Source organism: Hemitrygon akajei, chromosome 15 (assembly GCF_048418815.1).
Source record: "Hemitrygon akajei chromosome 15, sHemAka1.3, whole genome shotgun sequence".
In the NCBI taxonomy this organism is placed as follows: Eukaryota; Metazoa; Chordata; class Chondrichthyes; order Myliobatiformes; family Dasyatidae; genus Hemitrygon; species Hemitrygon akajei.
This window is the reverse complement of record NC_133138.1, coordinates 16,114,906-16,259,084: the sequence shown is the minus strand read 5'-3', so window position 1 is coordinate 16,259,084 and position 144,179 is coordinate 16,114,906. Positions and strand designations below refer to the sequence as shown.

The following is a 144,179-nucleotide window of genomic DNA, read 5'->3' as shown; positions in this document are numbered from 1 at the left end:
TGCAAAAATGACAGGTTACACCTGAATCCAAAGGGGTCCGATATCCTAGCAGGCACATTTAATAGAGCTCTTAGGGAGGGCTTAAACTAATTTGGCAGGGGGATGGGAACTGGAGTGATAGGACTGAGGAAGGGGAAAATAGAAAAAAAACAAAGATAGTGTGCAACAGAGATTATAGAAAGAACAGGCAGGAGATGAGGCTTAATCACAGCCAGTGGCATGAGTTACAGGGTAATAGAGGCATGGTGCAGTTAAAACAGAAAGCAATAAATACTGGACTGAAAATGTTATACTTGAATGCATGCAGCATAAGAAATAAAATGGACGATCTTGAAATTCAGCTACAGATTGACAAATATGACGTTGTGGCTATCCCTGAAACTTGGCTAAAGACTGGCTTCCATTGGGAGATGAACATCCAAGGATATATGGTGTATCGGAAAGATAGGTTAATAGGTAGAAGGATGGAGGCCGGTGACTAGTGGTGTGCCTCAGGGATCTGTACTGGGTCCAATGTTGTTTGTCATATACATTAATGATCTAGATGATGGGGTGGTAAATTGGATTAGTAAGTATGCAGATGACACTAAGGTAGGTGGCGTTGTGGATAATGAAGTAGGTTTTCAAAGTTTGCAGAGAGATTTAGGCCAGTTAGAAGAGTGGGCTGAACGATGGCAGATGGAGTTTAATGCTGATAAGTGTGAGGTGCTACATTTTGGTAGGAATAATCCAAATAGGACATACATGGTAAATGGTAGGGCATTAAAAAATGCAGTAGAACAGAGTGATCTAGGAATAATGATGCATAGTTCCCTGAAGGTGGAATCTCATTTGGATAGGGTGGTGAAGAAAGCTTTTGGTATGTTGGCCTTTATAAATCAGAGCATTGAGTATAGGAGTTGGGATGTAATGTTAAAATTGTAAAGGCATTGGTAAGGACGAATTTGGAGTATTGTGTACAGTTCTGGTCACTAAATTATAGGAAAGATGTCAACAAAATAGAGAGAGTACAGAGAAGATTTACTAGAATGTTACCTGGGTTTCAGCACCTAAGTTACAGGGGAAGATTGAACAAGTTAGGTCTTTATTCTTTGGAGCGTAGAAGGTTGAGGGAGGACTTGATAGAGGTATTTAAAATTATGAGGGGGATAGATAGAGTTGACGTGGATAGGCTTTTTTCCATTGAGAGTAGGAGAGATTCAAACAAGAGGACATGAGTTGAGAGTTAGGGGGCAAAAGTTTAAGGGTAACACGAGGGGGAATTTCTTTACTCAGAGAGTGGTAGCTGTGTGGAACGAGCTTCCAGTAGAAGTGGTAGAGGCAAGTTCGGTATTGTCATTTAAAGTAAAATTGGATAGGAATATGGACAGGAAAGGAACAGAGGGTTATGGGCTGAGTGCGGGTCAGTGGGATTAGGTGAGAGTAAGCATTCAGCATGGACTAGAAGGGCCGAGATGGCCTGTTTCCGTGCTGTAATTGTTATATGGTTATATGGGTGGTGTGGCTCTGTGTATAAGAAACAATATTAAATCTTTAGAAAGGTATCACATAGGATTGGAAGGTCTAGAGTCTCTATGGGATGAGTTAAGAAATGGCAAGGGTAAAAGGACACTAATGGCAGTTGTATACAGGCCTCCAAACAGCAGCTGGGATGTGGATTACAAATTTCAACAGGAGATAGAAAAGACGAGTCAGAAGGGCCATGTCATGATAATTGCTGGGGATTTTGATACGAAAGTGGATTGGGAAAACCAGGTCAGTACTGGTCCTCGAGAGAGAGAATTTGTACAATGTCAAAGGGATGGCTTTTTAGAACAGCTTGCTGTTGAGCCCATAAGGGGATCAGCTGTTCTGGATTGGGTGTTGTGCGATGATCCGGAGGTGATAAGAGAGCTTAAGGTTATGGAACCCTTATGGAACAGTGCGAGTTCACAGTGAAATTTGAGAGGGAAAAATAAAATCCAACAGGTCGGTATTTCAGTGGAATAAAGGAAATTACAATGGCATGAAAGAGGAACTGGCCGAAGTTGACTGGAAAGGGACATTTGCAGGAAGGACAGCAAAAAATGAGGGAAGTGCATGATAGATATATATCAAATAAGAAGAAATTTTCAAAGTGAAGAAGGACATTACTGAAGCTGACAAGTGAAGTCAGAGCCAAAGTAAAAGCAAAAGAGAGGGCATACAAGAAAGCCAGAGCTAGTTGGAGGAAAGGGGATTGGGAAGCTTTTAAAAACTTGAAGAAGGAAACTAAGAAGATTATTAGGAAGGAAAAGATGAATTATGAAAGGAAACTGATGACTAATATCCAAGAAGATATTGAAAGCTTTTTTAAGTATATAAAGGGTAAAAGAGAATTGAGGGTAGATATAGGACCAATAGAAAATGACATTGGAGATGTTGTAATGAGAGGTGCAGAGGTGGCAGAGGAACTGAATGTGTATTTTGCAGCAGTCTTCACAGTGGAAGATGTCTGCAGTATATGGAACATTCAAGTGTGTCAGGGAGGTGAAGTTTGTGCAGTGAAAATTATGACTGAGAAGGTGCTCAGGAAGCTTAATGGTCTGAGGGTGGATAAACCCCCTGGACCTGATGAATGCACCCTCAGGTTCTGAAGGAAGTAGCTGGAGAGATTGCAGAGGCTTTAACAATGATCTTTCAAGAGTCGATAGATTCTGGCATTGTACTGGATAGATAGATAGATAGATAGATAGATAGATAGATAGATAGATACTTTATTCATTGCAAACGTTACTCCGCTATTTAGGAAGTCATGTCTGAAATCATGTCTGACGAATCTTATAGAATTTTTTTGAAGATGTAACTAGTAGAGTAGATAGGGGAGAGCCAGTGGATGTGGTATATTTGGATTTTCAAAAGGCTTTTGACAAGGTCCCACACAGGAGATTAGTGTGCAAACTTAAAGCACACAGTATTGGGGGTATGGTATTGATGTGGATAGAGAATTGGTTGGCAGACAGGAAGCAAAGAATGGGAATAAACGGGACCTTTTCAGAATGGCAGGCAATACCGCAAGTACTAGTACTAGTACTACTACAGTACTAGTGGGGTACCGCAAGGCTCAGTGCTGGGACCCCAGTTGTTTACAATATATATTAATGATTTAGATGAGGGAATTAAATGCAGCATCTCCAAGTTTGCGGATGACACGAAGCTGGGCAGCGGTGTTAGCTGTGAGGAGGATGCTAAGAGGATGCAGGGTGACTTGGATAGGTTAGGTGAGTGGGCAAATTCATGGCAGATGAAATTTAATGTGGATAAATCTGAGGTTATCCACTTTGGTTGCAAGAACAGGAAAACAGATTATTATCTGAACGGTGGCCGATTAGGAAAAGGGGAGATGCAACGAGACCTGGGTGTCATTGTACACCAGTCATTGAAGGTGGGCATGCAGGTACAGCAGGCGGTGAAAAAGGCAAATTGTATGTTGGCATTCATAGCAAAAGGATTTGAGTACAGGAGCAGGGAGGTTCTACTGCAGTTGTACAAGGCCTTGGTGAGACCGCACCTAGAGTATTGTGTGCAGTTTTGGTCCCCTAATCTGAGGAAAGACATTTTTGCCATAGAGGGAGTACAGAGAAGGTTCTGGGATGGCAGGACTTTCATATGAAGAAAGACTGGATCGACTAGGCTTATACTCACTGGAATTTAGAAGATTGAGGGGGGATCTTATTGAAAAGTATAAAATTCTAAAGGGATTGGACAGGCTAGATGCAGGAAGATTGTTTCCAATGTTGGGGAAGTCCAGAATGAGAGGTCACAGTTTAAGGATAAAGGGGAAGCCTTTTAGGACCGAGATGAGGAAAAACTTCTTCACACAGAGTGTGGTGAATCTGTGGAATTCTCTGCCACAGGAAACAGTTGAGGCCGGTTCATTGGCTATATTTAAGAGGAAGTTAGATATGGCCCTTGTGGCTAAAGGGATCAGGGGGTATGGAGAGAAAGCAGGTACAGGGTTCTGAGTTGGATGATCAGTCATGATCATACTGAATGGCGGTGCAGGCTCAAAGGGCCAAATGGCCTACTCCTGCACCTATTTTCTATGTTTCTATGAAGGGTGGGAGGCAGCAGAAAAGGAACTATAGAAACATAGAAAATAGGTGCCCGAGTAGGCCATTTGGCCCTTTGAGCCTGCACCGCCATTCAGTATGATCATGGCTGATCATCCAACTCAGAACCCTGTACTTGCTTTCTCTCCATACCCCAACATAGACCAGTTAGCCTGACATCAGTGGTTGGGAAGTTGTTGGAATCGATTGTTAGGGATGAGATCACAGAGTACCTGGAGGCACATGACAAGATAGGCCAAAGCCAGCATGGTTTCCTGCAAGGGAAATCCTGTCTGACAAACATACTGCAATTCTTTGAGGAGATTACAAGCAGGGTTGACAAAGGAGATGCAGTTGATATGGTATACTTGGATTTTCAGAAGGCCTTTGACAAGATGCCACACATCAGGTTGCTTAGCAAGATAAGAGCCCATGGATTTACAGGGAAATTACTAGCATGGGTGGAGCATTGGCTAGTCGGCAGAAAACAGAGAGCGGGAATAAAGGGATCCTATTTTGGCTGGTTGCTGGTTACCAGCGGAGTTCCACAGGGATCAGTGTGGGAACACTGTTTTTACAATGTATGTCAATTATTTGGACTACGGTATTAATGGATTTGTGACTAAATTTGCTGATGATACAAAGATAGGTGGAGGAGCGAGTAGTGTTGAGGAAACAGAGAGTCTGCAGAGAGACTTAGATAGTTTAGGGGAATGGGCAAAGAAGTAGCAAATGAAATACAATGTTGGAAAGTGTATAGTCATGCACTTTGGTGGAAGAAATAAACGGGCAGACTTTTATTTAGATGGAGAAGGAATTCAAAATGCAGAGATACAAAGGGACTTGGGAGTCCTTGTGCATGATACCCTAAAGGTTAACCTCCAAATTGAGTTGGTTGTGAAGAAGGCAAATACAATGTTGCCATTCATTTCTAGAGGTTTCGAATATAAGAGCAAGGATGTGATGTTGAGGCTCTATAAGGCACTCGTGAGACCACACTTGGAGGATTGTGTGTAGTTTTAGGCTCCTTATTTTAGAAAGGATATGCTGACATTGGAGAGGGTTCAGAGAAGATTCATAAGAATTATTCCAGGAATGAAAGGGTTACCATATGAGGAACATCTGACAGCTCTTGGGCTGTATTCCCTGGAGTTCAGGAAAATGAGGGAGGATCTCATAGAAACGTTTCAGATATTAAAAGGCCTGAACAGATTAGATATGGCAAAGTTCTTTTCCATGGTAGGGGTTTCTAGGACAAGAAAATATGACTTCAGAGTTGAAGGACATCCATTTAGAACTAAGATGTGGATAAATTACTTTAGTCAGATGATGGTAAATCTGTGGAACTCGTTGCTACAAGTGGCTGTGAAGTCACTGGGTGCATTTAAGGCAGCGATAGATAGGCTCTTGATTAGCCAGGACATCAAAGGGTATGGGGAGAAGGCAGGGGAGTGGGGATGACTGGAAGAATTGGATTTGCCCATGATTGAATGACAGAGCAGTCTTGATGTGCCAAATGGCCCACTTCTGTTCCAATATTTTATGGTCTTATGGTCTGAAAATGCTTGAGTCTTTTGACCCTGTGAAATAATCTGGAAAATTATCAGCAGAGAAAAAATAATGTGTCAGAACAATTAGAAATAAAAAAAATCAATCTTTTCAGCAATTCAGAATGAATACATTTTAACAGATGAATTGGATTCTAAAAAGGAAAAGAAACTCCAGCTGATGTTTCTCCGTTCACTTGCTTGAGATGTTGAGACTCTAACAACTTAGCGTAAAGTAAGCAACAATATAACATGCCACTGAACCAGATTTAATTATTGAATTCAAAAGAGACTGCAGATTATAAACACAAGAAGTTCTGCAGATGTTGGAAGTCCAATGCAACACACGCAAACTGCTGGAGGAACTCAGCAGGTCAGGCAACATCCATGGAAATGAACAAACAGTCGATATTTTGGGCCAACACCCTTCCTCAGGACTGGGAAGTAAGGGGAAGGTGCCAGAATAACAAGGTGAGGGGGAGGGGAAGAAGGATAGCTAGAAGGTGATAGATAAAGCCAGGTGGGTGGGAGGGGTAAAGTGCTGGAAGGAATCTGAAAGGAGCGGAGAATGGATGATAGAAAAAAGGGAAGGAGGGGACCTATAGAAGGTGATAGGCAGGCGTGAGGAGGCAAGAGTGAGGAATAGGGGAAGGAAGAGGGATTGCTTCTAACCTACCAGGAGAAATCGATATTCATGTAATCAGGTTAGAAGCTACACAGACGAAATATAAGGTGTTGCTCCTCCGCCCTGATGGTGGCCTATCGTGGCACAAGAGGAGGCCGTAGACCAGCATGGGAGAATGGGAATTGGAATCAGAATTAAAATGTTTGGGAAGTTCTGCTTTTGGCAGATGGAGTGGAGGTGCTCAATGAAGCGGACCCCCATTTATGACGTATCTCACTAATGTAGAGGAGGCTGCACTGGGAGCACGGGATACAATAGAAAACCACAGTAGATTAGGAGATGAAGTGTTTCCGCACCTGGAAGGGCTATTTGTGGCCCTGAATGGAGGGGAGGGAGGAGGTAAATGGGCAGGTAGCATTTTGGCCACTTGAAGAGATAAATGCAGGAAGGAAGATTAGTGAGAAGGGACGTATGGACATGGAAATCATGGAGCAAGCAATCACTATGGAAAATTGAGAGGAAGAGGAAGTAAAGGTACGTTTGGTAGCAGGATCCCATTCTAGAACCCGATCTGAAAAAAAAAGATTGGAAGAACTCAACAGGTCAAGCAGCATCTGTGATAGCAACTTGTGAAATCGTCATTCTAGGCCAAGAATTTACATCCGGACTGAGAGCGAAGAGGAAAGATTGCTAGTATTGGGAGGGGCTGTAGATTGTGTGGTGAGTTAGAGGCTAGTAGATGAGAAAGTGATAGAGGCTGATTGATGAAGAGGGGGCAGAGGCAAGTAGGTTATTGGTAGAACCAGATGAGGAGGAAGTAATGGCAGAAGGAACCAGATGGGAAGTGGGGGTGGAGCAATGGGAAATGTGAACAAAAGGAGAAGAAAATTAGTTGGACAAATGAATATGTGTAGAAGAAGAACACAAGGGTTCCAGCTCAGAAAAAAATCGAGGGCTATGGGTAACCCTAGGCAATTTCTAAAGTAAGTACTTGTTCAGCACAGCATTGTGGGCCGAAGGGCCTGTATTGTTCTGTAGGTTTTCTGTGTTTCTATGTTTCTGTTACCTGGAAGTGAAAATTCAGTGTTCATATCACTGAGTTGTGAGCTACCCAAGATAAATATGAAGTGCTGTTCTCCTAATTTGTATTTGACCTCTCTATAACGAGGCAAAGACCAAAGGCAGAGAGTTCAGCATGAGAATGGGAAGGGAGTGAAATGACATGGAACTGAAAGCTCAGGACAGCTGATGCAGACAATGGTCCCTACAGAAAGAGAAGGGAATACATGCCGATGGTGGAATCCAATTGCTGGCAAAAATGGTGGAGGATGATGAGCTGGATGTGAAGGCTAACGGGCTGAAAGTAAGGATCAAGTGAATTCCGTTGGTCTTCTGTTGGGGGTGGGTATTGAGAGCAGACATGTGGGGAATGTCTGAAATGTGTATGAGCATTTTGCTTGGTCATAGAGATCCTCAGAGATGTATTTATTGCACTAATTCAGACACATCTTACTTAAAATTGAGGCATTCAATACACACAGAAAGATTTTCTACCCAGATTTAATTAACATCTGTGGTGACTCACTTAAAATAAATGGTACAACACCACTATTAAAACTATACCAAGCATAAAGAGTAGAGATGATAATGCATCTCAGAATATGAAATATAAAAAATTTCAAAATATCCCTGTGTCCCAGTTACTGTTCTGCTCTGTCATGTTTTTTCAAGTACAATTGTAACTGCATCTTCTAAATGGAAGTGTAACATATCACTTTGTGTCTCATTCCTTTGAAAATAAACAGAGATCTCTCAGTTTTAAATAGGCTGAAATCTGTCTCAGTCATAAAATCTCACTACTGGTATTGATCAGAGGTTAATAACTCTCCAAGCAGTAGTTTGACATTTTGTATTTATTAAAGTCATCAAATCACAAAATTCTACTGACAATTGTTTGACTTACAAACCAAGAATAGTACCAAGACTGACAGAAAATGTTTGAAACTTTCCATGATTTTAAGCATGGGTTATTATTTTTGCAATGGAATTTAACATTGTGTAGACAGTTTCTCATAAATTTTATATATTGCAAGGAGAATGTAGTGAAACATCCATTATTCAGCTAGTAAATTCTAAATGCCAGATATTGAACTTTCAATGTATTATACAGTAGGACAGTGTGTTTGGATAATATATTGATTTTCATATGCTAAGCTGAGAAGAGATAGGATGCCATTTTATGGTTATAACATGTTCCTAATCTCAGGCATGTTCAGACAGGGAAATGTTAAGAGCATATTCTCTTTTGCATCTCTGTCAGTTCCAGAGAATTATTAATCATCACAGTTGGTATATTGAAATGTAAAACTGTAAGATAAAAACTGCTCATTTTATAAAATGCCTTTAATTGAAGTACAGAGAATGATTAACAAGATGCAAAGGGATATTTTTCACAGACATAACTTGACTAGATGATGTTGCCTAGAGAGTTTAATGCACTGTGTTAAATGGTCACAGCAGTGGGTACAATAATTGATTTGTGTGTTGGCTATCGATAGAAAACTTCAATTTTGTGACAATGGTCTGGAAAGATCAGGATTAATGCCCCATTCAGGTTGTGCTAAATGGTGGGGAAGGGAATATCAAAGCACTGTAGTTACGAAATAGGACCCAGTGTTGGGGATTTCATTTAGGAGAAGTTGGCTGGGGATGGATAGTCAGGTTTGCAATAGGAATGAAACTCAGAAGTAGAGGGGATTATCTAGATACTGGCTCCAAAGAAAGGTATGAGATATAAGGAGAATGGCAACTGGGAAAATGGATGAATTTTGGCAATTGCATTATGGGTGTTGTGGTGTTATTGGATAGCAGTTTTTCAGGTAAGAGTCTTGGGGCCAGGCTCTTGGAAAGAGAAGAAACAGTTGATGAGGGATTGTCATGAAAAGAAATGAAAACTTCGCATTTTTCTTCACCAGAGAAGAGGGTTCTTCCAAAGTAAAAGTGAAAGGGGAGATAACTAAGATGCCTCCAGATTTGCAATAAGCATAAAAGCTCTAGAAATTTAAAATTGACTGAATTTAACACAGTTAAGTCAATAGGACTTGATGGAATGTACTCTTGGATTATGAGAGAAATACAGGGGAAAAATCACTGAACATATAAATCTTCAAAGCATTTTGCCTATTAGTGTGCTGCCAGAGAACTGGAGAGTAGGAATACTAGTCTCCTGTTCAAAATAAAATAAGGATAAACACAGCAATTACAGATCAGTCAGTTTAATCTCAGTCATTCAAACTTTTAGAAACATTATTCTGATGCAGGATTAAGTATCACCTGGAGGAAAATGGATTAATTAAGGAAAGCCAGCACAGATTACTTCAGGTAAACCATGTTTAAATTATTTGATAGATTTTGTTTCTGATTAGGTGAGATTTGATAAAGGTAATGATTTGATAATGCTTTTTGAGAATGTACCACACACCAGGATTATCAACAAAATTAAACTATGTGACATAAATAACATGAGTGTGAAGTTGGCTAATTAATGGTTGACAGAGAGGTATGGCGAATGTTTTTTGGACTGAAGCAACATAAACAATGGCATACCATTGCAGTATGCAGTATGCATCCAGCTGCAGCTCCTGACGAACCGTGTTAGGGAACTGGAGCTGGAGCTGGATGAACTTCGGATCATTCGGGAGGCAGAGGCAGAAATAAACAGGAGTTTCAGGGAGATAGTCACCCCTAGAAGTCAGGAGATAGTTGGGTGACCGTCAGGAGAGGGAAGAGGTATAGACAGGAAGAGCAGAGCACCCCTGTGGCCGTTCCCATCAACAATAAGTATACCATTTTGGATACCGTTGGTGGAGATGACCTACCAGGGACAAGTTGCAGTGATTGCATTTCTGGCACCGAGACTGGACCCTCAGCTCTGAAGGGAAGGAGGGAGAAGAGGAGAACAGTAGTGATAAGGGATTCGATAGTTAGGGGGACAGATAGGAGATTCTGTGGAAGAGATCGAGAATCCCAGATGGTCTGTTGCCTCCCTGGTGCCAGGGTCCGCGATATCTCGGATCGACTTCTCAGTATTCTCAAGAGGGAGAGTGAGCAGCCGGATGTCATGGTCCATGTAGGGACCAATGATGTGGGTAGGAAGAGTGAGGAGGTCCTGAAAGGTAAGTTTAGGGAGCCAGGTGCCAAGTTAAAGGAGAGGACCTCCAGGATAGCAATCTCAGGATTGCTTCCAGTGCCATGTGCAGGTGGGTTTAGAAATAGTAAGATAGTGCAGATCAACATGTGGCTGAAGACATGGTGCAGGAGGGAGGGCTTCAGATTTATAGATAATTGGGCAGTTTTTCAGGGAAGGTGGGACCTGTTCCGGCAGGCGGTTTACATCTGAACTGGAGGGGGACAAATATTCTTGCAGGTAGGTTTGCTAGAGAGGCTCCAGTGGATTTAAACTAGATATGAGGGGGGAGGGGAACCAGAGTGTAGAAACAGATGTATGGCAGAAGGAAGAAAAAGAAGACAGTAAAGTTCTTTGTACTGTTAGAGATAAACAGAGAGGAAGAGGAGAAGAATTTCTTAAATGCATCTATTTTAATGCTAGGAGCATTGTAAGAAAGGTGGATGAGCTTAGAACATGGATTGATACCTGGAAATATGATGTTGTAGCTATTAGTGAAACATGGTTGCAAGAAGGGTGTGATTGGCAACTAAATATTCATGGATTTCATTGCTTCAGGTGTGATAGAGTCGGAGGGACGAGAGGGGGAGGTGTTGTGTTGCTTGTCAGAGAAAATATTACAGGAGTGCTCTGGCAGGATAGATTAGAGGGCTCGTCTAGGGAGACTATTTGGGTGGAATAGAGGAATGGGAAAGGTGTAGCAACACTTATAGGGGTGTATTATAGACCACCTAATGGGGAGCGAGAATTGAAGGAGCAAATTTACAGAGAGATAGCAGATAATTGTAGTAAGCACAGGGTTGTGATTGTGGGAGATTTTAATTTTCCACACATAGACTGGGAAGCCCATACTGTAAAAGGGATGGATGGTTTAGAGTTTGTAAAATGTGTGCAAGGTAGTTTTTTGCAGCAATACACAGAGGTACCGACTAGAGAAGGGGCAGTGTTGGATCTCCTGTTAGGGAATGAGATAGGTCAGGTGACGGAGGTATGTGTTGGGGAGCCCTTCAGGCCCCGTGATCACAATGCCATTAGTTTCAATATAATTATGGAGAAGGATAGGATGGGACCCAGGGTTGAGATTTGTGATTGGAAAAAGGCTAACTTTGAGGAGATGCGAAAGGATTTAGAAGGAGTGGATTGGGACAATTTGTTTTATGGGAAGGATGTAATAGAGAAATGGCAGTCATTTAAAGGTGAAATTTTGAGGGTGCAGAATCTTTATGTTCCTGTTAGGTTGAAAGGAAAGGTTAAAAGTCTGAGAGAGCCATGGTTTTCAAGGGATATTGGAAACTTGGTTAGGAATAAGAGAGAGATCTACAATAAATATAGGCAGCATAGAATAAATGAGGTGCTTGAGGAATGTAAAGACTGTAAGAAGAATCTTAAGAAAGAAATAAGAAAAGCTAAAAGAAGATACGAGGTTGCTTTGGCAAGTAAGGTGAAAATAAATCTGAAGGGTTTCTACAGTTATATTAATAGCAAAAGGATATTGAGGGATAAAATTACAGAATCAGAATGGACAGCTATGTGTGGAGCCAAAAGAGATGGGGGAGATTTTGGACAATTTCTTTTCTTTGGTATTCACTGAGAAGGATATTGAATTGTGTAAGGTAAGGGAAACAAGTAGGGAAGTTACGGAAACTATGATGATTAAAGAAGAGGAAATACTAGTGCTTTTAAGGAATATAAATGTAGATAAATCTCCGTGTCCTGACAGGATGTTCCCTAGGACCTTGAGGGAGGTTAGTGTAGAAATAGCCGGGGCTCTGACAGAAATATTTCAAATGTCATTAGAAACGGGGATGGTGCCAGAGGATTAGTGTATTGCTCATGTGGTTCCATTGTTTAAAAAGGGTTCTAAGAGTAAATCTAGCAATTATAGGCCTGTCAGTTTGACGTCAGTAGTGGGTAATCTAATGGAAAGTGTTCTTAGAGATGGTATATATAATTATCTGGATAGACAGGGTCTGATTAGGAACAGTCAACATGGATTTGTGCGTGGAAGGTCATGCTTGACAAATCTTATTGAATTTTTTGAAGAGGTTACGAGGAAAGTTGACGAGGGTAAAGCAGTGGATGTTGTCTATATGGACTTCAGTAAGGCCTTTGACAAGGTTCCACACGGAAGGTTAATTAGGAAGGCTCAATTGTTAGGTACTAATATTGAAGTAGCAAAATGGATTCAACAGTGGCTGGATGGGAGATGCCAGACAGTAGTGGTGGATAACTGTTTGTCAGATTGGAGGCCGGTGACTAGTGGTGTGCCTCAGGGATCTGTACTGGGTCCAATATTGTTTGTCATTTACATTAATGATCTAGATGATGGGGTGGTAAATTGGATTAGGAAGTATGCAGATGATACTAAGGTAGGTGGTGTTGTGGATAATGAAGTAAGTTTTCAAAGTTTGCAGAGAGATTTAGGCCAGAATGGGCTGAACAAAGGCAGATGGAGTTTAATACTGATAAGTGTGAGGTGCTACATTTTGGTAGGAATAATCCAAATAGGACATACATGGTAAGTGGTAGGGCATTGATGAATGCAGTAGAACAGAGTGATCTAGGAATAATGGTGCATAGTTCCCTGAAGGTGGAATCTCATGTGGATAGGATGGTGAAGAAAGCTTTTGGTATGTTGGCCTTTAAAAATCAGAGCATTGATTATAGGAGTTGGGATGTAATGTTAAAATTGTAAAGGCATTGGTAAGGCCGAATTTGGAGTATTGTGTACAGTTCTGGTCACCGAATTATAGGAAAGATGTCAACAAAATAGAGAGAGTATAGAGAAGATTTACTAGAATGTTACCTGGGTTTCAACACCTAAGTTACAGGGAAAGATTGAACAAGTTAGGTCTTTATTCTTTGGAGCGTAGAAGATTGAGGGGGGACTTGATAGAGGTATTTAAAATTATGAGGGGGATAGATAGAGTTGACGTGGATAGGCTTTTTCTATTGAGAGTAGGAGAGATTCAAACAAGAGGACATGAGTTGTGAGTTAGGGGGCAAAAGTTTAAGGGTAACACGAGGGGGGATTTCTTTACTTAGAGAGTGGTAGCTGTGTGGAATGAGCTTCCAGTAAAAGTGGTAGAGGCAGGTTTGATATTGTCATTTAAAGTAAAATTGGATAGGTATATGGACATGAAAGGAACAGAGGGTTATGGGCTGAGTGCGGGTCGGTGGGACTAGGTGAGAGTAAGCGTTCGGCACAGACTAGAAGAGCCGTGATGGCCTGTTTCCCTGCTGTAATTGTTATATGGTTATATGGTTACCACAGTGGGTGCTGTTGGATCAATGTGACTGTGATTTCAATCTTTATTAATAATCTGGACTTGGGGATGGAAGTCATGATTTCTAAATTTTCAAATGACACAACACTTAGTAGAATTATGAATTTCAAGAAGGATAGTGATAGATTGTTGCTGGCTATAAACAACCTGGTGTAATGATAAGGTATGCAGCTGATGAAATGTAATACAGAGAAATGGGGGTAATGCATTGTTGTAGGAAGCATGAGCAAAGCCAAACAAAATAAATAGTGTTCTAAAAGGGGTGTGATGTATCAGAGGAAGCTGGGAATTTGTGTGCAGAACTCATTGAAAATTGTAAGGCATATTGAAAAGGAAATTAAAAAGCCATGTGCAACCTTGGGCTTTATCAACAGAAGAATATGTTATTAAAGCAGGGAAGTTACGCTAAATCTTTATAAGACATTGGTTTGGCCTTAACTGAAGTATTGTGCTCATTTCTGGTTCCCACATGATAGGAAGGATGTGGTAGCATATGAGAGGATCCAAAAAGGATTTATGAGAATGCTTGCTGGGTTGAGGCCACAGATCAGAGGAGCTGGGACTGTTCTTTAGAGAAGGCTCTATGGAGAACTGAGAGTATATAAAATCATGAAGAGACTGAACAGAGTGGTTTGTGTGAGACTGTTTCTTTTGGTGGAGGGGTCAAAGAATAGGAAGGGTCACAGTATAAAAGAAAGGGGAAAAATACTTTGAGTTATCTGAGGAGAAATGTTTTTACACTGCCTAAGTTGGGAATCTCAAATGCCGTAGGTGGAAGCAGATTCCATTGTGATTCTCAAGACGGATTAGATAAATCTATAGTAAAAAAATGAAGTGCAAAGCTGCAATGAAAGGGCCTTGGAAGCTGGGACAGATGGAACAGAGCAAGTTTGCAACTCTGGTAAAAAGCCAGCAAGAACATATTAGTCCCCAGGGCCTCCTTCTGTGTTGTGATCACTCCATGATTTTGTGATTCTGTGATGGCAGTTTGACACTGCACACGGGAACTTGTACTGTTCTAGCATGCCTAGCAATATTTGTTCCAGGAAAATGTGACACATGTTTTCCTGCAATGTTCCACGAAGCCCGTTGCACAAGAATGGTGTCAACCCACAATCAGAAATGATGTTGGGTGCAATGGTGATTCATGACATTGCTGAATTTACTAACTGATGTAAAATTACCTGAGGATAATCATCATGGCATTTCAGTCTAGAAAAAATCCTGTTTCATATTGTTGAATGTACTTAACTTACTACCGATTATGCCACTGGCCCTTAGGACAGCAATGAAAATCCTTCATTCTCATTGCTGTTTCCGTAACAATTTTTTGACCAGTTAGGGGTGTTAGCCCTGAGCTGAACCCCCGAACCTGGAGGACCGGTGCACTTGTTCGGTATGGGTGACCTTACCAAGAATCAAAGTGCAAGGCCCTGACTCCAGCCATCATAGCTCTCGGGTCATTGAGGCATGCAATCTTCCAAATCCTATGAAAAGGTGAGGCCCTCTATCTCCAGTGCTATTGTTTTGTGATTTTTGCCTTTGGATTTCATTTCTGCCGTCTTGCTTATTCTGAGTCTGTGTGCATTTGTGACCAGATTCTGCACTTGGGTTTACCACCATCCATAGCTCTCTCATCACAGTAGAAATATTCTGATAAGATTAGGAGGGAATTCTAGCATGAACTGGGATCAATATTAATGTCTTCTTTTCATTGACAGTTGACACAGGTGCAACTCCAGAATGTGTGCTTTGCCCACTGCTTTACTCTTTAAGCTCATGACTGTGCGACTAGACCCGGATCAAATGACATCTATAAATTCTCCAATTACCCCACTGTTGTTGACATACTCTCAGGTGGCAATGAAGAGGTGTAAAGGAGTGAGTGAGATAGATTGACTGGGTGAATGATGGTGCAACAACAACCTTGCATTTAATGTCAGCAAGCCTAGTGTCTACAGTTGTGCCACCCCTCCCCTTGACACTCGTTCTCTGCCACCTGTCCCACACCCCTCCTGTGGCAATCCATCCTTGCATTTCCCAGCATCCTTTGCTCATGCCAGAATTACAAACTCGCTCTCAGCTCCGTATTGACAAATGCAGTACTGTGCAAAAGTCTTAGACACCCTAGATATATACACGTTCCTAATAAATATATATATGTGTATTTCATCAGTCCTGATCAAGTGTCTCAGCCAGAAACACTGATTCTTTATTCCCTTCTATAGGTGCCACCTGGCCTGTTGCGTTTCCTTCAGCATTTCGTGTATGTTACTCTTAAAATCACAGGTCAGACAAAATCCGCCCTTTCTCTACTGTGCAACAGATCTCAATTACCATTACACCAATGTCTTACAATGAAGCAATATCGCCAAATTTACAATTATCATCCTTTTGTCTATTATACATAGGAATTATAGATAAAAAGTCACAGGAATCATTATTACTGCCACAAAGTAAAACCATCTCTCTTATAACGAGACTCAATGTACTATTGGTTGTAAATTAGATGTATACTGTAGACAAGAGATAAATATAAAATTTATATTCAAAAGGTTTATTAAAGAAGTTAATAAGAAAATGATGACTGGATTTGAATAAAATGCGAATTACATGACAGTGTACACTTTCATTGAAATGCAGCCTGAAATTAATTCCATTTCTTGGATTCAATGAAGGTTTGGTTTAAGTCCATATGATCTCAAATTTATCCTATTTATAGATGTGGCATCTATATTTCATTTGCACACAGAAATCTGCCTTGAATTTGTGTTGGGTTTGGGAAGGAGTGGGGGCTGTATGCCAGTTTCTGAAAGCCACAGAGAAGTATTCCAACAATATACACTGTTTTGTACATTTTAAAGTTTATCATTCTACACAATCACATAGGAAATGCATATTATTTCCAGTGTAACTTCGGGATCACAAACTAGTCCATGGTCTCCACTCATTGTGATGTCTACTGTGAGTTCATGCAGAGAGGGCAAATTTGTCTGAAATGAGTGGTTTATTTGCACAGGAATCACGCTTCTAATTACCAGTGGGCAGCTGGAAGTACCCACCAAATGTTAGAGGCTATTATCAGGACTCTCACTATGGATAAAATAAGAGCTAATGTGATGAAGGCCAGTCTTAAAGATAACACTCACCTCCTCAGCGTTGGACTCCCTGTTGTTTCTTGTAAGGAACAGGCCCTGTAACTGTATACCCACTAACCTAGGTTTTCTGTTGCATTCATATATAATTTACATATTCTGCATCTACACTACAATATCTAACACCAGTCATTAGTCATACATTGTAATCCTCTTGACATCACAGTTCTACATACAGGCTACATTGATATCATTTTCTGAGAGGACCACATTTCCCAAAACATGTTGGGAGCTAGAAAGTATACTTGGCATAATTTTCAGTGGTCAAAACTGTTTCTACTATTCACTTCAATAAAAGTGTTGCGCGTCACAAAAGAATTTCTAACCCAGTATGTTTTATCCATCAGAATCCTCTCCTGTAACTTAACTGCCTATCATTCCCAGGTTACTGTCCTCCAGTCTACATGCACCTCACCCATTGTTAACAATAATGCAAATAGCCTAGCCAATGCTACCACAATTTCTTGTTTAGCCTCTTATAGTGTTCTTGGATAAAGCTGGATAAAAAGAAGTATCTGAATCAGGTTTGTTATCAATGACATATTTTTAAAATTTAGCATTTTGTGGCAGCAGTAAAAGATAGTAAAAGATTAGCAAGACAGAAAATAAATAAATAGTGCAAAAAGGAATAGTGAGGTATCATTCACAGGTTAATGGATGGTTTTGAAATGTGATGGAAGAGGGGAAGAAGCTGTTCCTAAAACATTGAATGTGCTTCTTCAACTCCTGTAGAAGTAGTACTGAGATGAGGGTACGTCCCAGATAGTGAGGGTCTTTAATGACGGATGATTGACATTGGAGAGGATGCAGAGAAGATTCACGAGAATGATCCAGGAATGAGAGGGGTACCATATGAGGAACGTCTGGCAGCTCTTGGGCTGTATTCCCTGGAGTTCAGGGGAATGAGGGGGGATCTCATAGAAACTTTCCGGATGTTAAAAGGCCTGAACAGATTGGATATGGCAAAGGCATTTCCCATGGCAGAGGATTCTAGGACAAGAGGGCACGACTTCAGGATTGAAGGACGTCTTTTTAGAGCTGAGATGCGGAGAAATTACTTCAGTCAGAGGGTGGTAAATCTGTGGAATTTGTCGCCACGAGCAGCCGTGGAGCACCCTTGGGTGTATTTAAGGCAGAGATAGATAGGTTCTTGATCAGCCAGGAAATCAGAGGGTATGGGGTGAAAGCAGGGGAGTGGGGATGACTGGAAGAATTGGATCCGCCCATGATTGAATAGCAGAGTAGACTCGCAGGAAATGGTTATCACAGGAGAGCCCAACTTTAAATACATGGATGGAAATTACAATGGACATTTACAAAATGGAGAAGATAACAGCATCTGTTAACCATAAGCTGGAACAATTTGATTCATACTGGGAAAAATGGTTTAACTACATAATGCCTCATAGGCCTGATTTTATTCTCACAAATCAATGAATCTGTTGTAAAAAAAAAATCACTCCCTACTTGTACATAGTTCTTTCCTTTTGCTTGTTTTTTCTTTCCACTCTTTTCTATAAGTATATACCCCAGATAAATACTTTGTGGAGATTTTGTGATATATATGATTATATGATATATATGTACAATGTCTGAAATACATCTTATGGAAATGTTTGTTTGATGAACTTCAATAAAAAAATAAATTACAAAAAAAAGAATATTGTGTTCATTTCTGGTCACGCTGCTCTTGGAAAGAAGTTCTTAAACTTGAAAGAGGGCAAAAAAGATTACAAGGATGCTGCCAAGACCTGAGTTATCGGGAAAGGCTAGACAGGTTAGAACTTGATTCCATAGAATTTAAGAGACTGAGAGATGATTTGTTAGAAATATATAAAAAACCTTGAGGGACATAGGGTGAATGCACTCATTCTTTCCCCATAGTTGTGGTATCAAGAGCTACAGGGCATAGAGTTAAGGTGACAGAGGAAGGAGTTTAAAGGAACTTTAGAGGTAATGTTTTACACAAGAAGTGGTATCCATGTTCAGAATCAGCAGCAAGTGTAATATCACCGACATATGTTGTTTTGTGGCAGCAGTACGGTGCCACATTACAATAATTACAATAATTTTATACATTTTTAATTATTTTCATGAAACTTTGTCTATTTTGGGCAGATGCTTAATTGGGCCAAAATAGACTGGAAAGACTGATCCCCATGTGTTCTGATTAACTGGAATCCACTGAGTGTGTGTGTATATATATAAATTAAATAAGTAGTGTAAAATAGTGATGTAGTACCCTTTGTCCATTCAGACATCTGATGGTGGAGGGGAAGAAGCAGTTCCTATGTCATTGAGTTTGTGTCTTCAGGCTCCTGTATCTCCTCTCTGATGGTAGTAATAAGAATAGAGAATGTTCTGTGGGGTGGGGTTCCTTAACAATGGATGCGGCCTTTTTGAGACATCACTTTTTGAAAATGCCCTCAATGCTGGGGAAGCTAATGCCCATGATGGAGATCGCTGAGTTTGCAATCTTATACAGTAGGTCCTCCTTATCAGATGGTAATACAACCAGTTAGAATGCTCTACACAGTATATCTGTAGAACTTTGCTAGTCTTTGGTGACATAACAAATCTCCTCAACCACCAATGATATATATCTGCTGGCACCCCTTCTTGGTAATTTCATCAAACGTGGGCCCAGGATAGATCTTCAGAGATGTTGACATCTAGGAACTTGAAATTCACTGCTGACTCTTCAATGAGGACTGGTGTGTATTCCCTCAACTTCTACTTCCTGAGGTCCACAATCAATTCCTTGGTATTATTGGCATTGTGTGCAACGTTGTTTACACCACTCAACTAGCTCATTCTAGCATGACATCCTTGTCACCATATGATATTCTTCCAATAACAGGCAGGTATGTCATTGGCAAATTTATAGATGACAATTAAGTTGTGTCTAGCCTTACAGTCATGAGCGTAGAAAGAGCAGAGTGGTGAACTAAGCACACATCCTTGGTGTGAATTGGGCTTGTCAGCAAGGTGATACTGAATCACCTGCTAGCAGAAGCGGTTGGAGATAGTTCAAAAACATTTGGACAGGTTCACATGGCTAGCTAGGAAGGTCATCTTGGTCATTAGGGACCAGATGGTGTGAAGGACCTGTTTCCATGCCGAATGACTCCATGATTCTTTTCAAAAGCCTCCTGTAATATTTTTGCAGAATATTGCGTGAAAGAAGCTTCCTACTGGGATCATCATCTTTTTATTGAAGCAACCCCAGTTGAAACTTCCCCTTCAAGGAAACTTTTGAGATGTGAAAATTCTCAGTGATGCAAAGCAATGTGGAAATTCACGGTATAAGAGATTGCAAGAGATCCAGGTACCACCTCCAGAAAGCCACCACACAAGCAAAGTAGCAATTCCAGATCAAAATGGAATAGCAGGGCCTGAATGATATCACTTCCTACAAAGTGAAACCGTGATATATGTGATATCAATATTTTATTCCCAAATGAGCCTTTTATGCTTGCTTTGACTGACAAAATATGGAGGCATCTTCACGAACTCCCACAGCCCCTGATGACCCTGTGATTTTAGACTCTGAGGCCGATGTGAGAGCATCCTTCAGGAGGATGAACCACAGTGAGCATCTGACCCGGTCGGGCTATCTGCCTAAGTACTGAAGACTTGTGCTGATCAACTGGCTGGAGTATTCACTGATATCTTTAACCTCGCTTCAAGCAGGCTTCAGTTATATCAGTGCCCAAGAAGGGCATGCTATCCTGCCTCAATAACTAACATCCAGTTACACTTACATCCATTGTGATGAAGTGCTTTGAGAGGTTGGAGATGAAACATATCAAGTCAACCCTAAAGAGCGACTTGGATCTACCTGCCATCACAACAAGTTAACGGCAATTGCCATTTCATTGGTTCTTCACTCATACCTGGAAGATCTGGACAGTGAGCACGCATACATCAGGAAGCTCTTCACTGACTACAATTCAGCATTCAATGCCATCATCCTTTCAAAACTAATCAATAAGCTCCAAGACCTAGGCCTCAATACCTCCTTGTGCAACTGGATCCTCGATTTCCTCACTTGCAGACCCAAGTCTGTTCAGATTGGCAACAACAGCTCCTCCATAATCACGATCTGCTCAGGTGCAGTACAAGGTTATCATCTTAGCCCCCTGTTTGACTTGCTTTACACTTGTGTCTACGAGGCTAAGCACAGCTCCAATGCCATATTTCAGTTTGCTGTCGATACCACTGACATTGGCTGAATCAAAGGTAGTGAAGAATCAGCATAAAGGAGGGAGTGATGCCACAACAGTGAGTGATATTATCAATACTGGGGCTCCTCAGGGGTTTGTGTTTAGCCCACTGCTCTACTCTGTCTATTCCCCTGACTGTGTGGCTAGGTATAGCTCAAATACCATCCGTAAATTTGCTGATACAACTATTGTTGGTAGAATCTCAGATGCAGATTGAGAGGGCGTATAGAAGCAAGATATACCAGCTAGTTGAGCAGTGTCACAACAATAAACTTGCTGTCAATGTCAGTAAGACGAATGAGCTGTTTGCGGTCTTCCAGAAGGGTAAGACGAGGGGACATGAACCAATCCTCATAGAGGGATTAGAAGTGAAGAGAGTGAGCAATATCAAATTCCTGAGTGTCAAGATCTCAGAGGATCAAACCTTTTTTCAACATATTGATGCAGATATAAAGAAGGCATGACAGTGGCTATATTTCTGTCAGTACCTCCAGTTGAACTTTGGCTTTTTCTATGTTTCCCCCTAGCCGTCAGTCTGTGGTTTTTTATTGCCATGTGCTCCAGTCCCCACTCCTGCTCTACTCCAGCCCCTGTATTACTGAGTACTCCATCTCTCATCTGTTTCTCATTATTACCTGTATTGCTGCCACCTGTGTCCCATTGTGCTCCACCTATCATCTGCCTCTGTTTATTGCTCAGTGTATTTCAGTCCTGCGTCTTCACCTGTTTGTGCCAGTTTTTTGATTCTGGGTTTTGGATTTCTCTGCATGTTTTGATCTCCACCTGAACCTTGACGCCAACTTTGTTTGTGCCTCAGGATTTGTTACTCAGTTAATATCGCTGTATGCATAGTACTGGGTCTGCAATTGGACCCCTACTCCAGCACCCTGACAATTTCATTAAGAGTTTGAAGGGGTTTAGAACACTTAAAAACACTCAAAAACATCTATAGATGTACTGTGGAGAGCATTCTGACTACTGTATCACTGCCGGGTATGGGAAGGAGGGGGGACTACTGCACAAGACCAAAAAAAACTACAGAAAGTTGTAAAATTAGTCAGGTTCATCTTGGGTACTAGCCTCCCTAGTATCCACAACATCTTCAAGGAGCAGTGCTTCAGGAATGCAGCATCAATTATTAAGTACTCTCATCACCCAGGACGTGCCCATCTCTCATTGTTACCACCAAGAAGGAGGTACAGAAGCCTGAATGCACACACTCAGCAATTCAGGAACAGTTTCTTCTCCTCTTCCATAGGATTCCTAAATGGACATTGAACCCATGAACACTACCTCACTTTTTAAAATATATATATATATAAAACTTTACTTACTTTACTTTATTGTCACCAAACAATTGATACTAGAGTGTACAATCATCACAGTGATATTTAATTTTGCGCTTTGAGCTCCCTGAAGTACAAATTGAAGTAAATATAATAAAAATTTAATTTATAAATCATAATTAGAAAATAGAAAAGGGAAAGTAAGGTATTGCAAGTCAGGTCCGGATATTTGGAAGGAATAGATCCCGGCCCAGATCCTGGTCAGGATCCGTTCAGCAGTCTTATCACAAGTTGGAAAGAAGCTGTTCCCAAATCTGGCTGTATGAATCTTTAAGCTCCTGAACCTTCTCCCGGAGGGAAGAGGGACGAAAAGTGTGTTGGCTGGGTGGGCCGTGTCCTTGATTATCCTGGCAGCACTGCTCCAACAGCGTGTGGTGTAAAGTGAGTCCAAGGATGGAAGATTCTGTTTTGCAAATTTTTTATCTAACTACTATATACATACACATATATAAAATAATTAGCTTTATTATTATCAATAGCATGTGTCATGAAATTTGTTAAGTTAGCAGCAGCGTTACAATGCAATACATGATCATATATAAAATAAGTAAATCAATGGATTAACAAGTAAGTTAACAAATTTCATGACACATCCTGATGATAATAAATCTGATTCTGATTCTGACAATAACCTTTCGCTGGATGTCAGCAGGACTAAGGAGCTGATTATTGTCTACAGGATGAAACCAGAGGTCCATGAGCCAGTCTTCTTCAGAGGATCAGAAGTGGAGAAATTCAGTAACTTTAAATTCCTCAGTGTTTGCATTTCAACATGTAAGTCCCATTACAAAGAAGCACAGTAGTGTCTTTACTTTCTTAGAAGTTTGCAAAGATTCAGCATGTCATGTAAAGCTTTGACAAGCTTCTATAGATGTGTGGAGGAGAGTTTGGTTGCATCATAGCCTTTCCTTGAAAGGAAAAGCCTACAAAACGTAGTGGATACAGCCCAGCTTATCACAGGTAAAGCCCTCCCCACCATTGAACACACCTGCAAAGAGCAGTGTTGCAGGAAAGCAGCATGCCTCTTTAAGGGCCCCCGTCATTGAGGCCATGCTCTCTTCTTGTTACTGCCATCAGGAAGGAAATACAAGAGCCTCAGGATCCACACCATCAAATTCAGTAACAGTTATTATACCTCAACCATCAGGCTCTTGAACCAGAGGGGATAACTTCACTAACCCAAAACATTCAACTGATCCCATAACCTATGACTCACTTTCAACAACACTTCTTCACACTTTCTTGATAGTTATTGCTTATTTATTATTACTCTCTTATATTTGCAGTTTGTTGTCTTTTGCACATGGTTTGTTTGGCTGTCTGGTTTGCAGTTTTTCATTGATTTTCTGGTGTTCCTTTGTATCTCCTGTGAATGCCCGCTAGAATATGATTCTTAAGGTTGTATATGGTGACTTATATGTACTTTGGGTATTAAATTCACTTTGAACTTTGAACAATCGAAATTTGGGTCTCCTGATCTGGAGCATTTGTTTCAGTGTGGCTACAACCTTGAATGAAGTCCAACAGAATCAGTAAAGCAAATTATTGTGAGACAATTGTTTGCATTGCAAACAGAAACTGAGATTTAAAAGTCTGTGCGGAGTGAAAGGACGATCACAGGACAGCAGCTGCATTTCTGGCAGGCACGCGGCTGCATTTGGCACAGGCACTACAACTCCCAGCAATCGTTGCGAAATACATTTGTGCCGATTTGTCCTCGGTCCCGGGAGTGATCCCCTTGGCAACGGGATGGCCGCGCTGTCAGTCGGGGACACGTGACGGGTTACGGCTCTTTGTCCTGACTCACGCGAGGATGGGGATGTCAAGGGGAATGACGTAATGTGAAAGCACCTAATTTAAAGGGAGGGCGGGGAAAGCGAGGGGAAAGGGTATGATTGTTGCAGATTTCGCTCTTAGTCTCGTTGGGATCCAAAGTGTTTGTTTCAAGTTGTTGCACGAGGAAAATATAGATTAAAAATGCCACATCCTGTGACTCTTTACGGACCGTCACCTTGGGGCTTTAGATTAGTAGGAGGCAAGGACTATAGCCAACCCTTAACAATTTCACGGGTAAGCTACACCTCTCCATGGGAGAAACGCATTGGAAAGCTTCTCTTTCATTTCACTTGAAGCTGTTTACTCAGTGTTGAGGTCATCCTCGAAACCAGAGATTGCTGGCGACAATGTGTTAGTTTCTCCTTTTGATTTAATGTATTTGCAACACTTTAAAGGAATCTGCGGATGTTATAACTTGCAGCAAAGTTTTTCAAGCCAGTTGAATACAGAAATAATACTGGAATGGCTATCTAGTTTTTTTAAAATTTGGTTTGAGGATGGAATGTTAATATTCCCGCCAGCCTCCACCCATTCCATGAGGATTTGGGGTTTTGCATTTTACGTGCACCGATTGTTGTTAAGTATTATATACTTTTTTTAAAAAAACCGTACCCTTTCGATAAAGGTGTTGTACAATTGGGGAACCAGGTTTGGTGCTATTTGTACTTGGGATACTGGAACTGTGTGCTAACTTAGGTATTTACTTGGTATCTTGTCCTCGACATGAGCTCTTTAAACAATCACATCTATTATTATCTTGAGGGCATAACGGGCTACAGATCATGTCTTAAGTGAGCTTTTGATGAGTTCAAGACTCGTGCATTAAAATTAGGCTTGTTTTCCGGTGACTGGTGAAATGAGACTTGTTGAAAATGCTGAAAGTAGTTTCTCATAAAACATGAGCGACTTATTGCAACAAGGAAAGTTCAGGCTCGAAGGGAAAACACTACTTGGACACAAATACTGGATTTCTCATTGTGAATGCAACTTCGGGTTGAAGCATTAACTTCTACGCGGTTTAGTTGAAATGATTACCAAATGATAACGTTTTATAAATCAGATTATCTTTTAATACCGGTGGTTTATGTATAACTTTTTTGAATCACCATTAAAGTTATTGAATCTCTTGAATTCTAGTTAATATCAGTAATACACTGCAAATTTTTTACTTTCTGAAATAAAATTTCCATAGTATGCGCGTATGTATATCGCTCCTTGGTTTGGTTCCAGTTTAACTGAGTTCGTTAATTGGGAGGTTTGCAGAATTCACAAGGGACAGTAAATCATAACTACATCTTGTTAAAGGACAGCTTTAAAGTGGCGCATCTAGTGCTCAAGGGGCGTTTTAGTATTAATTGTGGGTATGATTAAGCCAATTTTCCATTTGTATCACGAATCCTATCAAGATACTTAAAGGGAAACGTCACTTGTATTACTACCCAGGCACGAACATTTCAAGGAATATTTGCCTCTTTTAACATGTGTGGATCAAACGCTTAATCAATTGTTTGGAGATAAAAGGGGTTCAAAAGAAGTTAACTAAAAGCTGGGCGTTTATAACTGTCTTTCACAAAACAAAATGATCAATCTGTTTACTATCATCAATTTGGAGTGCAACTTGAGAACAGATTAGTGTATATGTACTGTTAAAGTTGGTAAATGTGGTTTGTGAATTAAATTTCAATGTACTGGGTTAAAAAAAAATTCTATTCTGTAGCACAGCATTTTTATTAAAACGAATAACAGGACCAGTTTGTACCAGAGAAAACTATGCCAAATGTACTTTCCAACTCCCTGCATGTTCCTCTCAGAATATGATATCCATGCATTCTGTGTAGAGCTGTGACGTCAAGAGGTATCCAATGACTGACTGATGTGCTGTTGGATATTGTGCGGATATATGTAATGTATAAATAAATACAGCAGAAGGTCTAGGTATATGGTTCCAAGGTCTGTTTCTAGCTGAGACAGAGTCCAACACTGAGGAGACAACTGTAATCTTTACGGTTGGCCCTTGTCACACCAGCTCTTATTTTATTCATAGTGAGTGTCCTGTTAATCACATCTAACAGTTAGTAGGTACTTCCAGCTGCCCACTCTTTATCAGATGTGCAGTTATTAGCCAAATAAGCCACTCATTTCAGACAAATTTGCCCCAAAGGTGATTCTCTGCTTGAGGCCACAGTTGACATTACATGGGTGAAGACCATGGACTAGTTTGTGATCCTGAAGTTATTCTAGAAATAATATGCATTTCCTATGTGATTGTGTAGAATGAAGAACTTGTTCAAAACATTGTATATTGTTGGAGTACTTCTCTATGGTTTTCAAGAACTGGCATACAGCCCCCACTCCTTCCCAAACCCAGCACAGATTCAAGGCATATTTCTGTGTGCAAATGAAAAATAGATACCACCTCTATAAATAGGATAAATTTGAGATCATATGGACTTAAGCCAAGCCTTCAGTGATTCCAGGAAATGGAATTAATTTCATGCTGTATTGTAATGGTGATGTACATTGTCACATAGCTCACTTTTTATCCAAATCCATTCATTTCCTTAACCTTGACATTTAGCAGTTGTCCACTATATATGTCTAATTTGCAACCAATACCACATTGATTCTTGTGTAATCCTTTCAGAATTTGGTTTATTATTACTGACATGAGTTGATAAAATTGTTTTGTGGTAGCTGTAAGTTGCAAACCATAAAAACTGCGTTACAAAAAAAGTGCATATTTAACCTTATAAGAGATTCTTTTACTTTGCGGCAGTCATAATGATCCTTGTGACATTTTGTCTATAATTCTGTGTATAATAGACAGAAGGATGATAATTGTGGATTTGGTGATATTGGTTCATGGTGAGCCAATAGAGTATTGGTAATTGTGATCTGTTGTATAGTAGGGTAAGAGCAGGTTTTGTTTGACCTCTCATTTTAAGAGTAACACACACCGAATGCTGGGGGAGCTCAGTAAGTCAGGTGACATCTAAGGAAAGGAAAGAAGAGTTGACATTTCTAGCTGAGGCCCTTGATCAGGGCTGATGTATATGAGTACTTGATGGCTGCCATGCACAAAATGGACAGAAGGGTTTGTCTGTATGCTGAATTAATCTAGGAGTATTATTTGGAGCTCAAAAGGAGTCATTGCAGATCCACAACTATAAACGTAAAAAAGTGGAATCAAAAGTGTGGCCTAAAAGGAAAATTTAAAACCAAGTCCATTCTAAATTTGAGGATGGGCTGAATAACTAAATTGAAATTGTGTACGGGATAAGATTGGGTAAGTTTTCCTCCTTGGAAGGGAGGTTAGATATCAAATGCAGTTCTTGCTGTGAAGAATTTCTAGAATAATTTATTGGGTATTAAGTTGATATTTGTGCATTTGGTTATTGCTAAATGTTAAACTGTAAAGTTGGAGCAGAATGCTTTGTGGATTAAAATGGTCTTCGATCAATTTGACGACTTCCACTTAAGTAAGCTGCACTCACTCAAATAATTTGGCAATCTGATTCTTCAAATCACTTAATCTGTGAAGGTAGTTTAAGCAGCATTGCACTTAAAATCAAATTCTGGTATGAAAATAACCCCTAGTTAATTAGCTAGAAATACTTGATAGTGTGCTTTTATATCCATAATTTTTATTTAAAATAGTCCATTTTGTGTGCATTAGTCTTAAATCCCTTTATTTTTTCTCCAATTTGAGAATGATGGTGAGTTGGTGTAGTGTTCAGAATTTCAAATTTTTAAAAATTCAATCTCTACTTTGCAAATTCTTCATGTAGCAAAATTCTATGATGTCAGTTTTATCCCAAAGGTAAGCTTCATTCTTAAATAGTTTTACATTCTTAATGTTTTACTTTACATTCATCGTCATTCAATCTATACAGGGGCTTCCCGGGGTTACAGATGACTTGTGGAAGTCTCACTTTATGCAAAAACTATTTTTCAAGGTGGTAACATTTTGTGACATTCATTAATAACTGGATACTGGCTATTGGCAATGTTACAGTTAATATTCAGTGATGTAAGAGAATTATAGAAAGTGTATTTATAGTTATCTGATGTGTTATTGTAGAAAATGGGTGTTTACTGACTTGAGGATCAAGCTGCTTACGGACACATCTCAAGAATGAAACTCCTACGTAATCTGGAGACTGCCTATTTTCATGCTGTTATTGGTTCTATTTTTCTGTGTACAAGTCACTGCTTCATCATGTGGCATTCATGGATAAAACAAACTTTTAAGTGCTTAATGAAGCTTTTACACAGGGCTGAGCTGATCTGTCTAGTGACGGCAGGACTTTAGAATGCCGTCCTTTCTCACAAAGCCTTTACCAAATGTGAGCTTCTGTAGCATAGTTAGAACTGTTTGGAACAACAGTTACAACACCACCGTGCACAGCACCAATGCCACAAACGACAATTGCTTAACAAAGTTGGTTTTACTCACATTTGAAATTAATGGAGTAAGAAGATTCTTAATGAGTTCAAAGAATTAAAATGAGACCAGCTTTTCTGTCTATTATTGGGCTTGAAATTTGGAGATAAATGAGAAAATCTGTAGATGCTGGAAACCCAAGTGGCACACACAAAATGCAGGCCAGGCAGCACCTATGGAAAAGAGTACAGTCGACGGTTTGGGTTGAAACTCTGCGGCAGGACTGAAGGGGGAAAAATGCTGGGGAGTAGAATTTAAAATGTGGGGGGGGGGGGGGGAGAGAAACACAAGATGATGGGTGAAACCTGAAGGGGAGTGATGAAGTTAAGAGCTGGGAAATTCAGAGATCAGCATGTCATATCGTTATGATGACCCATAATCAGAATCGGGTTTATTATCACTGGCATGTGACGTGAAATTTGTAATTCCTTTTACCAGTTCTCCCTCCTAGTCAATTAATGAACTTACTGTGACCAAAGTATCATTAACTGAGTTTTCAAATTAAATCTTGGAAAGGAAAAAAAAACTACATTTTTATTCAGGTTTCACTGCCATTTTGGGTTTGGGAACATAGTTTGTCATATGCATGGGTATTTATTTCAATCTTCATGTTTTCTTATGCACAATAAATTAGGGGAGAGTAAATTTTCCTATTTCACCTCTACAGGTAAGGATGGGAGTAGCCTTACTCTTTCTTTCAATCTTAGTGACCATGTAACAGTTTAAAAGATGTATGTATGTCAATATACACACAATCTATCTGTAGCCCTACCAATAACAATAGGTTGAATTTGAATTAAAAGCTTTAGCCAAATCTATTAACATCATAAAACAGATAGACACGGAGAAACTCCAAAACAGGTTTTGAGCTCCTTGCCAACCAATCTTTGATTAGAATATTTATTTGGAACTAACATTCTGTTGCCCTACACAGGCTGAAATTTCGGTAGATATTGGCTGGTAAGTCTTTTTGGTTGACTGTTCTATAAAACTCCCATCTGTTTGGACTAAGTTACATTTTTTTAAATATAAGATCTGTATTAAGCTGGTGCAAATATCTGAAGTTAAATAGAGCCGATGTTTTGAGCCAAGACCCTGGGAGTGCATGCTCTGCATTATTCAATGTTAATTTATTAAATGAATTATTAATGGTCCTGCAGCTGCAGTACATGTGCTTGGAAATGTACATTTTTGGAAGCTGACCTTCAGTTGGATGTCTTTCTTATGCTGACCATGAAAGAAAAGACATCTACAAGTTTCCTTTACCAACCTGCTCTTGCTCATAATACAACCATGGGAAAACATACAATGACTTTCCACATATTGGCCTATTTGTCAATAAAGAAACACAAATGTCAAAATTTATCAGTGCCACTTTAAGCCCATGCAGCCTTTAGCTATTTACGGAGAAGCATTCAAAGACAAGCCAAACTTAGTATAAAGCTTATATAGTTAACTGAGTAGCAACAATCCCTACTTTGTACACTGGGAAATGGAATACGTACTGTAGGCACTTTCCAGTTACTAGGATATTACCATCAATGCTGTCCCCACAAATGTGGTAAGTTATCAATGAAACAACATGCAGCTTTTGCAGCTCCAATGCAATGTCTGCTTCATTCTTTATAACAGGATGCATTCTTTTTCATTTGGCACCTCAGTGCTGCTTCACAGGTTCAGGCACCGTAGTTCAACCTGCATATTCGAATGATGACTGCACTGGGTTTACACTAGGTGTTTCAGTTCCTACCATTTGATTAGTTGATGACTGTGTAAATGAGTGGCAAAACAGCAACTGTTGATAGGCACATGGAAAGAATATATTGCAGGAGAGGGATGGTGGGAAAGGTGATTGCTCTGCTGGGAGAAGGTGTGATGATTTATTGAATGCTCTCCTGTGTCATAATAAAGGTGGCCACTCAATTAATCTGGTGATGTGTTAAGGATATTCTTAAAGGCTCCCTTGCAATCAGTGCTGTTTCATGTCTGCCCAAAATGAAGATGTTCCTTAGATAGAATTGCTTTAAAGCCCAGGAATACAATGACCATAGCCTCCCAAAACAACACTCCCACCTGCCTTGTCAAGCACCACTTTTGCCTCATTAGCTAATTCAGAACTAGAGTAGAAGCAAGATCATTTTAATGAACTTTGAGAAGACTTTATCGAATCAATTTCCAAGTATGGCTAATATATACAACCTTCAGATTCATCTCCTTACAGGCAGCCACAAAACAAAAAAGAACAAATAGAACTGATTTTTAAAAAAATTGTCAAACGCCCAATGTGCAGAAAATCATGCAAACAATAAAATAAGCAAATAACATCTAGAACTTAAATTCAGAGAGCAGAACTGAAGTACTGAGGTCACAGCTGATCCAAGAGCCCATTAGTTGCAGGCCACAGCCTCAGTTCAGCGCAGAGATGAGAAAACCCTGCGGAGCAGCAAGCTGAACACCAGCCTGCCCCTTTCATCTGGGTCCCACACCTGACTTTTTCAATCTAGCTCAGCGTTTAAATTGACCAAACATTGGGTCATTCTTTGCTCTCTGACATGGGCCCTGCCACTTCAATACACTCTTGGGCCTGTGTCCTGCTGGCTCAATTTGGCTCAGCGGTTAAATCAGTCAAACCTCAGCTTGTTCCTCGCCCTCGTGTCTGGGCCCTACCACAACAACTCTGCTTTGTCTTGGTTCTGTTGCTTCAAATCAACTCCAAGTCCACTCCAGCAATGGCCAGACGTTGGCTAGTTCCCTGCTCTCGGGCCCAGACCCTGCTGTCTCAACTTGTCGCTTTGACTCCCCTCCAAATCCACCCCTGAAATGGACATATATCGGTTCATTTCCCCAATCTCAAGCATTGGTTACACCAACTCATTTAGCTAGTACGTGCTTACATGCTATGCTGCAATTGTCCTGCATCTTGGTGACAGAAGTTCACAGCACAAAAATTCCAGGTCATACAGGCAGTTTAAAAGCTCGACTCTGAAAGGGAACCTGCAGGCTATTGATTGCAGTGATAGTTTTTACAAAAAAGTGTGACTAATAAAGTAATAGTTATTTTTGCTGGCAGCAAGTCATCGCTGTACTTCACCAGTGCCATCTTAAACTGGTCTGTGCCTCTACATTGACAAAACTAAGGGAAAGCAATGCCAGTTCAGAAAAAATACTTTTCATAAAATTAGTGCTCAGTATTCTTTCCAATGATGAAATGTCTTCCATCTTGGCAATAAGGTTATACAATTGTACATTATTTAAACTACTCTGAAATGTAAGAAACCAAACATTGTTCTGCTACATCTTTAAGGCCTGTATCTTGAAAGAGGTTTTATTCTTTCCACTGAATCACTTTATTTTCTTGCTGAAAATTTAGTACGTATCCGGACCTGAGTATTGCAATTGAAATACCCAAGTGGTTTGCAGTCAGCACATTGTGGATTTAGTCATGAATTGCAGCGATGAATACAGCTGCATTAATCACTGTAGAGTGGTTAGGACATGATCAACTGTGACGTATAATTCTTACTTGTCTTTTGTGAAAGACAAATCTAACCAAACCTGATGTAGCCTCTTATAATGCTAATTCTACCAAGTGTTCTTTCAGATGGTAGAAAGGATCATTCCTTGAATAACAAAGTTTTAACGTACAACTTTTTAATTGCTGGACTCAACTCCTCTTGTTTTTACAAGTAGCTTTTTTTTAAATTTGGAGAAGTCTACTTGTAAAAGAGATTCAGTTCCATTACTGAACCAGTTTTCAAGGTAGACCTACTAATTTTACAAATGTGTCTATTTTATGAATTTTCACTATTTTCATTATGAAGGGTGATTGATAAGCTCATAGCCTAAGGTAGAAGGAGTCATTTTAGAAAACCTAGCACATTTATTTTTCAACATAGTCCCCTCCTACGTTTACACACTTAGCCCAGTGGTCGTGGAGCATACGGATCTTGGACCTCTAGAAAGTTTCCACAGATGGGTGATTGACAAGTTCGTGACCTACAGCAGATGAGTTGTACAGCTCTCGTTACATGCACATGCAGGTCAACTCTTTGAGTGATTATGCAGAAAGTTTGAAGTTAACAATTCATCTCCTTCTACCTTAGGCCACGAACTTGTCAATCACCCCTGCTGTGGACACTTTCTGGAGGTCCATGACTGCTCCACGACTGCTGGACTAAGTGTGTAAATGTAGGAGGGGACTATGTTGAAAAATAAATGTGCTAGGTTTTCTAAAATTGACTCTTTCTACCTTAGGCCACAAACTTATCAATCACCCCTCGTATGTACCCCATGATTTCAAGGACTGAGCTGCTGGTGTAAGTGGATACATTCTCTTAAAAGTTATTGCTTTAGAAATTTGGAACTGCGCAGATCCTGTGGCTGATCCATGCTGATATATCCCATGGCTGGAAAATCTACTCTGTGAACCAATGCAGTTTTCATTGACTTTCTTTGTATTTGTTTTTCATATTTCCTGGTTAGTCTAAAAGACTATATTTTCTTGGATTGCTCATGAATAAGTAACTGGATTATTTGACTGTGACATCTTTAGGTGATTTTTTTTTAATGACTGATTTCTCAGCAGCTTTGAAAGTTAAAGTGAAAATTTTTCTGGACTTTCCTTTCCTCAACCCTGAGACCCAAAATGAGATTAGTTGTCTGAGCAAAAATCAAAAATGGGTGCTTAAGAAAAGGAGGGTGAGCTGGCTCAACGACTATCGCCTGGTAGCGTTCACATCCACTGTGAAGTGCTTTGAGGCTTTGGTCATGGCTAGAATTAACTTTTGCATAATCAAGAGCCTGGGTCCACTTCATTTTGCCTACCACTACAACAGATCAACAGCGAATTCAATCTGACTGGCTCTCCGCTCATCATTGGACCACGTGGACAACAACAAGACCTATGTCAGGCTACTGTTCATTGATTATAGCTCCGTATTCCATGCCATCATCCTCTCAGTACTAATCAAGCTTAAAAACCTTGAGCCCCGTCCCTTCCTCTGCAACTGGACTGTTGACTTCGTTATCAGGAGACTGGACAGTGTAGAATCAGATATAATGTCTCCTTGCTGACGATCAACATGTTTACATCTCAGGAATGTGTGCTTAGCCCAATGGTCTACTTTAACCTTGTGACTGTGAGCAGGCACAGCTTAAATGCCATCTAATGGCACCATAGGGTTGTAGACTCAACGAACCTCATCATGGACATTGGCCTCCCCACCATCAAGAACATCTTCAAAAGGTGATGCATCAAGATTGCATCTATCATAAGGGCTCTTGCCACCCGGGGCATGCCCTCATCTCATTACTACCATCATTGAGGAGGTACAAGAGCATGAAGATGCATACTCAACATTTTAGGAACAGCTTTCTCTCCACCATCAGAGTTCTGAATGGACAATGAACACTACCTCATTCTTTTGCTCTCCTTTTGCACTATTTCATTGTTTCTATTTCTTACTGTAACTTATAGTAATTTATGTACTGCACTCTACTACAAAACAACAAATTTCATGACATGCGTCAGTAATAATGTGATTCTAGTGAGACATTCAACATCTGGATTATTGTATGCTGCTTGTAGAGTACACATCTCTAAGGAATTTCAGGATATTTCCTTTGGTATGGTGGTTGTCCATCATGTTTGGAAACCTGTGCTGGAGAGTTTTTAAAGTGGTACTACTGTTGCATTGGGCATTCCCTCTCTCAGCCTCAGAAGTCTAGGTCCAGTGGTACGAACAAGCTTCACAAACTGGGATCTTCCTTGGTTGCAGTGGATGACCATGATGTCTTCTGTGCCTTGTCTTGCCCTTCACTCTGCGTGGAGTGTTACACTACGGCCTTCCTGACCACTGGATCTCATTGTAGATCTCATCCGCCCAGTCCACCAGAGCTGATTTTGCAGACTAGGACAGGGATGCCCCTGTCTGAGGTGTGAAGCAATTAGCAGCGCTCACCTGGTTTAGCACACATGTTGAAGCTGTGTACCAGGGTGCGGCCCCTGTTGCATGCAAACAGCTACTTGGAGCCACAGATGAGAATTGTCTGGTGGGAACCAAAGGTGAGTGAGCTGCTACAGAATTGCTGCCCCAAACTCCTTCACCAGAGATGCTGCCCCTCCCCAGACGCCCCATACACCCCATACACCCCAACAAGACAAAAGTCATCTTTAATTACTTTTGGACATCCCCAGGTAAACATAATTTTGGAACAAGTGCTTTACAAAATACCTACAGAAATAAAAATTAACAGTACTGTTCAATTTTCTTTTTACATAAATGGAATAAAAGTGAAGGTGAATTTAAAATGTATCATTTAAATGTTGTGCAAACTCCAATATTTGTTGTTTTGCTTTAATGCCACATCACCATTGTGTTGTAATGTCACTAAAGTTGGTAGAACCTAACACAAGAAATAGAAGCAACAGCAATAGTCTTGTGCCTTCTCTATTGTCTAATACAGGGGTGTCAAACTCATTTTAGGTCACGGGCCGGATTGAGCAAAATGCAGCTTCATGCGGGCCGGATCAGTCCACCGCGGGCCTTGAGTTTGACATATATGGTCTAATAGATCAAATCTATGTTTTTTTTGTTTTAACTCGGTCTGTTAATTTTCCTTTAAAAAGAGAAAAATCCATAATGTCTTGGACCTATATGGAAACTCTCCATAGCGATCTTGGATAAAGGATTCCAAAAATACAATATACATGATCTTATAGATAGCTTTTTGGCTGACCCCATCCATCCCTAATCCCATTTGTCATAAATGATTAGTCCTTTACCTTTGAGACTGTGGCCACCCTGACATGCAGGCACACACTGAATGATTTCTCGTATATTATGGGGAAGAATGATTCTGTATGGTTGGTCTGTCTGCTTCAAATCTTTCCTCAAAAGTAAAAATTTCAGGCTTGGGAATCACTGAAAGTTTGCTGCATTCCTTCTAACAAAGGTATCCTTTCTTGAGTAGAGAGACTGACAGAGTACAGAGTCTTACTGTTTTTTGCACTTTATTATATAGTATTTTTTAAAAATATAGTACTTCTGTGAAACAACACATTTCACAACATACATCAATGATAAAAAAAATAATAAGCATAAGATTCTGCAGATACTGGATATCCAGTCCTGGTGAAGGGTCTCAGCCCAAACCGTTGACACTTCATAGATGCTGCCTGACCTGTTGAGTTCCTCCAGCATTTTCTGTTTTGTTAGTGATTTTAAAAAAACAGGATTTGTCTTAATACTGCTCTTAATTTCCAAATCCCTTGCTCCCACTTGCTTTAATAAATAGCTATTTCTTTTACTTCTGCTGTCAGCTAACTGATCTGTAAATTGATCTTGAGAAGTGGCATTGCATTCGCTATCTAATTTACATGAATCAGTAGAATTTTGGAAGGTGGCATCTAGTGAATCCACAATCTTTCTGGCTGCCTCTTTGAAGATATTAGGATGCTGGTTGTCAGGTCCTGAGAATCTCATTACCTCTTTAGATTTTTTTTTACCTTCCTTTCAGTTGGATTTCCAGGGTTTAGTCTGCAGTTTTGATTTGGGGTTCTTGTTAAGAACTCAGACTGTCCCCCACCCCCCCAGGTGTATTCCCCTAAAGGTTATACACTATTCCTATCTAGAGGTATGTAACCCTGTTGCTGGCTCTAAATTGTAAGTTCTGTTAACAGTATATTTAAAAAACCTTCTTCAGAAATCCACTGCAGTTCAATGACTTAGCTGCTCCTAAAGCTGAGATCTACACTTAAAACAATGAGAAAATGTATTTAAGGTGTCCTATGCAGTATTGTGGTTGATCCTTGCTGAAATAGTACTGTATAAAAAATCAATGAAAATTATAAATTGAGCTGTAATCCTAATTATTTAGTGCCCGTTTTGTAGGCATTAAATGACAGTGGTCTGTAGTGCCATAGAATTACTATACGCTCCAGAAACTGGCCACTTTGGTTTATACCCCAAATCAAGTTTCCTTCTTGGTTAGAGGAAATTTTTAATCAAAGTTGCATGTTTAGTGAATTACGTTGGAAGGAAGCACACAGATGCAGTCGTCATCTTTGAATGGCCAAATTGTCTTCCAGAGTAGATTACAAATTGGGGCATTTGAAGAGCTGGGAGTTGGTATTTGTTTGTGACATGTTGTAAGACGCTGAGGTTGACGGATGTGACAAATTATAAAGTTTAACAAAAAATGGAACTCGTTAATAAAATTTTAAAGAAAAAATACTGGAAATGGATGTTATTCAGCAAGAGCAAAATCTAGTTGTGATTTGCCTAGAATGCACTGCCAGGGGTAGCAACAGAGTGCGATAGGCACATGAATATGCAGAGAATGGAGCAATATGGATCATGTGAAGGCACAAGGTATACGTTTAATTAGGAGTTGTTAACTTAATTAGTTTGGCAAACAGTATGGGCCAAAGGGTCTGTTTTATGTATGTACTGTTATTTCTGCAGCATAGAATGTTGCTTTAATGCAGAATCTATACCCAGAAAATCAGGGTTGTCTGGGGCACCATCCACCAATTTTTCAAAATCCTCTGCTGAAATCTGAAGCTAGAAGCAATTCTCTTTGTAGTTGAATGACTAAATTTATTTTTTTGTTTAAGTTGTGGTAGTGCAGAAAAGTCTAGACTTGGCACATGATAGGTAAAGAGAATTTCTCCAGGGGAAAAAAAAAGGCAGGAATTAACTTTTAAACAAAAGCTTGCGAACATAGTAAATCACCACCACAACCCCCACCCAACATTGTTTAGACTAAAAACATGTTCTGAGTGTGCCCACAAGTCTCCAGAGAACATAATGTGCAATGTCTGTCATCTGGGAAGCAGACAAAAATTCCACTTGTCATTCAAAGCATACCAATCCTTTGTCTGTTTTTAAGATAATCCACACCACTGGCCTTAGTGTGCCATGTGAAGTTTGTTAAATTAGCATTCTAATCGTGACTGATACCATTTTGTGTCGAGATTTGCGCTTTTGCCGATCAAGGTACAACATTCTACAAAAGGCAACCAGTTACACATAACTTTTATAATTAACATAAAATGTTATAATTATCCAGTTCTTAGAATGCTTTGTTTATACAAAAGTTAGAAAATTATTAATGATACTCAGCATATCAGATGCAACCTGGACAGTGAAAAAACATTATTTCTGTGCCATATAACTCTATGATCCAAAATGGGTCCTTCAGCTCAAGTTTTCCATGGTGACCAACTTGTGTAATACCCATTACATTGTTGGCATTTAAGGCAGCAATGAAGGTCCTCCATTTGTCTGATGTAGAAGGATTATTCATTGCTCTTTCTGTAACAATCAGTTTTTGATCAGAGTTTTTGGCCCCCCCAGAATTTGGTGGACTACTCTTGATCAAGGCCTCTACCCTTTGACCTGCTTGGCATTGGTGCCCCTACCACAAGCCAAAGTCCTGACTCCATCTGATGTAGCATTCTGGATCGTTGAGGCATGCAAGCTTTCAAACCCAGAAGTTTGTGGTCCTCCTGGAGCATGGTGACCAAGGTGCTTATCCAAGATGGTTCCATTTGCCCGAGTTGGCCTGTATTCCTCTAACTCTTCAGATTTATTTAACCTGTCCAAATGGCTCTTTAACTGCTGTAATTGCAGCACCCTCTTCTTCCTTTGGCTCTTTATTCCATATAGCCACCACCCTCTGGGTGGTGGGTGGGAAGAAACTTGTTCCTCGCATCCCTTTTAATCTACTCCTCTTAAGCTCACCCCTTCAAGGTTGAGACTCTTGCACCCTGAGTAAAAGGACTGTAGCTATTCACCATGCTACTAACCCTAATTATGGCCTGTGATCTTATAAATCTGCAAGGTAACCTCTCTACCTCCTTCACTGTGTGCGGGGCAAAAACATTCCCAGTTTATCCAGTGTCTCCTTGTAGCTTCAGCCTTCCAGTCCAGACCATACAATCGTCCTGCAGCTCTCATTGAGAAAGGGGTGCAGAAACCTGAAGCCGCACACCAGGTTCAAGAACAGCTACTTCACTTTAACCACTTGGTTCTTGAACCAACCTGTACAACCCTAATCACCACCTCAGCACTATGACCATATTGCACCACAGGGATATTTCTTTTGTCCTTAATTGTACAATTTATTTTTTATTTTATTGTATATTCTGGCAAATTCCAATTTTTCCCACCCCCCCACCCCATCCTTTTTCCATTCCCTGTTCTGGATACCTTCTCCCTCCTTTCCTTCTCCTTACCTACTCATCACTTCCCTCTGGTTCCCTTCCACTTTCTTCCATGGTCCATGATCCTCTCCTGTTAGATTCCTTCTTCAACCCTTTACCCCTTCAACCTATCAGCAGCCACATTTTACTTTAATCACCTTCAACAAAATCTCCCACCTCCACCACAACCCATCTGGTCTGACCTTTGAGTTTGTATTCCTCCCCTCCCCCCCCCCCCCCCCCACCTTCTGGCATCTGTCCCCTTCCTTTCCTGTGTGAAGGGTGTCAATCTGAAAATTTGACTTAATTCTCTTCTGTAGATGCTCTTTGACTTGTAACGTTCCCATGAAATTTTAGGTTTGTTTTTCTTCCTGTAGGTGCAACCTAACATGACTATTTACAACATTTTCTATTGTTGTTTTAATAGTTTTCCTGCACATTGCTATGATGCATGTTCAAACTTCAAAGCATTGTACCTCCTGTCTTCTGGTTATACAAGGTGCTGTAATGTATTGTGCTACTTGTAGGAGAAGAGGAAGATTAAATCAGTGTCAGAAACTTATGGACCTAAAACTCCTTCACTCATGGTAGTTGTATCTTGATATTTAACTTGTGAAATTTGTGCTAAATTTAGTCTTCGAAGGGCCTTTCTAAATAAAACGCGTATGATCCACAATGCAGTTTGTATTGCAAAGCTTGTGTAAATCTTTTTATTTCCAAAGGGAGTGGAGGGGTGGAAATCCATCTGTATCAGATATCTAACTTGAAACTCCACAGGGATGTTTTTGTTGCTGCTGATCTTAACTTGGGATGGGAGGAGGGGGTGTGGATGGAAATGACATTATTTAACTCCCAAGACCTTTTCCAGTTTTTCCCTTCTTCATTTCACTTTTAATGTGCTGTTTAGCTTCTCAGTTCAGTGCTTTGTTTTCTTTAGAAAAGAACATTGATCTGTAAATTTAAAGTGCTAAATCACATCTCTTGTCTTTTTTTTTGAAAGTGCAGGACTGAGCATGATGTTATCTAGTTATAAATGCCTTTTAAACTTCAGTTTGGCTTTAACTGATTATGTAGAATGGCAGCAGTTGCAACAGCACATTCCCATGGTATGTTCCATTTATTAATTTAGTAACTTAGCTGGACAGTTCTGCACTCCGTGTTCTCCTGATATTAGTCGTGCAATGACTCAAGCAGAGTATGATGTTCTCCCAAGGGGTTGCTTATTGGTGGGTCTTCAGGTCACTGTCTAAGCCTATCTGGGATCCACAGATTCTGAATCCTGCCCACGTCATCACAAGCTGATTGCCACAGGACGTATCCCTTAATGCAGAATGCCTGTGTGTGACTTTGTTTAATGTGGGGAGGCTGATGCATGGGAAACCACAACGCTCTCCTTAACAGATCAGAGTCAGGGTCCAGAGGCATGGGATGCAACTGGACCGAGAGCTGCTGTCTGCTGTAGCACTCCTCTGCTTTCACTGTCGTTGTCATGTGTCATCCTCTTCCACCAGCCCCATCATTGGGGTCTTGGTTGAATTGCTCTTTGCCTGGAGCCTTTCCCTTGACCTTGCCCCTATGGGTAACCCCACCAGGAGCCAAGTGCCAGACAGGTAAACTCCAGACAGCATTGCTCTTGGATCTCAGGATCTCACACACCTCTCCACCCTGATAAGGTGACAATCCTTTGAGAAACCTTTCATGCTACTTCCATTGTCACCAATTTTCAAGATTGTGCTGCAACCACAAATGCATCTCTGGACGGTTAAGTAGTTCATTTGGCATCAGTGCTTGCAGATCTAGAACAGCTGCTATCATATTTTGGAATTTAGGCATTACTTTGGTCAGTATTGAACTAAAGTTTAAATAATCCAAACAATAATCCTAATTAAAACTATAATTCAATTTTAAAGACTTGCAGGCTCTAGTTAATTAAAATTCATCACTTGTCCATTATTTTATAATAATTCTCCTATTACGCCTAATGTTTTCATAGAATATAGAAACTTACAATACATTACAGGCCTTTTGGCTCACAATGTTGTGCCAAACATGCAACCTACTGTAGAGAAGGTGGGTTCATCTGAATGCAGCTGTCCATATCAAATTTCAACTCCATTTTGCTCCCCTACTTGCACTAACTCCTTGCTGAATAACACCCCAGTATCACAAAGGGTGATCGTGATATTCAAAACTCTTCATCATCTTAACTATTCTCCATCTCAGATTTCTCAAAACTAATCAGTAAACTTCAAGACCAGGGCCTCATATCTTGTTGTGCAATTGGATCTTGGCTTTTCCCCAGTCAGTTCGAATTGGCAAAAACATCCACTGTTGTAGGCCATATCAAAGGTGGTGATGATAGGAGATTTCATAATTGGAGGAATAGAGAAATTCTGTGGATGCTATGGAGACACCTCCTATTTGCCAGGATCAGTGACGTCTCGGATTGGGTCCACAGCATTCTAAAGGGGCAGGGTGAACAGCAAAGTTTGGCGCATATTGGCACCAAAGACATAAGAAAGGTGAGAAGACCCTGAAGAGAGATTTTAGGTAGAAGGCTGAAAAGCAGGACCACTAGGGTAGTACTCTCTGGATTGCTGCCTGTGACGCATTCCAGTAAGGGTACGAATAGGATGAATTGGTAGGTGAATATAAGGCTGAGGAAATGGTACAGGGGGCAGGGGCTCAGATTTCTAGAACATTGGGATCTCTTCTGGGGAAGGTATGACTGATACAGAAGGGAGGGGGATCAATATCCTTTTGGGTAAGCTGCGCGAGCTGTTTGGGAGGGGTTAAACTAATTTGACGGGGGATGGGAACCGGAGTGATAGAGCTGAGGATAGGGTAGTTGGTTTATAAACAGAAACAGTGTATAGTGAGACTGCTAGCAAGGAGAGACCGATAGGGCAAAATTGCAGTCAGCAGAATGTGTTGCAATGTAAAAGAGGATCAAAATCAAAAGGGATGATGAATGTCGGACTGAAGGTATTGTATTTGAATGCACACAGTATACAGAATAAGGTAATTGATCTTGTAGCACAGTTACAGATCGGCATGTATGATATCAAATCATTAGAAAGTGATGACATGGATCAAAAAGTGTAGAATCATTGTGGGTAGAGCTTAGAAACTGCAAGGGTGGGAGTTGTATATGGACCTCTGAACAGTAGCAAAGATGTGATCTACAAATTGCAATGTGAGCTAGAAAATGCATGTCAAAAGGGCAAAGTTACATTAGTCATGGGGATTTTAATATGCAGGTACTGTGGGGAAAATTGGTTTGGTGCTGGATCCCAAGGGGGAAATTCGTAGAATCCCTATAGGATGGCTGTTAGAGCAACTCGTGTTTGAGCCTGCTAAGGGATCTGTATTAGGACCACATCTTGTGTTATATGCCAATGATGTGGATGGCTTTGTAGCCAAGTTTGTGGATGATACAAAGATGGGTGGAGGGGCAGCAGTATTGGAAGTATAGAGGCTACAGAAGGACTTGAACAGATTTGGAGAATGGGCAAAGAAGTGGGAGGTGGAACATATTGTTGGGAAATGTATGGTCATGCACTTTGATAGAAGAAATGAAAGGGTTGACTAAGGACTTGGGTGCAAAGGACCTGGGAGTCCTCATGCAAAATTCTGCAAAGGTTAATTTGCAGGTTCAGTTGGTGGTGAGAAAAGCAAAAGCAATGTTAGCATTCATTTCAAAAGGACTAGAACATGAAATAAACAATGTAATGTTGACGCTTTATAAGACACCATGGAGGCCTCTCTTGGAGTATTGAGAGCAGTTTTGGGCTCCTTGTCTAAGGGGTATGCTGACATTGGAGAGGGCTCCAACAAGTTCTCAAAAATTTTGGGATTGGAAGGCTTATCCTATGAGAAATGTTTGATGGCTCTAGGCTATCTACTTATTGGAATTCAGAAGGATAAAAGGTAACCCAATTGAAGCCTATTGAATGTTGAAGATCCTTGATAGAGTGCATGTGGAGAGGATGTTTTGTATGAAGCAAAAGTCTAAGACCAGAGGACACAGTCTCAGAATGGAGGGACATCCATTCAGAATGGAGCTGAGGAGGGATTTCTGGTGAATCTGGAATTCATTACCACAGTTGGCTGTGGAGGCAAAGTTATTTAGTGTATTTAAGGTAAACTTGATAGCTTCTTGTTTCATCTGGGCATGAAGGGATACAGGGAGAAAGCAGGAGATTGGGCTTGAGAGGGAAGTGGATCAGCTACAATGAAATGGTGGAGCAGACTTGATGGGCCAGTGGCCTAATTCTACTCCTATGTCTTGTGGATAGGTTTGGCTCTGAGCAACCCCATTATTTGATCCGTGTAGGACTGGAGACTGGGTTTGCAGAACTCTATCAGAAAAATGGATTGTTAGCTATTCTCATCTCTCACCTCTCCACTTTATTGCTCTTGCAGCAGCATCTGGTGAAATGTCTGTCATTGCCAGCTGATCAGGTCACGCTTCCAATCTAATCAGCAATCAGGAGCTTTTGGAAAGTTGTCATGGTCAAGATGGTCAAGCGTTCTTGTAAAGGGTAGGATTTGTGCTTCATTGTTCTGGATTTCTCCAGTCATATCTGGAAACCCCCATATGGAGGATTACAAGGAACCTCTAAAGTTTAAGTTTCTGTTTATTTCTACGTCTGGCAGATAACCAGCAATTCTCTGCTACTGGTATTTGGGGCTTGCCTGGCCCTGTATTCAACTTAATGTAGGTTGAATTCCTCCGAGAAGGGGAAATCCATCTTTCTTAGTTTTCTTTTGACAAAATCCATCTTAATACAGGACTTGTCAAACCTGCCAGAGTAACTTCCCTGATCCACCAAAAGTCATTGTGATCTCTTTGTATCCAGCTGAGAAAATTAGTTGTATTTGAAGCGTGCTCTTTTCCAAAAGAGAATGCATTATTGACACTGCGGTGCTCCTGCAGAACACAGTAGAGTGCTAGCCAAGATGTTATTTCAATTTCTGGAATACAATTTGTACTATACCAAGTGTTATTTGATACTAGCTCTTTTTGAGCTCTGGTTTAGCAGGATGTTTACTTCTGAAAACTCTCACTGGCAGCTCTGATTGGGAATTGTTCAGAATCAGAGTTGAGTTTAATATCAGTGACATATGTTGTGAAAATTGTTGTTTTGTGGCAGGAGTACATCACATTTTTTATTGTAAGTTATAGGTTTTTTTGCAGTTCAGAAAGAGCTTTGCACCCAGAAAGCTGATAGATGGGAAGAGGCTGTTCCTGAAACAGTGTTTCTTCAGGCTCCTGTACCTCCTCCCTGATAGTAGAAGTGAGAAGAAGGCACATCCTGGGTGATGGGTGTCCTTAATGATGGATGTGAACTTTTTAAGGCATTGCCTTTTGAAGATGCCCCCTATGCTGGGAAGCCTAGTGCCCATGATGGAGCTGGTTGTTTGCAACTTTCTACAGCTTTTTTGATATATGCAATCGTCCCTCCATACCAGACGGTGATGCAAACAATTAGAATGACCACTGCCGTACATCCGTAGAAACTTGCGGGAGTCTTTGGTGACATTTCAAGTCCCTTCAGACTCCCAATGAGAAATACATAGCTGCTGCCATGCCTTCTTGGTAATTGCATCAATATGCTGGACCCAGAATAGATCTTCAGAGATGTTGACATTCAGGAACTTGAAATGGCTCACCCTTTCTATTGCTGATCTCTTGATGGTCTGGTGTGTGTTCCATTGACTTCCTTTTCATGAAGTCCATAGTCAACGCCTGGATCTTACCAACGTTGAGTGCAAGGTTGCTGTTGCGGTACCACTCAACCAGCTGATGTGTCTCACTCCTGTCTCCTTGTCACCATCTGAAATTCTGCCAACAATAGTGTCATTGGCAGACTTATAGATAGTGTTTGAGCGGTGCCTAGCAACACAGTCATGGAATTTTTGATATTGCTACATCTCTTCCAAAAGCCTCTTTAATCAAAGTGTCTAGTTTTCTAGTTATTTTTAGAGACTGATACACAACTAAGAATTCTCTGCTGTATTGTAATATGTTTTTAAATTTTCCCCCCATGTTCAGTCATTTTTTTCAACCCACTCAGCCAAATTCGGTTTCTTCACTTTTAGCAATAACTACTTAATATGAAGTTGTGTACAGTACATTTTTTCTTATGTACATGAGTGTTGATACTACCCCACTGTCACCCATGCTTAAGTTTTGTATAACCGCATGACAAGATTATTTGTGGTGTACAATTGAACCACATGGCAGGATGCCATTGTAGAAATGAGCTTGCAAACACTGGATGTCGTAAGTCATTGAGCTGAAACAATAACTGTTTCTCTCTCCACGGATGCTGTTTGACTTTTCAAATATTGTCCCTGTTTTCTGCTTTTTATTTCAGATTTTCGGCATGTTCGGTTTTTTGGATTGTGTTGAGTTATTTTAGACCTTTTCTCAGTATGTTATTCAAGATTGCTTTTGATAATTTGTGTAATAATGTAGCAAACTGTTGTGCAGCTGCCCCTGCAATGAAATTAGTGCAGGAGTTCCCAACTTGGCATCCACGGACCCCTCAATTAATGGTAAGAGTCCATGGTATGAAAAAGGTAAGGGAACCCCTGAATTAGTGTATCAGTGATATCTTGGAAAATGCAAACAATGCAAGGGAAAAGGGGGAGGCAAAGATACGAATTTCAAAGTCAAATTTTGACTATTGTTTTCCTATACCTAATCATCATCTTTTGAGTGCAAGGGGATGTTCATCTACTGTAGAGTATCAGAGACTTGCGCTAGGCTATTGGATGAATTTATTTGGTGGTCTGGTACCAGCTTGCTTTGTGAACTTGCAATTTATTTTTATTTTTAAAATTTTGTTAAAGGTTACTCCTGGAAGTAAGGCATCCTCAGCAAATCTGTGCCCTGGTGATATAATTGTAGCTATCAATGAAGACAGTACGGAGAATATGAACCATCTTGATGCCCAGAACAAGATCAAGGCCTGTACTGACCAGCTCACACTTTCCATTAACAGGTGAGTGAGTTAAAATTCAAAGACATCTTTGCACATATTTATCTTGATGATTTTGTGAAGCAATAAATATCGGTCATAATTTCCAGAAGTAATTTTTTTGCTGCTTGTTGCAACCCACTATACCAAATTCTAAAATTACATTAATTTTGATTTTTTTCCCCACCTTTTCCGAAAAGGCATCTTTTTATTTCCGAGTCATTGAGAATATTGGTTTAGCCTCATCTAATTAACTAATTTGCCATGCTACAAACAGAATCTTTTGCACTGGAGAGTTGTGCAAATTGGGATCGGAGTGACTAGATTTTACTGTGCTGTTGTCTGGGGAAAGAGCGCACTTCAATTTATAGAGGTCTTAATAGCTAAGCAAGAGGTGGGGGGTGGGGAGCACGTGGTTGAATGTACATACATTCACACCAACATTGATTCTTTCTCTAACACTGGTTTATTTCTGTATTCCCTTCTGAATAGCTGTAATTTGCATTAGATTGCATGTCAAAAAATTCTCATTTCATTTTGGGAGAAGATGCTCAACTACTTATGTTTTTATGATGGCTGCAATGGTGTGCTTCCATCCAGTTCAATTACATTGCTCTCCCCTTGTCCATCTCCAGGATGCAAAAGGCCTAGTGTGCATTATTCCCTTAATACCACCGTCCAATCAGCTTTTCCTGTTCATTTTGTAATGTTACTTTTAAAAATGGCAGGTTTCTTTTCCTCTTGTAATTTCATAACAGTTTATTCACATAAACCACAAAGTCTCAATTTGATCAGATAAATTGGGGAAAATAGTGTTGATACTGAGCCTTAAGTTACCACCTAAAGGGGAGCAATGATGGTGAATTAAGCTATAGACTGGTATCTAGAAGCCTGGGCTGTCAAATCCCATTGCTGCAGCTGTAGGATTTGATTTTTTAAAAAATATTAACATTAAAATTTTTAATTTCAGATTTAAATCACTAACTCCCATGCATGATTCAAATTAACGACTTTTGAGGCTAGGATTTGTTTTGCCTTTGACTTGTGACTAGTACGAGAGGACATAACTTGAGGATTGCAGGATGCCCATTCAGAACAGAGATGCGAAAGCATTTTTTTAGCCAGAGGGTGGTGAATCTATGGAATTTGTTGTCACGGGTGGCAGTGGAGGCCAAGTCATTGGGTGTATTTAAGGCAGAGATTAATAGGTATCTGAGTAGTCAGGGCATCAAAGGTTATGGTGAGAAGGCGGGGGAATGGGACTAAAGGGGAGATTGGATCAGCTCATCATGAAATGGCGAGCAGACTCGATGGGCCGAATGGCCGACTTCTGCTCCTTTGTCTTATGGTATTTTACCAAGTGCATCTCTTAATGATTCAAGAATAATAAGGCATAGACAATTACAGTATGGGCTTTTTCCACAGAGCATGGAATTTGAAAACAATTGAGGCATGTAAACAGTTATAAAACATTGTCCAGCCTCTGTACTTTTCTGGTCATCATGTCACAAGAATGATGAGGGCCCAGAATAGTTAACCAAGAATGATACCACCGTAAGATATAGAAAAAGGATTAGGCCATTTGGCCCCTTGACTTTGCTCTGCCATTTCATCATGGCTGATACAATTTTCCTGTCAGTTCCAATCTCCTGCCTTCTCCATGTATCCCATCACCCCGTCCAATCAAAAATCTTATCAACTCTGCCTTAAATATACATGAAGTCTTGGCCTCTTGTAGCTGCTGCTTGTGGCACAGAATTCTACAGGTTAACCACTCTCTGCCTAAAGAAATTCTTCATCATCTTCATTCTCAATGTACGCCCCTTTATTCTGAGGCTGTCTCTTCAGGTCCTAGTCTCTCCCACCGTAGGAAACAACATCCTCTCCACATCTGCTGTATCCAGGCCTTTCACCATTCGATTGGTTTCAATGAGGTCACCGCTCATCCTTCTGAATTTCAGTGAATATAGTCCCAGAGCCATCAAACGCTCTTCATATGACAAGCTATTCAATCCTGGAATCATTTTTGTGAACCTCCTTTGAACCCTCTCTTGTTTCAGCACACCCTTTCTAAGAAAGGGACCCAAAACTGCTCACAATGCTCCAAGTGAGGTCTCACCAGTGCTTTATAAAGCTTCAACATTACAACCTTGCTTTTGTATTCTGTCCTCTTGAGATGAATGCTAACATTGCACCTGCCTCCCTCACAACTGACTCAACCTGCCAATTAACCTTTAGGGAATCCTGCACAAGGACTCCCAAGTCCCTTGTTGCCTCAATTTTTTTTGTATTTTCTCTCCATTTAGAAAATAGCCAACCCTTTCATGTATTCTTCCAGCACATGACCATACAGTGTCAGAAGTGTATTCCAACTGCCATTTCTTTGCCCATTCTCCTAATCTAAGTCCTTCTGTAACCTCTCTACTTCCTCAGAACTACCTGCCCTCCACCAATCTTTGTATCGTCTACAAACTTTGCTACAAAGCTATCAATTCCATTATCCAAATCAGTGACATATAACGTAAAAAGAATCTGTCCCAGCACCCCCTGTGGAACACCGTGAGTCACCAGCAGCCAACCAGAAAAGGCTCCCTTTATTCCTCCTCCTTGCCTCTTGCCACTCAGCCACTGCTTTATCCATGCTAGAATCTTGCCTGTAATATGGGCTTGTGACACCTTGTCAAAGGCCTGAAAATTCAAGTACACAACATCAACCATTCTCCTTTGTCTATCCTGCTTATTATTTCTTCAAAGAAGTCCAACAGATTTGTCAGGGAAGGAGTTCCCTTGAGGAAACCATGCTGACTACGGCCTATTTTATCATGTGCCTCCAAGTACCGAGACCCTCATCCTTAATAGTAGACTCCAACATCTTCCCAACCACTGAGGGTCTATAACTGGTCTATAGTTTCCTTTCTTCTGCTTCTCTGCTTTCTTGAAGAGTAGAGTGACATTTGCAATTTTCCAGTCTTCTAAATCCATTGATTCTTGAAAGATCATTACTACTGCCTCCATGATCTCTTCAACCACCTCTTTCAGAACCCATGGGTGTACACCATCTGGTCCAACTGACCTACCTACCATCAGACCTTTCAGTTTCCAAAGAACCTTCTCTCTAGCTGTGAGGACTTCACACACTTGATAACTCCTGATACCTGGTACTTCCACCATACTGCTAGTGTCTTCCACAGTGAAGACGAATGCAAAATACTTATTCAGTTTGTCTGCCAATTCATTGTCCCCTGTCACTACCTCTCCAGCATCGTTTTCCAGTGGTCTGAGATCCACTCTCCCCTCTCCTTACACTTTGTTTCTGAAAGAACTTTTGGCATCCTCTCTAATACTATTGACCTGCTTACTTTTGTATTCCATCTTTATCTTAATGACTTCTAATTTGCCTTCTGCTGGTAATCAAATGCTTCCCAATCCTCTAACTTCCCACTAATTTTTGCTCTATTATAAGCCCTCTCTTTGACTTTTATGTTCGCTTTGACTTCTCATGTTGGCCACGGTTGTGTCATCTTGCCTCTGGAATATTACTTTGTCTTTGGGATGTATATATTCTGTGCTTTCTGAATTGCTTCCAGAAGCAAGTTTTGGAGTTGTCACCAAGAATGGTGCCAGTGATGAGTAATTACTGTTGCAGGGATAGATTAGAGTACTTATGAACTGAAGACAAGCTGAGGATCAGAGGAGATGTGCTACAAATCTAAAATATAGTCTAGACAGCATAAATAATGGAAGGCGACTCCCTTTTGGCTGAGAGATGAAAGGCTAGAGGCCATAGGTATAAAATAAAGGGGAAAATAATTTAATCATGATGTATGGGGAAAACCTTTTTAATGTGGTATATGGTTGAATGTGGAATGTACAGCCAAGAATGTAGTGGAGGCAGGTTCCATTGAAGCCTTCAGGAGAATTGGATAAGTATATGGTTAAACAAAATTGCAAGGCTATGGCGGAAAAGGTCTGGGGTAGAATGTCAGATGTTCTGTCAAGTGCTGGCATGATTATAATGAGCCTAATGGTGGTCTCCTGTGCTGTGATCATTGTGATTTATGTAATAAGAATGCAGTCATGCATGTGAAATTGACATATTATCCAACTACTGAATCACGGTGCTATGGGAATTAATTTTAATAACTTCATTGCACTTTTTCTTTTATATATAGGTTTGCAGTAATTTATGCAAATTTTTAAAATGCACATAACAATTTGGGTTTGACAGCAAGGAATGTTGTATGGTACCAACACTATTACAATACTCAAATTCCTAGTGCAGCTGTGTTGATATTTTGTGGATTGATGTAAGCTGTATCTTGCTTTCGAGGGCCCTTCATGAGGTGTTTGTTGTTAAGCATATAATTATCATTCTGATTCATATACTCCTTGCAACTCAAAAGTTACTAATTCAGATTCCACCACTCAACTCTGGAGCATGATCTAATTCAAGGCATGGGAAATTCTGATAGCTGCTTCCCTCTGCCATAACATTCTCCTCTCAAATATATTCACATTGCCCAAGGATATTCTGGCCACCATTTGTCTATGCACATCTCAATATAAGGTAACTGATCGTTTATAATTTAATTTGTTGTTTGTAGAAACCTAGATGTACACAATTTTACTAGTCATTTTTCCACTCAATTGTGACTTTAATTAAATATGCATTGCCAGTTAATTGCTTTGAATCAGGACAGGAATATTGAAGCTACCATAAATGGAAGCATCTTTCCTTCTACCGAAGTGTTTATAATAATATATCTGTTACCTATTTTGAGATGTGACAGCAGTTACTTCTATTCTTTATCCTATTATTGTTGTCAAATGTTCAGGAGAGTTGATAACCCCAGCACGTCTTAGCTGGATCAACCAGTAATAGGCATTAAAAAAAAAAGAGCTTTGTTTTGATTTTATTTAGTTTTTGATGAATGATCCCAGACCTGAAATGTAAACTTTCACTTTCCACAGATGCTACCTGACCTAATGAGATTTTCCAGCACTTTGTTCTTTATATCAAAAAAGTCTGTTGCAAACTAAGTATCACAGTAATTGCTAATGAGAGAGAAAAGGGTCTTGTGCAATTAACTTTTTTAGTTAATTAAATGACCTCCCTGATTGGTGGTAAAGTTGAGGGGTCACATGTGCAGAAGTAACAATTCAGAACAAATAGTGAGTAGGATTTAATCAAGATTTTTGAAATTGTACAATCAGACCCTGGTCTGATTCTAATTGATATTAGTTGATCTTTTCTCTGAAGGCAAAACTGCCATTAAACTTTTAAGCAATTTTGTAACAAAGTGCATGAAATTCTGGATTTTAATTAGAATTCATTGGACTCGGGCCTCTTTTTTTCAAATGGTGAGATCCTTTAATCATTTTGGAATTGATTGCCTTAAATCTTTCTGGTTTATATGTATTTGATTAAAGTACAGTAATGTGAAAACTTTTGTTAATTTTAAAATTTTAGAAACCATGTCATACTTTCTAAATTTTACATAGAAATAGCAAATGATGGGACTGTGAATTTGACTCTGTATTCTTAAGTCATAATGCAAAGACTAAATGCTTCCATCTCAATACATTGAACACATTTGCCTCTGGGACTTGAGGACCTAAGTTGTAGGGAAAGGTTAAATAGGTTAGGGTGTCATCCCTGGAGCATTGGAAAATGGAAGAGATCTTGTAGAAGTGCACAAAGTTGAGGGATATGCCTAGAGTAATACAAGCAGACTTTTTCCCCTGAGGTTGAGAGAGACTATAACTCATTGTCGTAGGTTTAGGGTGAAAGGTGAAATATTTAAGGGGAACTTGAGGAGGAACTTCACTTAGAGATTTTGTGTGTGTGTAAGTGTAACCATTTGGTAGCACAAGTGGTAGATTTGGGTTCCATTGCAATATTTAAGAAGCTCCGATAGGTACGTGTTTGGGAGGGATATGGAGGACTATGGTACGAGTAGATAGAACTAGGCAGAAAAACAGGTTGATGTGGACGAGAAGGGCCAAAGGACCTGGTCCTCTGTTGTATTGCTCTGACTTTTTGACCTTTGCACTTACTACTTTCGGTGTGCCACTGAAGATTTGGACATTACTAGCCCAGAATATCTGTCTGCTATTGTGACATGAAGAAGTGGGACAATGCATCGGGCAATCTTGGTTGTCTCTCTGCTCCCCAGAATTCAGTGCCGTGTGGCCCCATTTACTAGACTTTGTGGCAGCTAGCATAGCTAAGGTATTTCAAAGTTAGTGTCTCAGAAATTAATACTTTTAGTAAGATAAAACCTTAGTTTTCTAAATTTATTTCAACTTTGTATTTCTTGATTAGCCAAATTTTCGGGAAGAAAATGAATACCTACCAGTTTCTCAATCCTTTACCCTACTTAAGATGTCTAACTTTGATGTTCACAATCACTCTAGATTTTCCTCTGGAGGAATTAAATCTGAAGACTGGTCAGTTGGAATATATTTTCAACTGAAGTTGTTTGTCAAAACTGTAATGTCATTTATTGCCTGGTTGATAATTATTCACTTGAATTGAGAAATGTAAGAAAAGAGAGCCACTGAACTACAAGTTGCACACAGTAGCCATTCAGTGGCATGCATGAAGTGCTTTTAAATAAAGGTGTTACCACATGTTCTGTAGATCTAAACTGAACTGCAAACTGCTTCACAAGCAATTTTGAATTGTATAATCAGTCTTTTCCAGAGTAACACATTGAAAACTTGGACCTGGTCAATTCCTATATTCACCACTTTTGTTTTCTACAGCTTATTTAGACACTCTGATTCCATTTTTGAGAATATGAGTGCCGATACCTGTAGAAAATAATGATGGTTAGTGAGAATACACCCATATAAATAACTGTTTACATAAACCCAAGCACTTCCAGATTTCTGTGATTTTTGCTCCTCCCTTCACTCTCCAGCCTAAAGCTTCATTTTTTTAAATCTTTGCCTGTTTTGGTGATAACATAATGACTTGAAATGATAGGTTCAATAGAGTCAGAGAATTGTCTGATCAACGAATATCTCTGGCATTTTCTGTTTTTTTTTTATATAGAGGAAACCAGGAATTTATTTTGAGATGAAATAACACACTAGATTGATGTAAAACCAAAATAGTAATCAAAGTGCAAGTCCTTTTTCCTGCATGGAAGTCTAGAAAGCTCACTTATTTGTTTAATTTTTAGGAGTTATTTCCAGCTTTAAAAATTGCTCATTCATTTTCCCATTCTATCGTTGAAATTGTACAATGATATACGGGGAAATTTGAGTGCTTAAAGAATTGTCAATTTAAGATGTAGGAGCAAAATTAGGCCATTTTGTCTGTCAAGTCTGCTGCACCATTCTATCATGGTTGATTTCTTTTTCACTCTCAACCCCATTCTCCCACCTTCTCCCCATAATCTTTTGATTCCCCTATTAATCGATAACCTGTGAACTTCGGCTTTAAATATACAGTGACTTGAAAGCACTCAGTCCCCACAACTAACTTCACATTTTACTGTCTCATTTTATAAATTTAAAATGTATTTAAGTAGCATTTTTTTGAGATAATCTACAAAACATTGTACATCAGGTCAAATCAAAAGGAAAATTCAAAACTCTGGCAGCAGTCTACTAAAAAATGTAAAAACCAAAATTGAGGTTCAAGAAGTATTCATCCCCTTTATAATTATTACACTAACTTTCCTCCGGTGCAATGCAGTATAATACTTTGACAGCTCACTCAATTTGTTGATGTAGAAATTTGGAGGACCACCTGTTTTTACTGAATTCATGAGAATATTTTAAATTCCCCCTTGCTCTGTATGGTCCAGCAGTATGATAGATTTTCAACAAACCAAATAAAAATGAAGACAAGTCAGGGAAATGATAATAGAAAAGCATAAATCTGGGGAAGGGTACTGATGCACCATCAATAACTCTCAGAGACGGGAGGCGAACGATAGGCTTTTATTAGCAGCAAAAGTGACCACAACATCTTGGAGACTGAGGGAGGAGCAGTGCCTCCAATCGCCTTTTTCAGGGGACTGTGGGAGGAGCCACAGAAGCAGTCAGCAGAGGGGCGTGTCCAGACAGGTATACACATAGTTTACCACAGGTACAAGACCATTTCAAAGGCACTGACCATCCCTCTGAGCACAGTGCAGTCCGTGGTGGAAAAATTGGAAACCACAGTCATAGTGCTCAAGTCAGGCCACCTGTTTAAAATCAATTGCCAGAGAAGAATGGCACTTGTAAGAGACACCGACAGTCACTGAGTGAGCTGCAGAAGTCAGTGGCTGCAACTGGAGATGAAGTTCATGGCTCCACAGTCTTTAAGGCCTTGCACAAAAATGGTATTTATGGTCATGTTAAAGTAGTAGTCCTGGTTTAAAAAATAAAGCATATCCTTGCCCAGAATGACTTTGCAAAGCATCACTTTGAAAGAAGGTCTTGTGATCAAATGAGACTAAAGTGGAACTTTTTGGCCCCAACACTAAGCAGTACATGTGACATAATCTGATACTGCACATCAGCCAGATAACACCATCCGTACTATAAAGAATGGTGAATGTATCGTCATGCTTTTCAGCAGCAGGGACTGGAAATCTGGTCAGGATTTATGAGAAGATGAATATTGCTTAAATGCAGAGATCCTGGATTAAAAACCTGTTGGCTTCTGCCAGAAAGCTTAATCTGGGGAGGAAGTTTGTCTTTCAGCAGGACAATGACCCAGAACCCACTGCTAGAACAACCATGGAGTGGCTTCAAATGAAGCAAATTGATGTCCTTGAGGGGCCCTGTTAAGAGTTCTGATTGAACATCTCTGGCAAGACTTCAAGTCCACTGCGGCTCCCCAACTAACCTGGCACAGCTTCGGCAATTCTGTAAGGAGGAATGGTCAAATCTTATTCCATGTTGTGCAAAGCTAATAGAGACTTGTACAAATGATTATTGGCTGCCATAGCTGTGAGAGGTGGCCCAACTAAGGACTGAGCAAAGGGGGATGAATACTTTTGAGCTACTGATATTTCAGTTTCTGAATTTTTAGTTTTTCACGCTTTACAATTTTCTGTTTTTGGGATCTACTCGGGGGTGGGGGGAATGAGCATGTGATTCAGAACTAAAAATACTCAGTAAAATTGATCACGATCTCTAGCTGTGATACCCACTTATGTGAACAAATGGTTGGGTGCTGAATGCTTTTACAAGGCACTGTATCCAATAATTTGGCCTCTACAGCTGTCTGTACCAATGAATTTCACAGAGTCATCACCCTCTGAATAAATAAATTCCTCCTTATCTCTGTTCTAAAGTGGCATTCTTCTTTTCTGAGTTTTTGCCCTGTGGACCTCCTCCTACTATTGGAAATATCGTCTTCATCGGCACTCTGTCTAGGCCAAGGTTTCAGTGAGAATTCACCCCCTCCATTCTTCTAAACTCTAGCAAGTTCAAGCTGAGCACCATTAAATTCAGTAGGTGCATTTAATGTCAGAAAGATGTATACAATATACATCCTGAAATTCCTTCTCTTTGCAAACATCCATGAAAACGGAGGAGTGCCCCAAAGAATGAACAACAATTAAATGTTAGAACCCCAAAGACCCCCCCAGCCCCTCCCACACACAAGCAACAGCGAGGCAACGACTACCCACTCCCCCACCAGCAAAACAAAACATCAGTGCTTCCCACCGAGCACTCAAGTGTGCAGCAAAGCATTAATAAAGACATGGACTTGCAGTACCCCAAAGACTACTCATTCATCCGGTGTTCTACATCCCGCAGGCGCCCTCTATCCCTAGTAAGGGGAAAAAGGGGTGTCCCCGTGTCACAGCAAGAGGTGAGACATAGTAAACAATGCACGGATTTACAGTGTTAAAAGTCTGATGCGTCACTTTTTCTGAGCCCCGTGCCCAAAGAACTTGGGTCTCTGGGCACAGACAGCAGGCAGCCCACTGCTTCCAATCTTCAGTGTTCTCCTGTAACGTATCAGGTGGTGGCACCATCCTTGAATCTGCCCGTCTCCAGAGCCACGAACATCTGAAACCCTGAAGGCGTGTTCGTCTTCCAGGCCGTGTCCTTGGGAGATCGAAAGGTGACCAGTCGTGAGGCCCTGAGAGCAGGTCCATTCCCGCAGAGAACCAAAGTCAGAGTGTAACTCGGTGTCAGGATCTTCAAAAAAAACACCTTGACAGGGAAAAAGGGATATCAAAGATAGAAATAGCTGTTTCTGAAAATGTAAGCCAAGGAGTCGCTGTTTAGCGCCATCGTAACTAAGCTCCGCCCTCTGTATTCGTTCTCTATTTTAAATTTTCATTCCTGGAATCGCACTCGTAAACTTCCTGTGGATACCCTTCAATACCAGTGTTTCCTTTCGTAGAAATGGGGCCCAGATCTGCTCACAATACTCCAAATGTGGTTTGACCAATGTCTTCTAAATCTTCTGCATTACATCCTTGCTTTTACAGCTTCACCCAATCAAAATAAATGCTAACATTGCATTTGCTTTCCTTACTACTGACTCAACCGGCAGGTTAAACTTCAGTGAATCTTGCACTTAGGCTCCTGAATCCCTTTACACGCTGATTTCTGAATTTGCTTCCCATTTAGAAAATAGTATATGCCATTATTCCTTCTCCAAAGTGCATGACCCTTCACTGTATTCCATCTGCCACTTCGTTCATTCTGTGCAATTACTTTTGCAGACTCCCTGCTTCCTCACCATCACCTGCCCCTACACCTCTCTTTGTGTTGTCTGCAAAGTTGGCTACAGGGCTATCAATTCCATCATCCAAGTCATTAACTTATAATGTGAAGAGTCGCGGATTGAACTCTGACCTGTGCAGAACACCGCTAGTCACTGGCAGCCTGTGGCTGTATTTTACTGATACCTTTATATACTTGTTGCAATGCGTACTTTGTTCTGTGTATGACTGTTGGTACTGTGTTTTGCACCTTGGCCCTGGAGTAACACTGTCTCATTTGGCGGTATTCATGTATGGTTGAATGACAATTAAACTTTAATTGAAACAAGCCTTCTTATTCCCTCTTTTGCCTTCAGTCAGTCTGCAAACCTTCTGTCTATGCTAGTATCTTCCCTGCAATACCGTAGGGTCTTATCTTGGTTAGCATCCTTGTGTGTGGCACCTTGTCAAAGGTCTTGACATTAAATAGTTGCTTACATAGTAGTATAACAGCAATTTTAGTTTTGTTCATTTGGCTTAGAAGTTGAAACATGTGGCCTTAATCTGAATCTGTTTTTTTTTTTCTCTCCAAGGAGAATAGGGAATGGAAATAAGCAGGGATGAATGACAAGTATATTAAAAAGCATAATGTCAAAAAATAGTAGCAGCAAATTTTTGGACATGGCAAATAGTTTGGGTGGTGTGTGATGAGGTGTGTGGCTATGGTTGAATGATTAAATAATTCAGGATGAAAACATTTTTAGACTGGTTTGGGGAAAAGTACAGCAGGGTTTGTTTTGAGAGATAAATGTGTTTATGGAGATTAACTTAATGGCTGATGGCACTGAAGAGTGATTCGGGATTCAGCCTAGAGTGGATGAATTGATGTTTATGTTGAGTAAAGCCTGAAGTGGCAGTTGGGCAAACCAGCTGTTGATGTTGCAAAAACTGGGATCTGGATTTCATTGGTTTAATAATTCCACATTGTGGCAATTTAGGGTAACCCATGGAGAGAGTCCATTAAGTATTTGGTGCTGTTTTAGATTCTTCTGTCTACTTTTGTTTCTACTTTTCTGACAAAGCAATGTTTCATATGCTTCTTTAAAGTACTTATTTCCTCAACAATTTTTTGAAATGTGTATACTTTCAGTCTTTATTCAGAAAGTGTTTTTGTACATTGGAAACATTTTAAAGCTAATCTTGTAAAATTTGCTTGTAAGATGTGTAGCTGTAATATTGAGATATATGAACAGAGCTCAAATTCATCATGCTTGGCTGATCAAAACTAATGTTTGACTGTCGAATTAAAATTTACGAGTTTTAATTCTTCCATTCACAAGTTCAGAAATCCTGATGTTCAGCTTCTGGCTTGTGAGGTGATGTTTGTATTTTCCACTTAGTGGGGCCCCTGTTCCTCTTCTTCCTTTAAGCTTGCCCCAGTTCGCTGAAATGTTACTTTGAGCCACTTTTAAATAAAGTGGTTTAGAAGTATATTGGAGCATTAATAAAATAACAATCTGCTGCTACAGAAAATCTGTTAGTTCAGCACCAGTAAAGACTCAATCATGCCAGGTTAAGAATTGTACTCTATTTGTGTAGAATTTAATGGCATATTAGGACTCGGGCTAATTCGGATTCGGGCTAATTATTGCAAAGAAAACGTTAGGTTGATAACCGTGGATCCTAAGCACCAACACTAATTACATTTTGTTAATTATATATGTCAGTACTTGCTCACTTTTCTGTTTTTGCTGCTGTATAATTTTGATGCTGGTTGCGAAAAGAATGGGCTTAGCTTTTTGAAGAACTGTTGGGATGTGTCTTTTTGAAATTATATTTCAACATACAATTTGTCTGAACCTTGTACATCTAACCTGCACTCCACTGTGGATTTTGCACCATCTCCAAGGTCTGAGTTCAATGAGTCAAAATGAGGTGATTAAATATGCTATGAATCCGGCTCCTCTGCTTTTCAACATGATGGTACATTGAACTAAATTAGACTCATTTGACTTGGTATTTAATAATTCATTCAAACAATACAAGTACATTTTTACTTTTATTTTTAGTAATTTAATCCTTTTCAATTGTATTGAAATCCCCCTTCTGAACATAAGCATTTCAAGGTCTTTTGTTAGCAGTGAGCAGTCAAAGATGTCGTCGGGGGATCAGGATCCACTGCCCTGGTCTAATCACTGCTTTTAACTTTTAGTTTGAGGGAACGTCATGGCATTAAGATCTGGAGTTTGATTTAACTTGGAAGACCATAAAGATGAACTTGGCCTTGTGGGCAGGCACAGGCAATGTTTGGATCAAACACAATTCAAACAACTGTAATTGAATACAGTATGAAGCTGAGCGAACCACCATCCATTTCAAAACTACTCCATACCTTCAGTCACTTCATCTGACATTGTCATGACTTGATCATTGAGTTTCGGAAAAATACAGAATGAAAACCAATTAAAGACCACGCAAGCATTGTCTAAAATCAAATTATATTATCATTTTGTGTATTTCCATGCTTTGTGTTTAAAACCAACAGCAAAACAATGCCATGACTTTAATGTTAAGCTGGGCAAAAATTATTGGAATGCTGAAGAAAATGCATGGCAAGAGGAAATGCTGGGCACTTGATGCACCATCAATAACTCACTCTGAGACGTAAGAAGCGAGATATCGGCTTTTATTGACTGGAAGAATGAACAACACTACATCCTGGAGAATGAGGCCGGGCTCAGGCCTCAATCGCCTTTATACAGGGGTCTGTGGGAGGAGCCACAGGAGCAGTCCAGACAGGTATATGTAGTTCACCACAGCACTGCACACTAAAGGCTACAGGATGGCATAGGTGGTGGTGTGGCTCTCTTGGTAAGAGATGGCATTGCATCTTTAGAATGAGGTGACATACGATCAGAGACACGGTGGAGTTAAGAAACTGCAAGGGTAAAATAAAAACCATTATGGCAATCGTATATAGGCCACAAATACTAGCCAAGTTTGTGAGGTTGAGATTGCAAAGGGAGCTGGTAAAGTCATGGATAGGGTAATGTCACAGTTTAATGGGGGACTTTAATATGCAAGGGGATTGGGAAAATCAGGTTAGTGTCAGTTCACAAGAGGGTGAATGCCTACAAGATGGCTTTTTGGAGCAGCTTGTGCTTGATTCTACTTGGGGAAAGGCCATCTTAGATTGAGTGTAATGTAGAGGAGCCCTTAGGAGGTGGTGATCATAGTATCATTGTATTCACACTGCAATTTGAGAGGGAGAAGCCTAAATCACATGTATCAGTATTACAATGGAATAAAGGGAATTACAGAGGCATGAGAGGGGAGCTTGCCCAGGTGGATTGGAGGAGAATACTGGCAGGGATGAAGGCAGAGCAGAGATGGCTGAAGTTTCAGGGAATAGTTCACAAGGCACAGGATAGATATGTCTCCAAAAAAAAAAGTTGTTCTCAAATGCTGGGGGCAGGCAACTGTGGTTGATAAGGGAAGTTAAGGACTGCATAAAAGCCAGGGAAAGGGCATACAGGTAGAAAAGGCAACTAAAAGTCATAAGGAGGGAAAAGATGGAAGTATGAGGGCAAACTAGCCAATAATAAAAAGCAGAATACTGTTTTTTTTTCTCAGTTATATAAAGAGTAAAAGGGAGGTGAGAATTGATATCGGACCACTGGAAAGTAATTCTGGTGAGGGGGACAAAGAAATGGCAGATGTACTTGATGGGTACTTTGCATCGGTCTTTACTGGAAGACACTGGCGGTGTGCCAGAGGTCTGTGAGTGTCAGGGAGCAGGAGTGAGTGCCATTACTATTAGAATGAAAATAGTGCTAAGCAAACTGAAAGGTCTTAAGATGGGCAAGTCACCTGGACCAGATAGACTACATCCCGGAGTCCTGAGAGAGGTTGCTGAAGAGATGACGAGTGCATTGGTCAAGATCTTTCAAGAATCACTTGATTCTGGCATGGTCCTGAATGTCTGGAAAATTATAAACATCAATCCACTATTTAAGAAGGGAGAAAGGCAAAATAAAATAAATTATAGGCCAATTAACCTAACCTCAGTGACTGGGTAAGTGTTGGAGTCTATTATTAAAGATGAGGTTTCAGGGTACTTGGAGAGTAATGATAAAGTAAGTCAAAGTCAGCATGGTTTCTGTAAAGGCAAATCCTGACTGATAATTCTGTTAATTCTTTGGGGAAGTAACCAGAAGGGTGGACAAAGGAGAAGCAATGAATGTCATTTACTTGGATTTTCAAAAGGCATTTGATAAGGTGCCACACATGAGGCTGCTTAAGATAAAAATCCTATGGCATTGTTGGGAAGATACTGGCATGGATCGAGGAATTGCTGACAGGCAGGAGGCAGCTAGTGGGAATAAAGGGGGCCTTTTCTGGTTGGCTGCCAGTGACTAGTGTTCCTCAGGGGTCAGTTTTGGGACTGCTACTTTTCATTGTTTTAATGATTTAAATAATGGAATTGATGGCTTTGTGGCAAAGTTTGTGGATGATACAAAGATAGATGGAGGGGTATAGCGCTGAGGAAGCAATGCAATTGTAGCTGGACCTAGAGAAATAGGAAGAATAGGGAAAAAATGTGGCAGATGGAATACAGTGTCGGAAAAATAGGACAATGCATTTTGGTAAAAGGAACAATAGTGCAGACTATTATTTATTGGAGAGAAAGTTCAAACATCAGAGGTGCGGAGGAACATGGGAGTCCTTGTGCAAGACTCCCAAAAGGTTAATTTACAGGTTGAGTCTCTGGTAAAGAAGGCAAATGAAATGCTCTCATTTATTTCAAGGGAACTAGAATATAAAAGCTAGGAGATAAAGCTGAGGCTCTATATGACACTAATCAGGCCGCACTTGGAATATCCCAACAGTTTTGGGTTCCATGTCTCAAAGGATGTGTTCCCATTGGAGAGAATCCAGAGGACGTTCACAATGATTAATCTGGGAATGAAGGGGTTAACAGCTCTGGACCTGTACTCACTAGGATTTAGAAGAATGTGGGGGGTTGGGGGGTTGGGGGGGGGGGGGGGGGGAGATCTTATTGAAACTTACCGAATATTGAAAGGACTGGATAAGGTGGATGTGGAGAGAATGTTTCCTATGGTGGGTGTATCCAGAACTAGAGGGCACAGCCTCAAAATTGAGAGACAACCCTTTAGGCATTTTGTTTTTAGCCAGAGAGTAGTGAATCTGTGGAATATTCTGCCTCAGATTGCAGTGTAGGCCCAGTCTGAGGGTGTTTGAAGCAGAAGTTGATAGTTCCCTGATTAGTCATAACATCAAATCTTATGGCAAAGGCAGATGTATGGGGTTGAGTGGGATCTGGGATCAGCCATGAAGGAATGGTGGAGCAGACTCAATCGACCGAGGGGCCAAATTCTGCAGCTATATCTTATAGGCTTTCTTGGTATTACATGCAAAAAAAAGTACAAGTAGAAACTGAATTTATACTTTTTAGTTTGCAAAAGCAACCCTTGCAGAGGTCTATCAAAATGGAATCACCAACGAATAAAACCACAATATTAAATAAGCCCTGACGCATCATGACTCCCACAGACTTGAACTATCAACAATATAGTTCTATGATACCTTTTATTACTTTTCCACTGTCTAAACTAATCTGATGTTATTTTACAAATGCTTGTAATGTTGAATTAGCTTGGGCTATGGAGACTGAAGACTTCCTGACTTTGAGGCTAATAGATGGTTTCTCAGTTTGTCCTTCCTACATTTAAAAGTACCCGGTAATCCAGTCATCTCTGTTTCTAATAGTTCCAAGAGAAAGACTTGGCAGTTACTTTGAGACCTGTAGAAATTCAGTGATCCTATATTATATTCAGTCATTATTCTGGTGTGCATTTCTCAGAATGACCAGCTTTGATGGTGCTCCAGTACTCTTCTCAACCATTACAGGAAAGCAGACGGGACTAGAATTAAAGTTGCAAGCTCGTGCTTCATTTGCAGGCAGAAAACACCAAAGTGTAAAGCCAGGATTGGTTTCTTCCCCCCCACCCCCCCACATTGTTCTGTATTTTATTTTTCAAATTGGGATGATGATCTAAAGTGCTCCTCCTATTCCTTCACAACAAGAGGCTTTGCAGGAGATAGAGTTGTAGGCTGCAGTAATGCTGTCTCCTTACGTTCTCTGGATTCCTGCTTTAAAAATGAGAACAGCTCTTTAATCCTTTATAAACCTGAAATGGAGATATCACATGAATTATACTATTTGCATGAAACGGCTTGCATTACTGTACTTGATACAAATGCAAGGCTATACATAAAACCTGAAGTTTTATCTAAGCTTTTTCATTGCAGCATTTGACATCGAAGTATTTATTGGCTATATGTCAAATATTTTAAATGATCAGTTATCAGCAATTAACTTTATTCCTCAAAGTTTCAGCAGAATCCACAAGTCCACTCCATGGTTATTTAAGCCACTTCCAAAATTACGAGGGATCAGAAGCAGATGCCTTTGTTTGGTTTGTATTTGCTCATTCACTCAAGTAATTCTTGCTGTGTCTGGAGAAAGGATAATCTCTAGCTCTCCATGTAATGTATTCATCCCAACTCTAAATTGTGGAAACAATAGGGCATTAATTTTCTTTCCTCCCCACCCTTGCAAGGAAACCTTTCATGAGACATTCAAACAGTGCAGAACCACTATTTGGTTTACCCAGTACAGGCAACCATGGAATCCAAAGAATCCATCAGTACTTGTCCTCCACACCCTGCCCCACATCAGACTCCATTTGCTTGGTTATGCAGTCTAGTCGAATTAAACAACAAAGTCACAAGGGGCATTTTTCAATTTTTTTTGGAATTCAAAGGTACATTTAATGTCGGACATGTATACAATATACATCCTGAAATGCTTTTTCTTCACAAGCATCCACGAAAACAGGAATGTCCCCAAAGAATGAATGACAGTTAAATGTTAGAACCCCAAAGCCCCCCCAGCTTCCCTCCCTCCAGCAAGCAATAACCCCCACTCCCCCCCAACAACAGAGAAAAGCATCGACACCCGCCACTGAGCACCCAAGTGTGAGCAAAGCAACAGCAAAGACCCAGACGTGCAGTTACCCCAAAGACTACTTGTTCACCCGATAATTCGACATACCACAGGCTCTCTTTCTCTCGCCCTACAACTTAGCAAGGTTTTGACAATGTTCAGCTGTGTGTCCACTATCTCTACAGCAGCATCCTTTTAAAACCCTTGGTGCAAGCCCTCAGATTCAACAACTTGTCTGTCTTTACTCCCGTGAGTTCCTCTAATAATTAATTTCTTGTGACTGGAATTTTGTAGGCTAATTTCACTAACATGAAGACTATCCATTATCTTGCGCTCCATGGCAAAGACTGACAAAAAGATTTAAAATGCATCTATTCCTTTCTAGTAAATGATTTCAAAGCCTCATTCTCCACGTCTTCCATCCTACATTGAACTGCTGCCTTTCTATATAAGTATCCATTAAAAACTCCTGCTATTTGTTTTGACATTACACATATGGGAGAAAAATGACATTGGAGGAGCTTGAGCTTCTTCAATTTTTACTGTTGGATCCTTAATTTCCAAGTTCTCTGGCCTAACATCTGCCACTTTTGTGGGCCGTGTTTTTTGTCTTCGATTTGATTACCTTTGTTCACCACAGATTGTGTGCCTGTTTCTCATGGAATCCCCCTTTATAAATGAGGAACTCCGGCAGACTTTGACATGGATGTTGCATCCTAGCTGTCTAGGTACGCGAGCCTAGTGTGGAGTGCAAGTTGTTGCCTGTGCACCAGGCTGCCCCTCTCCACGCACCTGATGAACCCAAAGGAACTGCAGAGACTGATGCAGTTTGGCACCAGTGGTGTCACGGGAATTGCCAGCCAACTCAACGTAGGCCTGCCTTAGGGACTCCAGCTCCGGATTTTTCCCTCTGGGTTTACTCTCGAAGCCCTCCCCTGTGAGTGGATATAGCCGAAGGGCAGCGGAGGTTGGAGAACAGAGTTTCCTTCTCCTAGATGAAGTGTCAACCTCGGCGGACAAGCCCATTATGTCTGAAGTGACTGGTTTTAAGGTGCCAGTAACCCACCTTTTCCCCTTTCTGTCAGTAGAAATCATTCTGCTGGGCTTAGTAGCTAAGCCACATGTGAAGGTCAGGAGCTGGACTCGGTTGTCAGAGGCTATTTGAGACAGATGCCATTGAGAACATTTAATAGGCAGTGGGAGCTTAGAGTCATTACCACCCTTGACTATGACAACCTTAAATACTCATAAAATGTGGTCTGATCTTCATCCAAGTCACAATAATAGACAAACACAATCCAACTAAACTAATAACACACTAACAATAGTACATTTCATGTCTTTATTGAACACACTATTTAATCATTCACAGTCCAGGCTGGAAAAAGTATGTGAATTCTTGTTTTAATAACTTGTACAACCTCATTTAGCAGCAATAGCCTCCACCAAATGTTTCCTGTAGCTGTTGATCAGACTTTCAGAATGACGAGGAGGAATCTTGAACCATTCTTCCAAACAAAATTGTTTCAGTTCATCAGTATTTCTGAGATACCTTGCATGATCAGCCCTCTTCAGATCATGCTGCAGCATCTCAATTGGGTTAAGGTCTGGACTCTACTCGAGAGCAGTGGTTTCCTCTGTGGTGTCCTTCCATGAACACCATTCTTGTCCGGTATTTTTCTTGCTGGGTACTTGAGCAGAGACTTTAGCAAGTTCTAGAGATTTCTGCAGGTCTGTTGCTGTTACCCTTGGGTTTTTTTTTTAAACCCTCCTCAACATTGCACATTGTGCTCATGGTTGATTTTTGCAGGAAGCCCACTCCTGGGGAGAGTAGTAACAGAACTGAGTTTCCTCCCTTTAGAGACAATTTCTCTACTGCGGATGGATGAATAATCAGGTCTTTAGAAATGCTTTTGTTTCCTTTTCCAGCTTCATGCATCTCTACAATTCTTCCTCTGAGGTCCCCTGAAAGTTGATTTATTTGAGGCATGGTGTACATAAACACATCTATCTTGCAAAGAATGGGCTCTGTCAGTGACCTGACTTTGTGTGTCTTTTATTCATATAGGGCAGGGCTCCTCTCGGCCCACACCTCCAATCTCATCTCATTGATTGGAGCACCCAACTCCAAATAGTTTTTGTAGAAGGCATTACCCCAGAGGTTCACGTACTTTTTCCAACAAATACATGTAATATTGGATCATTTTTCTCAATAAACAAATGAACAAGTATAATGTTTTCGTGTTATTTGTTCTATTGGGTTCTCTTTATCTAGTTCTAGGACTTGCGTGAAAACCTGATCACATCTTAAGTCATATTTATACAGAAACAGAGAAAATTCTACGGGGCTCACAAACTTCGTAGCATCACTGTGGTACTCTTCTTCATCTTGTCTGCTAAATCAAACTTGTGCCTTCTTTTAGCCTTCCTAATTCCCTTGAGTGTTCTCTTGCATTTCTTGTACTCAAGTACCTCATCTGTTCCTACCTGCGTGTACCTGCTAAGCACTATTTTTTTTAAACCAGGGCTCAATGTCTTTCAATAGCCAAGGTTCCATAAACCTGTTATTCTTGCTTTTCATTCTGACAAGAACATGCAAACTCTGTACTCTCAAAATGTCATTGTTGAGGCCTCCCTCTTGCCAAATACACCTTTACCAGCAAACAACCTGCCCCAATCCACACTTGCCAGATCCTTTCAGATATAGCATTTAAAACTGGCCTTTCTCCAATTTATAATCTCAATCCAAGGACCAGGCCAATCTCTTTCCATAATTACTTTGAAACTAATGGCATTATGATCACTAGATGCAAAGTATTACCCTATGCAAACTTCTGTTACTACTCTGTTTTACTTTACACCCTTTTGCAAAGATTGGTGCAATGGATTTATGAGCATTGATGAATCTGCAAAAAATCGTCTATTCATTAATCCCAAATGTGCCTTCAGCTGGATTAAATTTGCTGGAGCTTTAATAATGACTTTTACCTCTTTAGACTGAGTTCCTTGTGTCCAAGTACTTTGTTTTAAATATCAAGGCGATGCACTTGTTTCTCTTTAAAACTTTTCCCGTCTGCTCTACATTTCTGGGTTTGCAGGTGTTCATATCTGGAAACTCCCTTAACCAGGATATCATCCGTAAAGCTGCGCTGGAAATGCCCTGCAGCAACCTCTCCACGGTTCTCTAAAATCATGACAGGTGCGGATAAAATAAAAGACTGGTTGTCTGCATGTGAACAAACCGTTGTGTGTGTTGACAGCGAAAAACTTGGACTGATCCCATGATACTCTGTTAGTATGCATGAACATGACTTGTATCTAACTTGGTGAACTGCTGTCCTCCAACAAGAGGGTAAATAAGTCTTCTATTTCAGGAATGGGATACTGCTCCAGGGATAAGACTCCATTCACAACTGGCTTGTAGTTTCCAGAAATCCTAATGAATATTATGCTTTAGTACTGGAAAAAATGCTTAATGTCTGTTCAGAGGGTTTAACAGACTCTTTCAATCAGAGAAGCCTGGACTATTTGTTTCCAGTTCTGGTTTTGCAAAACGTTAGCTTAAGGTGTAGTCAACCAACATTCATTAAGTGGTTCATTTTGGTAGGTCAAATATGATGGCAGAATATAGCATTAATGGTAAGACTCTTGGCAGTGTGGAGGATCAGAGGGATCTTGGGGTCTGAGTCCATAGGATGCTCAACACAGCTGCGCAGGTTGACTCTGTGGTTAAGAAGGCGTATGATGTATTGGCCTTCATCGATTGTGGAATTGAATTTAGGAGCTGAGAGGTAATGTTGCAACTATATAGGATCCTGGTCAGACCCCACTTGGAGTACTGTGCTCAGTTCTGGTCACCTCACCACAGGAAGTATGTGGAAGCCATATAAAGGGTGCAGAGGAGATTTACAAGGATTTTTTCCTCGATTGGGGAGCATGCCTTATGAGAATAGATTGAGTGAACTCGGCCTTTTCCCCTTGGAGCGATGGAGGATGAGAGGTGACCTGACAGAGGTGTATAAGATGATAAGAGGCATTGATCATGTGGATAGTCGGAGGCTTTTTCCCAGGGCTGAAATGGTTGCCACGAGAGAACACAGGTTTTAAGGTGCTGGGGAGTAGGTACAGAGGAGATGTCAGGGTAAGTTTTTTTTACTTAGAGTGGTGAGTGCGTGGATTGGGCTTCTGGCAACGGTGGTGGAGGCAGATACGATAGGGTCTTTTAAGAGACTTCTGGACAGGTACATGGAGCTCAGAAAAATAGAGGGCTTTTGGTAAGCCTAGTCATTTCTAAGGTAGGGACATGTTCGGCACAACTTCGTAGGCTGAAGGGCCTGTATGGTGCTGTAGGTTTTCTGTGTTTAACATGATCAACTGGAATGTTGGTTTAGATGCCTTTCAGCCTGCTGAGGTCATTTCTGATGGTCTGCGCACCACCTGTCAGGCTCCACCCTCATCTACTGTATCTTAGTGTGACTGTTCCTCAAAGAGAATATCTTTCTGCCGTCCCCTTCCCAAAAAGTTGGGTCCTGAACCTAAAGAAGGTTAGATAGTTAAGCCTGTCCTTAAAACCAATTGCGCTTTATTTTCATATTTCTGACTATCCCATTGCATATTTGGTCTGTTCATTGGTATAATACACATATCGATTGGCGTGCACACAGTGTTACACTCGTATCACACCTGTCATTCACTTTCAAGACCATCTGTAATTCTACATTTAAGACACTTGTCCTTTTATTAAACATTGCAATCCTGTTACAGTTTTAATTTGGTTTCTTTGCATGCTGAGGAATGATGAAAAGTAGGATTTTGATTTTTGTTTACTTTTATCCCGTCTTTTGCTTATTACTTCAAGCTCCTCTGATGTAACCTTCTAAATCATGAGTGATACCTGTGACTATTACCAACAATTCGAAAAAGTATGCGTTCTTTTCCCCCCCATCCAACCAGTGCTAATGGCCTTCAGAAACATTTATTTTAAAATAAAATGTTCAAATTGTTTCAGAACAGTATGTTTTTCTGTCTTTTGAGTCTGATGAAACAGCTGGTTTTGCTTGCAAATTCAGCATGTCTTTACTTGTTAGTTCTGCTGCTTGGGTAATTTTCAACTTTGTGAACAATTTCCCTTGCACTTCTGTATTTTAGGATGTTCATTTTCTTCAGGCCTGTTGACCCCACATATCTGCTGTAAGGAAAGAGTTAAATGTGAATCCTCCATGGTATATGCTCAAATAAAACTGATGTTCAAATCAGGGTCAGATTGGAATGTGGTTATGACCTGCTTCCCCTCTTATTGACCAATATTTTGTCTCTATTTTGAATCCACATAGTTACCGATTAGATACCGGTGAAGAATGTTTACCCCCCACCCCTGTACACCTGTTGCATCTGTTTGAGATGTGCATGTCTAAGCTGAGAGTTTAAAAATGGGTCTTGAAGGTGATAAGAGGGGCAATTCCTTTATTTAAGGGAAATCTTCTGTTTAGCCTGGTCATGACAATTGTTAGTGTTGAGAATTGGAGATGGGGAGAGAGCTGGGTGAAAGTTTATCAGATCTGTGGTTCCCCTCTGACATTATGCAGATCAGCTCATTAAGTGGATGATGAGCATCATTTTGATTTCAGTACAATGTCAGTAATCATTTGAACAACACACACAAAATGCTGGTGGAACGCAGCAGGACAGGCAGCATCAATAGAGAGAAGCACTGTCGACGTTTCAGGCCGAGACCCTTCGTCATCTGTCTGTCTTTCTGTATTGTATGCATTATTCAACTCTAAAGTGATTTTTTGTGGCCTTCAACACATACACAGTGCTTCCTTTTGCTTGTCAATACTCTTAACTGAATCAGAAAAATAAACACAACAAATCTTAATTTCTTTTTATTACATCTGCACAAACAGCCTTTGATTAAGTGGACGTCTGCCTCAGAACAAAATGGTGACAAAACCCAAAAGTTAATTACTCCAGATGACTTGGAAGAAATGAACAATATATATTCATATTAATTATATGCACTGCTACTGATCCCAGATTAGTCTCCATATTGCTCTTAATTAATAACTACAATTATTAAGTTTGCTTTTATTGATCAAATTTAAAATTTTGATTAATGCTGCCCACTGGAAGTGCATAACTCCAGGAGGATTCTATAATAGTAGTAAAACTGGAATACTGAAAAATGAAGCAATTAAAATTGTACAGTGCAGTTCCCTCTTCAGCAGAGGTTGAGATGGAGACAAAGAGCAGATAAGTTGTGCTTTGAAGTTACTAAAAACAGAACATATTAACTTCCTTTCATCTTGTCTTTTAAACTCTCCAACAGGCTCCTGTTTTTGAAGCAATGCACATATTTTTGAATAGGGTGCATGACTCAATGAAAATATGTTTTCTGGTAAATATGGGTGAATGTGGAAGAATGGGTATATTTGAATTTGGGAAAATTAAAAATTGTAAATAGGGATGTTACTGTAATTCAAAAACGGCTTTAAATGTGAACATTGGAAGTTACTAGAACATGGAACAGTAAATGATACAGATATTTTGAAAAATTTCCAAGAGCAAATTAAAACTGCATGAACACTTTTGATTTGCACGATGAAAGGAAATCCATGTCTTGTGAAATCTGTTCTGCAACAAGACTATTATGGCACACGTGGTTATTTTCTGAAACTGTGTGCATTTAGCACTGTTGTTAAGAGCTGCTGCTTAAGGAAAACTAGTTGTAAATAATTCATGTCAGATGTACTTCTAAACTTCTTTTTCCTGCTGACTACTCTGCTTTGTGGGAAGTTTCTAGAACAGTTGGATTTAATTCTTTGAATTTATTCTAGTTTCAAATGTTTTCATGATTTATAATCTGTTATGACTGGCCTTTTCCAAAATGCTCCCACAGCTGAAATTACAAACGTGTTTTAAATGCAATGTTTAAGCTTTAAATGTTGGAACTGGAAGACTGTCAGTTAAATGTGGTTTGCTTCCACATTCTAATTTGTGCTGCAATACGTCGCTTCTCTGCGGTTTTTATTTCCACTTTGTCACCTGGGATTTCAACTAAATTCAGAAAGAAAATGCAAATATTTCAATTTGTTTTCGTCTCTGTATATAGATTCAAGATTGTTTAATGTCATTTACTGTACAGAAGTATAATGAAATGATTGGTGCTCCAGAGCCAAGATAGCACAAAAACACAAAAGATGATAAACACAATAAATATAAATACACCAGATAGCTTGTATATATTGCGCATCCATAAAGTGTTGCTAAACTGTACACAAGTTGTATGACAGGAAATGATAAAATGGTGGGTAGAGGTATTGATCAGTATTGCTGCTTGGGTAAAGTAATGGTTTTTGAGTCTGGTGGCCCTGGTGTGGAGTGGTACACACTGTGGGAACTAAAAGCAGGGGGGGGCGTGTCCAGACAGGTATATGTAGTTCACCGTTTTTGATGGTGCATCACACACATAATGGATGTGCAAAGTCCATCTCTCTTCAATCTCACAGTAGAGGTGTTGATGAGCTTTGACTGTGTAAGATGTCTTCTGGCACTGAGAAATTGTGTGTAATGTGTACTCCCAGGAGTTTGCAGTTTCCACAGCTGTGCCACTGATGTAAAGGAGGGTGTTGGTGGTGAGAGTTCTACTGAGGTAGATAAATACCTCCTTTGTCTTGTTGACATTAAGGGAGCAATTATTTGCCCGGTACTATGCCTCAGGCTCTTCCACCCCTTCTCTGTACGCTGTCTCATGGTTGTTGGTGATGAGCCCCACCGCTGTTGTGTCATCATGCGAACCTGACTGTGATTGCTTGGGTGTTTGGCCGTGCAGTCATATGTGAACAGAGTGCACAGCAATGAACTTAACACACAGCCCTGGGGGCACCCATGTCGAGGATGATGGGAAGGGAGGAGCGGTCGTGCCTTCTGACTATCTGGGGTCTGTTTGGTAGGAAGTCCAACACCCAGTCGTACAATGGCATATTTAGACCAAGGACTAAGAGCTTGTTCACCAAGGCCTGTAAGACAATAATATCGAATGCCGAATTGAAATCCAAAAGTAGTGTTCTGACATAAATATCTTTGTTTTCTTGGTGTGTCAGGGCCAAGTATGTGATAGATGCTATGGCACCTGTCAGAGCAGTTCTGTTAGTAAGCATATTGGTGAGTGTCTAAAGTAGCAAGAATCGAGCTTTTGTTATGTGCCATTATCAGCCATTCAAAGCAATTCATGATGCTTGGCGTCAGTGCCACTGGGCGGCAGAGATTTACTTCTGAGTGTGTAGAGTTCTTTGGTACAGAGATGATGGTGGCTGATTTGAAGCATGTGGGGACAGTAGACTGGATGAATGAAGTATTGAAGATGTCAGTGAGCTAGTGTGCACACTCCCTGAGTACTCTACCTTGGATTTTGTCTGGCCAGGCCACCTAATGGGGATTGATTCTCTGTAGAGCCCCACTCACATCTGCAGTTAGACAGTAGCAGCAAACCTGTGAAGGGTTGGCTTTCATGGCCAGCGTAGTATTGCATGACTTGAAATGAGCATAAGTTGTTTAGAGCGTCAGGAAAGGTGAAATCACTGGTACAGTCAATGCCTTTTTTCCTTGCATAATCTGTGATGCCCAGGCACTTGTGCCAGGTATCGTTATCAGACAGGTGTTCCTGAGTTTTATTTTTGTGTGTAATGGGCCTTGCCTTCCTGATGCCGAAGATGAGGTTTCACCTGGAGGCTCTCAGAGCTGTTCTGTCACTGGACTTGAAGACATCATCACAGGGTTTTAATAGGGAGCATAATTCTGCATTCAGCCAGGGCTTCTAGTTGGGCCCTGACCTGACCGTTCCTGAGGTGCCAACGTCGTCTACACCCTCGCTGATAAAGCCGGTGACATTTGAGGCATATTCCTAGAGGTCTGTATCTTCATAGTTTGTGGTGGCCTCCTTGAACATCTGCCAGTGAGTCCATTCAAAACAGTCCTGGAGCATAGATTGCCTCATTGGGCCATACAGCAATTGTCCTCTTAACTAGTTTTTCCATGTTCAGCAGGGATTGGCATGCTGGGATTAAGATTTAGGAGATGTGATCTGAGAGGTTAAGGTAAGGCTGTGGGATGGCGTGTTAGTACGGCATCTGTTTGTATAGACGTGGTCCCGTCTGCTTGCTTGAAGGGTTGTTCACCGAGCCTGTAGGTTAGGTCGCAATCCAGTTGGCAACGAACCAGTGGAGACAACTGACAGCCAACCAATCAGAACAATGAGTCAGACCAATATAAACATGAGCACTTGGTAGAAACAGCACTTAATTACTTATTGATGATGTCACATCGACTGGAAACTTTTGCGACCTAACCTCCAGGCTTGGTGGAAAAACCCTACAAACAAGCAGCCAACCTTCCTTCACTTCAAATGGTCCAGTCTCTTCAGTAGATGAACTGCAATTCATTTGCAGTATAGTGTAGTGTCCCTAAATACATGTTGCCCCAAATGAAATATGATTAAAATGATCTAAAATGAAATGCACGTGTTTTGAAATGTTGACTGTTTATTCCTCTCCATAGATGTTTGCATAATCTGTGATGCCCAAACATAGATTCAATGTTTGTAGTGAGATGCTGAAGATGTTCTATAGGTCAGTTGTGGAGAGTGCCCTCTTCTTTGTGGTGGCGTGTTGGGGAGGAAGCATTAAGAAGAGGGACGCCTCACGTCTTAATAAGCTGGTAAGGAAGGCGGGCTCTGTCGTGGGCAAAGTACTGAAGAGTTTAACATTGGTAGCTGAGCGAAGGGCGCTGAGTAGGCTACGGTCAATTATGGATAACTCTGAACATTGGAAAAAAAGTTGAATTTCCCCATGGGGATGAATAAAGTATCTATCTATCTATCTATCTATCTAGATGCAGCCTGGCTAGCACAGTTCCACCAGAACTTTGCGTGAGCTGATCTAAAGTCAGAGTTTAGTTTGCATGCTCTCCCCCTGACCCTGTGGGTTTTCCCTGGATGCTATGTTTCAACCATTGCCAAAGACATACAGGTTGGTGCATTAATTAGCTGCCGTAAGTTCCCTTTAGTGTAGGTGGTGACAGGATAATTTGTCGAGGAGTTGGTGGGAATGCCAGAGGGTTAAATGAAATTTGTGTACATGGTTATTTGATGACTTTTGAAGATGCATTGTATCAAAGGGTTTCTGTCCATCCTGCGTAAGTCTGATCTTTTTTTTAACCTATGCACTCCACAAATTGGGATATGCATATACCACATTGTAGGAAAAATGCCCTTGCCTAATGTATGACCTAAAATCCCCTGTACAGGAAGTGTTTTTTTTGTGTGGAGGACTAAATAGTTTGAAATTTCCTGCAAGTTTGGCAGATAGTTAACGGACCTAATGCATCACAACACCAAAGATAAATAAGAGATTTTATTTACTGAAGTTCCATCCAGTACTGTGTGTGAAGACTGGTACTTCCAAGCCCATTGGGATTAAATTTCCCTGCACTGCTCCAAGAACATTATATGGAAATCATGCTGAAGTATTCTTGGCACCAAGGGTTGTGTAGTTGAACTTCTGGACTGAAAATAGGACAACAGAGAATTACTCAGTCAGATTTTGCTTCGTTGTTTGGGGGAAGTGGAGTTGGTAAGGAGAAAAATCTAAGCTTGAATACCTTCTGTAAACAATATAATGAAAAAAAAAAACATTTTACCCTATTCTTTTACTCTGGAAACTGAACTGAAAGCTTCTGATTGCACATCTGTTTCCCACAGTGCACGCATGTAGTGACATAACTCCCTGTGCATTGCATGTTGGAGCACTGCTGGGAGAGATCAATCCAAGCATTTTCAAAATGCACCTGTTGTTGCGAGCTCAGCCCAGCTGATTTTCATTGCTTTTAAAGTTAACTTAAAATCCTATAGTCTGTTAAAACAAATGAATTAGTAGTTTGAAGTGATATATGTGCTTAAGAAATTTCTGGTTTGAAAGTATTTACTATGTACTTTCTGTGAATTTATACAACACAGAATTCTGCACAGCAGGAGAAAATGACAAAGGATTTGGCTCATTTAAAGCTTTATTTGGATGAAAATATTTAGGTTTATAAAGAAATAGTACTGTGCGAAAGTCTTATGCACATGTATGACTTTTGCACAGTATCGTACTACTTTTATGTATTGCACTGTACTGTTGCACAAAAAAAATTTGTGATGTGAGTGATAAACCTGATTTTGATATGAGTCTCAATTGTGGACTGAGTGGAAAGTGGACAAAGAGGGGAATCATGGTTTGGAAAAGGATAAGGGAGAGGGGAAGAAGCAGGAAGCACCAGAGTCATTCTGTAATATAATAATTATTCTCTCAATAATGAACAAACACAATGTGGCTAAACTAATAACACACTAGCAACTATACTCGTCAATACTGAGTACACCATTTAAACAATCGGTCTAGGTTCAAAGAGTATGTGAAACCTTTCAGGTAATGCCTTCTACAAAAGCTATTTGGAGTTGAGTGTTCCAATCAATGAGATGGGATTGGAGGTATGCGTTGTTGAGGTGCCCTACCCTATAACAAAACAAACACATAGTCAGGTTACTGACAGGACCTGCTCTTCTCAAGGAAGATTGGTTTGCGTGTACTATGCCTCAATCTAAACAACTTTCAGAGGACTTTAAAAGAAGAATTTTAGAAGTGCATGAAGCTGGAAAAAGCAACAAAAGCATTTTTTTAAAGACCTGGGCATTCATCAGTCCACATCAAGAAAAATTGTCTCCAAATGGAGGAACATCGGTACCGTTGTTACTCTCCCTAGAAGTGGGCGATCACAGCAAGAGCACAATGTGCACTGTTGAAGGAGGTGAAAAAGAACCCAAGGGTAACAGCAAAAGACCAGCTGAGATCTCTAGAACTTGCTGAAGTCTCTGTTCATGCGTCCACTATAAGAAAGTAGTGAAGAAGAATGGTGTTCTTGGAAGGACACCACTGAGGAAACTACTGCTCTCCCAAAAAAAAAGTTGCTGCGCATCACAAGTTTGCAAAAGGCCACCTGAATGTTCCACAATGCTTCTGGGACAATGTTCTGTGGACAGGTGAGACAAAAGTTGAACTTTTTGGTAGAAATGCACATTGCTACGTTTGAAGGAAACAGGGTATTGCACACCAACACCAAAACCTCATCCCAATTGTTAAGCATGGTGGAAGGAGGAGCTTGGCTTGGAGCTGCTTTTTCTGCCTCAGGGCTTGGACAGCTTGCAATGTACTGAGTGAACAAATTGTATCGACACACCTACAGGAGAGAATCAGGGTAGCCGTCTGTCACCTGAAGCTTAATAGAAGTTGGATGATGTAACAAGACAATGGTCCAAAACACAAAAGAGTAAATCAACAGCAGAATGGTTTAAAAAAGAAACCTTGTACTTTGGAATGGTTTAAGTCAGAGTCCAGACCTTAGCCCAATTGAGATGCTGTGGCATGACGTGAAGAGGGCTCTTCATTCAAGGTATCCCAGACATGTTGATGAACTGAAACAACTTTGTATGGAGGAATGGTCTAAAATACTTCCTCACCATTCTGCAAGTCTGATCAGCAGCTGCAGGAAACAATTGGTGGAGGCTATTGCTGCTAAAGGTTCTACCACTCATTGGATGTTCTACCACTATTAAACACAAGAATTCACATACTTTTCCCAGCCTGGACTGTGAATGATTAAACAGTGTGTTCAATAACAACATGAAATGTACATTTATTTGTGTGTTATTAGTTTAGACAGATTGTGCTTGTCTACTTTTGTGACTCGGATGAAGATCAGACCACAGTTTGAGTAATTAATGCAGAAAACCAGTTAACTGTTTAGGGTCATAATCTTATTCTTGCAACTGTACATAACAGTAAAAATATGAACCAGGGCATTACACATGCCTGAAACTTTCGCACAGTACTGTAACTCCAGATCCTCCACCTAATCTGTAAAGAACTCCAATGAGCCATCTTCTTTGTCTAAGGGCTTCCACAGATTTCAATTATGAGTTGTGACTGAAAATCTTGGAAAATCGTTGAAATCCTCAAAAAAAAACACAGCCAATTGACAGATTGCCTTCTGGGCATCTCAGTCCACTTTTGTTTTCCCTTTACTCCAGACAATACAAAATATGGGATTGAAATTGGTGTTTTACTGTTAGATGTACAGAGGTGGGTGAAAGCTTGTCTTGCTTACTGCTTTTACGGATTAATTCATTACACAGTGCATTGAGGCAGTACAAGGTAGAAACTATAGATGGATGAGCAAGTCACAACAGAATCACTTTTATTGTCAATGTCTTACATGAAGAGAGATTGATTTTGTTGCAGCAGCAGTGCAATACAAATTCACAAAAACTGCAAGTTACAAAATACAAAAAAAAAGTGTTCATGGACGGTTCAGAAATCTGATGGAGGGGGAGAAGAAGTTTCTAAATAAGTGGGTTTGCAGTCTTCTGTAACACCACCCTGAAAATAGTAATGAGTAGAGAGCATACCACAGATGGTGAGAGTCCTTAAAAATCGATGCTGCCATCTTGAGGTGCTGCCTCTTAAAGATGTCTTTGATAATGGAACTAAAATAGTAGATCCTCTTGATCAGGAGGCTGAGGTGTGCTAAAGATGTACGAGGTTCAGAATGGCTGTAATTTGAGTGACGCTAAACTTTTGATAGGTCAATGGTGTGGGCCACTTCAATGTGGTCTAGCTCAATTGTCAAGTTAGAACCCTAAACAGGCCTATAATGTTCATCTTGAAATGAATACTATAACTCAGATCCTGTGCTTTCTATGGAGAATATTTCACATTGCCTTATGAAATTTTTTTGCCCATTTCTATATTGATTGCTAGATCAATCCCATCCCATTCCATCACTAACTTTGGTGTAACCTTTCATCTCATACCCATTACTTTCCCTCTGACAGTTTTTATATGAATGGTTACATCTTTCTCCTCAATGTTTAGTAACATTTTTGGTGGGAGAATTGTTTTTCTGGTAAAATGACTAAGATTGTATCAACTATGGATAAAGATGTGCCTATCAGCTTTAGAGATGGTGTGGAACAGATCCTTCCAGCCCTTTGAGCCATATTGTCCAGCAACAATGATTTTTGACCCCAGCCTAATCACAGACGAATTTGCAATAAACAATTAACCTACTAACCAATCTGCCTTTGGACTGTGGAAAGAAACCGGAACAGCCAGAGGAAACCCATGCACAGATGGGAAGGAATGTACAAGGTTGTAGGAATGTACAAACTTGTTTACAGAGGATGCTGGACTTGAACTCTGAATTCTGAAGCCCTGAGCTGTAATCTTGTGCAAACTGCTACACTACTGTGATGTCCCTTGAGGCAAGATGGACAACTGAAAGAAACTTGTATTTTATGGTTTTGTAATTGAAATTATATTGCTGTTTTGGATGAACAGCCACTTTTCTTGTCTCTGTTCCTTCTCCAAAATATACCTTCTGGAGGTTTAAATTCCTGTTCTTCCTGGTGTTTGTCATTTATAGTTGTAAATTAACCCATATTCTGTCATTAGGTAGTAATTGGGGAACTGGTATGGAAGCCCTTAAATGGAAAAGTAGTGGATACAGTCCGGTCCATCATTGGTTAAGCCCTCCTTGCCATTGAGCACATGGACATGGAGTGCTGTTGCAGGAATCAGCATCCACCACCTTGGCCATCTCTTCTAGCTGCTGCCTGCAGGTAGAAAGAACAGGAGCGTCAGGACACACACAACAAGGTTCAGGAACAGTTACACGTGGCCCCCGTTTTCCGAACATTCGCTTTACGACACCTCGCTCTTATGAAAGACCTGCATTAGTTACCCATTTTCACTAACCCAAAGAGTTTTCACTTTTACGGAAAAAAAGGCAGCACGCACCCTGAGCAGCCAAGCTCCTCCCCGGAACTGCATTCAGTATCAAGCTGCCATTGCTTAAACACGTGTCCACGAGCATCAGTGCTCTATCTCGATTTATTTTGTGCATCCGTTAACAAGATGTGTCCTAAGGTATCGGTAAAGCCTAAGAGCGCTGGTAAGGGTGTAACGCTCAGCTTAAAACTGGACGTAAATAAGCGTTTCGATCATGGTCAACGAAGTAAGGATCTTGTCAGCGCACAGAACTTACCTGCGTCCACCATTCGCACTATTTACACGCAGAGAGAAAGAATCTTGAATGCTGCCGATGTTACTATTGGTTCTGCTCGTAGCAAAGTGATCTCTTAGTCTGCTGGGATCTTTTTGATAGCTTCATGGTTTAACATTTACTGGAGAGAGTGCTTCAGCTGATACTGAAGCTGCCAAAAAGTTTGCAGCAGAACTGAAGAAAATAATTACAGAAGGTGGTTATTCTTATCAGCAAGTGTTTAACTGTGACAAAACTGCAATTTATTGGAAAAAATTGCCGAGCACCCCAACCTCCGACGACTCAGCCTAACACACCATCATCAGTGTGCTCGCTGTCTTTCCGATTCTGGTAAGAAACTACCGGTACACTGTATATACATTATTTCTACTTTATATAGGCTGTGTATTTTTATCTGTTATTTTGGTATGATTTGGCAGCTTCATACCTTAAAGGTCACTGGAGAGAGTGCTTCTGCTACACTAGTAGCACTACGTTGTGAGATTATACGCTACGTAGTGAGATTTTCGCTACGCTAGACTGTGCTGCAATGATTGCAGAATAGTATTTCTACTTCATATAGGCTGTGTATTATATTATTCCTGCTTGTACTGTATGTTACTGTTAGGTTTTATGTGTTATTTGGCATGATATTGTAGGTTGTTTTTTGGGTCTGGGAACACTCTCAAATTTTTCCCATATTAATAAATGGTAATTGCTTATTCTTTTTACGACATTCCGGCTTACGAACCATTTCATAGGAACGCTCTACCTTCAGATAGTGGGGGAAAGCTGTATTAGCCTTCAACTATCTGGCTCTTGAACCAGCGGGTATAGCTTCACTCACCCCATCACTGAACTGTTCCCACAACTAACGAACTCACTTTTAAGGATGCTTCATTTCATGTTTTCAATAGTTATCACTTAATTTTTTTTTCTGTCATATTGCACAATCTGTTGTCGTCTTGTACATTTGCTGTCTGTCCTCTTGCTTGTCATCTTTCATTGATTCTATGATGTTTCTTGGATTTTCTGAGTATGCCCAGAAGAAACCCAGTCTTGGGTTGTATATGGTGACGTGTACTTTGATAATAAATTTACTTTGACCATATAAGAACTTCTCATGCCCATTTCTTCGTTGGCAGTTAAAGACCCATTGCAGATAGAGCACAGGAATGACCCCATTTGCACACTGAGGTCAGTGCTGACTATAAAGAAACCATTTTTGCCATCTTTTCCTCTACTTTCCGTCAACTCCTTTGCAAGCACTTTTTTCCACCCTCTCCTATTCTTGTCTTCAGTAGACTTCTGTACTCACCTGTGCCAAACAATCCTATCAACCTGCATATTCAGATGTGGGAGGAATCTAGAAGCCCTGGAGGAAACCACGGGTAGTCACAAATAGAGTATGCAAACTCAACATGAACAGCACCAGATATCAGAATTGAACCTGAAGCTGTAAGACAACAGCTCTATAGCTATGCCAATATGCCAAAACCTGAACTTGCTCCGTGTCCATTATGCAGATAATTTAAATTAACTCTTTAATTCCCATCACATTAACTCCTCTGTACTGCTGCTTAGGTGACTTTGGTTTATCGCTCACTTTAAAGCGGTATTAAAGCAAAATTGAACTTCTGCCACTTTTATATTTCTGTTGATCTACCATGGTTATTTGAACAGCCAGTTCTACCTTGGCTTCAGCATATATTTACGCAATAAATGTGAACACTGTTCAAACAGTACCAAGCCTATCTGGGTAAATAGAGATTGAACATTTCTTTGAAAGTCATTTAAAACAAGGGTGAGTCACTTTGCAAATTCTCCTAGCCTTTTGAAGATGCCGTGAAACACTGATAGTGTTTAGTAGAATCTGTACAAGGGAGGGAAATACAGGTGTACCTTAGTGGCCACTATATTAGGTACAACTGTACACCCATTTGTTACTATAAATATCTACTCAACCAATTGTCTGGCAGAAACTCAATGTACAAAAACATCCAGCTATGGTCGAGGTTCGGGTGTCAAGACCAGACATCAGAATGGGGAAGAAATGTGATCTAAGTGACTTTGACCATGGAATGATTGTTGGTGTCAGATGGTGGTTTCAGTATCTCAAACTATTGATGATCTGGGATTTTCATGCACGACCATCTCAGAGTTTAGAGCGGGTGGTTTGAAAAACAAAAGAAACATCCAGTGAATGGAAGTTCTGTGGATGAAAATGCACTTTTAATGAGGGAAGTCAGAGGGGAATGGCCAGGCTAGTTCAAGCCTCCAGGAAGAAGACAGTAACTTGAGCAACCATGTGTTACCATATATCCATGTAACCATGGATATTGGGTGCAAGTTAAATAAGGAGTTAACATTGGCATGTGGCAAAGGTAATGTCGCAGTAGTTATGGGGGATTTCAACATGCAGGTGAACTGGGAGAATCGGGTTGGTGCTGGACCCCAGGATAGGGAGTTTGTAGAGTGCCTACGGGATGCATTCTTGGAACAGCTTGTACGAGAGCCGACCAGGGTCAAGGCTATTCTGGATTTAGTGTTGTGTAATGAACAGGATTTGATAAGCGATCTTGAAGTAAAGGAGCCATTAGGAGGTAGTGACCATAATATGATAAGTTTTTATCTGCGATTTGAGAAGGATAAGGGCAGATCGGAGGTGTCAGTGTTACAGTTGAACAAAGGAGACTATGGAGCCATGAGGGAGGAGCTAGCCAAAGTTAAATGGATGGATATCCTAGCAGAAAAGACAGTGGAACAGCAATGGCAGGTATTCTTGGGAATAATGCACAAGGTGCAAAATTAGTTCATCCCCCAGAGAAGGACGGATTCAAAGGGGGGGGGGCGGGGCCACAGTGGTTGACAAAGGAAGTCAGAGATTGCATAGCATTTTAAAAAAAAAAGTATGACAGAGCTAAGGTGAGTGGGAAGACAGATGATTGGGAAATTTTTAAGGAACAACAGAACTTAACTAAAAAGGCAATACGGGGAGAAAAAATGAGGTACGAACGCAAGCTAGCCAAGAATATAAAGGAGGATAGAAAAAGCTTTTTTAGGTATGTGAAGAGAAAGAAGATAGTTAAGAACAATGTTGGGCCCTTGAAGAATGAATTGGGTGAAATTGTTATGAGAAACAGAGAAATGGCAGAAGAATTTAATAAGTACTTTAGATCTGTCTTCACTAGGGAAGACACAAGCAATCTCCCAGATGTATGGATGGGCCAAGGACATAGGGTAACAGAGGAAATGAAACAGATTGACATTAGGAAGGAAACGGTGATGAGTAGACTGATGGGACTGAAGGCTGACAAATCCCCACGTCCAGATGGTCTGCATCCTAGGGTACTAAAGGAGGTGGCTCTGGAAATTGCCGATGCATTGGTAATCATTTTCCAATGTTCCTTAGATTCAGGATCAGTTCCTCAGGATTGGAGAATGGCTAATGTTATCCCACTTCTTGAGAAAGGAGGGAGGGAGAAAACAGAGAACTATCGTCCTGTCAGCCTAACATTAGTAGTGGGGAAGATGCTAGAGTCCATTATTAAAGATGAAATAGTGGCATATCTAGATAGCAGTGATAGGATTGGGCCGAGCCAGCATGGATTCACCAAGGGCAAATCATGCTTGACTAATCTATTGGAGTTTTTCGAGGATGTAACCAGGAAGTTAGACAAGGGAGATCCAGTGGATGTAGTGTACCTCGATTTTCAGAAGGCATTTGATAAGGTCCCACATAGGAGATTGGTGGGTAAAATCAGAGCTCATGGCATTGGGGGGAAGCTACTGACATGGATAGAAAACTGGTTGGCAGATAGAAAGCAAAGGGTAGCGGTGAATGGGTGTTTCTCGGAATGGCAGGTGGTAATTAGTGGGGTGCCACAGGGCTCGGTATTGGGACCACAGCTGTTTACGATTTACATCAACGATTTAGATGAAGGCATTGAGAATAACATCAGCAAGTTTGCTGATGATACTAAGCTGGGTGGCAGTGTGACATGTGATGAGGATGTAAGGAGAATTCAGGGTGACTTGGATAGGCTGAGTGAGTGGGCAGATACTTGGCAGATGACGTTTAATGTGAATAAGTGTGAGGTTATCCACTTTGGGAGTAAGAACAGGAAGGCAGATTATTATCTGAATGGTGTAGAGTTAGGTAAGGGAGAAATACAAAGAGATCTAGGAGTCCTTGTTCATCAGTCACTGAAGGTGAATGAGCAAGTGCAGCAGGCAGTGAAGAAGGCTAATGGAATGTTGGCCTTTATTACAAAGGGAATTAGTACAAGAGCAAGGAAATCCTTTTGCATTTGTACAAGGCCCTGGTGAGACCATACCTGGAGTATTGTGTACAGTTTTGGTCTCCAGGGTTAAGGAAGGACATCCTGGCTGTAGAGGAAATGCAGTGTAGATTCACAAGGTTAATTTCTGGGATGTCCGGACTGTCTTACGCAAAGAGGTTAGAGAGACTGGGCTTGTACATGCTGGAATTAAGGAGATTGAGAGGAGATCTGATTGCAACATATAAGATTATTAAGGGATTGGACAAGATAGAGGCAGGAAATATGTTCCAAATGCTGGGAGAGTCCAGTACCAGAGGGCATGGTTTAAGAATAAGGGGTAGGTCATTTAGTACAGGGTTAAGGAAAAACTTCTTCTCCCAGAGAGTTGTGGGGGTGTGGAATGCACTGCCTCAGAAGGCAGTGGAGGCCAATTCTCTGGATGCTTTCAAGAAGGAGCTAGATAGGTATCTTATGGATAGGGGAATCAAGGGATATGGGGACAAGGCAGGAACTGGGTATTGATAGTAGATGATCAGCCATGATCTCAGAATGGCGGTGCAGGCTCAAAGGGCCGAATGGTCTACTTCTGCACCTATTGTCTAGTGTTACAATGGTGGTGTGCAGAAGAGCATTTCTGAATGCACAAAATGGTAAACAATGCAAATGTGCTGCAGCAGAAGACCACAAACATACACTGAGTGGCCCCTTTACTGTATTAGGCACTGGATGTACCTAAATAAAGTGGCCACCATTCAAAGTTCATAGTCAATTTAATATCACAGTGCATATGTCACTATGTACAATCCTGAGATTCATTTTCTTATGGACATACTCAGCAAAACTATAGTATTTGTAAATATAACAGGATCAATGAAAGATACACCGGTGTGCAGAAGATAACAAACTGTGCAAATATAGATAAGTAGCAATAAATAATGAGAACATGAGATAGAGTCCTTGGAGTGAGATCATTGGTTGAAGAAAGATTTCATTGATGGGGCAAGTGAGTGTAGTTACTTCCTTTTATTCAGGAGCCTGATAGCTGAGTGTTAGTAATAGTTCTTGAAGCTGGTGGTGCAAGTCCTGAGGCTCTCCAACTTGCTACCTGATGGCAGCAGTAAGAAGACAGGATGACCTGAGTGGTGGGGATCTAGAGTAAAGAGCAAATGAAGTAGCATCTGCTGTTGACCTGTTGTGACGTTAGGTAAATTGAATCGATCCAAATCGCTGCTTAGGTAGGACTTGAAGTGTTTAATCACCAACCTATCAAAGCACTTCATCACCAAGGACATCTGTGCTGTTGCACAATATTCATTAAGGCAGTATATCACGATTTTCTTGGGTACCAGTATAATTGAAGCATGCTTGAAGTAGGTGGGTACCTCAGACTGTGGAAGGGAGAGGTCAGCAATATCAGTGAGCACTCCAGCCAGTTGCTTAGCACAAAGCATGCCTTCTTAGACAAGGTACTATAGTTTGCAGTCGCCTGGAAAAAATGCATAGCGCAAGTCATTGTACTTGGAGATGAGAGACATATTGAAGAGAAAATTGTATTCTGGCGTGCAGAATGGCAATGCAAGCAGAAGATGAAGAAAGTTGAGTGTTGTCTCTTGGAAACTTGCATCAAGCCAAACAGGACAAAGGCTGGAATTTGAATACTGATTGTTAGATAGATAGATAGATACTTTATTCATCCCCATGGGGAAATTCAACATTTTTTCCAATGTCCCATACACTTATTGTAGCAAAACTAATTACATACAATACATAACTCAGTAAAAATATGATATGCATCTAAAATCACCCTCTCAAAAAAGCATTAATAATAGCTTTTAAAAAGTTCTTAAGTAGTTTACTTAAATACATTGAGTCCTAACCCCGGCACTTTAACATATCTTACTCCTGGCGGTTGAATTGTAAAGCCGAATGGCATTGGGGAGTATTGATCTCTTCATCCTGTCTGAGGAGCATTGCATCGATAGCAACCTGTCGCTGAAACTGCTTCTCTGTCTCTGGATGGTGCTATGTAGAGGATGTTCAGGGTTTTCCATAATTGACAGTAGCTTACTCAGCGCCCTTTGCTCTGCTACCGATGTTAAACTCTCCAGTACTTTGCCCACGACAGAGCCCGCCTTCCTTACCAGCTTATTAAGACGTGAGGCGTCCCTCTTCTTAATGCTGCCTCCCCAACACGCCACCACAAAGAAGAGGGCGCTCTCCACAACTGACCTATAGAACATCTTCAGCATCTCACTACAAACATTGAATGACGCCAACCTTCTAAGGAAGTACAGTCGACTCTGTTGTTCTAAAGCCATTTGCATCTTTGAGGGCACGGAGAAGGCTACAGAACTGCTGATTCAAGCGATACACACGAAATGCTGGAGCAACTCAGCAGGCCAGGCAGCATCTATGGAAAAGAGTACAGCTGACATTTCAGGGCAAGAGCCTTCAGCAGGACTGGAAGGGGGAAAAAAAATGAGGTGAGTTAAAAGTTGGGGGGGAAGAGGAGGAAGAAACATAAGGTGATACTGGGAGAGGGAGGAGTGAAGTAAAGAGTTGGGAAGTTGATTGGTGAAAGATTCAGAGCTGGAGAGGGGGGAATCTAATAGGAGAGGACAGAAGGCCATGGAAGAAAGGAAGGAGGGGAGGAGCACCAGAGATGGGCAGGCAAGGAAATGATGTGAGAGAGGGAAAAGGGAATGGGGAATGGTGAAGGGAAGGCATTACTGGAATTTTGAGAAATCTGTGTTCATGCCATCAGGTTGGAGGCTACCTGGAAGGAATATGAGGTGGTGTTCCTCCAACCTGAGTGTGACCTCATTGAAGCCATGGATTGACATATTGGAACGGGAAGTGGAATTAAAATGTGCGGCCACTGGAAGATCCTGCTTTATCGGGTGGGTGCTCGGCAAAGTGGTCTCCCAATCTATTTTGGGTCTCACCGGGAGCACCGGATACAGTAGGTGACCTCAATGCTCACAGGTGAATTGTCACCTCACCTGAAAGGACCGTTTGGGGCCTTGATTGGTAGTAAGGGAGGAGGTGTAGGGTGCAGGTGTAGTACTTGTTCCACTTGCAAGGACAAGTGCCAGGAGGGAGATCAGTGGGGAAGGACAAATGAACAAGGGAGTTGTGTAGGGTGTGATCCCTGTGGAAAGCAAACAATGGTGGTGGCAAGGGAAAGATGTGCTCGGTGGTGGGATCCTTTGGGAGGACTGGTGATTCCATTGATTTTTTTTTTCTCGCCCCCCTCCCTCCAGATTTGCTCAGTACACCTTGTACCATTTGAAAAGAACAATTCTTTTGATGGTCACAAAAGCTGCAATGATATCGATCCCTTATCTATCACACCCACCTTTCTCAAATATTCTCCATTCATTAAGTACAAAGTACTTCATTTTTTTTTGTTAATGAAATGTATCTAAACTCTCCTTGTACAGTAAACAGTCCATTGGGATTTCAGTCTGTACGCTGAGGGGTGGGGTTGAGGTTGGAAGCAGCAGATTTATTTTAAATTATTGTCATTTTAAGATGAGATTATGACACTTTGTGTTAAACTCAGCAAGAAATTCAAAGGAATCTAGGCTAGTTTTTTTCAAACTATACATAAGTTTATCATACTCTGGGTTGTACTGTGCATTACATAAATGAAGTCCTGGCATTGTTTTTTGGGGTTTTTTTTACATTATTGACCTTTGACCTATTTATTGACACTTATTAACCATGTAACTTCTTATCGTGTCCACAGACAGTCTGTACATGGCCCAGCCAGAACTGGACACATTTTTCTGCCTCGTTGAATTCGGCAAGATCTACAACAGTACAGGGTTCCTCTGGAGATGGGCATTGCAGGAGATGTAGCGTAGTTTGTGGCTCAGTTGCACATTCATGAGTTGTCGGGCTGGTTGTATATCCCCATTTGCTTAGTGACACCTTTGAATGACCTACACTGGTCCAAAGTCTGATAAGGCACTTCCAGGTTGCCCAGTTGCAATTAGCTCCTGGGGGATGGCTTTCATCCGGTGGAATTTCTATCACTGGAGGTTGTTTGAAACTGGTGAGCCGGTTTTTACACAAGGCAATGCGGGCTTCAGGTGGGGTTGATTGTGATGGAACAACACTGTTCATGAAGCTCGTCCTTGACTTTAGGCGGCTGGATGTGGGTGCATGACCATGTAGAGCAGGGGTGTCAAACTCATTTTAGGTCACGGGCCGGATTGAGCAAAATACAGCTTCATGCGGGCCGGATCAGTCGGACGCGTGCGAACGCAGCTTTCGTTCCCTCCGTTTTTTCAGACTGCTCTCATGTGTCTTAGTCTCTGCTATAACTACAAAGTGTTTCACTTTACAAATTCCGTTTCTTATGAAGAAGACTGCCGAATAAACACTAAAAACCCTGAAAACCTGGTACCTGAATAAACTCAGCATTAGCCATATCATACGCCATAGGCGCTTCGATTACTGGGGCCAGCTTTAATAGTAATTAGATATTATCTCGCGGGCCAAAGATAATTCCACCGCGGGCCGGATTTGGCCCGCGGGCCTTGAGTTTGACATATATAATGTAGAGGGTGCCTCTCATCAGATGTTTCACAGAGTTGTTCTTTCTTGCTGGCTATCGTTCTTCTTATATCAGGAGGAGCAATACCTGACAGGATATATAGGCTGTTGGTGTTTGTTGGTTTTAAACAACCTGTGATAAGTCGGCAGCTTGCATTCAGAACGGCATCCATCTTCTTAGCACGAGTAGATCTTTCCCACGCAGGGCAGGCGTATTCGGCAGTGGAATAGCAAAGAGCAAGTGCGCTGGTTTGCAATGTTTTCGAGCGTGCTCCCCATTTTGTGTTAGTGAGCTTATTCAGGATGTTGTTTACTGCGCTCACTTTTGCCTTTGTCTTATTAATGCGGCTCTTAAAGGTGAGGCATCTGTCAAAGGTGACTCCTAAGTAGATAGGGCGCTCGCAATGCGTCAGTGTGGCTCCACACCAGGTTACTTTAAGCTGTCGTTTGGCTTCACGGTTCCCGAAGTGGAACGCACAAACTTGCATCTTTAATGGGTCTGCGCGGACGTGGTTTTCTTCATAGTAGGGTGTCAGTCCCTCCACGGCGTTAAAATCAGTGCTTTGGGCAGTGATGCGTAAGTCGTCAGCATATATAACGCGGCGTGTGACATCACCTATGGATTGGTCATTCGTGTAGATGTTGTACTGCAGCGATGCAAGCACACTTCCCTGAGGAAGACCATTCTTCTGAATACTCCACCTGCTGCGCTTCCCACCTCGTTCAACATGGAACTGGCGATTCTGAAGCATGCTTTCTAACAGCTCTGTTAAGTGAGTTTCTTTTGTCATCTCTAGGACCTTGCAGAGGAGGCGTCTGTGGTTCACTGTATCGTAAGCTGCTGACAAGTGTACAAAAACAGCACCTGTTACCATCCCTTGCTCAAAACCATCTTCGATATATTGTGTGAGGTTGAGCAGTTGGCTTGTTGCTGATTTGTCGGGGTGGAAACCTGCTTGCTTTGGAATGATCTTCTCATCTGCAGTTGGTGCTATCCTATTGAGTATCAGGCGTTCAAACAGCTTATTGATGTGGCCAAGCAGTGAGATTGGCCGAAAACTCTTGGGATCTGAGGGGTCTTTTCCAGGCTTTAATAGTGCTATTACATGTGACTTCTGCCAAATATTAGGTGGCTTGTGTGTTGCCAGACAGTTGTTGAACAATTGTAGCAGCCATTTCTTTGCTTGCTGTCCAAAATGCTTTATCTGCTCCGATGCTATGTTGTCAATTGCTTTCCTGTGTTTTAGACTAGATATACCAATTTCCAGCTCTTCCATGGTGAATGGTCCAGTGAATCCAGGGTCATCACTGTACTTCTTCCTACCTAGTTGTGCTCTTGGTGGTTTCTGGTTGGTTTTTTCCATTTAGGAGCAGCTCGTGTGCAACTTGGTTAGCAGACACATTGGGATGTTGGGCAACTTTCTTGGGATTGCCTGCAAGTTTGCGTGTGAGAGACCGTGCCTTCTTGCTGTTTTTTTTTTTGTAAGATCTGTTGTCTCTATCAAGGTGTTCCTGGTGTTTTGATGCTCTTGAGAGATACTTAACATCACCTTCTCACCAGCAGTTATTGTTTCCTCTGAGAAGGGGTCAGATGCAAACATTGAGACATACTCCCTGTAGAGTTCAGCATTCTCTTTGGTGACACAGATGTAGTGTGCTCTACAACCTTGGGGGATCTTCCTTTTGGCTGTTTTCTGGACAGCTTTTGCAAATAGGTTGCAGTGCTTGGATAGTGGTTTAATACGTTTAACCTTATGGTCAAGTGTTCTTGTGAACCCATCCCAATCGGCCTTCTTGTTGTTGAAGTGCCTTTTGAATGCTACGACGGTTGGTAACACTGCTGCATTTATCTGAATACCAATAGGACATTGCTGTGTCTGTGACGGTATTGGGTCTGTGACAAGCTTCTTGCAGAGGCCAGCGATGTTGTTGCTGACAATGGTAAGATCTGGGTTATAACTGCACTTCCAGCGGGCACTGTGGAAGGAGGCTGGCAATTTAGGATTGTGGATGAGACTAAGCTGGTTAGTGTCCATTCATTCTTTGACTGCTTCTCCATCATTGTTAGACTCCTTGTACCCCCATTGGGTACTGTCGCTATTAAAGTCTCCAATGATGATCTGTGGTTTACTGTGCAGGTTGTATACAGGGCTAGAGAAGCTGAAAACTGTGCCCGGTGACTTATACACGGAAGTCACTACTACTTTGCTCAGAATTTCGATATTGTCCTCCTCTGTTTTAGAAGTGGCTTCTATGACTGAACCAGCTCTAACAAATACAGTACTGCCATATTGTCGATGAGGTCTTTCAATAACCAGGAACATTCCTGGTATTTTTGGGTGGTTGTTTTCGTTTCCTCTGTGTGTCTCCTGCAGGCAGAGGACATCACACTGCAACTCATTGCATAATGTAGCGAGGATGTTTCGTTTAGCTGCAGAGAATCCTTCAATGTTAGCAGATATAACAGTCAATGCCGGTCTTGAAAAAGACCCGTGTTTCTGACATGGACAACCTCTGTCTTCAGGCATGATCAAATCAATGGTACAGAAATGTTGAGTACACAACTTGCTGCACGTGGTGGTGGTAGAATTGGTTGAAACATGGCCGCGACGTGAACGCTTCTACCTTGGCCCCATGTAACTGATTCCATGTCTTTGCTCTGCGTCATTGATATGAGGGAACTTTGTGGAATGCAGTTTTGTTAAATTGTTCCTAATTTATGGTATTAACCTTAATTTCAAGAGGACAAGAATATAAAAGCAGGGATGTAATGTTCAGACATCATAAAGCACTTGGGACACCTCACTTTGGAGTATTATGACCAGTTTTGGCCCCCTTGTCTAAGAAAGGATGTGCTGAAACTGGAGAGGGTTCAAAGGAGGTTCACAAAATGATTCTAGGATTGAACATTTTGTATGAAAAACATTTGATGGCTCTGGCCTTGTACTCACTGGAATTCGGAAGAATGAGGAGTGACCTCATTGAAACCTGTTGAATGGTGAAAAGGCTTGATGGAGTGGATGTGGAGAGGATGTTTCCTATGGTGGGAGACCAGGGGACACAGCCTCAGAATAGAGGGGCATCCTTTTAGAATGGAGATGAGGAGGAATTCCTTTAGCCAGAGGGTGATGAATCTGTGGAATTCCTTACCATGGGCAGCTATGATCATTATGTATATTTAAGGCAGAAGTTCATAGTTTCCTGGTTGGTCTGGACATGAAAGGATGCAGGGTGAAGGCAGGAGATTGGGGCTGAGAGGAAAATAGATCAGCCATGATGAAATAGCTGACTCGGTGGGCCAAATGGCCTAATTCTGCTTGTACATCTTATGGTCCATTATTAGTCCGGCATTAATAGATATTGACTACCTCATATGAACCAGTGCATGCTTGTGGAGTATAATGTATCAATGGTTTGTGTTCAATACGTAACAATAAACCAAACACTGAAACTTCTTCCATTGTATTTTATAATCCTGACATTGTAGTAACTTTGAAATAACAATATAACTTTCCCTTAGTTATTTGATTCATTTTACCTCTGATTTTCTTTGTTACCCTGTAGTTTAATAGAAATATTGGTATTTTTATGAATTTAACTATGGAGCTGAGCCTGCTTGGTGTATTTTGGAACCTTGGTGGGTGTTACATAATTTAGTTATGAATCTTAAATGAATAGAAATCTTGAAGGTAATAAACAACTTTACAAATTCCTATTGTGCTTGTATTCTGGCAGGAGAGTGCTATATCCTATGAATATTTAAACTGATTTTCCATGTTGGTGGAAAGTGAAAAGTAATAGCCTTATTGTAAAAAGAAACTTGGAGTGGAAATTTCACATTTTTCCGTAGCTATATGTCTTTCACTTTGCTGAAAACTGGAAAGGACACAGCTAACATCAGGAAATGGCAGATTCACTGGATTGAATGTTTTGTATTGTACAGGCATCTGTTTGGAACACAACCAGTGGTGGGATGGGCGGTTTGTATTGTGATCTCATGTGCTAACCAGTTAACAAGCAGATATTTGATGACAGATGCCATGTTTGTCTCCAACTTTAACTTCACTGCTGTAGAGCGATGAGCTACAGTAGAGTGTTTGCTTTTTGAATGATGTTCTTTGTTTAGGTGGGCATCTTCGTCATTATGGATGAGTTGGATTGAAAGGCCTGTTTCAATGCTGTACTACCCTATACCTTTGTATTTCCTACCACTCTAACACCCACCTTTTACACAACTAGAAAAGAATTTGAGCCTCGTACTGGCTTCATTACTTCTACATCAAAAAGGGTCACACTTGAAATGTTAAATCCTTTTCAAATCTATCAGCATATGGTCATTTGAAAGCAATGGATTGAGACCAATCCTAGTTTTATCTCTGTATAATATATAAAAAATCTTTTGTGACCTTACAGTTTTATTTAAAAACTCTAGCATCTCGGGTAACTTTTTCTGATGGTAAGTGTATATAACTCAAGATGTTTTTAAAAGTGTTTTTAGATAAGCAATCTAATCTTTTTTTTAAAAAACTCCTGAAGAGATCTTGTCCTGTTTCTTATCCATATAATTCAATTTTTAGTGTTCAACAGACACTGTAAAATTAAACAAAGAATTGGTAGCCCTGGCACTTTGTGAGACTTACCAGTATATTAGATATTATTTTTATTTCTTATTTCCAGCAATGATTCTTCCATATTTTTCTCCCTTGTTTTCCAGCTTCTGGATCTTCCGTAGCCCATGTCCTTTAGTTCTTGATTTCATATATAATATTTATTTATCAAAAAAAACCAATTTGGCAAATCTCTATTAGATCACCCTTCATTCTCCGATGCCCCAGTGAAAAGAGCTTGTTCAACCTTTCCGTAACTTAAACTCTGGCAATATCTTTGTAAATCTCCTCTTGCCCTCCTTCCAGCTTAATGACATCACTCTGAAAGCAGAGGGACCAATATTGAACACTATATCAAATGTGGCTTTAATGTCTTGTACAAGTGCAATATCCTGACAGAAGGCTAACTTGCTGAACACGATCGGCATACCGTCTGCCGGTCACTTTCAGGGAACCATGTGTTTGTACTCCATGTCCCTCTGTTCTACATTTCTCCCAGGATCCTACCAATTACTATGGAAGTGCTACCTTCAGGTGTCTTTACACTTGTTTGAATTGAACTCCATTGGGTCCACTTCCCCAGCTGATTCCAGATTTCCAGTAATTCCTGATGGCCGTCTTTATTGCATAAGACCCCCCCCCCCCTATTTGAGTGTCATTGGTAAATTTGCAAACCGTTCCTTGTATGTTCTCATCGTAATCATTGACTGTAGATGTCAAATACCAATGGCCCAGTACCAATCTCTGGGACGCAACACTAAACACAAGTCTTCAGTTCAAAGAGCAATCATCATGTCCTTCAAAGAGCTAGGAGAAAAATTTCTTGGAGGTTAGGGATGATGGACAGGGGTGGAAGGGTGGGAATGGAGGAAGAAAAATACAGTGTTACACTTTTGAGATGTGATTGGATATATTTAGCATGTATGTGAACAGGACTCTGCAGCAGATAATGATTGCACTGGGAAAAGTATAGAACATAAATTCCTTTATGACCTGTGTTGCTGATCTAATATTTCTTGGGTTCTATGGTAACAACACAGTTGTGTAGTTGAATGTTTTCCTACTTGGTCATCTTTGTTTCTTTAAACAAGTATCTAATTAGTGGTGAGGGACAAGGAGAAAAGTATTCCATATTCACTGTAAATGAACCTTATTTCACTTAAAAATACTATGGTTGACTGTAAGTGTCATGCAATGTGTTATTATCTTAACCCAGTTTTAAGAAATGCAGATAATTCTGGAACAGTTGACACCCACTTTATGTATAATTCATTTTGAGCATTTGCTTTATTTGTAGCAACATTCCTTAGCCAGAGTATCACTCAAGATTGATTGCTGCTTTATTCCAGGCATGAAAACAAACCCTGGTCCCCAAATGGTTTTGAGGACGTAAACGCTCAATCTTTCAAAAGCAATTTCCAAGCACCTCCACAGGTAGGCATTAAAATAATGTATGTTCACAACTATTTCAGTGGTATTCCTCCTGTCAAGTTACTTTGAACTTAGTTGTATGATAGAAAGCAGTTTGAAGCAAAGTCTGGGAACTGTTTGAGGGTGCTACCACACTGGATTACTTTGGCATTACCACAGAATGCATATTTGCAATAATAAAATAATTCTCGTCTCAAGGTCACTTAACTATCCTCGGAAATTTCCTTTTGGAAAGGGGGAGGAAAAGCACAGCGAGAATTTTCACAATTTAATCCTAAAACAAGAAGCAATAATTTTTAATAATTTCTGAAGTGATTTGTTTTTTTATTCCAAATTGGATTTATAGCCTCCTGTTTCTGACTGCCTCTCTGAAAATGAGGGAACTATTAACTGATTATCTCCAGATATTTTTGCATTAGTTATATTTATTTTTGCTACAATAAACTTCCTAAGCCCACCAAAATGTGGAAGAATGTTGAGTTCCTTAACATTATGAAATAACTCCCCTTTCATTGAAGAAGAGGTTGCAAATAGCATACATCACCCCCTCCACCAAAAAAAGTTACCTCTAGTACTCTATGTGGGGTAAAGAAATGCAGAGTGTTTATAATCTTCAAAAATCACATTATGCATTGAAACTGCATTGCCATTCGTATGTTTGTTTTTGATCCACCACTTTCATATTTAGAAGAGACTTCCTTTATCCATGGTTGGTTCATAATGGGTGTAAACTTGGAAATTTGCCCTTTTCTGCAAGTTGAATAATTTTAACATATTGCCTTATCAGTGGGAACAGAGGGGTTTTAAAAGCAAATTTAGATAGGATTTTAAGGGCAAATAATTTGCAAGACTCTGCACAAATCGTAAGTGAGTGAATGTGATCTGCAAAAAGCTGGCACCGGCTCATGGGTCGAATGGCCTTCTGCTGTTCCATAACAATTGTAGAACTAGTTTAACACAATTGATATCAGATAGCAACTCAGAGTTCTATTCTATTGAAGACTAAGGGCTAGATTGTGCTGAACGTCATCCTCCGTCCAGAATGTCTGCTCAATGTCCTTGCATTACAGTACTTTAAGAGCATCTTAGATAGGTACAAGTAGCTTAGAAAAATAGAATGCTATGTGCTAGGGAAATTCTAGGTAGTCTCTAGAGTGGGTTACATGGTTGGCACAACATTGTGGGCTGAAGGGCCTGTAATGTGCTATAGATTTCTATATTCTATGTAGAAGTTTGTAAGCTGAAGTTCTGTAGAGATGTTCTACATCAGTGAGTAACCAGTTTTGTATCATGTAATTTTGTTCTATTTAAGTGGTTTGAGTTGAGCGTGGCAAGGACAGTGTGAATTAAATCTTGAATGTTGGTCCATGTGTAATTAAAGATTCACTGACTGCCACAAGACTCACCACAACTACACGGCAAAGCCGTCAGATGATGCTTGTGATATACTTTCTTGGCCTTTGATTCTTGACTGTAACTCATGATGAGAAATAAAATGAAAATGTTATGGTGGCAGAGGGTACATAAAAGTGGTACATGTGAGCTGACTGGACACAGTGAAAGGAAGCTATGAAGTAATCTCTTCTACAAAGCAACAGGCTGAAAGGATGGATCTATCAAGGCAATGCTGTTTATGAAATTGAAATAAAACAGAAGTAAACTTAGTGGAGGAAAGATCATTCCAGTGAAGAAGTGATATCAACAGGATTTGTTTTGAGCCGTGAGAAAGGTAGGCTTTAATATTCAACTTGTGTAAGTTCATCAAAAACAGAGGTCCTTGATATTAGGCTTAATGATGAGGCTGGATTAGCTCCCAAGCAGAGGTTCCCAACCTGGGGTTTCTTGGACCTCTTAATGGTATTGGTCCATGGCATAAAAAAAGGTTGGGAAACCTTGTGCCAAAGGAAGTGTTGCTGCAATTTTACAAAGGCTGATATACTGGATGGAATACAGTAGTAAGCTTGCACTTCCCATTTAAGACTGAAGAGCTAAGAAGTCAAAGAAAGAGATAACTTAGTTGTCATTTTTACTATTGCCCCACTTACTGACCTTTCAGACTTCTGTGCAGTTTCAGTAATGTAATTTTCTTTCCACCAAATAATTTAAACCACCATATAGTTTTAACAATTTCAGATCAACCACATCCTCTATTTTCCTCCAAATCGTCAACTGTTGGAATGCTTTGTTCCCATTTCAGATATATTTAAATCCATTTTGCTCCCTCTTAATTATCACATTGCTGCTCCCTTGCATTTTTCACTATCATGGCATTGTAACCTAATTTTTCCTTCTGCCATACCCATTACAGAGAACTTCTGTGTGTTTTTTTTTTATTTATTAAAACCAGTTTTGATAAGGTCTGCCATAAAATGTTAGGACCCCCAATGCAACTCCCAAAATGGGTTCTTGTGGAGTTCAAAAAGAGATTTGCTTGAAGACCATAAAATCTTAAGAAATATGAGCTTGCATTTGCTAATCTAATCCCTTGAGCCTGCTCTGCCAAATAATAAGACTAGAATTATCCAGCTTTCCTCAGGCATATTTTCCAACCCTGTCCCTTTAACCCTTGGTTCTCTTACTGATTATAAATCTATCTTTGCTTTTACAATCACATATTAAAATATTCCACTTCCATGGCTTTTTACCATAGCCCTCTTTCCCACTTTTTTCCTTTTAAAAAAAAAAACCTCTGCTTAAGTGGAGGAGTTGCCTTTCACCATATAAGCTCCTTAAAACAGAACTGTCCCACTACCTTTCGTTCTTGCCTTTCCTAAAAGTCAAATGTCCTTAAATGTTAAATTCCCAACTTCGGTCTATTTATAACTGTTTCCATTATAGGGGCTAGGTAATTTCCATAATAGCAGCTAGATCATATCGGTAATCTGTGCTGTTTATCCATTGATTTTTGTTTAAAATGTGACATGAACTTGAGAGAGACTTCTAGCTGTTGCATTAACACCATTTATTCTTTCTATGGTGGTTCAGTTTGCTGCCTGCTGTTTTGGTTTGTGATTCTCCGCCTTTAATTTCCAACCTTATTTCCCCACCCATACTAGTTTAAACCATCTCTCATCTATTTCCCAATACCATCATGAAGTAGCCCATCCACCCTGCTTTGTCCTGCTATAATTTGGGAGGAGGCTATATAGCATCTACACCAGGACCACCAGCATCAAATGGTTAATTTCCCCAAAGAGCAAGGCTGAACAGCACTCCACCAACTTACCCACCCTCCCACCCCATGAGGTCTACTTTATCACTTCCTGTCAGTCACCTTATATACAGACATTCCTGTGCCTTACATCACTCTATAAACAGTCTATGTATATAAGCTATCTTGTGTATTTTTATCTATAAAGTTGGATCCCAAGATTTCTCTGCTTGGTAACATTAAGGATCTTGTCCTTAACAGTGTACTGTCTCCTTCCATTTGCCCTGCTAAGGTGCAACACCTCAGTTATTTATCTGGGTTGAGCTCTGCCTGCCATTTCTCTGCCTATATCTGCAATTCATCTATACTTTGCTGTATTCTTTGTCAGTCATCTACAACATCCACAACTTCACCAATGTTGGTATCATCCACAGATTTACTAACCCACTGTCTACATTTTCATCCAGATCATTTATATACAGTACATCACAAACAGCAGAGGTCCCAGCACAGATCGCGGCAGAACTCCCCTAATTACAGACCTCCAGCTTGTAAAAGTCCCTTCAACCACTACCTTTTGTCTTCTTTGTGCAAGCCAGTTCTGAATCCATCAGCCAATTTGCCATGGAGCCTATACATCTTAATCTTCTGGATTACCCTCCCATGAGGTATTTTGCCAAACGCAATACTAAAATCCATGTAGACAACATCCACTGCCCTACCCTCATCAATCTCTCTCTCATTAATTTGCCAAGTTGTTAAGGCATGACCTGCCCCACACACAGCCATGATGGGTCTCCCTAATTAGACCATGGTTTTGCAAATGTTCATATATCCTATCCTTAAGAATTTTTTCCATCAATTTCCCTTCAGCTGATGTGAGACTCCCCAGTCTATAGGTCCCAGGATTTTCCCTTATTCCCTTCTTATATAAAGGTATATTAGCCATTCACCAGTCCTCTGTGACTTCACCTGTGGCTGGAGAGGACACAAAGGTACTGATCAAGGACCAAGCAACCTTCTCTCTTACCTCCTTCAATAACCTGGGGTAGATCCCACCAAGCCCTGGGGACATCCATCTTATTACTCAGAGGAGGCCCAACACTTCCTCCTCCTTGAATCCACCGCCAACCTCCCCACCATCAGATTTCTGAAGGCACAATGAGGGAAGATGATGTTGCCAGGGAACAACGCGACCAAGGGTGTCATCCTCCAGATAGGTCACACTACTTTGCTTTTCATGTTGTCTTTTTCTTTCAAAATTTGTTCTGCTACTGTTGGGACCCGTGATCTACACTTTGGTAGTGTTTTCAGTCCAATTGAGCAATCTGGTGCTTTGCTGTCTCAGAGTGTGGCATGCGGCCTTGAGTCCAAGGAGCCTGGAGACGGGACGCTAGCCCATGTTCAATTCCATTGCTCGCTGTCCACAGCATGGAAGAAGGCTGAAGTCATTGAGGCGAGAGTGGAGTGTCAGCAGGTGTTTAGTGGCATCTATCATCGTCTCGCTCGCTGCTGCCAGAGGAAGGAGGCTGCATGTGAGGGTCTCGCTCTCCCTCTCGCTTGATGGTGCAGCAGTCCTGGCATTTGGGCAAGGTTTAATTTTCACAGTTATGGATTGGTCCCTTTAGTTCACGTTATGTTGTGTTTCTGGTTTCTATTGCTTTTTTTTTTGTTTTGTGTGATTTCAATCGGGGCGTCCGCAGATAACGAACAGCACAGTGCTAGACTGAACTAGAACTGAGCTGAAAATGAATATGCCTGGACTGTTCCAAAATTTTGTGGATTTTTTCCCCTTTTTTTTGCCATCTGCCCAATTTGTTTTTAGGCATGGGGAAAGGGGTGTTCTGATGTTTATCTTTGAGCAGCTTCCATGATGTTTCCTTGCTTGGTGGGTGTCTGTGGGAAGATGAATATCAGGGTTATATTCTGCATAGCAGCGCACAAAGAAGTGGTGAAGGAACTCAGCAGACCAGGCAGCATCTAAGGAAACAAAGTACAATCGATGTTTCAGGCCAAGACCTTTTGGCAGGACTGGGTGTGTCGCTTCCAGCACCTGCAGATTTTCTGTTGTTTGTGTTTATATTCCCCATACATTAATAATAAAATTACTTTGAACTCATGTACACTGTCTCAATTTTTCTTTGTTTGCACTACATAATATATATATAATAAAAAATTTAAATACTGTAGCGCTCCATGGATATCAACCTTTTGGAAATTGTATAATAGTTCTGAAATATTTCATCCAATGCTTGACAATTTATCAGCCAGATTTCCAGTATAATATGAATTGCTCTGGCAGGTTTTCCATATTCTGAAATGTAAGTTTTGGACTCAATACAACGTTATTCAGTGCTGCAGTGTTCCTTTGTGATGAGAACAGGAGAGTTTGGATGTATCCTTGCATTTCATATGCAAGTAACCACTTGTATTGTAAACTGAACTTGCTATGGCTTATGTGCAATAGGAACAAAATTGGAATCAAATTTGCTCTTTGAATTTCTGCTTCTACCACTGTCAAACAATATAGATCATGTTCCTAGTTGATACCTGTGGTTTTATTACACTGAATTGAAATCTTTGTCTTTTGAAATAAAGTTGGCAGTACTATTATATTTTAGACATGAACATTTAATAAGTTCCTTGGAATATTTGTGAACCCTGTAGAATTTTTATCTTTCTGAATAAATGTGACCTAAAATGTAATCATATTTTCACACAAGCCCTAATACTAGTTAGAGAACCCAATTACATTAAAAACACAAAAAGCAATTATACTTGAGCAAACACGAGGAAATCTGCAGATGCTGGAAATTCAAACAACACACACAAAATGCCTTTTTTTCCTCCAAATATAGCAATGTGCATTTCTGCCAAAAAGTTCAACTTTTGTCTCAACTGTCCACAGAAATATCATCCCAAAAATATTGTAGAATGTCTAGGTGGTCCTTTGCAAATTTGGAACGCGCAGCAATGGTCTTTTTTCTGGAGCTCAGTAGTTTCCTCCGTGGTGTCTTTCCATGAACACCTATCTTGTTCAGTGGACACATGAGCAGAGACTTTAACAAGTTCTAGAAATTTCTGCAGTTCCTTTGCTTGTTGCCCTTGGGTTGCTTTTCACTTCCTTCAGGATTGCACGTTGTGCTTTTAGTGTGATCTTTGCAGGACACTACTGCTAGGGAGAGTAGCAACAGTACTGAGTTTACTCCATTTGTAGACAATTTCTCTTACTGTGGACTGATGAACACTCAGGTCTTTAGAACTGCTTTTGTAGCCTTTTCCAACTTCATGCATCTCTACAATTTTTCTGAGGTCCTCTGAAAGATGTTTTGATCGAGGCATGGTGCACATAAACATACCTATCTTGAGAAGAGCAGTTTCTGTCAGTGACCTGATTTTGTGTGTCTTTTTTTATATAGGGCAGGGCTCCTCTCAACCCACACTTCCAATCTCATCTCATTGATTGGCACACCTGACTCCAAATAGCTTTTGTAGAAGGCATTACCCTAGAGGTTCACATACTTTTTTGAACATGTAATATTGGATCATTTTTCTCAATAAACAAATGAACAAGTATAATTTTATTTATTTAATTGTGTTTTCTTTATCTAGTTTTAGGACTTGCCTGAAGACCTGATCACATTTTGGATCATGCTTATGCAGAAACAGAGAAAATTATACAGGGTTCACAAACATTCTTGCACCATTTGTAGGCTGAACACTTGTTTAGAGTTAGTTATTAAAATCTATAATCTCTGCCATTTACAGTGTAACTAGCCTTGCTGACCTCTAGAATAATCTCGAAGTTTAAAATCCATAACACTGACATAAGAGAATTTTTCAAACTCTGTAATGACAAGTGACATTGAGGGAAGTACTTAACAGAAAATCAAACTCTTCCCAGCTGCTGCTTTAGCAGAGAAGATCGCCAATACATTCCATTGTGCAAGAAAATGTCTAATACTTAGATACAAAACAAGCTCAAACACAAGAATGGTTTACAAATTTATTTTGATTTTCCCAAGTGTGCTCTGCCAGACAGAAACCAGCACTGGAATGTTGTAACCAAACAGCACTTTTTAATACACTGCAATCAAGTGGCATGTTAATGTTAAGCCTTGTCCCCACTGCCTGCTTTGCAGGGACAGCTAAAAGTAGTTCACTGAAAGGATGGCAAGAGGGCATTGCTTTGATTTGGATATTGTGTACTTTACTTTCAAATCTTTCCCATTTTATTCCCCTCGCCCAGCACCCCACCCCTCACCCAACTCCTTGCCACTATTTTAAAAGGATTCTTTAGAATCATATCATTTAGACCACAAGACATAGGAGCAGAATTAGGCCATTTAGCCCATCAACTGTGCACTGCAATTCCACTATGGCTGATTTATTATCCCTCTCAACTTCTTTCTTCTGCCTATGAGCCTCCACTTCAAATGCACTCAAGTCTAGGCAGCATTATATTGGGGAATAATCTTGGTGTGCGAGGCACTAGTTGGAAATCTGACTACACCATTCCACCGTGCCCCCGCCCCTCACTAAATCATCTCGTCTTGCTGGTAAGTTGTGCACAGATATCAAGTGCAACTTGTGTACTTCTGAATAGGAGATGGAAAATGAAAGTGAGAAGCTTCACAGCCAAAAACACTTTCTAATGCCCCACCCAGCTTCTTGTATCATTGGAAAGTGCAGAATTAAAACCAAATTGGAGAGACCCCAAAGCAAGCCTCTACCTCCCCCACTGACTCAGCAGCCTTCCACCAGTCATGACGCAGCCTCTGTGGGAGCACTAAGGAGAATGTTCATAGTAAACAGTAAATTTTTAAAAACAGAAATTGAAGTAGAGAGAATCCAATTGGAACTGGTATTATAAATCTGTGCAGTCTGCCCTAGTGCAGTATGATGAGGAAGTGACCTTGACATCAGGGTAATTCTTCATCATTAACAAATTTAAATGGCACTGTGGTGCAGAAGTTATTCCTGTTACTGTGCAACTCTAGATTTGATTGTTGACCTTGGGTGCTGTTTACAGGGATTATTTATGGCCAAGTGGGCAGTCCCTATATTGCTCAGATTTCCTTCAGTGTCCCAGAGACATGCTACTGAAGTAATCGACCACAGCAAGTTGCTCTTGGTGTCAATAGGTGAAGAACAGTCTGGGGAGTTGATGGACATATGGGAGAGAATAATTGCCAGGAGATGAGGAGGAATTGTATTGGTAAAACTGCGAGCCATTGTAGACTAGGTTGGTGAGCAGTCTCCTGTCTCAGGATGAATGAGAGATCAGTATACACAGCACGTAACTAAGGTGCAGAGATGGGATCAGAAAGTTACAATTCACATTCTACTTCATACCATACTGTTCAACAAGTATGTAATGCTGAAATTGGATCAAAAGGTCATGATTTACAGCCTGCTTAATTAGCATCTACTTTTACAAACTATTTCATGCTGAAATTCGTGAAACTTTAAACATTTTGTGCTTTTCCTGGAAAATTGTTTATTAATGTTGAAAATAATTATCTGTAATTATACACAACTTTGGCAGTAGCTCTAAGTACAGATCAAGGGTTCTGTCAACTTGCTGTCCACTGATTATTTGAGACCAGCCTGCTGCCTTTTTTAAATGGAAAAAACAACGATTGGCATCCCCTTCATGGCAAGTTTATGCTATCACAAAAGCATTCTAATGGAACATACAACAATACAGCATTAGACAGGCCATTCAGCTAACAATGTTGTGCCAATCTTGGTGCTAATTTTGATGCCAATCAAAATGTCATCCTGCTCCTGTGTATCATCCATATCCCTCCATTTCCGTCATATTGGTGTGTCTGTTTAAAAGGCGCAAACTCCACCAAATAATGCATTGTATGCATTATGATCAGAGATTAAGGGAGCTAGGGCTTTACTCTCTGGAGAGAAGGAGGATGAGAGGAGACATGATAGAGGTATACAAGTGTGGTAAACTATGTATACCTGTCTGGACACGCCCCTCTGCTGACGGCTCCTGTGGCTCCTCCCACAGACCCCTGTATAAAGGCGATTGGAGGCACTGCTCCCCCCCTCAGTCTCTGAGATGCTGTGCTCCATTTCGCTGCTAATAAAAGCCTATCGTTCGCCTCCCGTCTCCGAGAGTTATTGATGGTGCATCAACAAGATATTAAGAGGAATAGATAGAGTGGGCAGCCAGCGCCTCTTCCCCAGGGCACCACTGCTCAGTACAAGAGGACATGCCTTAAGGTAAGGGGTGGAAAGTTCAAGGGGGATATTAGAGGAAGGTTTTTTACTCAGAGAGTGGTTGGTGTGTGGAATGCACTGCTTGAGTCAGTGGTGGAGGCAGATACACTTGTGAAATTTAAGAGACTACTAGACAGGTATGTGGAGGAATTTAAGCTTGGGGGGTTATATGGGAGGCAGCGTTTAAGGATCAGCACAACATTGTGGGCTGAAGGGCCTGTACTGTGCTGTATTGTTCTATGTTCAAACTGACTGATTCCTCTACTATTCCTGGCACTCATTCCAGACACCTCCCACTCTGTTGTATTTTTAAAAAAATCTTGCTCCTCTTGTTGCCTTTAAATACCTCACCAATCTTCCTCCCCCTGTCTTAAACATCTGTCCTCTGGTGCTTGACATTTCTAACTTGGGAAAAACATTCCCTATCAATTTTAAAAACCTCTAGGACTCCCTGCAATATCTGATGCTCGAAGAAGAATTTGCTGGTTTATCCAACCTTGTAGTTCAGCCATGATGGAATGGCAGAGTAGACTCGATGGGCTGGATGGCCTAATTCTGCTTCTTATGTCTTATGCCTACTAATGCAGAGACAGCATCTTGGTAAGCCTTCTGCTCCCTCTCCACATCCTTCCTATAATAATCCTGAACCGCATCCAATGTGATCTAACTAAACTTTGTACAGCTGCAGCATGACTTACTTAGTCTTGAACTCAACACTCCTGCCAACGAAGGGAAGGCCAAAAGCCTTCCTTACCACATTATCCACTTACATAGTCACTTTCAGTGAACCACGGACCTGGACTCCAAGCTCTCTCCGTACCTCAGTGTTGTTAAGGGGTCTCATATTAACTCTATTCTTTCTGCAAACTTGTTAATCCACGCATCTACATTTTCATCAAAATCATTGATTATATATCACAAACAAGCGGTCCTAGCACTGATCCTTCCAGTACACCACGGGTTAGAGCCCTTCAGCCAGAATTCCTACTCTATTTTTTTATAGACAAGCTAGCTCTGAATCCAAGCTTGCAATTCACCTTGGATCCCATAGATAGTAGGCATGGAAATTTACTATTCTGGCCGGGGGTCCATGACCAATTGTGTTCCACAAGGATATGTGCTCGGACCTCTTGTGTTGCATACGGATGAAAACAGATGGATAGATTACTAAATTTATGGATTATACTACGACTGGTGGAATTGTGAACAGAGTTAACAATTAACAGAGAAAATGGCAAGATTTAGATCGGCTATTGACATGAGCAGAGAAGTGGCAGATAGAATTTAATCTGGGCAAATGTGAAGTACTGCTTTTTAGGAGGTCAAATGTGGGGGGTGGGGGGGGAAGAGGGCATACAGATAATGGTAGACCCTTAAATAGTATTGTGGTACAGAGGGAACTTGGGATTCAGGTAGACAGTCCACTGAAAGTGGTGAAGAAGGTGTATGACACGATGGCCTTCATTGGTAGAGTTGTTGAGAATAAGATTATGGGGTCGTGCTGCCGCTAGATAAGACCTCAGTCATATTGTAGTATTGGATACTGTTCTGGTGGCACTATTGTAAGAAGGATTTTGAGGAATTCAGAAGAGCTTTATGAATATTCTGCCTAGATCAGAGAATATGGGCTATCAGGAAAGCTTGTATAAAATTGAGTTCTCCCTCTTCCTAGGAGGGACCTGATGGTTGTCACACACCTGCCTTTTATCCAGAGTACACATCTCCATACCAGCATGCTTTAAAGGTTAGAGAGTGAAAGTTTAAAAGTGTCAAAAGGCAAGTTTTTTTAAAATGTGGAGTGATGGTAACCTGGAATAGATTACCTACCGGGGTGGTAGTGGAAGCAGGCAGTTTGGTGGGTTTTTAGAGGCTTTTACATCCTTTTACATAGGAAGGATATGGATGATGATGGATGATACACTGGAGGACATTTGGTAAAAGTTTCCATCAACGTTAGCACATCATGTCCATTATTGTACAGTTCTGTGTTCTATTAAATTCAACAGCAACAAACTTGCAAGTATTTATTGCTCAGTAACACTGGTGGGTACCCCTTCAGGATGCTTTATATGCATGCAATTGTGCAAGCTTTCATTCCTCAGACAAAGGAACTACTCTAGAAAAAGATGGAGAAACATCATTCACTGTGTTATGGAGGACTGTGGAAGTAGCTGTCACTGCCATAGCATGTACATGGGGGGGGGGGGGGGGGGGTTGGAGTGTATACCAGGACTGACTCCATTGCAGCATGTGCAATGATGTGTATATTAACTGCTAAAGGAATTAGTCTGACAACCAGTTGTCTGACTGCTTTCTGAATAACTAGGAAGTCCAGTAATGATTCCAGCCCAGAATGGCCATGGCCAATAGGATAGATAGATATAGTATTTGATGGTTTCAATGGGCTGAGAAAGGGATGCAGGATGAATTGATAGGAAAAATGAAAGGGAATAACAGAGGAGTCTTCTTGGTCCTGATGGAGTTAGAAGGGAGACCTGGACCTCTTTGGATGAAGAATAATAACTTTCAGCCCAAAATCCTAGCCCAATGGCACATGATGTATGCTATGCCAGAAACTCAAGTCAAGCTGAACACTGCTAATGGCCAAACCAGGGCACTAATCACCACTAGCCCTTTGCAGGTCTTCTGGATGCAGTGTTAAACAGAAAATGCTTTCAAGCCCGATTTCTGCAATAATTAGTTTTTCAAGGAAGACCTGGGTGAAGAAGTAGGCTGTTTGGCCCATCAGGTCTGCTCTGCCATTCAATCATGGCAGATTCATTTTTTCTCTTCCTCAGCCCCACACCCTGACCTTCTCCCTATAACCTTTGATGCCATGTCCAATTAAGAAACTATTGAGCTCTGCCTTAAATACACCCAACAGCCTGGTCTCCACAACCGCCTGTGGTAATAAATTCCACAGATTCATCACCTGGCTGAAGACATTTCTCTGCATTTCAGTTTTAAATAGACACCCCTCTATCCCGAGGTGGTGCCCTTTTGTGTTAGACTCTTCCACCATGGGAAATATCCTTTCCACATCTACTCTGTCTTGGCCTTTCAACATTCGAAAAGTTTCAATGAGATCCCCCCTCATCCTTCTAAACTCCAGTGAGTACAGATCCAAAGCCATCAAACGTCCCTTGTATGATAACCCTTTCATACCTGGAACCATCCATGTGAACATCTTCTGGACCCTCTCCAATGCCAGCACTTCTTTTCTTAGATGGGGAGCACAAAATTATTCACAATACTCAAGGTGAGGCCTCACCAGTGCCTTATAAATCCTCAGCATCACATCTTTGCTCTTGTATTCCAGACCACTTGAAGTGAATGTGAACGTTGTATTCACCTTCCTCGCCACCAGCTCAACCTGCAAGTTAACTTCATGGTGTTCTGCACAAGGATTCCTAAGTCCCTCTGCATCACAGATATTTGGATTTTTCTCCCCATTTAGAAAATAGTCGACGCATTTATTTCTATTCCCAAAATACATTTTCCAAAATTGTATTTTATTTGCCACGCTCTTGCCCATTCTCCTAATCTAAGTCCTACCTGTTTCCTCAAAACTACCTGCCCCTTCACCAATCTTTGTATCATCTGCAAATTTGGCAACAAAAGCATCTATTCCTTCATCTAAATCATTGATGTACAACATAAAAATAAGCTGTCCCAACATCAATCCCTGTGAAAGACAACTAGTCACTGGCAGCCAACCAGAAAATGATCCTTTTATTCTCATTCACTGCATCCTACCAATCAGCCAATGCTCTAATCATGCCAGTAACTTTTCTGTAATACCATGGGCTCTTCAGTTGGTAAGCAGCCTCAACATGCGGTACCTTGAAAGTCCAAGCATACAACACCCTCTGCATCCACTTTATCTATCCTACTTGTAATCTCTTCAAAGAATTCTAACAGGTTTATCAGGCAAGATCTTCCCTTGAGGAAACCATGATGACTTTGTCCTTTCATATCCAGTATTACCAAGTACTCCATTCCCCCATCCTTGCACTTGACTCCAACATTTTCCCATTTGCCTTGAAGCCCCGTGCTGATGCCGGTACACCACCAGCCATCCCAGTTTGGAGTATTGAGTGCAGTTTTGGTCACCTACCAACAGGAATGATGTCAATAAGATTGACAGCGTACAGAGAAAATTTACAAGGATATTACCATGACTGGAGTACCTGAGTAATAAGGAAATTCTAAAGAGGTTAGGAATTTATTCCTTGGAATCTAGAAGATTGAGAGGAGATTTACAAAATTATACAAGATTTTGACAGACTTTTAAGTATATAAAATTCGGGGGCATAGTTAGGGTAAATGCAAGCAGGCTATTTCAACTGAGGTTGGAATGAACTACAACTAGACATCATGGGTTAAGGGTAAAAGGTGAAAAGTTTTAGGGAAACATCAAAGGAAACTTCATTTAAGAGTTATGAGAACTTGGAATGTTCTGCCAGTGCAAGTGGTGGATGTGAGCTCGATTTTAAAGTTTGATAGGTATGGGATGGAGGGCTATAGACTGGGTGCAGGTCAATGGGACTAGGTCGTTTAAATGGTTGAGCATGGACTAGATGGGCTGAAGAGCCTGTACTTTTCTATGACTGGAGAATGTTATTAAAGAGACATAAGATTTAAAACTGATACAAAATATATTTCATTTCAATTTATTAAATTAAATTACTGTTAACATTTTAAATTGTTTTATTAATCAAATGTGACTTAAAATCCACTGTTTGGCATTCATTAATGTATCACTCATGGAAAAAAAATGAATGTATTGAATCAATGCCACCCTTTCTTGAAATGGGAGTATTTTTAATGTGATTGAATTGATTGATGTTATTAGCTAATTCTGCCAGAAATTATGTAATTTGAAGGAAGGTTTGAACTGTTTCCATAGTTGGCCTCTTTGCAGCTCTGTGCAAAAGATATTTTTATTAACTCTTTAGTTTAGAGTTATGATTGGATTACTTGTAGTCTTTAGTTTGGAAAATGTTACTATAATTAGTTAATGAATTAGAGAAAAAATCTCAGTTCTGCCTAGAGTATTTCTGCCATTCACTGAAATTTATTCATTTCAGACTAATGGTTTAAATATATGAATGCCCAGCCACCACAACACTACCAAAGAAAGAAATTTGAATATTATCAAGGTGTCTTTTCTTTCCCTAATAACTGATAATCAACTCTTTTCGGTAGCAAATTTGTCGCAAAAATTTGTAAAATTACAGTGTACTGACTGACTGACCTGATAATTGGTATGAATCTACTACAAGATTAAAGTCACGAGCCCAAAAGAATTTGGACCACTTTTCATCTCTGTTCTATTTTGCAAATGCGACTAGCTAATTCAGTTGTAATAAGGATGTCGCAATCTGGAAAAAAATAGTCGTCATTTTATTGGAGGACAGGAATAAGTGCTGGCAAGCTGCTTCCCATTTTGGGAATCCAGAATTAAGGACCATTGCCGTAGCGAAAATGTTGGCACTTAAAAGGCTAAAATATATTCACTTGGATAGTTGGGAAATCATTGGTATGAACAACGTCAAGAAGCTTAGAGCAGGATTCAAATTTCAGTTTTGCACTGTCTTTATAATGGCAAAACAAATCTGAGTTACAATTCCTATTCATGCCTAGCTGATAAATGTGTATCGTAGCTGTCACACAACAGGTTGAAGCTCAAAGTACTGTGACATTGACACGTTGTGGGAGCAATTTATGAAAGATGGAATAATGAGGCAAAGGAGAAACAGGGAAAAAAAATGTGTTTGTGGAAGATACTTGAAGATCATTGCACTGCAGATTTAAAGATTCTAATCTTATAAAGGGGTTATGTAGGCTGAAAGAATTATTTCTTCAGACTCTTACAAAAGAAGCGGTGAATCCACACTTTTAGCATGTCAGTAAGCCACGTCCTTTGAATAAATTTGTCTCGTGACTGTAATAATGCGAGTGTTGGACTTAAAAGTAAGTTTAATCATTTTAGTTTCAAGGGACAAATTTCTAATTCTGTATTACCTTGCCTTGTACATTAGAAGATTTAAAAACACCTGTCACTTTCTTAGGATATTTCTTTCCTAATTGTCCCCACCTGCATTTTCCTTTTAACTACTAAATTATGTGTACATACAGTACTTCAACACCCTAGCCATATACATGGATGAAAGACATTTACACAGTGCTGTATTTGTCTACATGAAGCGGAACGTGAATCTGGGAGCAAAGGATGTTGAGAAAGGTGAGGGTGGAGTGCCATGGGAGGGGTGTGGGACAGATGGCAGAGGGACAGAGCCATACCCAGCCCTCAGATACCAGGCAAGATAATTTGATTCCAAGCGATTGATTTGTTGATCATTATAGAATGTCTCTCTGCTGCTTTCTGCTCCGTCCCCTTTTTCCTAGATTCCCCACACTTTGCCTTCTTCCCAGTCAGTCCTCAATATATGTTGTAGCACTAAAGTTCAAAAGAACGGAAGGAAACTAGCTAAATTGGTAGGTATACCCAGGTATACTCTTGACTACATACACGTACCACCTATTACAGAATTTCTGACTAAAAGAAATGCTTAATGATGATTTCTGAATCTTCCTCACTCTGTCAGACCTCACTGAATTAATGTCACTTATAGACAAAGAGTTGAGCTTCATTAAATATGTCTGATTTTTTTTTAACTCACCTTTAAGCATGCACTTAGCCTCCATCTACTGGTAACTCTGATAACATGACAAATTATACCAGGGCATTATTGATATCTTAATACTCCATGGCACCGAGCATTGAAATTGTCACATAGTCAACTTCAAGCACTGCTACTGCATCAAACTTGTGCAGTCTTGTTTGTGAATACAGTCAGCCCTCCTTATCCACGAGCGATTGGTTCCGGGACCCCTCGCGGATACCAAAAAACGCAGATGCTCAAGTCCCTTATTTAATATGTCTCAGTGTGGGGTCTTTAGGACCCGGCAGAGCTCTGAATCTGCAGTGTTTCTGTTCACGAAAATAATCACAATCACGATTGAAAACAAAGTGGAAATAATAAAGCGATCGGAAAGAGGTGAAACGCCATCGGTCATTGGAAAAGCGTTAGGCTACAGTCAGTCAACGACCGTAACAATTTTAAAGGATAAAGTGAGAAAGGCCCTGCCCCAATGAAAGCTACAATTATTACTAAGCAGCACAGTCGTTTAATTATTGAAATACATACATTTCTTAAGTGTTTTATATGCATAGAAAGGTAAAATATATACTATATACTAAAGACAAACGTTTGACTAACTGACGCTAAATAATATCGGATGTACCTGTTCTGACTTACTTAGTAAGAGAACTTCTGGTTTTTCTTGATCCCAATCCACGATAACCTACGCACATCCTCCCGTATGCTTTAAATCATCTCAAGATTACTTATAATACCTAATACCATGTAAATGCTATGTAAATAGTTGTTATACTGTGTTGTTTAGGGAATAATGACAAGAAAAAAGTCTATGCATGCTTGAACAACAAGTGCTGGAAGAGTATTTCTGGGTTTTCTCGATTCTTGGTTGCTTGAATTCGCGCATGCTGAACTCACAGATAAGGAGGGCCGACTGTATTAAACATCCTTGGTGAAATAAAACTTGATGTTTTCATATTCATTTATTTACCCAATGATATTTTTGACAAAAATGCCTTGTCTCTGCATTCCCTCCATTTTTGTGATTTCCCTGGCAAAGCAACAATGGATCTGAGACATCTGTTTTCCTTTTAACGCCAATTTGCCTCAGTTTCAAGTTGCAAGCTCTCTTGTTTATAAAAAGAAGTTAATTTAAGTTTATTTTGATAATTTTTGAGTTTTGCGATTTTGTAGTTTAGACTAGCTTTGTATAAATACTGAAAATGAATACAGAACTGAACTAGATGAACATATTTCTTGGAAATCTATCACAAGTTGTTGAATGTTGCAATAACACTTCACTTGTTGCAGTAGAATGGGAAGTAGTTTCAATCACCTTGCCAGGTATGGGATAAAATCCTAGCAAAAGCATGAAATTGGCTACATGTACTAACATACCAGAAACTATATTTAAGCAACAGTGTTTTGTTTATAAAACAAAATCAAAACATCTAATTCTAAGAATTACATTTAAAATGGTGCTGTCAGATGGATTCATTATTAGAGTCATAGGCATAGAATACCACAGCACAACCAGGCCTCTCAGCCCATCTAGTTCATGCCAAATCACTAATCTGCCTACTCCCATCAACCTGCACCTGAGCTGCAGCAGCGTCGTACCCCTCCCATCCATGTACTTACCAAACTTCTCTAAAACGTTGAAATTAACCCTGCATGCACCACCTGTGCTGGCAGCTTGTTCCACACACTCTTCACCCTCTGAGTGAAGAAGTTTCCCCTCACGTTCCCCTTACACATTTCACTTTTCACCCTTAACTCATGACTTCTGTTGTAGTCTCACCCAATCTGAGTGGAAAAAGCCTACTTGCATTTACCCTAACTATAGTCCTCATAATTTTGTATACCTCTATCAAATCTCCCATCAATCCTAGGGAATAAAGTCCTAGCCTATTCAACTGCTCCCAACTTGGGCTTGGGCTATTCAACTTGGGCTCTGGAGTCCTAGTGTTATGAACCCCGTAACTGGGTTACTTACCAGCAAAGATAGAGACGTCCATTGAAGTCTGATGATACTATTTTTAACAGTATTTATTAGTAAAAATACACAAAAATAATATCAATGCAAATATACAGATAATATACGTCATTAATACTAAATCTAAAAGTGTGGGTATAATAATAAGAAATAAGCTCTATCGTTGTCTAGGGGATAATGTATTGTCCGATGGAAATATATAGTTCGTTCAGTTCATACAGGCTGCAGCCGTTGGGGACTGCTGTGTTTCAATTGTTGGAGAGAGAGAGAGATTTAGGAGAATAACTTGCCGGCTTTCCTTTATGATTTTGATCCGTCAGGTGTCTTGTTGTCGTGGCCATTCAATTGCGACCTCTCCTTTAGCTAAACCGTTCTTCCGTGGTGAGCCCAACACCCAGGCAAGGGAGGATGCACACGAGTCCCCACCGGCTTTCGCTATCAAACGCTGTCACAGGATTTCTAGCGTTTCTCCTGGTGCGTCTAAAGGGTTTGTTCCCCAGACCCCTCTTTTATCCTTACTCACGGGGTCTCAGATGTCAAACAGGTTGGGATGATGCAATCCCTCAACCAGACCACTCTGGTTGTCCCGAGGGGCTTCAATGAATAGTACAGTACTCAAAAATACAATTCCGTCTCCAAGAGACAATGGCCGGTATCAGTGGTTCCGTTCCGCTGAGGCCAGGACACATTCCAAACCTTGTGTATTCTGGACATCTCTCTCTCATTTCCTGGGTCCCAGACCCGAATTAATAGCGATCTTGCGATTCTCAAAAAGGAGGGGGCGACTTTGTACCCTTCGGCCCCTCAGAGTTGCTTCACATTCGTAACACTAGCAACATCCTTGTAAATTTTCTCTGCACTCTTTCAATCTTAATTACATCATTCCTATAGGTCAGTAAACAAAACTGCAGACAACAGTCCAAATTAAGCCTCATCAACTTATACAATTTCAACATCACATTCCACCTCCTGTACTCAATACTGGATTCATGAAGGCCAATGTGTCAAAACCTTACTTTATCTACCACCTGTGACACCACTTTCAAGGAGTTATGGATCTGTATTCTCAGATCCCACTGTCTACTGCACTTCTCATTGCCCTACCACTCATAGTGTAAGAATTACCCTGGTTGGTTCTCTCAAACTGTCCAATACACACTAATCTTACACAAAATGCTGGAAGAACTCAGCAGGCCAGGCAGCATCGATGGAAAAGAGTAGACAGTCGATGTTTCAGGCCGAGACTTTTCATCAGGACTTTTTTCCATAGGTGCTGCCTGGCCTGCTGAGCTCCTCCAGCATTTGTGTATGTTGCTTGGACTTCCAGCATCTGCAGATTTTCTCTTGTTTTTGACACACCCAATCTTCCGGAACCAGTTTAACACATTATCATGCACATTGTTGATATACATGGGCGACAAGTAACAAAGGACACAGCACCGATCCCTGCAGCTTCTTGGGAGCCTTTCTTAAACAACAGAACAACATTAACTGTCCTCCAATCTTCCAGGACCTCACCTGTGGCTAAACATGTTTTAAAATACCTCTGCTCAGGCCCCTGCAATTTCTGCATTAGCCTCCCACAGAGTCTGAGGGACACCTAGTCAGGCCCTGGGGATTTATCCACCCTGATTTGCCTCGCGATAGCAAGTCCCTCATCCTCTGTAATCTGTACCTGGTCCATGAGCTTTCTGTTGCTTTCCCCTACTTCTACAGACTCTGTGTCAGTTTTCTGAGTAAATACAGATGCAAACAATCAATTTAAAACCTTCCCCATCTCTTTTTAATCCTCAGAAAGATGACCACTCTGACCTTTCAGGGGACCAATTTTGTCCCTTGCTATCCTTTTGCCTCTTTATCCATTAGGATAAAGATCCATTAGGATTCTCCTTCACCTTGTCTGCCAGTGCAAACTCGTGTCTTTTGCCCTCCTGATTTTTCTTAAGGGTTCTTTTGCATTTCTTGTACTCAAGTACCTCATTGGTTCCTACCTGTCTATATCTGCTATAGATATCCTTCATTTTCTTAAGCAGAGCCTCCATCTCTCTCAAAAACAGAGGCTCCCTAAATCTGTTATTCTTGCCTTTTAAAGTTGAAACTGGGGGAAGTCATCATTTACTGGATCCTTAATCTTGTTTATAATTAAGTATTCACACTGTGGACATGAACAATGCAGATTGTTTTTCCCTGTTCACAGGGAACTTTTTTTATTTTTATGCATATTGAAAGACTAGTTTCGGACTGATTCCTTGACAAAATGATTTGGTCTGCAATTTTGTAATAACAAAGCATTAGCTGCAATTAGAAACAGTGAGCAGCTGTTTCTTGACATTGCAGAGGGATCACTGAGTAATGACTCCTTTCTAAAATCCTGATCTCATCCCTTATGTGTTTAATGTATTAACTTGGAAGTGAGTTAAGGAACTTAAACAAATGTCTGTTTCCCAAGCAAGCCTTTGCTTTACGAATGAACATAAGTGATCTGTAAAATGGTCAAATGAACCATATTTTAATCACTCAGCAAGGCCATCAGCATCTATGGAGAGAAAGATCATTAAAGTTTATGTTGAATTAACATTATTTTTCTGCAATTTCTGCCTGCTGACTAGGCCTAGGATTTTCTAATTTATCTGATTTCCAGCATCTGAATTGCTTTGCTTTTCTAGGATGGTGACTTCAGTCATTTTAAGAGATGAATGACTTAGATCCAATCAATCAAAGTCTTATTTCCCACCCTCTCTTCGCCCCCCCCCCCCAAAGTTAAAGCCATACCACACTGATCAGCTTCTCCAACATCTTTGTCACCTCTCCATTCTCAACTCTCCTGAAAGCAGAGTTAAAACGGGGCTGGGTTTGACCTGTGCCTCCATAATCTTGTATGAGTAGCCATTAAGGTCGACCGGAGGAATGGGTGGGACTGAAATCAAATAAGCCCAATAATATTCTTCCATGTCAAAATGTGCACTTTCCATTATGTTAGAGCATAATCAGTAGCAGAAAATGTGATTGATTTTTAGTTCCCATATTCCTTTTGACATTCTCTCTAGTCCACTAATATTGATCTACCGGTAGTTACAATAATGTCTGTAACTGAGTCCTTCAGCATAGCCTAAGAATTGACCATTGGTATATTGTTGAGCATTAGATTTACTTGATGCCTAGGGTAGGCCTTCAATAATTCAGTTACTACTTCTGTGTGATACTAAGAGCTGAACTCTAAATAAAGGTGTACAAACAAATACCGTAGATTCCGGATTTTAAGCCGCTACTTTTTTCCCACATTTTGAACAGCTTTGAACTTTGCGGCCTTTAATCCAGAGCGGCTAATACATGATTTTTTTCATGCCGCCTCGTAAACATTTTGCCTCATAACAGTAGACCAATAAAATTGATGAGTAGTTCACAGAGGTCCAATGAAATTGTACGATAAATCAAGCGCACTTTCACAATTAAATTATTGTAAATCAGTCATTTGTACTCACCCTCATCAACATGGAAAACACTCGAAGCATTGTGCTGCCTTATGGCAGTTACTTAGTTTATAATATTTTCGCTTAGTAATTCATTTTCTAGTTAAAGTTAGAAGAGTTTTAACTATATTTGTTTTCTGTACTACATCGCGGGATGCTATGACGTCACACCCGGTTTCGCGGTGTCTTGTGGGAAAATGCCGGTTTGCGATGAAACGGGACGGAGGGAGGGAGCGCATTACGCGAGCGGCTTTGGATCTGAGCGAACGCTGCTTTTAAGTTAAAGGTGATCAATAACTTTTCCTGGTAGGCTGCAGTATATATATTTTTTACCAGTCGTTAGGAGATATTGGAATGTTGTTCAGTAAAGAAGTATACGCAACGTATATTTAAAAGTAGCCGTGTTACGGGCACGGTTCGAAAAAAAGCATTTGCAATATGTATTTGTTTTTGTTACCATATGGATTTAATTAAAAGTTAAAAAAATCCTCACGTGTAATATCTTTCTGTGTAAATATCTCATATTACAACGTGGGACACCTGCGGCCGAAAATCCGGTGCGGCCTAAAATCCGGTGCGACCTAAAATCCGGTGCGGCCTTTACAATTAAAAAATTGATTTTATTTCTAAAATTAGAGCCAGCGGCTTTTAATCAGGTGCGCTCTGTAGTCCGGAATCTACGGTAATTTGTTTTGGAATTTGTATTTCTTAAAAGTTCAACCTCTCAAAAATAAATTCCACCTTAAGACTACAATTTTTAGCTGTTTCTGTTTTCTAAATACAGTTACATTTGTGTGCTTTCTCAAAATTTCCTAGGCTAATTTTTTCCAAGGAAAGAACATCTTACTTGTATGTCAGCAAATCTCCAGTGACCATTACCAAGCTATTTAAGATGTATGATATGTTTGTGCGGAGTTTCCAGTAAGAATTGCAGAACATGATTCAGAATCCTGCTCACCTCTGAATCGACTGAGAGAGGATATCTCAAGTGTGCTAAAAAAAAATGCCAGAGATGTCGAGGAATATGGAGGACAACAGAAAACTTCAGGTTGTTAGTACTGGGGGTAAGACAAAAGGAGCAGAGTGGTTCAAAGATTAAGACTGATAACTGTGTGTTTGAAAGGCCAAAGTACATCATGGATTTAGAAGAGGAGAAAGTTTATCATGGAGCCAAGCAGATTCTGTTGAGGAAGGGCTGATAGCAGGCTTAAAAAAAAGAAAACATTATCAGAGAAGAGAACAACAGGAGGACTGCAAGGTATCATTTATTTCACAGAAATTCAGTGGGGAGATCTGGGGGTGAAATTATAACATGAAGTAAGTTTGTAGAGGATGTATAGGAGATATACAAGAAAAAGTTGCAGGTTTGGAACTAGTTTTGGGGGAAACTTTGACTTGATCTACAAAGAAGAGAAAACACAAGAAAATGATATAAATCCTCAAATCTGCCATTTCCATATTGATTAGAGATAAGATTAGAGTGTGATATTCTGATGTACATTGATGTATGTACCATTAAAACATTTCACACATTTTACACTGGAAGAGCGATCACAGAAATAACATGAAGCTGCCTGTGACACTTAATGCACTTTGGTTCTATAAATGTTTAAAGCACCTCAGGGCATCTCTCTGTCAAAGTTTAACTATTGCAATATTCTTTCTTTTGGGTTCAACATATTCCATCCTGGGACTGGGAAACAATGACTTTTTATTTGCTACATGAAATTACCATTCTTTTTTTTTGTCCCAAAAGGTGCTCAGATTTATTTATATTTTTTAAAAATATTATTTATATTGAATTTTAGAAATTACAAAGAATAAATGTAATAATAAAATAGTAAGAAAAATGATATTAACCCTCCCCCCCCTTAACACTTATCTAAAGAAAGAGAAAAAAAAAGAAAGAAAAGAGAAGAAAGATTGCCTGGATATCGGAGGATCCCCACATGCTCCATGGAGCTCAAAATAATTTTAATATTTATTTTCACTTTCCCCAATTACTATAATTTTATCTTCAAAGGACCTATGTATCTAATCCTATCTTTCATAAGTATGGTGGCCAAATTTTCAAAAATATCTCATATTCATTTCTTAAATTATACGTAATTTTTTCAAGTGGAATACAACTATGTATTTCATTATTCCAACGATCCATAGTTAAATTTAAATCAGATTTCCAAGTAACTGTGATATCTTAATGCTTTATTTTTCACATTTGAAGAATATACAATGCAATTTCACTGTATGAATTTTATGGTCTGAATCACAAGAACAAGTATTTTTCACCATGTTTAAAGGTATCCACAAAGATTTTGTTAGTATTTGAAGGAGGACGTGCTGCAAAGAGGGTGCATAACCGATCACAATGTAGTTCTTCAATTAATGTAGTTCATTAATGTATCCCTTACTGTGACAGGAAGAGTATGACTCAAAGTCGGTACATTGGATTTAAATTGTAGAAGAAAGCAAAATTAATACTGGGGAGGAAATTGGATTGAAAGAGTTTTTACATCAACATCCACAAAGAATACCACACTATAGCTGTGAAAATTGTATCTTTGGGAGCAAATTTTATTTGGAGGGATTTATCACTTATTGCGCCTAATTTTAAAAAAATTGTTCAACCTTAAACAGATGGACCTGAACTGCTACCTGGCATGCTTAGTGAGTAAGTGCCCCAACACCTCATCATTGGATGAATTTCATTGCTAATCTAGTCAATGAAAATCTGTTCCATTTTGTCTGCAAGCAAAAGGTTAAATTCAACCACTGTGTATTGCCAACTTCTGTATCAAACTACATATCTACTCCTATACTTAAGATGCTTTTCACTGTGAGCCTCGCTATCATTACCATTAAAATCAAGGTAGCTATGACCTATTAAACCTCCATAACAATTACTTTTTCAGAATGTTATTATTCACTGATATGGAAGTAGTTTATAAATTAGTTTTCCCACTAATTCTTGGGTTATTTCAAGACAATGAAATCTGAAATTAATGAAAGATTGGTCAAGATACTGCATGCAATGCTTTCTTCTGCTTTCCTCTTCTAGGAGGATTGATTAAATTGTTATCATTTCACTAGTGTCAATCCTGTACTGTTCACATTTTTTCCTCTTGAATGTATTGTGAGGAAAGCAATGTTTTAATATATAGTCATCTCCACTGGGGCAAGGAATTGTAGCCAACACATGCAATCATTTAAAATCTGAATACTTTGTTCTGATGAGGTTTGGGAAACATTGACTAATTCATGTACTGACAGTTTGAGAATCCATGTTCTCCAGGAATATTTTTGCATTCCATGCAATGCCTTTCTTTTTTCATTCACACTACAGGACTGCAGACCCACAGGGAGTCCAAATAACAGAAAGCCAACACCATTTACAGTTGGTGCAAATATAAATGAAACCAAACCGTTTGCAAGTACACAGTACAACACTCCTGCTGCATTGTATGCCAATGACAACATAGACCACACTCTGCCGGAACAATTAAGTGGGCTTCACGTTGCCTCTCCACAGTAGTAAGTATATCTTAATGATCTTTTATTCAAATCAAGATTACCCACCCCGTTTGTACAAAAAATTAAGTAAGAAATGTACAACTGCTCTTTTGATCACTTCAGTTCTCCTTTCTCACACTGGCCAAGTGTTAACAACTCTGTACTCGAGCAGCCTTCTAACACTCAATTTTTAGGCTTGAATATGAATAACGTAATTCAGGAGGATGGTTGGCATGATCAGGAGAGGAGGAGAAATATAACAGAGAAAAAAGCAAGTGTATATTGAAAAAAATCTTTTATTCTTGAGTTGCTGTAAAATGCTTAAGTGCGAGCGTCTTATCTCACATATTCTGTAATGACTTTTATTGAAAAACAAGTTTTTAGCACACCGTGTAATCAGTTCTCAATAAACTTCTCTTGGATTTATGATGTTTGTTGAGTTTGTGGGCTTTTCTTGTAGGGCTCTCTGATTCTTGAACACAGAGGACAATGTATCCATTGTCTTTTTGTCCTGAAAATTAATGGGGAACAGATGCCTGTTTGTTTTTTCTGAGGGAGTAAGAATAATTCTGCCCTTCCTGCAACTTGAGGAAAAAGTAAATGTGCAAAGAAATTTATTGCAGTATGGTTGGTGAGTGCAAAGGCTCAACGGGCAGTTGTTACATGGCAAGCCCATGAATGGTTTGTTCATTAATCCATTGCTAGAAATGTCAGTATAGCGTGCTTTTGACTTTTTTGTGCCTTCCCCAATGCTCTCCTTCACTGGCCAGTGGGTAAGGTCAGAACTGCATCAGGTTTAGGGGTTGGGAACCTCCAGAGTTTGGAGAAATAGGGGAGATGACTATTATGGAGGGACTGGAGAGCTTGTCCCCACTACTTTCTCCCAGAGACAGAGTTGAATATAAAACTTAGATGACCTGTCTGAGCTGTGTTCAGCACATGCCTTGGATTTTCTCCAATTGGCCCTTTTATGTCACATTAAAAAAGGCTTCATGGTCCTGTGAAAGCTGTTGTACTCCACTGATGTGTATTAATTCCTCATGCATTTCCACACTTTGATTTATGAATTCTCCAATTTTGCTTAATTGAAATTGGATTACATGGCACAGAGAAAATTGTGGTAATAAATGACCTAATTTCGGAGAACTGAAGGACTAAACAACAGTATCTTTGTTTTCCTTTGTATTCTTTATTCACCAGGTGAATTAAACTACACTTTGATGTAAGGTCCCACTTTCTGCCTTTTTGTTTTTTCTTTGCATCTTGAAAAATTTAGCCAGAGTTATGATCTTTTCAAAACGTCTTTCTCATTTTGAGCGATGAGACCTATGGTAACTCTGGAAATAGTAGAGCCAGGCTGTTTTAGTTTAATGTCAGCAAGTGTGAACTTTGGCAGTGATCACTGAACTAGCTGTTAGGAGTGGGAAAATCCAGGTTTGATTATCATCCTTAATTCCTTGACTGAAATTAGTTAATTTAGTATCTGTCAAGGACACAAATACCTATTGTCATGCAGTCATAAAAAATAAAGCAAAGGAACAGGACCTTTGGCCCATCTAGTCTGTGCCTAACCTAAACTGCTTACTCCCACCTGGACCATACCTTTTTAATCTTCTCTTAAATGTTGACATCAAGCTTGCATGCATCATTTGCACACTCTCATGACCCTCTGAGTGAAGAAGTTTCCCCTTAAACTTCTCACTTTTCACCCTTAACCCATGACCTCTAGTCATCTTATCCAAGCTCAGTGGAAAAAGCCTGCTTGCATTTACCCTATCTATACCCCTCATAATTTTGTATATCGCTATGAAATCTCCCCTCAGTCTTCTACATTCCAAGAAATAAAGACGTAACCTATTCAATCTTTGCTTATAACTTTGGTCCATCAGTCCCGGCAACATACTTCTTAAATTTTTCTGTACTCTGTCAACCTTATTAACATCCTTCCGGTAACTAGGTAACCAAAACTGCACTCAATATTCCAAAGTGGCAAAAGCTTTTATTCTAACCCTATCAAACTGTGCCACCAGTTTCAATGAATTATGGACCTGTATTCCCAGATCCCTTTGTTCTACCACACTCCTCCTCAGTGCCCTACCATTCACTGTATAAGACTTAGCCTGTTTGGTCCTACCAAAATGCAACATTTTGCACTTGTCTGCATTAAATTCCATCTGCTATTTTTCAGCCCATTTCTTCAGCTGGTCCAGATCTCAACGCAAGCTCTGACAGTCTTCTTTGTCATCCACGACACACCCAATCTTCATGTCATCCACAAATTTGATGATCCAGTTAATCACATTATCATCCAGATCATTGACATAGATGACAAACAACAATGGACCCAGCACAGATCCCTGTGGCACTCCACTAATTACAATCCTCCATTCAGAGAGGCAATCATCTCGTACCACTCTGGTGAATCCCACAGAGCCAATGTCTGTTTCATTTTGCTACCACATCTTGAATGCCAAGTGACTGAAACTTCTTGACCACCCTCCCACATGGGACATTGTCAAATGCTTTGCTAAAGTCCATGTAGACAACATCCATTGTTTTGCCTTCATCAACTTTCCTGGTTACCACCTTGAAAAACTCTTAAGATTGGTTAAATATGACCCACCATTCACAAAGCCATGCTGACTATCCCTAATTAGTGCATATCTATCCAAATAATCTTATATATCTAGTCCCTTGGAATGCCTTCCAATAACTTTCCCACTACTGATATCAGACTCACTGGCCTATAATTTCCTGATTTATTTTTAGACCCTTTCATAAATAGCGGAACAACATTAGCTATCCTCCAGTCCTTCAGTACCTCACCTATCGCTAAGGATGAGTTAAGTATCTCAGCTTGGGCTCCAGCAATTTTTGCACTTGCGTCCCACAGGGTCCGAGGGAACACTTTGTCAGGCCCTGGGGATTTCTCCATCCTAATTTACCTCAAGACAGCAAACACCAGCTCTTTTGTAATCTGTATAGGGTCCATGACTCACTACTGCTTTGCCTCACTCCTAGACTCTGACTCTGTCAAAAAGCTTCTAATGACATCTGCCTTCAATGGTATTCACTATATTAAGAAAAATACACCATTGTTTACCCTGAAAATTGCATGTATTCATTTTACTAAAATCCATTGATTTTTTTCATCACAAAAAAAGAAAGATGCTTCAATATAATATTCTGAAATATGTTATGGTGGTACTATTTATTTGAAGTATTCCATTAGTTATCTATTCCTAATGCTGTCCACCAATTATTGCTGTGAATTGTAATGTAATTGTAATACTGCAAGAGACCACCTTGTATAGTGCAATGATTGTTCTTGTAAAATTGAAGTTTCCATAAACCACATGTGAATATAACTAAAATTTCTTTAACCATGAGTTTTCCAACCCATGATAACTTTTGTGTATTTGTGTGCTCTAGATTGCTTACAAAGTGGGGAGCAGTAGGTGTTATGTAAATCAGCTGATTTATGGAAACACATGCCCATGGACATGCTGTGTTTCAAAAGGGGAAACTATTTCCCAGCATTGGACTAGATTTCAGATGGTGGGTGACTTGGAGGACCGGGGGGAGGGTATTAGTGTAACTTGTGGAATAAGAAGTTTGTTCTGGTTTCAATTAGACTATGGAATATTGTAGGAATGAATAATGCCTGCTAAGTGTGCTTGAGTGTGGTGAGATATTGAATGATTCAGTATTATAGTTTGAGCAAACACCTTATTGAATATTTCTATTCTTTCTGCTTTACCGGAGGCCCGGTGATTCCAGTTGCTCAATATTTTAATTCTGTTCAATTCTTACATTTACCACTGTCCTTGATCCGCCTACATTGTTCCAATAAAGGCCAGTGCAACCTGAAAATAGCATCATTTGTTTTAAATGGATGCTGGTTTTAGGTTTCCTCCATGAACATAATACTAAACAATAATTACAGCTTCCGTTTTCATGGACAGAGCTGCATCTTCTTGTTCCACTCTCTAATGCTTTTCCATTTTCACTCTGCTTGGGTTGCACTGTCATTCCTTTTGCTATGTAGTCACTCTTGCCTCCCCATTTTCACTGGCTCAGTCCTAATTTGTTCTACCCCAGCTCTTCCTTGTGAATGTATTAATCTTTGACTGCTTGCAATATTGGGCAAATCTAAAGTTTTAAATGTTCTGTTCAGTGACTGGTTAACCATTACCAGATAAATAGAGGGCACTCAGCTGAAGCAAAGGCAAAGATTGTACCAATCTGTCTCTATCCACTCTCTGTAAATAGTCAAACTATTTCTGACATCTGTTACCACATGACCAGTATTTTATTTCTACTTTTATGTCTGATGTACAGCAAGGTCAATATATTGTTCTTTCTCTGTTTACCTTTCATCTGTGAGCTAGCTTTCTCCACTCGGAATGGAGCACCTGTACACCCGAGTACTTTGCATATAAAAAATGATGCGTAATATAATAATCACATGAGCAGGTTTGAATGCAGCAATGCAGAGCAGACATTGTATATTGATGACAGGCATTTTCAAAATATGTAATAATTTTTGCTTGGCTTCAGCATGATGTTTTCTTTTTGTAGCAGTGCATAACTTCCAAAATTGTATTTCTTTAGCACTGAGCCATCAAAGGTGTCTCCGAAATTGTGGAATGAAGTTGACACTGAATCGGATGTTTATAAGATGCTTCGGGATGGCGAAGAGCCACCATCAGAACCCAAGCAGTCAGGATCTTTCAAGATGCTGCAGGGCATGTTGGAGGCTGAACAGACAGGTAAATTGATCGTGCACGGATAAAGCAAAAACAAGTAGTGCCTATCCGGTGCCCACCCACTCACTGTAAGTAGTCATAATATTTCTGACACGTAGCACTAAGTAAGAGTTTCTTTTCCCCAGCCACATGGGGAAGCCATCAATGTGAGCATCTGCCATCAATTATCAATTTTTCCACCATTCTATCACTCTCCCTCAAATTGACTTATTTGCCCCTCTGCTCCACTGCTGACCATGCATTGCTCAAGCCATCAAGGCCGATGCCACTTCGTAGATATGACAATTCCAGCTCAGCCCCTGTCAGCCTCACATCTTCTACTCGTCATAAACTGACATGATCATTTTTCATTGGTCTTGGTCTTCAATTCCATTGGCTGGTGTATGTGCAAACCAACCTACATTGGTTACTGGTTGCCTTGACCTTAAGGAATAGAATTTACAAAAGTAATTTCAAATGTCTCCATGGTTTCAATTGTGTGTAGCCTTCTGAAGAACATCCACTGTACCTGCAGACATGCAATGCTTGCCTCTTGGCACTTCTAATTTTAATTTTTAAACAATGGCTACTATGATTTTAGCTAATAAGATACATGGTCTAGATTTCTCCCTCTCAAGCCCAATCTGTCCCTCAGCCTTTTCATTTCTAAACTCGTTAAAATCTACTTTGAAAACGCTTTTAGTCATCACTGGAGCTGGAGTGATGGTACTCTGGTTAGATTAGCAGATTAATCACCCACGGAGCTAACAATCGGGCTCTTTCCAATCTCACCATGGCAATTAATGAATTTAAATTCAGTTAATTCTTTAGAAAGTAAAGACTTCTAGATTGTCTTAAATTTATCTGATACTCTGATGCTCTTTTAGGAAAGAAATCTACCACTCTTAAATGGTCTAGCTTTTTTTTACTTCAGACCTTCGGCAATGTGGTCAATTCTTGAAGATCCTTTAGCAAGCCACTAAAGCTTTATCTGAGCTGCCATGTTAGGGTTAATCTGATTACTGGTGATGTTACCAAGCTTCGTTTGTTGAAGGAGACTGATGTTTTCAACCAAGAGTACCTTTTCGTATTTTTGCTATTTGCTACATGTTCCAGCTGACCCTGTGAGGTCATCTTCATGAACAGCTGTGGATTAGTGTCTGCATTGGGGAAACTGTTCCTTGATAGTTTCTCCAAAGCAAACATAACAGTCTGATACTGAAGATGGTGAAAATGTTCAGCTGATATCACAAACACTTTCAATTTCATATTTTCCAGATATCAGCTTTTATAGTTTCCTTCTTTTCAAAATCTGATGTAGTATTCACAAGATCACAGAAAATTTACAGTTCCTGTAAATTCCATATTTCCATCCCAGACTTTATATTTTTACAGCGGTGTGTGTATATATATATACACACACACACACACAGGAATTCATCGTGAGGAGAAAAAGAATTAAATGTGCCTTAACATTTTTTTGGCTTGGGTTCAGATTTTGAATAACACCACATCTGCAACCTGTCTTGAAAGTTTCAAATGCTTCTCAAACTTCCTATTAAATGCAATTAAGGAAAGAGGTTAAATTCGACTTTATTTCTTGTGAATTAAAAGTACCAGAAACCTGATAAATAGGCAGATTTCTTGTACTGTTTAATAAATGGCATCAGAAATTAAAATCAAAATATTTGAGAAAATTAATTATTTACATTCCTATCATAGAGCATTTTGGATCAGCACTACTAAAGGTGTCCTTCAGACAGAAGTGCAGTGGGGGTGTGAGAATGGAAAGGACATCAATAGAAAATATAACTTTTCTTTAAATTACAAAGAGTTAATCATATTCTAACTAGTACTGCCCATGGTTTATTCAAAATAAAATCTGAAGCTTCCTTTTGATTCTTGATGGACCCACTGTTGGTAAAATAAATCTTTTATCAGATTTTTTTAAAATAACGTTCTGGTTGATCTATTGATCAGGTCATCCTTTCTCCTCCCTTAATGGTATGATCAGGAACTAAACACAAACGTTTTAAATGGTTCAATATAATATCTGAGAATGTATACAGTAAATTTCTCGCAGTATAGAGGAAATATGCATAATGTATACAGAACAGAAACAGTAAAATACTTGCAAATTTCTGGTCAATGCTTTTAAATGTTCCTAACCACAGCTATGATGACCTGATAATATACACCTTCAGTAGGCTGCAGATGGCTCATTAATCCGCAAGTCTTTCTGTTGTATACAACAGCAGGTGAATGATATTTTGCATATTCCACACAGACATCTCATTTTAATCTGGGTAAGCAGTTGTGCATCAACATCAAAATTACAGTTTAAAACTGTATATCAGTTTTTGCGTATGTGTGGGGTGGGGGGGGAAGAACAGTATTAAAAGAATATCTTTATCTTATAAGAATATCTTTATCTTATAAAATTTCTTGTAGGTGACAAAAGTGAAAGGCCAGCTGCCATCAAAAGTATAAAATCCCCTGTATCAAAATTCAGCAACGCTCCACCTACACTACAGAAGTTACCACAGTGTACTAGATGTGAGACCGGCATAGTGTAAGTATGCAGAAAAACTTCCGATTTATACAAATGTACTGTAATGATGAATAAGGAGAAGATATCCTAGGGTTTCAGTGCTTTGTCTCATCTAGTGAGAGCAACTGGCATCAGAGTTGGTTGGATTCATAGGTATTGTGAGAGAGAAAAGACTGTTTCAGGGAATGGGACAGATGTAAATGCTCCTAGAGGCTACATAGACTCTATTAGCCAGATGGCCCTCTATGTTGTGATGAATATGAGAAAGTATAAAGTAGTCATTCCTTTTTCACTGGGTTTAGCTCCCAACTTTGTAGTCTGAGAGAAGTTTATTAATTTTAAGGATCACTCTTTCAAAGACAATCAATCTCATGTCGTCCTTTGTTTTCCCTCTTCCATTCGCTCAGCCTATTACCTTGATCATAATTTTATAAATTTGGTATTGTTTCACAGCTCATCTCGGGTTTCCTTTGAATAATTTATTCTGTATTTGTTAACATATTTCTGTTCTTTCTAGTGGTGCTGTTGTCAAGGCACGGGAAAAGCTATATCATCCAGCGTGCTTCATGTGTTCTGACTGTGGATTAAATCTAAAACAGAAAGGATACTTCTTCATTGAGGAGCAACTATATTGTGAAACCCACGCCAAAGCAAGAGTGCAGCCTCCAGAAGGTTATGAAGTTGTGGCTGTATATCCCAACTCCAGGGTGTAAGCTGTTGCCTTCAGGATCTCATTGTATTTAAATACTTCTCTTTCTGCTCTAAGATCTGGATTCTATCTCTTATGTGCCATAATTTAAATTTGAGTTAGTGGTGAAGAAATGGGTGGAATCAAAATGATCCTACATCCAGAAATGATAAATCTGTCAAATTGAGTTGAATTATAAATGTTTACCAAGCATTTTCAAGCAATGGTATTAAATTAACTTGCAGTTGTCTGTGTCAGATTTATTTTTTGTATGTTTTGACTCTGCCTGCTTCTCTTCTGTAAATGATAATTTATGCTATATTTGGATATCCATTACTTGTGTTTAATCAGACTGGGAATTAATGGAGCATATTATATGGTGGGGAGAACCTCAACGGAACTCTCCATCTTTCCATTGGTGGTAGGAGAGGTGTGCTGAAGATCATTGTATGACAATCACTTGCAAAGTCTCCTGTATTTTCTTTAACCTGAACACTTTATTAACAGCATTCCAAACTAATATTGTTTATATCAGCAAAACCTGCGTGGACTAATGTTTGCACTCTGGTGGCTAAATGGGGCACATTCAAATTGTTCACTTTGTTGTCAAGATTGCTTTTGTGAAATTTAATGAGAATTTTTGGTCATTTTTTTTTTAATTTTGAAAGCCAAAACACATACCACACTATGGCACAGAAGCTGCTTATCACTACTACTTCCATTTCTTTCAGAACTTTGGACCTTTCTGCTTTCCTTTAATAGCACAGTAACTTGTACAGAGCTATTCTACTTAAATTTGAAACCAGTATATATAAGAAAATCTTTCTGAATGCACTTCTAGATCTTACACATTTACTGTAGGTGGATACAAAGAATTAATACGGCTTACAATTAAGATGACCATGTTTTTATTTGTAGGGAATGGTGTCTTTACCATGTCAGGTTATTAATAGCTGTTATTTCGGACAAGAAGCTAATATGTGCTGCTTTGTTTCAATGCTGCCTTCCTTAAGGGACTAATCACATTTGATGTTTTCCAGATAATATATTCCTGCTCTATTAGGAAATGAATTTCATCTTGTGTAGTAGAACATTTTTTTTACATCTTTATACCGATAGATTGTTACCCCTTGGATTAGTCTTTTTTAAAACATGATGTGTGTATTACAGTGTTAATAGACGTCTTTCAACCAGCTGTTAGTTCAGGCTGGTTTTGCATTGCTTATGAATAATCAAAAGGCAGATCTAAACTGTGCTGAAATATCTAGCTTGTGTTGCATATTTTTGTATTAAATTAGTTGGAAAATGGAACCTAACATGAGTTCGACATTATGTAGGTTGCGGTAACTCGGAGCGTGTATGTTGTAAATGTAACTATTTCGCCAGGGGAATGGGAATATAAAACACTAGCGGCATCACAGGGAAATACTGCAACTTGTTCTGTACTGAAAAATGTGTTCTTAATTGTTTCCTTTTGCGCCACATTATTTACACCTGCTCACTCTGGCTGGCTGCCTCATTGCACATGTTGAATAGCAATAAAGGTTATTAATTGGCTGCTTGAATTCAAGGCTGGAAGTACTTTTCATTCAGAACAGGTGTTGAAGGTAGGCTGTGAGAAGTCAAATTTGATGGGACACAGTAAGAATCCTGGGTAAGTGGTTTCAGATGCAGTTTTGAAATGTCTGTGTATTTTGGAAGCATCTTGCAGTAATTTCACTTGGATAGGTGTAACATTGTGGTAGTAAGGGTTGGTCATACCATAAGGATATGCTTGTTTGAAGAAATGCAGCCAGTTTATTGCTTCCAGAAGTACTAAAAATAGGTTTTGAATTTTATTATAGTGTGGTAAAAGAGTGTGACCTTTCTTGTTATGGGGTTGGGAGGGAGAAGGAGGTAGATGTGCAGGGCTTAAGGGCTGCATTTGTATCTATTCTTACATTCGCTGCCCATTACATTTGGACTTGGTTTCCCTGATGGAAAGTTAATAGTCAAACTTGTGAGCAATTATTGACATTGTTATTGAATTGGAATTAGATTGTCCTAATGGTTTTGGGAAAAGGAATGGAACATATTCTGATTGTAATGGTTTAAATTATAAAACCATAAGACATAGGAGCAGAATTAGGCAATTTTACCCATTGAGTCTACCCCGCCATTCAATCATGGCCGATCCCTTTATCCCCTCCTCAGCCCCATAACCTTTGATGTTGTGTCCAATCAAGAACCTGTCAATCTCTGCCTTAAGTGCACCCAATGACCTGGCCTCCATAGCTGTCTGTGGTAGCAAATTGCATCATATTGCCTGGTAGTTTGCCTAAAAGCACACTCCACTGGAGGGTTTGTGAGTGATATAATGGAAATGTATGGCACTGGGCTTGAGCTTAGTGGAGGTTTATGTCCTTTATGATATTGTACATTTCTTATTGTTTTTGCTGCATGTTATTTTGTCCTGCAATAGTTAATAGCAAGTATTAGGGGGAAAAAGTGATTTTGTTCATGGGTATGAAAACCTGTACACATAATAAAAGAAAACACTATGCTAAGACTTTTTTTTTTGATGAAGGCACGTCAAAGTATAAGTTGATAAGGCAAATTGTGCCCTACCTGTGGATGGTAGAATTTCAGAGACACAAGTCCTATTGTGTGAAATGAAAATGTTACGTTACATTATTTTTCCCATTTTCACAGTATTATAGTATGTGGGCTTTATTATTTTTATAACCCAGGTCTTCTGTATAGAGTAAACAATTTTGAAGTGGTTTCTTGTTAACTGTGCCAGTCTTGGTAATATAGCATCAATGTGATCAATCCTCATCTGTCATCCTTTCCATAGGTATATTGTTACAAGTCCCATAGATGTCATATAGGAACAACAAGCAATAGGGTCAAAGCCATAGCAATTACCTCTGCCTAACACTGCTAAATTGGTTAATTGAGACCCATCAGAACTGTTAGATTTTGGCCCAAATAAGCAGCTGCCCCAATTACCCAAAGCTTCATGGAAATAGAGGTATAAAAAAGACAACCTGAGCAACAAATTATGTATTTAATTGAAATACAGAACAAATTAGAGCACTACCAATACTATTACAGTACTATAAAACTGTATTAGTTTCTAAGTTGTTGACAGAGGAATTAATCCAGTGTAAGCTACCATGTTCTTTTGCTTGACTATAAATGAACAAAATCAGTGTAGACACCTAGTGCAGATAATGAACTGCTTTCACTCAATGCTTTCAACGATTGCATCCTCCAAATCTTCATTTTCATCATACTATTCAAGATGCTTGTCAATACCTTCAAATTCTTTGTAGTTCCCAACTTACAGAAGTAGTAAAGTGATTTCAATTTACTCCCGGCTGTTTGTGGCATCTCCAAGCCTGAATGCTTGAAACCTCAATGAGCAAAATAGTTCTGAATTGTCTTTATGCTAATTTCTCACCAAATGTCAGTAACAAAACTCACTGCTTTTTGAACACAAACACATGCAACTGATGCCATTTTAAAACTGTTCGCTCAAATCCTGGTGTAATGCAAGTGTATGTGACTGACACTTGTTAGAAACTGTTCAGCAACAGTGTCCTGTCACAATTAGGCAGCATAGTGTCCCAACTTATCAAATAGAATTCTGGCAATTTTCACGATTACTTTTTGTTCTGTAAGAATTGTCCCAAATAAGCAGCAGACTCAATTAAACACTCTATTACATTATTTGTAAGCTGTCTCATTATTGTTCATATCAGAACAATAAATTCTGGCGTATAGGATCAATTTGTATATTATTTCCATTATTTTTGTTTTTTTTTCCAGAAGGTGAATGCTCTGTGTGGGGTTAATGAATTTCTAAAGCAATACGATAAATGAATTTAAAGTTCAACAAATACGAGCAAACTTCAGTGCAATGCACGTTAGTCAATAGATAAGTGAGGTGGCAGAATAACTTTGTATCTGAATTGCATACTGATGTATTTCAGGAATGGTTGTTTGGATCAATAAACCACATGTAACTTTTATGAAATATGCAAAAGTATCTTTGATTTTAAGATCTAAGTGGCACCTAATTGTTTAACCATTTTGGCTCGTCACTAACACTGACAAACTGTTTTATTGACCAAATTTGAAGCCCAGTATATATTTTTTTATGCCAGGTACTCATTTTAGAATATTGAGCAGTTCTGAAGTGTTGTCTAAATATATATTTTCAATGCATATGCTTCTTGCAAAATCTTGGAAAAATAAAATACCTTTAATGTGCTGGTTGGATTCAACCAGTACAATGAATCTTTTTACACAATGAACATAATTTGTATCTGTTATGATCAACACTACTTGGTTCCAATGTTTCTGTAATGGCAAAATTGGTGATGTTCTGTGAAAACAATTCTATTTCTGTTTTGATGGCTGAACACATGCTATTTGCTTTAAATCATTGTAATAAGAAATGGATCTGTACAGCAATGGTCGGTAAAAGGGATCAATATTTTTCACATGCTTGTCAAAATTTGTATTAAATTCATTCATTTCATTGGCTAGTCAGGTTCTATTCTAAATTTGAATGGTGTTTTACTGTATCCAAGGTTTTACCAGAAACATGTAAAGGTTGTTGAAGGCACTAATGCTTGTTCTTTATGTTCCCATTCCCTTAGACTTTGAATGTTAATCTGCTACATATTTTGGTACATTTACAATGTCATCTACTGACATTCCTGATTCAATTTTAACTCTGTAGATTAATTCTATTACAATCTTCCTCTGTATTCAGTCTTAAGTAATTGCATAATTACAACACTAAACACCACTAGAGAATGCAAATAAAGCCATGAACTTGCATTTTTTGACTAAATGTTTCATTTTTCTGTTTGTGAATTCTTTAGAATTAGTTACTAGTACTAGATGTCATCTAATCTGATGCAAGCCAAATGAGTCCATTTCAGGACAGGATTTGAACTTGGAAATACACATAAGCAGGCTTTCTTGTGACCATAATCTGTTACTCATATTCATTGTGATGCACAATGGTGTGTTCAATATCAAAACACCATATCACACTTCTCTCCAATAAAATAACTAATCTTAGTGATGCAGAAAAGCTTTTAGTTAAAAACTATATTAAACATGTTCCAATTTCACTTGTTTTTGGAAGTCAACATTTGGCTCTTGTAGATGGTCTGACTTTCCCTAGTTCTACTTGTTTAAGTAGGGTGGGGAGATGATCTATGTTTTCCCAGTACATGACAAGGCAATCATCTGGATTTCATACTATTAAAAACAGGAACATGACTGAACCAAATTGGAATGGATTAATATACTACTTAGAGGATATTAAGGTAATGAATAAATTGGGCTGAAAGGCATATTTCTATGCTGTGAATCTAAATGATATTGTATTAATGTCGCTGGATTCAAAGATAGACAAAGTGATGGTCAACTATTAGCTTCTGGGAATATTTCACTATTGGCTTTTGAGGAAGTTTCTGACAAATTGAGATTTCCAGATTTGTTGTCGCCAAAGTAGGATTGTTGTTCGATGAGCCATATTTTCACTGAAATAACTTCATCATGAAATGATATTCAGCCATGTTTATTGTGGAATGACTTCATCTTGCTAAGAGCAGTATTCTAGAATGTAATAACTTTTCGAAAGGAGCAAGCTATATACATGTGTTGGTAAAACAAATTGTACTGTGCCAGCAAAGGAGGAGAAAAATGGATTTCAAGCAGATGGCAACAACAGTACATGTATGAAATGTCATCTGTGCAGATTCATGACAATCAAAATTGTAAAAATGCCTGTATAAGGCTATTTAAGATAATTATCTGGGAATTTAAGGAGTTTGTTTGCATCCATATGCATGTTACTTCAGCATCATGAAATTAGATGCCTGTATTATTTTCAATGTAGTATATTGTGACAAGAAATTTTCAATATCACTGGAATGGGGAGTAATCTAGGTGACTTTGACCATGGAGTGATTCTTGTTGCCAGATGGGGTGGTTTGAGTATCTCAGAAACTGCTGATCTCCTGGGATTTTCATGCACAATAGTCTCTGGAGTTTACACACAAGCAAAATGCTGGAGGAGCATAGCAGGTCAGCCAGTATCTATGGAAAGGAATAAACAGTCAACATTTCTGGCCGAGAGCCTTCTTCAGGACTGGAAAGGAAGGGGGAAGACACCAAAATAAAAATGTGGGGGGAGGGGAATGAGGATAGCTAAGTGAAGCCAGGTAGGAAGAAACGGTAAAGGTCTGTGGACAAAGGAATCGGATAGGAGAAAGAAGTGGGAGGGCCTTGGGGAGGTGACAGGCAGGTGAGAAAAGGTAAGAAGTCAGAGTTGAGAATAGAAGAGGAGGAGAAGGGAAGGGGGAGGGAAGTTTTTTTACTGGAAGAAGAAATCAATATTCATGCCATCGGGCTGGAGGCTACCCAAAGGTTATAATAAGTTGCTCCTGCGCTCTGAGAGTTGCCTCATCGTGGCACATGGACCAACATGTCGGAATGGGAAATGGAATCAAAATGTTTGGCCACTGGGAAGTTCCACTTTTGGTGGATGGAGCAGGGCTGCTCGGTGAAGTGGTCCCCCATTTTACGACGGGGTCACGGCAATGTAGTGGACGTCGTATCAGGTGCACCAGACTCCGTAGCTGACTCCAGCAGGTTCACAGGTAAGGTGTTGCTTCACCCAGAAGGACTGTTTGGGGCCCTGAATGGATAGATATACACTTTGGCCACTTTTATGGGAGACAGGGTGGGAAGAGATGTAATCAAGATAGTTGGTAGGTTTTTATAAAAGATGTAATTAAAGTTTGTCTCCAGAGATGAAGACAGCCAGGTCAGGAAAGGGGAGGGAGGTGTCAGAAATGGACTATGAATTTAAGGGCAGGATCGAAATTGGAGGCAAATTTGGTGAACTGATGAGCCCCAGCTTGGGTGCATGAAGCAGCACAAATGTAGTGGAGGAAGAGTTGGGAAGTATTACCAGGGGAGTCTTGGAGCAAGGACTGCTCCACGTAGCCAATGTAAAGGCAGGCATAGCTGGAATCCCATGGCTACCCTTTGAGTCTGGAGAAAGTGGGAGGAGCCAAAGGCAAAATTACTGAGTGTGAAGACTAGTTCTGCAGATGGAGGAGGGTGGTGGTGAATGGGAACTGGTTGGTTCTTTTATTGAGAAAGAAGTGGAGAGCTTTAAGGCCTTCTTGACGGGAGACAGAAGTAAAGAAGTGTACCGTAATCTCTAGAGCAGGTGTTCCCAACCTTTTTTTATGCTGTGGACCAATACCAATAAGCAAAGGGTCCAAGGACCCCAGGTTGTGAATCCCTGCTCTAGAGTGTATAGAGAATGGTGCAAAAAAATTTAAAAAAGCATCCAGTGAGCAGTAGTTTTGTGGGTGAAAATGCTTTGCTAATGAAAAAGGTCAGAGGTGAATACCCAGACTGGTTCAGGCTGACAGGAAGGTGATAGCAACTCAAATAATGATGTGTTACAACAGTGGTGTGCAGTAGTATACAACATGGCAATCCTTGAAGTAGATGGGCTACAACAGCAGAAGACCATGAGCATCCATCATCAGGCCATGCTCTCTTCTCATGACTACCCATCAAGAAGAAGGTCCTTAGGTCCCACACCACCAAGTTCAGCATTATCCTGTACTACCTGACAACCATCAAGCTCCAGAACCAGCATGGATAATTTCACTCATTTCAATGCTGAATTGATTCCCCAACCCATAGACTTGCTTTCAAGGACTCTACAACCTGTGTCCTCAGTATTTATTTATTGTTTGTCTTTTTTTTATTTGCACAGGTTATCCTCTTTAGCACATTGCTGTCAGTCTTTGTGTATAGTTTTTTCATTGATTCTATTGTATTTTTTTTCTACTGTGCTTGCAAGAAAATGAAACTCAGGATAGTATATGGTGACGTGTGCGTACTTTAGTATTAAATTTACTTTGAGCTTTGAACTTTTGATTTGTGGACCAGTGTTTTCTTTTTTTCATCTCTTAAGCCAGAAGCAGCTAAACCTGGAACACTGAGCTGTCAGTCCTGTTCATCCTTCAGCCATATTTCTGTAATGATGAAAATACCACAATCCCATGTGTTGATCTATGCTCTGCGTTTATCTGCTTTAACTGTCAGGCTAAACTGCCTTTAGTTTAATGTGGAAAGCCTATCAGACCTTCCGCTCCCCCTCCTAGTCTGCCTCCTGGACGTCCTCGCTTTGACCTCTATTTTTGATTCATCTTCCTTATCTGTTATACAGCTACTTTAGGCTCCAACCATTTCCAAATCAGTTTAGATCCTCTCAAGTAGTTCCAGCAAATCTCCCTGCCAGGCCTCCTCTATCCGAGATGAAGTTTCCCGTTGCACCGGAAGAAACCCCAATGACCTAATAACGTGACTCCCTCCCGTTTGTTGTATCTGCTTACTCCTACTCCCACTAAAGCATGGCTTCTGGAGAAATCCAAAGATTAGTTTTTAAGGTCCCGTACCATAGCACATTGCTTTATAGCAGCCGGCTGTAATTTTAGGGTTTGAGTCCCACCACTGCCTGTAAGGAGTTTTATGTTCTCCCGGGTGACTGTGTAAGTTTCCTCCAGGTGCTCAGGTTTCCTCCCACATTCCAAAGACGTATAGTTAGGGCTAGTGAGTTTTGGGCCTGCTATGTTGGTACCAGGAAGCATGATGACTCTTGTGGGCTGCCCCGCACAATCTTTGTTGATTTAGATTTGAGACAAAGACGCAGTTCTCTATATGTTTCGATGTACAAGCAACAAATAAAGCTGATCTCCTGCTGAAGGGTCTTGGTCCAAAATGTCAACTGTACTTTTTTTCGGTAGATGTTGAGCTTGGCCTGCTGAGTTCCTCCAGCATTTTGTGTGTGTTGCTTGGATTTCCAGCATCTGCAGGTTTTCTCTTGTTTGTAATCTCCTTAAACTTTCTTTTTAACCTTCTGCCTTATTCATTATATTCACTCAGCAGGTCCTCATGTCTTTTTCTACCTTCAGTGTCACTTGTAACAATGTACACATTAACCTCTAAGTCTTTGCACTACCCCTTAAGGATTTTCTGCAACCCATTTCAAGACATCCTTGACTGTGACACCAAAGCAGCAAAGTAGAATTCTAGAGTCTCATTCACTGCCACAGACTCCTGTCTGTCCCCATACTAGTGTTTAAAATCTTTGTAAAAATCTTGTTCATATTGAAGAGTACCTGCTCCTGGCAAAGCTCAATATCAAAATAATCTCATAAATTGCTGGAACAAAGCTCATGAGGTGTATTGGCATGTATACTTATGCTTAAATTTTGTTTTATCTAGCAATTCCTTTTACATGGGATTGCAACTGCTCTGAAATCTTTACCTAATGTTAATCATGAAGTCAGTGACTTGTATTGGGAAGATGTTTATTCAACATAACAACAATATCTTTCTAGATTCTTGGCCAAATGATTATTTTAAGTGTAAGAAGACCAGTCAGTATTTCCAACCCAGCTTCAGGAAATCAATCTGTACAATATTTCTCTGAATCCTACATGTGCCATCATGAACGGTAGTCCTATCATTTTTTCCTTCTACAACCTGCGAGCATTGAGACAAATTCCCATGTCTGCTTTTATTTCCTGACGGTTGGATATGTTAAGACATTAAGAATGAACAAAGAAATTTTACCATCACGTCAAGAGGATAGTAAAACAAATGTTTACTATAAACTCTTCTCAGGCTTCCAGCCAGGTACAGGTATCGGTTATAACTGATGTTTCTGAGAAGATGGTGGAGTTTGTCATTGAAATGTCAGTTATAATTGATACCTGTACCCAGCTGGAAGCCAGAGAAGAGTTTATTCATCATATACATCGGAAAGGCACTAAATCCTTTTTCAGATGTAAGCTCTGTTTAGAGGGCAGTAGAAGCACGCACAATCAATGCAATTCATAAATCACTTTAATTACAAGATAAATCATTGCCTGTTGCCTTAAAATGCTCTTTCTAAGTGTCTATTTTATACACATTAATTTATATATCTATCCAGTCATTTGATCTTACAACTGGGTTCCCCTTGATCGATGAAAATGCTCTGTCATTTTTATTTTATGTTTCACCATCTCCGAGTATTACGTTGCTCCTAGATTCATTTCCAACAATGTGAAGGTATTTAGCCCATTGGCATTCATTTATTTATTAACATGGAGTCCCTAAAGTTCTGTTTTTGAGCATGGGATTCCAACAGAGATTCAGTTGTACATTTAACAGGGTGGTGGTGGTGGTAGTGAATAGAGGAAAGGTGAGCAAACTTGTATTTGACAGGAGTTTCAAAGTACTTCCCTTGTGAAGAATATGCAAGATTATAAATCCTATCAATATTTGAGAGCAGCTGATATTAAAGTGGCAGGGAAATTTATGTAAGCTTTTGTGTGAAGACCAATAGCTAAATCACCTGCTCGGGCTGGGACAGTAATGACCTCATCAATACGTGTGGTTAAGGTTTACACAACCAAAAAGGATTTGTATTCTACAAGCTAGTTCCCATCTGGGCATGTATTCGATAGATAACCAACACAGATTTGTGAATAGTGCAGGAACTTATCCTAAACACAAAGTACACTGCAGATGCTGTGGTCAAAGCAACACGTACAAACAAGCTGGATGAACTCAGCAGATCGGGCAGCATCTGTGGAACTGAGCAGTCAACGTTTCGGGCCGAGCCCCTTCATCAGGACCCGTCAGGAATTTATCCTGTTTGACATGATAGCCATACAATAACATAATAAATCTACACAGTTCACTGCGTTGCTAGGATCCCTACAGTAACGGTGCTTTACAAAACATTGTGTACCATTGCAAGTTCCAGCTGTTGATCCTTTTTAACTTTGTGGACAAAGATTCCAAAAAAAAAATGACTTGCCTGCTTGAACAAACATTGCTAAACATTTGTTGCAGCTGGTGTCTAAGCTGTGATTAATACCCTGTTCTGTTCCAGTTGGTACATGCTAGGAAGATGTCAAGGAATTTAAAAGGATGCAAGGAGATTGAGGAAAGTGGTATTTGTTATGGAGTACTGTGAACAGAAAGCAGATAAACACACTGCAGCTTAACTAATTATGGGAAGAAAGTTACTGCAGCATTTAAGAGGGATCCAATGTGTAGGGGTAATAAGGAAAAACCTTGAAATTAAAAACGATCAATAATTAGATTAAATAAATTTTAGATAATTATGGTGGAATAACTAGAATTTTTTATGCTGGTGGGATTATTTATTAACAGCTTTTAACTGGAAATTACGGAAACTTTGCTGGTCTCTGAGGAAAGTCAGTGAATTTTAGGGATGTCTCTTTGAGGCTTGGCCATAAGCTAGATGTATCCTCTGCTTACATACCAAAAGCCCCTCTAAGAATTTCAAGAAAAGCGAATGAGGAGCATGGCCACATAGACAATGCATTGCAAAAGAGCCATGGAATCTGCATCAAGCATTCCCTTTGTGCTGCCTCTGGTTCTTTTGACAATTATCTTAAATTTGTTCCTCTGGTTTTAGCAGTTTCTTTTCACCCTTGAAGCAAGCAAAACCTTATTGTAATTTAATTTTGAGCACCCTTGAACGCTCCCCCTAACTTTTGTTAGCATTTGTTTTGGGGAGCTCTACTGCTTTCAAGCAAGCCACCTGCTGGTTTGTACTATATGAGAAGTCCTCATGAAAATAGAACTGAATTTATCACATGAACTGTTCTCAATTTTTGAGTTTATCCTTGTTACCAAACTTATAATGGACGCAACTCTTTAAGAGAGTGCTCATGGTACTATTTTTAGATCAACAATTCATTTGTTTTTACTTATAATGACAGTGAAGTATTTGGATGAATGTCAGCATAAAGTGTTTAAAATTGATTTCTGCATCCAGCAGCAGATGGGTTCAAGATGATGGGAATTGCCTGTATTCTATTTATTGGACATAATATTTTTGTAAAATCAAACTTGAACTACATGCTTGCCTGTTAGTTAGCTCACATCTAATCACCTGACTATCAGATTACAGATTGAGGACCTGCTCATTCATTCAGCAAAGACACCGCCCCTTCCCCTCGTTTTTCCCTCAGATTCTGATGTTGGCATGCGGTGCCAGGCTGGTGCAGCATTTACACATCTCTTGCACAGATGATTATTGTATATTTTGCCCAATTTCACAAAGTTATACTGATTCAATTGGGCATATGCACTGAATGTACAATATATTTCTAAACCAAAAATTGTGAGATCCACTTTCTAGGTTGCAATATCATTCCTCCTTGAAAGTTAAAACTCAGTTCATGAAGCAGCTTAGTTCACTTCCTGATGGTACTCAAAATTATGCAGATTAGGCCTTGGTTCCATTTTGTGGTTGACATTCTCAATAAAATCATATCCATTGGCTTTATAAATGACATTATCAATCACTGTAGGGTAGATCACCAATTGCAATCAATTGAGAAGCAAAAGAATGGAGGCATTACATGTTTGGGAAATTCAGCAATCTCGTGTAGTTTGCTTTTTTTAGTTATAGAAAAGCACAGCACAGAAACAGGCCCTTCAGCCCATCTAGTCCATGCCTAACCATTTAAACTGCCTACTCCCATCGACCTGCACTGGGACCATAGCCCTCTGCAAAGTTGAAATTGAGCTCGCATACACCAGTTGTGCTGGCAACTAATTCCACACTCACATGACTCTCTGAGTGAAGAAGTTTCCCCTCATGTTCCCCTTAAAATTTTCCCCTTTCACCCTTAACCCATGACCTCTAGTTGAGGTTTCCCACACAACATCAGTGGGAAAAGCCTGCTTACATTTACCCTATCTACAACTTCTCACACTACCCTATTTACCCTATTTACTCTTACCCTATTTACAACTCCTCCCTCGGAGTGTCAGACACCCTGAGCCAATAGGCTGGTCCTGGACTTATTTCCACTTGGAATAATTTACTTATTATTATTTAATTATTTATGGTTTTATATTGCTATATTTCTACACTATTCTTGGTTGGTGCAACTGTAACAAAACCCAATTTCCCTCGGGATCAATAAAATATGTCTGTCTGTCTGTATACCCCTCACAATTTTTTATACTTCCATCAAATCTCACCTCAATCATCTATGTTCTAAGGAATAAAGTCCTAACCTATTCCATCTTTCCTTATAACTCAACTTCTCCAGACTTGCGAATTTTCTCTGTACTCCTTTAACTTTACTTTTATCTTTCCTGTAGTTAGGTGACCAAAACTGCACACAATACTCCAAATTAGGCCTTACCAAAGTCTTACACAACTTCAACATACTGTAACATCCCATCTCCTGTAATCAATATTTTGACTTATGAAGGCCAGTGTGCAAAAAAACTTTGTTTATGACCCGATCTGCCTTTGACTCCATTTCCAATGAATTATGGACTTGTGTTCCCAGATCTGTTAGTTCTGCCACACTCCTCAGTGCTGAACTATTCACTGTGTATGACCCACCCTGGTTGGTCCTACCACAGTGCAATACCTTGCATTTGCCTGCATTAAATTCCATCTGCCGTTTTTCAGTCCATTTTTCCGTCTGGTCCAGATCCCACTGCAAGCCATGATGGTCTTCCTCGCTATCCACTACATTCCCAAACTCAGTGTCATCCACAAATTCACTGACCCAGTTAGCCACATTATCATCCAGATCATTATGTAGATGATCAACAGCAATGGACCTAGCATCAAACTCCAGTTGTCACAGGCCTGCAGTCAGAGCGGCAACCATCTACTGCCACTTTCTAGCTTCTCCAACAAAGCCAATCGCAGATCCAACTTACTACCTCATTCAGTTGTTTCAGAATTGACAGTTTCCAACATTGGGCTGATCAGTGGCATTTCCTGCAGCTCTGCATTCTGCAGTGTTTGCATCTCATTGTGTTATCACTCTAATTGCTTTCAGTTAGAGAGATAACACAAAGGGATGCAAATAATGTGGGAAAAAAGCAAACAGCTTCATTAACGATTTACCCACTCTGGCAACTCTGACCTCACATGATTAGAAATATTTTTCCTGAGGGGAGATTTAAGGGATATTCAAAATGATATTGCAATCCTTCCTCTATCCTCTGCAAAAAAAAAACCCATACATCCTTTATCTCTTCTGTTCTGACAGTCTGCAGCATTAATTGTGCTACTCTACCTAATCTGAGTGCTTTCAATATTTTCGGCTTTCATTTACTACTGCATTTGAAAGTGTGAATTTGATAGAAACAGAATCCTCAGCACATCTAGTGTTTGCTGAACTATTAATCAATGTGCACCTAGACCACAGCCCTCCATACTCCTATCCACATACTTACCTAAACTTCCCTTAAATATTGTATTCAAACGTGCTTCCAACACTTCCCCAGAAGCTCAATCCACACTGAGTGAAGAAGCTTCACCTCACATTCCCCTTAAATATTAACCCATTACTTTTTGTTTTCATCTCACCTAACCTCTATGGAAAAAACCTGCTTGCAGTTACCGTCTCTAGCCCTCGTAATATTATATATCTCTACCAAATCTCCCCTCAATCTTCTACACTACAGGGAATAAAGTAATAACCTTTTCACCATTTTCCGATAGCTCAGGTCCTCAATTCTTAGCAATATCCTTGTAAGTTTTCTCTGTACTCTTTCAATCTTATTGATATATTTCCTGTAGGTGGGCGATCAGAACTGCACTTCAAAACTGCAATTCCAAAGTGGGCATTACCAACATTTTCAACCTCAACTTCTATAACTTCAACTACAACTTCAAGCAAAAATTACAATGTTTGCTTTAAACTATTATCATTGCTTTTATTTTCCTTTATGAAGTGTGAAAATACTGGAAATGAGAGAAATTTGACAGGAGGGTTTCAACCAATGGCAGAGGAAACTGAGGAAAACTAAAAATTGTTGATGCATTCAAAGCAAATTTGTTTTAATTAAAAAAAAATGTATCCTGACTGAAATCTTGAATCCTCTGCACTGCTTTCCAGTTCCCAATTCAAATTTTGAAGATGATCTAATCTGGCAAACTGACCAGAGAAGGCCAGGATGTAAACTGATGCTTAAAAAGTGAACTGGCTTCTGCTTTATATATTTTTCCTATGCTTTTAATCTAGGATCATAGATCTTAGGTAAATGAGTTCAGTAATGAAAATGTGTGAATGTGCTGATGTACTGGGATTTAGTTCCACAGAAACCAATAGCTTTAGAGAACTTCATTCAGATGGCCATTGTTTATATATGAGCATAGTTAACATAAGCAAGTAATTCAAGCATAGAGAGTGAACAGACAGGAGTATAAATAACATTCAGGTGCATATACTTAAAGCATGGGTCACTGCACAGCAATCAAGAGTAAAAGCTGTTGTTGAATGTTCCCATTTTTGGGAAATGACCTATAGGATGCTGATACCAGTTCTAATGCCGTTAACGGTGCTCCATCTAAAAGCCTTCTGATTCAGAGTAATCAAGAGGTCAAGCCTGGCATTTGCCAGATCTCCATGGATCAGCTATGCACTGGGCAATATATTTGCTAAAGAGCTATCAAAGAGCTGAGGGAATTGTAATTTTAAGCAATAATATGCAATCAAGGGCATCACCTAAATGTTTGGGTGTGTGACTGCTGCACAGTTTAAACCTCTTAGTACTATAGTACCTCAAGAACTATTAATAAAGACTGAAAGTAAACAGACCAGCTCAAAGTTAGTGCTTATCAACACTCCCAAGCCATAAAAAGTATAATTTGTAATGGAACCTTTGTTTAAAAAAAGAACCTTGAGTACAATATGTTTCTTTTTAAAAGCATTTGTGACCTCCAAAGAGATTTCTATTCTGTGGATAAAATAATACAAGGAAAGAGATGACAAAGGAAGGAAGGAAATTTTATTCTGGACAGGAGACTCACAAATATACTCAATGTGGGGGTAAATCGCAATGCTTATAATAATCTGTTTTGAATTGAAGAGTATTGGCTTTGTCCTCCTGTTGTATATTTTAATTTAAAACTTTGTGTGGTAGAAATCAATCAAATATATCAGATAACATATGGGGAAAAACTAAATGAAACAAATGTAATTTATATCAAGTAAAGTAAGTGAAGAAACTATTGAATGCAACTCCAGCACGTATCGTGAGGCAGTGCCCTAACCTTTAAGGTGCCAAACATACTTCTAATTCAGTTTAGGTCCCTGCACATTTGCCTCTTGTTCCTCTGCTGCCTTCTTTGAGGCCAAACTCAGGTTGGAGGAGCAACATCTCATCTACCGTCTGGGTAGCCTCCAGCCTGGTGGTATGAACATTGAATTCTCCAATTTCCGGTAATTCCCTCCCTCTTCCCCTATCCCAGGTCCCTCTCTGCCTCTCTCCCCTTTCAACTTTCTGCTTCTTTATCTCTACAGTTCTTTCATGTTTATCCCCTCCCCTTCGACCCTTTATCTTTATCTTTCCTCTGATTGGTTTTCCACCTGGCGCCTCCAGGCCCTACCCCCTCCCCTATCTCTATTACTAGGCTTTGGCCCTCTCTTCCCCCCCATTCCTGATGAAGGGTCTCGGCCCGAAACATTGGCTACTCTTTTCTCACGGATGCTGCCTGACCTGCTGAGTTCTTCCAGTGTTGTGTACGTATTCTTTGATCCACAGCATCTGCAGTTGTATTTTTGTGTCCCCTTACATTTGCTGTGCGGGGCATGAAGCTGATTGCCATACGTCTGTCATCTGACATGTCTTTCCTCCACTGGGAAATGGTGTAGCTTAGGGACTGTACAGCTTGCTTTCCTATCCGAGCCTTTGTGGACTGATTTTAAACCCCTTGTCTCACAGTATCTCTAAAACACTGCCTATTGTCTGTAAATGAAGTGCTTTACCTTCTGAAGCAATTAGTAGTAGTGTAAGCTGGTTGACCAGTGGGGCATTAGACTGAGCTTTTCCAAAGTCTGCGCCATGACCTAATGATAAATGGCTCGGCTATTGTGGAATTCCTGAGGGTGTCTGGTCCATGTATAGTGCTGCCCACCTCGGGCAAAGGCAAATTGGTCATGGGACTCAGGTGCTTCGAGGAACCCCCAGATCCATTAGCAATATCCAGGACTGCAAAAACTTTATGTTCTGGAGAGAGGTCATTCAGGGTTGTTGCAGGGCTTGCCAGAACAGGATGCAATCTCGGCATTGTCTTAGCAAGGGTGGTATAGTCTATTGTTATATGATCCCTCAAGCTTCTTTTACTGGCCATATAGGTGAGTAAGGAGTTGATGCAGTTTCTCTCAGTGTTCCCTGATGTTTTAGTTACTTCAGTTTACCCTGAACAGCTATTAGTGCGGCTGTGCTGGCTATGTTGTGTTCAGACAGACAGACAGGCACATTTTATTGATCCCGAGAGAAACTGGGTTTTGTTACAGCCGCACCAACCAAGAATAGTGAAGAAATATAGCAATATAAAACCATAAATAATTAAATAATGAATTAATCATGCCAAGTGGAAATAAGTCCAGGACCAGCTCAGGGTGTCTGACACTCTGA

The 144,179-nt window shown here is 40.0% G+C and overlaps 1 protein-coding gene across 1 annotated transcript; it reads left to right on the top strand.

The window, feature by feature from the left end:
* Window positions 1-24,319: 24,319 nt before the first annotated feature.
* On the top strand, window positions 24,320-131,489 carry LOC140739189 (PDZ and LIM domain protein 4-like). The gene is made up of 7 exons (XM_073067238.1): window positions 24,320-24,512; window positions 45,791-45,942; window positions 93,556-93,640; window positions 118,503-118,690; window positions 123,284-123,441; window positions 125,869-125,989; window positions 126,486-131,489. The coding sequence occupies exons 1-7, from the start codon at window positions 24,420-24,422 to the stop codon at window positions 126,679-126,681; spliced, it is 993 nt and encodes a 330-aa protein (XP_072923339.1). The 5' UTR covers window positions 24,320-24,419; the 3' UTR covers window positions 126,682-131,489.
* Window positions 131,490-144,179: the final 12,690 nt, after the last annotated feature.

Excerpts from the sequence above, each read along its gene's own strand:
- LOC140739189 (XM_073067238.1), top strand. The coding sequence starts at position 24,420 with ATGCCACATCCTGTGACTCTTTACGGACCGTCACCTTGGGGCTTTAGA. Across the intron at positions 24,513-45,790 it reads AACCCTTAACAATTTCACGG|GTTACTCCTGGAAGTAAGGC; the intron begins GTAAGCTACACC and ends ATTTTGTTAAAG. Across the intron at positions 45,943-93,555 it reads CTCACACTTTCCATTAACAG|GCATGAAAACAAACCCTGGT; the intron begins GTGAGTGAGTTA and ends GCTTTATTCCAG.